General features: G+C 49.9%; 26 protein-coding genes across 31 annotated transcripts; all 26 read right to left on the bottom strand.

Moving 5' to 3' along the window:
• Positions 1 to 5,012: 5,012 nt before the first annotated feature.
• On the bottom strand, positions 5,013 to 5,576 carry LOC112921942 (interferon alpha-1/2). Its single transcript, XM_026001312.2, has one exon. It carries the CDS (start codon positions 5,574 to 5,576, stop codon positions 5,013 to 5,015), a length of 564 nt encoding a protein of 187 aa, XP_025857097.2.
• A 9,948-nt stretch (positions 5,577 to 15,524) lies between these two features.
• On the bottom strand, positions 15,525 to 17,035 carry LOC112921943 (interferon alpha-1/2-like). The gene has a single exon (XM_072732012.1). It carries the CDS (start codon positions 16,488 to 16,490, stop codon positions 15,804 to 15,806), a length of 687 nt encoding a protein of 228 aa, XP_072588113.1. The 5' UTR covers positions 16,491 to 17,035; the 3' UTR covers positions 15,525 to 15,803.
• Positions 17,036 to 19,372: 2,337 nt separating this feature from the next.
• LOC140594572 (uncharacterized) lies at positions 19,373 to 26,249 on the bottom strand. Of its 6 annotated transcripts, none has more exons than XR_011995520.1 (3): positions 26,002 to 26,249; positions 24,569 to 24,835; positions 19,373 to 21,410 (listed from the first exon to the last, which is right to left on the bottom strand). XR_011995520.1 is itself a non-coding variant. In XM_072728168.1 (2 exons), the coding sequence occupies exons 1-2, from the start codon at positions 25,202 to 25,204 to the stop codon at positions 21,048 to 21,050; spliced, it is 999 nt and encodes a 332-aa protein (XP_072584269.1). In that variant the 5' UTR covers positions 25,205 to 25,296; the 3' UTR covers positions 19,373 to 21,047. The 6 variants fall into 6 exon arrangements, 2 of the variants coding, with proteins under 2 accessions (XP_072584269.1, XP_072584270.1); XR_011995521.1 differs by having other exon boundaries at positions 24,652 to 24,835; positions 26,002 to 26,241; XR_011995522.1 differs by having other exon boundaries at positions 24,623 to 24,835; positions 26,002 to 26,213.
• Positions 26,250 to 42,537: 16,288 nt separating this feature from the next.
• Positions 42,538 to 43,232, bottom strand: LOC140594892 (interferon alpha-1/2-like). The gene has a single exon (XM_072732011.1). It carries the CDS (start codon positions 43,222 to 43,224, stop codon positions 42,538 to 42,540), a length of 687 nt encoding a protein of 228 aa, XP_072588112.1. The 5' UTR covers positions 43,225 to 43,232.
• A 6,697-nt stretch (positions 43,233 to 49,929) lies between these two features.
• On the bottom strand, positions 49,930 to 50,624 carry LOC140594891 (interferon alpha-1/2-like). The gene has a single exon (XM_072732010.1). The coding sequence runs from the start codon at positions 50,614 to 50,616 to the stop codon at positions 49,930 to 49,932; it is 687 nt and encodes a 228-aa protein (XP_072588111.1). The 5' UTR covers positions 50,617 to 50,624.
• Positions 50,625 to 53,637: 3,013 nt separating this feature from the next.
• On the bottom strand, positions 53,638 to 54,236 carry LOC140594890 (interferon alpha-1/2). The gene has a single exon (XM_072732009.1). The coding sequence runs from the start codon at positions 54,199 to 54,201 to the stop codon at positions 53,638 to 53,640; it is 564 nt and encodes a 187-aa protein (XP_072588110.1). The 5' UTR covers positions 54,202 to 54,236.
• A 3,105-nt stretch (positions 54,237 to 57,341) lies between these two features.
• LOC140594889 (interferon alpha-1/2-like) lies at positions 57,342 to 58,036 on the bottom strand. Its single transcript, XM_072732007.1, has one exon. The coding sequence runs from the start codon at positions 58,026 to 58,028 to the stop codon at positions 57,342 to 57,344; it is 687 nt and encodes a 228-aa protein (XP_072588108.1). The 5' UTR covers positions 58,029 to 58,036.
• A 2,993-nt stretch (positions 58,037 to 61,029) lies between these two features.
• LOC140594888 (interferon alpha-1/2-like) lies at positions 61,030 to 61,724 on the bottom strand. Its single transcript, XM_072732006.1, has one exon. The coding sequence runs from the start codon at positions 61,714 to 61,716 to the stop codon at positions 61,030 to 61,032; it is 687 nt and encodes a 228-aa protein (XP_072588107.1). The 5' UTR covers positions 61,717 to 61,724.
• Positions 61,725 to 64,731: 3,007 nt separating this feature from the next.
• LOC140594887 (interferon alpha-1/2-like) lies at positions 64,732 to 65,426 on the bottom strand. Its single transcript, XM_072732005.1, has one exon. It carries the CDS (start codon positions 65,416 to 65,418, stop codon positions 64,732 to 64,734), a length of 687 nt encoding a protein of 228 aa, XP_072588106.1. The 5' UTR covers positions 65,419 to 65,426.
• Positions 65,427 to 68,429: 3,003 nt separating this feature from the next.
• LOC140594886 (interferon alpha-1/2-like) lies at positions 68,430 to 69,124 on the bottom strand. Its single transcript, XM_072732004.1, has one exon. The coding sequence runs from the start codon at positions 69,114 to 69,116 to the stop codon at positions 68,430 to 68,432; it is 687 nt and encodes a 228-aa protein (XP_072588105.1). The 5' UTR covers positions 69,117 to 69,124.
• A 3,005-nt stretch (positions 69,125 to 72,129) lies between these two features.
• LOC140594885 (interferon alpha-1/2-like) lies at positions 72,130 to 72,824 on the bottom strand. The gene has a single exon (XM_072732003.1). The coding sequence runs from the start codon at positions 72,814 to 72,816 to the stop codon at positions 72,130 to 72,132; it is 687 nt and encodes a 228-aa protein (XP_072588104.1). The 5' UTR covers positions 72,817 to 72,824.
• Positions 72,825 to 75,825: 3,001 nt separating this feature from the next.
• LOC140594884 (interferon alpha-1/2-like) lies at positions 75,826 to 76,520 on the bottom strand. Its single transcript, XM_072732002.1, has one exon. It carries the CDS (start codon positions 76,510 to 76,512, stop codon positions 75,826 to 75,828), a length of 687 nt encoding a protein of 228 aa, XP_072588103.1. The 5' UTR covers positions 76,513 to 76,520.
• Positions 76,521 to 79,520: 3,000 nt separating this feature from the next.
• Positions 79,521 to 80,215, bottom strand: LOC140594883 (interferon alpha-1/2-like). The gene has a single exon (XM_072732001.1). It carries the CDS (start codon positions 80,205 to 80,207, stop codon positions 79,521 to 79,523), a length of 687 nt encoding a protein of 228 aa, XP_072588102.1. The 5' UTR covers positions 80,208 to 80,215.
• Positions 80,216 to 83,223: 3,008 nt separating this feature from the next.
• Positions 83,224 to 83,918, bottom strand: LOC140594882 (interferon alpha-1/2-like). The gene has a single exon (XM_072732000.1). The coding sequence runs from the start codon at positions 83,908 to 83,910 to the stop codon at positions 83,224 to 83,226; it is 687 nt and encodes a 228-aa protein (XP_072588101.1). The 5' UTR covers positions 83,911 to 83,918.
• A 3,006-nt stretch (positions 83,919 to 86,924) lies between these two features.
• LOC140594881 (interferon alpha-1/2-like) lies at positions 86,925 to 87,619 on the bottom strand. The gene has a single exon (XM_072731999.1). The coding sequence runs from the start codon at positions 87,609 to 87,611 to the stop codon at positions 86,925 to 86,927; it is 687 nt and encodes a 228-aa protein (XP_072588100.1). The 5' UTR covers positions 87,612 to 87,619.
• Positions 87,620 to 90,613: 2,994 nt separating this feature from the next.
• LOC140594880 (interferon alpha-1/2-like) lies at positions 90,614 to 91,308 on the bottom strand. Its single transcript, XM_072731998.1, has one exon. It carries the CDS (start codon positions 91,298 to 91,300, stop codon positions 90,614 to 90,616), a length of 687 nt encoding a protein of 228 aa, XP_072588099.1. The 5' UTR covers positions 91,301 to 91,308.
• A 3,024-nt stretch (positions 91,309 to 94,332) lies between these two features.
• LOC140594879 (interferon alpha-1/2-like) lies at positions 94,333 to 95,027 on the bottom strand. The gene has a single exon (XM_072731996.1). The coding sequence runs from the start codon at positions 95,017 to 95,019 to the stop codon at positions 94,333 to 94,335; it is 687 nt and encodes a 228-aa protein (XP_072588097.1). The 5' UTR covers positions 95,020 to 95,027.
• Positions 95,028 to 98,029: 3,002 nt separating this feature from the next.
• LOC140594878 (interferon alpha-1/2-like) lies at positions 98,030 to 98,724 on the bottom strand. Its single transcript, XM_072731995.1, has one exon. It carries the CDS (start codon positions 98,714 to 98,716, stop codon positions 98,030 to 98,032), a length of 687 nt encoding a protein of 228 aa, XP_072588096.1. The 5' UTR covers positions 98,717 to 98,724.
• A 3,018-nt stretch (positions 98,725 to 101,742) lies between these two features.
• Positions 101,743 to 102,437, bottom strand: LOC140594877 (interferon alpha-1/2-like). The gene has a single exon (XM_072731994.1). The coding sequence runs from the start codon at positions 102,427 to 102,429 to the stop codon at positions 101,743 to 101,745; it is 687 nt and encodes a 228-aa protein (XP_072588095.1). The 5' UTR covers positions 102,430 to 102,437.
• A 3,003-nt stretch (positions 102,438 to 105,440) lies between these two features.
• On the bottom strand, positions 105,441 to 106,004 carry LOC140594876 (interferon alpha-1/2). Its single transcript, XM_072731993.1, has one exon. The coding sequence runs from the start codon at positions 106,002 to 106,004 to the stop codon at positions 105,441 to 105,443; it is 564 nt and encodes a 187-aa protein (XP_072588094.1).
• Positions 106,005 to 109,147: 3,143 nt separating this feature from the next.
• On the bottom strand, positions 109,148 to 109,842 carry LOC140594875 (interferon alpha-1/2-like). Its single transcript, XM_072731992.1, has one exon. The coding sequence runs from the start codon at positions 109,832 to 109,834 to the stop codon at positions 109,148 to 109,150; it is 687 nt and encodes a 228-aa protein (XP_072588093.1). The 5' UTR covers positions 109,835 to 109,842.
• Positions 109,843 to 112,847: 3,005 nt separating this feature from the next.
• LOC140594874 (interferon alpha-1/2-like) lies at positions 112,848 to 113,542 on the bottom strand. Its single transcript, XM_072731991.1, has one exon. It carries the CDS (start codon positions 113,532 to 113,534, stop codon positions 112,848 to 112,850), a length of 687 nt encoding a protein of 228 aa, XP_072588092.1. The 5' UTR covers positions 113,535 to 113,542.
• A 3,021-nt stretch (positions 113,543 to 116,563) lies between these two features.
• On the bottom strand, positions 116,564 to 117,162 carry LOC140594873 (interferon alpha-1/2). Its single transcript, XM_072731990.1, has one exon. The coding sequence runs from the start codon at positions 117,125 to 117,127 to the stop codon at positions 116,564 to 116,566; it is 564 nt and encodes a 187-aa protein (XP_072588091.1). The 5' UTR covers positions 117,128 to 117,162.
• Positions 117,163 to 120,267: 3,105 nt separating this feature from the next.
• Positions 120,268 to 120,962, bottom strand: LOC140594872 (interferon alpha-1/2-like). Its single transcript, XM_072731989.1, has one exon. It carries the CDS (start codon positions 120,952 to 120,954, stop codon positions 120,268 to 120,270), a length of 687 nt encoding a protein of 228 aa, XP_072588090.1. The 5' UTR covers positions 120,955 to 120,962.
• A 3,034-nt stretch (positions 120,963 to 123,996) lies between these two features.
• Positions 123,997 to 124,691, bottom strand: LOC140594871 (interferon alpha-1/2-like). The gene has a single exon (XM_072731988.1). The coding sequence runs from the start codon at positions 124,681 to 124,683 to the stop codon at positions 123,997 to 123,999; it is 687 nt and encodes a 228-aa protein (XP_072588089.1). The 5' UTR covers positions 124,684 to 124,691.
• Positions 124,692 to 127,686: 2,995 nt separating this feature from the next.
• Positions 127,687 to 128,381, bottom strand: LOC140594870 (interferon alpha-1/2-like). Its single transcript, XM_072731987.1, has one exon. It carries the CDS (start codon positions 128,371 to 128,373, stop codon positions 127,687 to 127,689), a length of 687 nt encoding a protein of 228 aa, XP_072588088.1. The 5' UTR covers positions 128,374 to 128,381.
• Positions 128,382 to 135,897: the final 7,516 nt, after the last annotated feature.

Below are 135,897 nucleotides of genomic sequence, written 5' to 3'. Positions count from 1 at the left end.
TCTGTTTGTGGACAGCTGATCGGGATGTACCTGGTAAAAGGAACTACAGAAAATTGGCCTGTAGGTGAGGTTTTATGTTTCTCCTGGGAGCAATTGGGGTGAGCTTACAGTTTGTTGCAGCCAAGCTGTCAGAAGCTACATTCCTCTGGTGTCCCTGCTTCTGTGTCACCTAGAGCCTTCTTTTTTTTTTTAATAATAAATTTATTTTTTATTGGTGTTCAATTTGCCAACATACAGAATAACACCCAGTGCTCATCCCGTCAAGTGCCCCCCTCAGTGCCCGTCACCCATTCACCGCCACCCCCGCCCTCCTCCCCTTCCACCACCCCTAGTTCATTTCCCAGAGTTAGGAGTCTTCAGACACTGGCTGTCCTTTTCAGTTGTAGTCCCAGTATTATGTGGGAATCCTGTTGATGTGCTGATAGGTATGGGGAAAGAGGGTGCTCTACAAACCCAGATTTCAGGGTCACGCTTTAAGTGAGCCTGTGCTCCTGGCTGTGTCATTCCCAAGAGCTCCTCAGCTTTTCTGCCACCCTGCTGGGAAGACAGGAGAGTTACAGTGGCTTGGGATCCTGATAGCCCTTGCCCCAGGTCAGTTAGGCTCTGGAAGGTTTCCCTGAGGAAAGGCCTTTGGTAAGGAGAAGTGGAGACTAGGAGTATTTCAGAGTGATTACTTCTCCCCTCCCGCTGCTGGAAAAGCCATCAGATTTTTCTCTGATGTACAGAGGGGGAGCCTAGTGGGGATTCTGAAGGCAAAGCTCACAAACCTGTGGGCCTCACTAGGTCTGGAGCCCCGGAGCTTGTAACTTTCAAGGTGGAGGACACAGAGCCCGAAACAAGCTTCAGTTCCAGATTGTGTTCCTACCAGTACCTGCTCCTGGTAAGGTGTGGTTCTCTGTACCCTCCTCTTCCTCCAGTTCCCAGGGTGAGGCTGGCCCTGTGAGCTCAACTGGGAATGGATCTAAGAAGGGCTGTTGTTTTCCAATTGTCTTGCATTTTGTCGTTGTTGCTGCTGTGAGGTCAGGACTAAGTTTCTAACTGGTTACGTGTTGAACAAGACCCCCGAGGATCCTGGGATATGTGAACATGAGAACGACCTCCTGTAACTGTCTCCAAGGGAGGGATGCCCTTACACAGACTCATTTCCCCAGAAGCACTGTAACCTCAGACTGAGTCATTTAGCTCAGTGCATTCTATGACTGAAGCAGAAAGAGAGTCCTTAGAAAGACTGAACACATGGGCATGTGACCTGGTGCTGTAGTAAAGAAGATCATTTCCAGGTCCCTTTCCCACTTTCTTCCTTTTTTAATTTTCCCTTTCCTACTTTCTTCATTTTAGTAGGAAGAGAAGTATCTCATGATTTGGACTCAGACACCTGCCCAGGACAGTCGCTCTGTTTCTCTCTGTCAGATGGAGAGGGAATCGTGGAAGCGCCTCTTCAAGGCCCTCAACCCCAGGGGAGACTCTGGGCTCCCAAGGCAGGCAGCACACAGGTGTCAGGGCTTCCAGTGCCCCCTGGAGCCCCAGTGGAGTGTGGCCAGCAGGGCCGGGGCCAGGCAGCACACAGGGGTGGAAGGAGTGAAGGGGTGAAGGTGTGCTGGAGGGTCTCCTGGAGAACAGAGGTGGCCCGGACCCCCTGGAACTGGTGGCCACCCACCATGTCCCAGGGGAGATGTCCCTCGTCAGGAGAAGGGACACAGCTTCCTCCTCTGTGTCAGAGGCAGCAGGTCTCCGTGTGAAGCCACCCAGCTGGGACGTAGGTCACAGCCCAGAGGGGAGCTGTTGCCACATGGAACCAGCAGGTGTCCGCAGGGGGACCTGGGGCTCCCAGGGGCCTGGGTGAGCAGTGAGGGGGTGACATGGCCACCAGTTCCTCTCAAGGTCTTTCTATGCAAGTCTCTTAAAGAGAACACAGTACTTTTCATTTGTAGAATGTTCCTGTACACTTCTTGGGCCTTATCATCTTCGTTTGCTTTTCTTTACCTATGCTTTACGTGAGTTCGAATAGATAGGAAGACGTCACCCACTTATTATGTTTTCATTTTTTCATTGAGTCTTATCTGCCCAACACTTGAGATGTTTCTATGTAAATGGAGTAAAACTTTTCGAATGAGAAAAAAGTTCATGTTACCGTCACACATGTGCGGCTGGTTCTTGCTCCGACAACATTGCACCTCTGCTCCGGGTCCAGTTAGCTACCATGTGCTGTGATGGTAGCTTCAGGTGCACAGCATAGCGATTCAGCAGTTGCAGGCATCACCCGCTGCTCATGGCAAGTGCCCTCCCCAATCCCAGTCACCTGTTTCCCCACCCCCCTACCCCCTCCCCTTTGGTAACCATCATCCTTCTCTATAGTTAAGAATCTGTTTCTTGGTTTACTTCTTCCTCCCCCAGGAAGCAGAAAAGGAAGCTCCTTTTCACTGTGCTCCTTTGTTTTGCTTCTGAAATTCCACAAATGAGTGGGATCATAGTCTACTTGTCTTTCCCTGACTGACTTATTTCGCTTAGCACAATCCTCTCTAGCTCCATCTTGCAAATGGCAAGATTTCATTCTGTTTTATGGCTGAGAAATCCAGATTCTTTCCCATTTCATCTGGAGGTCAGTACCAAAATAGCGAAGTAAAAATGGAAACAGGAAAGGCCTGTACCATTAGTTTCCATCACTTTCAATGCCTCATTTTTTTTTTTCTTTCTCCACTGAGCTTTCCTAGAAAGCTGTCATCGCATTTGGATGTACTGGGGCAACAGGAAGACAAAGGCCATCTGACCATGATGGAAGTGACCACACTGAGGTGACTCCCAGGTGAGAGAAGGACATCAGCAGCTCTTCTCCTCTCTGACCACCTTCCACCCGCTCCCCTGTGGCTTCTGCTTGTGGATTCCACCAAAGCAGCTCCCCCTATGGCCAGGTCCATCCCCGCCCCCACACTGTGCAGGCTGTTAAAGTCCACAGAGCAGCTTACTGACCTTCCACACAGTGCTGATGAAAACAATAAGATACTAACAAATGAAGAATATGATTGCAAGTAATGACATATGGCATGATGTAAAATAAATACAATATTAACATGGTTTGTTAGTACATCGGATTCATCAATCTATCCAGAGACACATATATTACAAAAAAAAAGGGGAAATTGGGCAGCTCCGGTGGCTCAGCGGTTTAGTGCCGCCTTCATCCCAGGGGCTGATCCTGGAGATCGGGGATGGAGTCCCATGTCGGGCTCCCTGCATGGAGCTGCTTCTGCCTCTGTCTCTGCCTCTCTCACTCTCTCTCTCTCTCTCTCTTTCTCTGTGTGTGTGTCTCTCATGAATAAATAAATAAAATCTTTAAAAAAAGAGAAAATTCAGCTAAAAAACAATTTACACATTCTATTTTCATTGCATTTTCCTGTTGCACTTCAGAAGGCAGATCTCTTGAAACTATTATCTGTATATAGTCACTAGCTTCTCTTCTGTTCTTCACCCTTTCTTCTCCATTATGGTTTCTGGTAATTAATTCAGTCAAACCAGCTCTCTACAGCATCACCACACCCCCAACTTCCCAGCTTCTGAGTCACATTCCATCAGGCTTCTGCAATGATGCAATTCTTTGAAGTCTTTTTAGGCTTTGAAATAGACTCTTCAAAAAAAAAAAAAGTAGGGGATCCCTGGATGGCTCAGCGGTTTAGGTTTAGCGCCTGCCTTCTGCTCAGGGCATGATCCTGGAGTCCCTGGATTGAGTCCCACATCAGGCTCCCTGCATGGGGCTTGCTTCTCCCTCTGCCTGTGTCTCAGCCTATCTTTCTCTTTCAGTGTTTCTCATGAATAAATAAATAAAATATTTTTAAAAAGTATTATTTATTTCAGAGATAGAGAAAAAGAAAATGCAGGAACAGATGGAGAGGAGGGAGAGAATCAACCAGATTCTGCATCAAGTGCAGAGACTGAAGGAAGGACTCACTCACACAGACCTCATTCATGGCCTGAACTGAATCAAGAAGTCGGGCCCTTAAACAACAATGGCACCCAGACACCCCAAATAGACTCCTAAATGAAATTTACTCTTACTCTACTACCTTAGGACCATTCCACCTGGTTTCCAGTGTGACTATTTTCTCCCCTAACCAGTGGAGGTTTGAGGAATCCATTTAAAGTCCATTTCCCATTATAGACTTTCTTCCCATGAGGGCCCTTCTATTATTCAGGTTTCAGTAAAGGAAATGGCTAGGAACAGCAGACTCCAATATTCATTTTCTGAAGAATATTTGCACTGGGACATCTACTATTCTAATAGGGAAGGTATCTAGTGCTGTTGATTTTATTTCCGGATATGCCTGCTTCCTTTTCTGCTTACAGAGTTCCTATGTCCCTTCTTCTTCTTCTTGTACCCTTTGCTATTACTGCCATTCCTTCACTCTGCTGGTTGTTTGGAGGTTTGTTTTTTCTCGACAGAACTCAGAGATACAGGGTAGGAGATGGGATCGGTTGTGTGCGCCCTCATCCTGACAGGCACATACGCACTGGCATCGAGGAGGACTATGGGTTGACTTCTTATGAGAGTAACAAAATCAGGAGGCGAAGAGTCGTATGATCCATTTTATCATCAGATTCTATTCCAACTCCATCCCTCCCAAAAGAAACAAATCCAAGAATGTTTGCATAGAATGGTTTAATGAACAAAAGAACAAAAAACTGAATAAATAGAAAGCATCCCCACTCCCCCTGAATCACAGAGTGACGGTATGCCTACTAGTATACAAAGAGAACCCAGTTAAGGTATAAATAGTAATAAATAGTAGTAAATGAATGAATGAATGAGTAGAAAGTAGAGAGACGGGCACGGTTATCTGAAAGTAAGCGGTGTTTGTTGACCTGACTTGATGGTGCTGCCCCCTCCTGAACACGTTCGACACTGGATTGCCTTAGTGTCACCGTGATGGCAGACGAGAACATCTCTGAGGGGGCAGGACACGTGCAAGTGTGCTCCGATCAGTCAGGGAATGTCATTTCCGTGCGGACCCGGGCAGGTCTCATTTCCTCCTCCTGATTCTTTCTTGCAAGATTGTCGAGGAGAAGAAGGATCTCCCGATTTCTGCTCGGACCATCTCCCAGGCACACGGGCTGTGGTTCTTGTCTTGCAGGTAGAGGGAGATCCTTTGGAAGTAGGTCCTCAGGGTGGAGTCCTCATGCATGAGGGGGGTCTCGGCCAGCCCCGCCTCCTGCAGGGGACAGGCCTCCAGGTCATCCAGCTGCTCCGAGAGCCCCGAGCACAGTTCCTCCAGGAGGGTCATGTTCCAAGGAGCAGAGGATGTATTCGTGCAGAAGAGGTGGAAGACCTTCTGGGTCATCACGTGGACCACAGAGAGGGCCTGCGCCTCCTGGAGCCGCTGGCCATCAAACAGCTCCTTGGGGAAGGCAAAGTCATTGGTGTCGTGGTCACAGGAGCCGGCGGAGAGTCTCCTCATCTGTCCCAGGAGCGTCAGGGCCCTCCAGTTGCGCAGGCCGTGGGCGTCGGGCAGGTCGCAAGCCAGACAGCACAGGGAGTGGCAGCTGAGCAGCACCAGGGCCACGGAGAAGAGGCAGGGCAGGGCCATCGGGGATCCTGCAGGGACTATGGACCTGCCTGGGCTGGGCTGGGCTGGGCTGGGCAGGTGTGGGAACCGCGGCTCCAGCTTCTCTGAGCATCTTCCCTCGTGTGTGGGACGTAAGTAGGCAACAGATGCCTTTTCCATTTCTGAACGTCTCCCTCACTTTCTACTTCTCTTTTTGCTTTCCTTTATGGTGCACTTTCCACTGGCTCTAGAGCACTGTTTCCCACTACATGGACATGCTTGTCATGATTGCCCTTGCCTCCAGAGTCTTCTGGATTGTTTTTTCATACATCATCCAGAAAAGTTCAGAACCCAGATGTGCTGTCTCTATACTATAGTGTATGTCCCATGCTCCTATGTGAACTTTGTACATACACAACCCCGTGTCGGTTCACCCTTCTCATGTGAAGGCGACGCAGGGTTAAGGATGTCTAACGCTGGTAAATATGAAGGCCAATTGTTAGGCTTCCGGCGTGGAATGGGATGGCCAACGTTGAAGAGTGACCCATCAAGTACTGATAGGTACATGATTTGTGATACGGAAAGCACATATGCAGGTGAACCATTTCTATAAAGACAAGAGAATGAACGCAGAGTCTCTCACAATTTAGAACGATGCCAAACTGCTGATAGGAATCGAAGAGCTGAATCACTTCCTTGACATGTGTTTCTCCAGTAAGGCCGTTTCATGTTGCCTCGGCTGACAAAGTGATCTCTTGCCTCACCTGTGACTCCGTACTCATCAAGGTGCTTTCAAAACTATTTTTTTCTATTTTGCACTGCATATAATTACTCTGTTGAATGTATTTTGTGAAATCAAAGAATAAGATATAATCTATTCGTTCTGATTTCCTGAAGTCCACATCACCTCCAGGCTCACCCAGAAGGAACCTCTACAAACAGACAATGGGAGCTCCCAATTTTGGAAAGGCCACCTCTTCCAGTGTGACTTTTAGATGTTGGAAAGATGGATAGATTTTCTCAGATCACAATGGCATGTTTTTCCTAGGTGTTTCACACTCTTCTTGCATATATATGGCTTATCTTCCACAAATTCCATGCCTATGTATCTTGAGTGATATCGAAGAAAACCCAAAAGAGAAATCAAGAACTCAGATATATACCTTTGTTGGTCCACTCCAAGGGTGATGTTGGAGTGCCACAGACTATTATAATATTGAAAACTAGATCACAGCTCTCAAAACCACTTGTTATAGCCTTGGGGTCCTTGTAAGAACTGTTCCCTTGGGGGGAATATTGATTTTCGGGGACACTATGCATGTAGACAAGCAAGGAATATATAAATAGTCTTGAGATTTTGTACTCAATTTTAATGTGAAGCTAACCTCATTAGAAAAGTTTGTTTAAAGAAAATAAAAAAGATATTTTTTCACCTTTTCTTTCCCGAGGACCCTTGGTGGCTGAATGGGTTAATCTTATAATTCTTAGCTTAGAAGCAGGTCTTCACCTCCTGGAGCCCTGCCAGGAAATCTATGTGAGGCTCTACACTCACCAGGAAGTCTGCTGGAAGATTCTCACCCATATGCCCCTCTCTGCAAGGCCACGCACTTTCTCTATGTCTGTAAAATAAAAAATGTTTTCATAAAAAGTATAATTTCCTTTTTCTGAACTACTTTTGCCAACATATAAAACGTATAATTTCCAAAAATGGTATAAAAGCTAGGTATATAGTGACTTACTACAACCACAGAGTCAGTTTTTTCTAGGTAAGAGCAGTTTCTTTGTTTTTTTGGATTCATTTGTCTGTTTTTCCTCTAGAGGAAAATCCAGCAGGGACAACCTGATGCAGAGAACTCAAACAAGCAAGGTCTCCAGACTTGGCCGCTGTCTTAGTCCATCTCTGGCTGTAGGGGGCAATCTTCTGTTGAAAATTATTGGGCAGGCCACAGAATAATATGATACAACTTTCTATTTCCTTTTTGCTACAGCCACTATTTTAGCATTGTAACAGGGACGTTACCTCGTGTCCAAAAATAGTCAGCAGGAAAGAAAGAAGGGAAAAAGGCCTCTTCTAGGAGAGTTTCCAAATAGTGAAGAACTTTCACAAACTCTTGGTTTCAGTTAGTGGCTTTGTACTTGGAAGCAAAACTGTTAGTAAAAAAAACCACAAAGAATCAAAAAACTTAAGAGTGTTTTCATTCATGAGAGACAGAGAGAGAGAGGCAGAGTCATAGGCACAGGGAGAAGCAGGCTCCCTGTAGGGAGCTTGATAGAGGATTTGATTCCATGACCCCAGGATCAGAACCTAATCAAAGGCAAATGCTCAACCACTGAGCCACCCAGGTGCCCCCATAGAATCCATTTTAACTTCTTTTTTATTCTACACTCTCTTCCTTTGTGATCACTTCCATTCATGGGTTTAATGGGATGGAATTTCTTGTAAATGACTTACATATCCATTTTCTAAGGAATATTTGCATTTGGATGTCTACCATTTACTGTGGGAGATATTTATTGCTTCTGTTTTTATTCCCAACATGTCTGCTCCCAGTGTCTGCTGAGAGATTTCAATTTTCCCTTTTGTCATTTAACCATTTAAAACAACTGATATTAATTGAGTGAGATTATTGCTTGGAGGTTGGTTTTTCTACAAAGTTCAATGATACAGACAAAGAATTGGATTTGCCATGTCCACCTCTATTCTCACAACAACATATATACTGGCTTGGAGAAAGTCTCTTTTTTACTTATAATGTGAACAACATAAAAATGAATGAGTTGTAAAATTTTTCATTAGGTATAATTAGACTTGGTTCCTCTTTCACTAAGAACCAAACAGAAGAATTGTGCTATAGAAACATTTAATGAGCAAAAGTAAAAGCTGGAATAAATATAAAGCACCATAATAACCTAGAAGTCCAGAGATTATGTGATCATAGTATAGAAGGGTGCTAATAACTCTTCTTTCTTAGAGCTGTTCCCGGATGGTGAGGTGTGGTGGGGGTTGGTAATGGAGAGGATGGGAGAGATGTGAACAGAGAAAGAACAAGGAAGGAAGTAATGGGTAGAAGAGTTCAGGTTATAGAAAAGCTACTTAATTTAGAAACTCTAGTAGAAAGTGTGGAAACAGAATTGAGATAGGTGATTTAACAACCACGAAGTGAGGACATTGAAATGAACTTCAGGGCAAGGTTTAATTTTATTTGCAATTTTTTTCTCTTACTTCCTCTTTAGTGCCTCTTGGGGAATGAGTTGACTCTCCAGGCATAGACATTATTGTTCTTGATTTTCCCTGGTTTCATCCGTATTTCCACTATATGAATCCTCCATTCCTTACTTTCTAATGATAAATTTTTATAGATATTAATTTCTGATTATTTTTAAAGAATATGTGGGAGCCTGAGTGGCTCAGTCGGTTAGGCGTCTGCCTTTGGCTTGAGTCATGATCCCAAAACTCTGGGATAGAGCCCTGCATCTGGTTCCCTGTTGAGCAGGGGAACTGCTTCTCCCTCTCCCTCTCCTTCTTCTGCTTCCCCTGCTAGTGGGAACTCACTCTCTGTCAAATAAATAAATAAAATCATAAAAGAAAAAATCCCTAAGAAAATTCTATAGTGAGGAGTAATTGAATTTTAGATAACATGTGCATCAGAAATGAATAAGGAGGGGGCAGCCCCAGTGGTGCAGGGGTTTAGTGTCGCCTGCAGCCCAGGGTGTGATCCTGGAGAGGGGTTGAGTCCCACATAGAGCTCCCAGCATGGAGCCTGCTTCTCTCTCTGCCTGTGTCTCTGCATCTCTCTCTCTCTCTCTGAATAAATAAATAAATAAATAAATAAATAAATAAATAAATAAAATAATCTTTTAAAAAAAAAGAAATTACTAAGGGAAAGACCCAGAGAGATAGGTCTCTCAAGTTTTGTTCATCAGTCCCCTTCCCATCTCAGGAATCTCTGAGCAGGGCCTCTTCATTGTGAAGTGGCAACATGAGACAGATGAGTAGTCCTGAGCCTCTGGAACTCTCCCATCAGATGCCACTCACTTTGTCCGACGAGTAGAATCTTACCAAATGGAGCATACATGACCCTGAAAACCTGACATTCTGCACCTTTCCTACACAGAAGGCTCATGCATTAAATATGCTAAAAAGACCATGTGCAGAAAACTATTCCTTGAATGTTTCAGAGAAGGACCAGTAGAAAATTTTGTTACCCATTTTAAAAATGAATAACTTAGGAAGAAGACAGGTCTCAGATCACTGTAGTGGCTGACATTAATCACTAATAATGACTGGCTGCTGCTTTCATAGACAGAGAAAAGAGATTGTCTTATATGTCATTTTTCCTTATCTTTTGCATCAATAGAAGTAGGAAGAAAAGCAGCTAAAGCCTTAGAGGATAATGTTCTACCTTGAATGCCAGGCCTTCCCTGGATTAACCAATGGTAATTGGTTAATGGTAACGGTAATGGTAATAATTTCACATTGAGTAAGGGAAACTACTCATGTTGGAACCACAGCTCTTACTTTTCAATGTTTCTATTTTATTTATTTATTTATTTGTTTGTTTATTTGGGTAGGCTCCACACAGGGTGGAGCCCAATTTGGGACTTGAACTCACACACTGATATCAAGACCTGAGCTGAGATCAAGAGTCAGATGCTCAACTGAGTGAGCCACCCAGGTGCCCAGATTGTTCAATCATTTACTTTATCTACTGAACACTTGTTAGGCTCACAATTTTGAGCTGGGCAGAGGGGATTCATTGATTGTGTCTCTCCGTAGAAACTTCTAATATAGAAACAAGTGACTTTAGTGGTTCATTAAGTCTGTGTATTTCTATTAAGCTTCTGAATCTGCTCATCTGTCTGATGCTCAGAATGCAGCAGGTGAGGCCCAGGCTATTATGTCAGGGAGAAACAGCCTTCCTGCCTATACTCAGTCATGGTGTTTCATTTTCATTTTAAGTAACAACAAGTAAATGGATTTAAATAAGTTTATTTCACACAGTGATTCACTGGACATACTCCGACCTGTTCCTTCTGTGTCATGTTCTACGTCACCTTGAGGATCATACAAAGGGAAGTGAAAGAAAGGCCCAGGGGCTGGACTGGTTTTCTCTATCATTTTCAGGACATCAGTTTTTTGCTTCTCATTTCAGCTTTCCTAGAAGGCAACACATGCCAGTTGTGGGTGGGCAGACAAACAAAAAAGTTTAATAACATTGAGTCTGAATGTCACGAAAGTGAAAGAAGAGGACTTTCTGCTGACAAAATGACAAAATGTGAGTTAGCAAAATTCAATGCACCCCCCCCAGGAGTGGCAGCTCTGGAAGGGGGGAGAAGGAAGGGGGTGCTGAGTTACCCCAAGGTAGGAGAAAGGGGACTGGGGGGCGGTGGGGGGAGTAAGGCTCCAACAAGACCAACCCCCTAGGTCCAGGGGCGGCCCCCAGCTTTGCCAGACCAGCCACCTGAGTTTTCTTTCACTTACTCCACATGTGATCAGCTCTGAGGAGAGATGAGTCTAACCAAGAACTCATGACAGCCTGGCCTCCAGAACCCCAGCAGCTCACCCTCTGCAAGGAGAGCACATACTCCCCTTGCCTGGGCACTCTGCCTAGGTGATCAATGCACTCAGGCCATGGAAAGATTGCTTTGGGAAATCCTTTTTTTTTTTTTAACATTTGTCATTTTATTTCAACTGTCCTTATTGATGGACATTTTGTTTCCAGTGTTTGTTCTTTTTTTAAAATTTATTTTTTATTAGTGTTCAATTTGCCAACATATAGAATAACACACCCAGTGCTCATCCCATCAAGTGCTCCCCTCCGTGCCTGTCACCCAGTCACCCCCACCCCCTGCCCACCTCCCTTTCTACTACCCCTTATTCGTTTCCCAGAGTTAGGAGGCTCTCATGTTCTGTCTCCGTTTCTGGTATTTCCCACTCATTTTTTCTGCTTTCCCCTTTATTCCCTTTCACTATTTTTTATATTCCTGCTTTGGGAAATCTAACCTGAGGACAAAGGGAACTGGAGGAGGTGAAAGATTGTGCCCTTCTGCACAAGAATAATGACGGTGATGCTGTTGAATGGTAAAACCCAAGTTGATTGCATGCTAACTATTCTGATCTTTGAAATCATTCACTCCATCTTCTCAATGACTCTATTTGGGTCACACTCATTTATATAGCTGCTTACGGAGAAATAGCAACCAGGAGGGGTGAATTACTCTGAAGGTGCCAGAGATCCAAGGTCAAACATTAAGGAGATTTGAGATAATGGCTTGTCTGGAAGCACCTGTTAATAGAACTGAAAGCTAGAAAAGGACATGGATATAATAACCAGGAGAGTCCCTCACATGAAATCTGGAAGGCAGGGAGGGTGATTGGATCAGGATTCTAGATTCCACCTCAGGTGTTAAAGAGTTGTTGCTCCTGTTTTGTATGGTGACAGAGGGTGTGGGATGAGTTAACTGAATGACTGACTTTCAGTTCTAAGGAAAGTTGCAAAATCCCTTGTATATACTCCTAAGGCAGTAGATTTAGAAACAGAATTGAAACAGAAGTTTGCAGCTGGCCCTGGAGTAACTCTCTTCCCTTCCATTACCCTGCAGACTGCTGTCATGTCATTGTCACCCGTTGCTGGGGACACTGCTATTGGCCACATGTGCGTAGGAGAACTCTGTGCTCTCAGAGTCCACATGAACTTTCTCTGTCTCGGGAAGGACATGGAGAGACAGTCGACTCAGTGCTGCCCGTTCTTATCGTTCCACCTGCTGAGGACATGTCGCTGAGCCAGTGGACACCTCCACAGCTCTCCTGTTTCAGGTTCTTAAGTTGTTGCTGACCCTCAACACTTTCATGTTTCCAGACATGCAGCTGCGCTGTTTTGAGCTAATGAGCGTCATGTGCCCTGTGGGAGCAGAACATAGCAGCACCCTAACACAGCATAGATGTGCCCCTGGATTCCTTGGGTGTAGATGTGTGGGCTGGGTTCCGTCTATGACGTAAGTTCTGTGCAGGACTGGAGGCCAGGGGACCTTGAGCTCTGCAGCACATGAAGCAGCAGGCAGGGAGGGTGGAGGGAGGCCTAGGGCGCCCTGGCTCCTGAAGCTGGCTCATCTTGGCTTTTCCAGCCGGTGCTGCATGGTGACCTCTCCCAGCCCATGTGTGGGCGCCCAGGGGCCGAGCCTTGCCTTCCCCACCATCCCTGGCAGGTGGACCAGAAGCACTGGGGATAAAAGCTGCTGGAGGTCTCAGTCCTCTTGCCCTTGCCTCTGTCCCTTTGGCTCTGTTCCCCAACCCTCTCCGGTATTTAAGAATCAATAACTCTGGGATTGAAATTGAATGTGGCTATCAGGTGAGATTTTCTGGACAAGACTTACTCTGTCTTAGAGTAAGGACACAGGTTTTTGCCAGCATTAGAATCTCTGGTTGTCAACAAGTAGCCTTTTTGTAGCCGGAAGGGACATCCTCAGGAAGAGGTCCCTTTTTGGCCTAGATCCCAAGGCCTGCCTCTAGCCTTAGTCACATGTGGCCACCTGGGTCAGTCTTTTCTAGGGACCTCCATTAACTGGCCCTTCAATCTGACCCTGCTTTCTGTTTCTTTTTAGCTACAGCTACTGTTACATCACATTGGTTGGACATCAAAACAAAGCCTCTGTTGCAGGTGTTTCTGCAAAACCTAGAGATTTCATTTGATTTTTTCTTTCTACTTGTGACAAGCAGTTCTTTAGAGAAACTTTTCAGCTGAGAACACAACTGAACAGAAAGCCATTGTGTGAGCAGGCTAGAAGGTCAAGAGGGTGAATGCCCAGGGTGCTGTGGGGACTTCTGCCTTGGAGAGGAAGGAAACTGTTAGTACAGGGAAATGTGTTCTGGAATGCGGAGGGGAGGGCAGGTGCAGGTGCCAGAAGGTTAAAGAATAACGTGTTCTTCTGCACTTCCACCTAGATACGTATTCTTGACCCTCAGATATTCGTAAAGCCACCATGTCATCACTGAATATAAATAAGATCCTTCTTAGAAATGAAGAATAAGGGAATCCCTGGGTAACTCAGCAGTTTAGTGCCTGCCTTCACGCCCAGGGCATGATCCTGGACTCCCAGAATTGAGTCCCACATTGGGCTCCCTACGTGGAGCCTGCTTCTCCCTCTGCCTGTGTCTGCCGCCTCTCTCTGTGTCTCTCATGAATAATTAAATAAAATCTAAAAAAAAAAAAGGAAAGAAAAGAAGAATGAATTGGTCATCCTTCTTTAGAATTCCTGACAGAATTCTGGTTTTTGAGCCTGCCTCCTTTAGAGGTCAGACGGTGAAGGGTAGGATGCAGTTCTCAAGAATTTTGTACAAAGAGACAAAATTATCATATAGAAGCCCCTGAAGAAGAATAAAACAATATGTACCATATTTTAAATCATTACTCTATGGAAGATACAATGATAGATGCCTTTAAAGTCTCTGAGTTCAGTTAATATTCACAATATTCTTTTATAAGTGTTAAATTGTTTTTAATTCTGAATGATACAGGACTTGCTCTCATTCTATGCATTTCCATTATTATGTTGTGTTTTCAGCTGATTTCAATAATTTTTAAAATTTAAATTAAGAAAGAAAGAGAATACTTGACTCTGCTTCCCACTCTCATTATTGACTGATGTCTGTCAGTCTTTATGGCCATCAGAATTTGGCATTTGGGGATCCACCCAAAATTGTGATGTTCATAAAATTAGGAAACATCACAATCTAGTAACATAGAAGAATTCTTATCCTACCAAACTCTAGAAAAAAGAAATATAGTATCATGGGTTGTGGTTAACCAGGGTCATAATGATAAGGTAAGTAACCTAATTAATAAAGCCAACAATTCCAGGATCATTAAAGTGGTAAGAGATAGTGTGATGAGTTATGATGAGGAATGATGAGTTATCTTTTTCTACCTAGTGAATTCTTCAAGATAAACATCTTGCTGATTCACAAGCTGGTCATAATGACCAAGACAGGATAACCATTGTAAGTCATTAAGTCATGATTCTAAATAAATACAATATTAAACAAATTGACATGATTTACCAGAACGTCAATTCCATGAATTCACTCAGAAAAGACATATGACATAAAGGGTCAGAGTAGTCACAGAAAACCTAACCCCATCATTACCAGATCCCACACTATATTCTTTACTTCAAAGGCACTAACTTCTCTTATTTATGCTCCCATCTACTCCAGTGTGATTTCTGCTTACTCATCCATAAAACCCACTCTCAGCAAGGTCAGCAGTGGCTTCAATTATTCTGAAGTAGTGGGCAGATTCAACCTACCACTTCCATGAATCCACTGTTTTCTTCTAAGCACATTTATTTTCTTAAGTACACTCCTCACCATCCTGTCTTGTTATCCATGTACTCTATGGCCATAATTCCACTGTCTCCTTGTGGCTCTTTTCCCCCCTCCCTTTGATGGTTGATCCTCAGAACTACATTCATGTCTTCTTCTCACACTACACTGTCTCCCCACATGGTCACCTCTGTTTCTGGCTTTTCCGTGCTAGATACAGACCTCAGCCATGGCGTTTCTTGCCTAATGCAAGCTCACCTCTCCCCTGACACTGGGCGTTTGTGCTTCCATGTTTACCGGTCACCTCAGGAGGGGTCCACAGCTCTTATGTGTACTTCCTGAGATTCTCCATTATAGAATCAGGTGAGAGAATTCACTTTTCTCCCATTTTCAATATAACACTAACGATGAGATTATTTTTAGGTTTCTATTCCTACAAAACCAAAGATACAGACATTAGGAACTGTATGTGTCATGTCCTATATTCTAAAGGACAATGGACTATTTTTCTTAGAGGACTTCTGATGTTAATGGAATATGGTGGGTCAGTGCATTCTTCTGGCTGATTTTCAATCAAGATGCACAATTAGATTTTGTGGTACTCTTCAAAATACTTCCCATAGGAAAAGCCCAATAAAGAAAAAAAAACCCAATAAATTGACTAAATATAAAGAAGAATTTTATTTTATTGGCCACCTTGTAAAGATGCACATAATATTATATGAAAAATATAAAAATAAAAATTTACATGAATAAATATTTAAATAGAAAAATAGACATCTGCAAGCAACTAGTGCTTTTAGAGTTGATATATCTCTTAATTTTTCTGAAAACACATGACAAATTGATTTTGTTCATGTCACCATTACAGCAGAAAGGAGAGCAGAACAGGGCAAGTGTGATATTATTTGTCAGAAGGAATCATTTCCGTGGGGACCGGGCAGGTCTCATTTCCTCCTCCTGATTCTTTCTTGCAAGATGGTCAAGGAGAAGAAGGATCTCCCGATTTCTGCTCGGACCATCTCCCAGGCACACGGGCTGTGGTTCTTGTCTTGCAGGTAGAGGGAGATCCTTTGGAAGTAGGTCCTCAGGGTGGAGTCCTCATGCATGAGGGGGGTCTCGGCCAGCCCCGCCTCCTGCAGGGGACAGGCCTCCAGGTCATCCAGCTGCTCCGAGAGCCCCGAGCACAGTTCCTCCAGGAGAGTCATGTTCCAAGGAGCGGAGGACGTGTCCGGGCAGAAGAGGTGGAAGACCTTCTGGGTCATCACGTGGACCACAGAGAGGGCCTGCGCCTCCTGGAGCCGCTGGCCATCAAACAGCTCCTTGGGGAAGGCAAAGTCATTGGTGTCGTGGTCACAGGAGCCGGCGGAGAGTCTCCTCATCTGTCCCAGGAGCGTCAGGACCCTCCAGTTGCGCAGGCCGTGGGCGTCGGGCAGGTCGCAAGCCAGACAGCACAGGGAGTGGCAGCTGAGCAGCACCAGGGCCAGCGAGAAGGAGCAGGGCAGGGCCATCGGGGATCCTGCAGGGGCTGTGGGCCTGGCTGCGCTGGGCAAGTGTGGGAACCGCGGCTCCAGCTTCTCTGAGCATCTTCCCTCGTGTGTGGGGCTTAAGTAGGCAACAGACGCGTTTTCCATTTCTGAACGTCTCCCTTACTTTCTCTTCTCTTTTTGCTTTCCCTTATGCACTTTCTCCATGGGTTTAGAGTACTGTTCCCTTCCATTTATATTTTTTTTTCATGATGCCTCTTGCTTCCAGAGTGTTTTTGGGTGGTTTTTAAAAATTTATTTTTTTAAAAGTTTTCATTTATTTATTCAGGAGAGACACACAGAAACAGAGACACAGACATAGGCAGAGGGAGAAGAAGGCTCCGTGTAGGGAGCCCAAATGGGACTCGAACCCAGGACCCTGGGATCTTGCCCTGAGCCAAAGATAGATGCTCAACCACTGAGCTACTCAGGCAACCCTTTCTGGATGTTTTTAGTGAACATTCCTAGAATACTTAATAGCATGGATACATAGTACATATAATTATGTGTTGTATTTATACCTGTGATTTATATGTAAAAAAGAAAGTGTAAAGTTTACCTAATACAGGGTTGAGGATGACTAAAGATTTTTATCTAAAAGTTAAATTTTACAGCTATTGATGTTTAAGTATGTAACTAAATTTTGTGAGTGACTTCTCATTTCTTTACTCATACAAATTGAAATAGATAAGATGCATATGCAAATTAACAATTTCTAAAAAGACATAATAATGATTTCAGTGTATTTAAACATTTAAAATTATTCCCAATTGCTAAAAGCCAGTGAAAAATTAAAGAATTAACATTCCTTAGGATAATTGAAGTTTATTGTTGCCTCATATTACAAAATAATTTTTAACTTTCATTAATTGTATTAATTTTAATAATTTAAACTGTTTAATTCTATATACTACACCTGCTGCTAGATACTCTTGTATATAATGTCAGAATATTTTTTTCTGTTTAGCACTATATAATTACTGATATGTTGAATAAATTTAATAGAATTAAATCATAAAATATCATCTATTTGTTTTTATTTGCCAAAGCCAGCATGACATCAAGGCTCAGACAAGTATCATCTATAAGACAGCCAATGGCAGCTCACAAGTAAGCAAAGATCACCTCTCCAGGAAGATTTTGAGGTCTAAGAAATGATGGAAAGAAATTCTTGCAAGCCTAAAGTATTCCTGCTATTCCTAGGCTTGTCACACTGATCTTGCAGGCAATTTGTGTCTTCCAAATATTCAATGTCAATGCTCGTGTGCTACCCAAGAAAACCCAATTAGAGACATTAAATACTAAGGAAGAAGGTTTCGTTAGGCCTCTCCAGGGTCAAGCTTTGGAATGCCACAGATCATTGCAATATTTCAGATTAGTTCACCACCCTAAGAATTAATTGTTACATGCTTGGAAGCAATTGTGAAAATTATTCCACCTGCGGGGGGTGGGGGGAAGGTTGATAATGGGAGAGACTATGCATATACAGAACCAGGGAACATGTGAAAATCTTGATATTCCTTAAATTTTGTTTTGAAGGTAACTGCTCTTTAAGAAAAGTATGTTTTGGGCAGCCCTGGTAGCTCAGTGGTTTAGCAGCACCTTCAGCCCAGGGCCTGATCCTGGAGACCCAGGATCGAGTCCCACATCAGGCTTCCCTGCATGGAGCCTGCTTCTCCCTCTGCTTGTGTCTCTGCCTCTCTCTCGCTATGTCTCTCATGCATAAAAAAAAGTCTTTAAAAAAAAAAAGAAAAGTATTTTTTTTTTTAAATGTATAAAAGCTGAGGAAATTGGCTTTTTACCAATTGGAGTCCGTTCTTTCCAGAAATTAGCCTTTTTTGCTCTGGAGGAAAATCTCCTGCCAGGAAACAGGCTTCTGTAGAGCACAAGTCAAGTCTCCAGACTTGACTTTTTCCATCTAGGCCAGATAGATGGCTCTCTTCCTTCATAAATATTTTAACAGGTCACAGAGTAAAAGGATCCTGCTTTTTAGTTCCTTTTTTCTACTGTATTGTTACATCACTGCAGCACGGACATTCCCTCATGTCCAAAAATTGTCACTAGGAGAAAAATAAGAGAACAAGGCCTCTTCTAAGACAGTCTCCAAAAACCTAGAACTTTTGCACAGCTCTTGGTTTCCGTTAGTGGCTTTTGTACTTGGAAGTAAAATTGCCAGCAAGAAACCACAAGGGTAAAGGAAGCAGCTGCATGAATGGCCAGGACAGGTTAATGAGGAATGAGTGAGGAGGGCAGAGCTCACTGGGGGTGTCTACACTGGGGGGTCGGGGGGGAGGAAACACTGTGATATGGGAGTGAAAGGATGGGATCTGGGAAAGCAGGGAGGATGGGAGAAATGAGCTAGTATCAGAATATAGAGTGTATGTATATCATATACTATATATGTATACCTCTTATATTATTCTGTATGTAATTGATGAGGCATTGGTTCCCAATCTGATTTTTAGACTATCATCATTTTGCAGTCAGTAACAGAGAAGGCTAGAAGAAGTTCACTATTCTCTTCTAGATCTTTATGAATAAATAATAAAATAGCCACCAGCTCTTAAGGTTTCATTCAGTGGAAAATACTCTGCTATGTGCTGCTAAGTGTTCTAGATTATTTAATACTCACAACTTAAGGAACATTACCAGCCTCCTCTACATTTGAGAAACTGAGGTCCAAAGAGGTTAAGTGAATTATTCAGGGTCAAACATCTAGATTTCTTAGCAAAGTCTAGATGCAGTACATCATCTTATATCACATGTCATATATATTTCTTTCAATTCTTACTTTGAAATTCTCTCATATTTTAATCCCAAATTTACATACTTTCTTGCTATCTTTTTTGAGGATACTTTTGCTTTTTACGGATTTTCACCTAATTTTGGCATTTAGATATTGGAAAAGACAAAGTTTTGTTGGACCCTGGCTCACGGGTGCCAACGTGTCCCGGTGGACGCCCCAGAGACTCAGACCCCAGACAGGCAGATGCAACAAGCAAGAGGGTTTATTGGACGTTTGCGCAAACGGGCTCTCTGCCTCAGAGGTGGCAGAGCCCCGATTAGCAATTACAGGCATCTTTTAAAGGCAAAAAACCACCGGAGTAGCATAGCATTCGGGTTATGACATGATTGATTTCTTTGAAGGTCAACACGACCATGTTCAGGGACTTTTCCAGTCAGGGCGAGGGGGGGGATAGTTTTCTTATCTCGGAAAAACAGAATGTTTTTGTTGCTTGAATTCATGGGAGGCGCCTGGATGGGCTGCCTCTGGGTTAGGCCTGGTCCCACTCACGGGGGCGGGGGTGTGGGGTTTCTTCATTCCCTCCTCTTTGTTTGGACTGATTTTAACCTTAAAATCTTAGGGAACTTTTATTTTTTTTTTCTTCCAGTTTGAAGGGCCCAATATTGTTGAGTTAGTACCAGAGCTTGGGTAATGGACAATCTTTCTTGGATGAACTGGAGCAGCCGGGTGAGGATGCAGGGGCCAAAAGTTACCGGCAGGAGCAGGATAACTAGAGGGCCCATAATGGTAGAGATTAGGGTGGTCATGCAGGGAGACTGGTTAAACCAGCCTTAAAATCAACCCTGCTGGGCCTCCCAGTCCCTTTGTTTTTTTATTTAGCCTATCTCTGAGTTTGGCCATGGAGTCCCTGATGACTCCAGAGTGGTCGGCATAGAAACAGCATTCTTTTCCCAGGGCCGCACACAGTCCTCCCTCTTTCAGGAATAGTAAATCCAAGCCTCTCCTGTTTTGAAGTACTACTTCTGAAAGTGAGGTAAGGGATTGCTCTAACTTAGAAACGGACTGCTCTAGTGCCCGTAGATCTTTATCTACAACTGCTTGGAGTTCTAAATAACGTCGTGAGCCCTGGATCAGAGCAGCTGCGCCAGTACCCACCCCAGTTGCGACCCCTAGTCCCAGCATAACGGCTAGGGTTAGGGAGACAGGCTCGCGCTGAAAACGGGTGGGATGTCTGTCATATTGATTTTTAGAGTTTCAGCAGGGTGATAGAATACCCTGGGCATAATCTGCACCATAACACAGAAGTCCTCAGAGTCATTTAGGACCTGAGCAGATACACAGGGGGTGAGGCCTTTGTTGCATGCCCACCAGGTTCCCTGCTGGGGCACCAGGTAAGAGTCAGTCCCTAAAATCAGGGCGGCAATATTGCAGAGTTCCTGGTAACCCCGGGTGAGTATAGTTAGCCTTGACAGTGATGTAATCCCAGAAGGAGGCGGGCCTCCCAACCTGTGTCTCCCGTAGTCTCGCACCCCCAATTTTTACAATGGCAGTGTTCCCCCCCTCCACAGGTGGGATTTAGCCTGCGATCTCTGTGGTACTCGGGACAGACATAGAAGGGGAGGGTGCGTAACATGGCCCTCCTTAGGCATCCCACATCCTCCCCAGGGGTCTAATCCTTTTCGTCCGGGGGGCTTTCTCGGTTGGGGGCTTTAGAGGTGTCGGAATACCCCTCTAGGCCCCATGGGCTGGGGGCCCCTATGGTTAATTTACATAAGTCAGGATATAGGTTGGGCCACCAGGTTCCCATGGGAGTAGTTTTTGTTATTGACCTGACCTTGTCCCCCCCAGACGTTAATACCTGCCAGGTTAACTTTTTGGGGGCATGAAAAGCGCTAGGAGAGGTAGGAATATAACAATTGTCATTGAACAATTTTTGAAAGTCTTATCTTGAACGGGTTTTGGGTACGGTGGAGCTTCCATTGGAGTGGCTCGCCCAGTCCGTCCTGGCTGGCATCAGCGGTGCTCATTGATGGGGCGCACTTGACGTGTGAGGCGTGGACCCAAGCAGCAATACCGTCTACTTTTAGGGCGGTTGGGGTGGTTAGTAGTACAATGTATGGGCCCTTCCAGTGGGACTCAAGGGTCCTGGACTGATGTCTCCTGACGTGGACGGAGTCACCGATCTGGAACGGGTGTGGGTCGGTTGCATCTCCGGGGCGGTAGACAGCTGCCAGGGGTTTCCAGATCTGGTGCTGGATAATCTGGAGCGCCTTTAGCCTGTCCTGTAAACCGGGAGTGTTAGCAAGAAGGTTAATAACAGAATCTAGTAAGTCCGTTACTGGTGGGGGACCTCCATAGAGAATCTCGTAAGGAGTTAGTCCATGGCGCGCGGGAGCGTTCCCCACTTGGAACAGGACCAAGGGGAGGAGTTGGACCCAGTCTCTAGTGCCAGTCTCCAATGTCAGTTTGGTTAGGGTCTCTTTAATTGTTCTATTCATTCTTTCTACCTGTCCTGAGCTCTGGGGTCTGTATGCACAATGTAATTTCCAATTTATCCCCAGTAATCTGGCCACCAACTGACTTACCTGGGAGACGAAGGCAGGGCCGTTGTCCGACCCTATTACCTTGGGCAGTCCAAACCGGGGGAAAATTTCTTCTAGGATTTTCTTGACAACCACCTGGGCAGTTTCTCGTCTGGTGGGGGATGCTTCTGTCCATCCTCCTGTGGGCCTAGTGCAGCGGCTCATGCTGTTTCATCGGCCATCCTGTTCCCCTCTGCTACTGGGTCGTTGCCGTGCTGATGCCCAGGACAGTGAATTATACTCAATTTTCTGCTGTCAGTATAAATGTTGACCTTTTTGTCCTTAGTCTTTTTAGGGCCTGAGTTAGGGCTATAAGCTCCGCCCTTTGAGCTGAAGTTCCAGGCTCTAGGGCACTGGCCCAGATGACAGTTTTTTTTTTGTTTTGTTTTGTTTTTTTTTTTAATTTACCACGGCCGCCCCGGCTTTACGTTCACCATTTCGTAGAAAGCTACTCCCATCTGTGTACCAGGTTGCTTCAGCATCTGGCATAGGCTGGTCCGTCAAGTCCCCTCTGGTGCCATGGACCTCGGCTAGGATCTGGTGGCAATCATGCATTATCAGGGAGGGGGACTCGGTTTCTGGAAGCAAGGTGGCCGGGTTTAGGGATGTAGCCGTTCTGAACCGTATCCGCTCGGAATTTAGTAACATGGCCTGATAATGGGTGACCCGAGCGTTTGAGAGCCATTGATCTGGGGGCTGGCAGATGACTGTCTCTATGGCGGGGGGGGGGGCACCACAGTGAGGGGTTGGCCGAAGGCCAACTTATCTGAGTCTTTTACCAGGACTGCCACAGCCGCTATTATTCAGAGACATGGGGGCCATCCTGCAGCCACGCTGTCTAATTTTTTGAAAAGTATGCCACAGGCCTTTTTCAGGGTCCCAGTTTCTGAGTTAGGACCCCTTTGGCTATTCCTCGGCATTCATCAGCATATAGCGCAAATGGCTTGGTTACATCTGGGAGGCTCAGGGCAGGGGCGGTCAATTAGGCCCTTTTTATTTTGTCAAAAGCCAATTGTTGCCCCTTTCCCCAGTGGTAGGGGGTGTTGGATTTCGTGAGAGGATATAGGGGAGCCGCCAGCTCTGCAAACCCGGGTATCCAGAGGCGGCAGAACCTGGCACTGCCAAGGAACTCTCGTAGCCCTCTAGCGTCAGTGGGTGCAGGGATCAGGGCTACAGCCTTTTTGCGGCCCTCCGTCAGCCACCTCTGGCCTCCTTCCAGGAGATATCCCAGATAGGTCACTCGTCTCTGGCCTATTTGGGCCTTTTTGGCAGAGGCCCTATATCCCAGTTCTCCCAGTCTCTCGAGCAGGGCCCCCGTACCTTTTACACAATCCTGTTCTGTCTTAGCCGCCAGAAGCAAATCATCCACGTACTGCAGGAGGATGAGGTCTGGATGGTCAACTCGGAAGTCTGCCAAATCCTGGTGCAAGGCTTCGTCGAACAAGGTGGGGGAGTTTTTGAATCCCTGTGGCAGCCTTGTCCAAGTGAGTTGTCCTGAGAATCCCATCTCAGGATCTCTCCATTCAAAAGCAAAAATAGGCTGGCTTTGAGAGCTTAATCTTATGCAAAAGAATGCATCTTTTAGATCTAAAACCGTATACCAGACGTGGCTCGGGGGCAAGGTGCTGAGTAAGTTGTAGGGATTCGGCACCGTGGGGTGTATGTCCTCCGCCCTTCAGTTAACTTCCCCTAAGTCTTGTACCGGCTGCTAATCTCCTGTGCCGGGTTTTTTTAAGGGCAACAGAGGAGTGTTCCAGGGCGACTGACAAGGTATTAAGATGCCCAATTGTAATAGTCTCTGTATGTGTGGCCGAATGCCCTCTTTGGCCTCTTTGCTCATTGAATATTGCCGGATCGATATAGGGGTGGCCAAGGATTTTAGGTTTATCATTATGGGTGGCTGGTTAACAGCTAGTTCCATTCCGGCCGTTTCCACCCAGGCCTGAGGGTAGTTAGTGAGCCATTCAGAATTTAGGGGCTGCATGGACAGTGGAGAGTCCTCGTGCAGCCGGTGTTTATCCTCTAGGCGCAAGGTCAATACCTGGAGGGGCTGCCCTTCTGCGCCAGTAATGGTGGCCCCTTTCTGATGAAAATAGATCTGGGCCTCTACTTTTGAAAGAAGGTCTCTGCCTAGTAGGGGGTAGGGGCATTCTGGGACTAGTAGGAAGGAATGTGTTACTTGCCCAGTGCTCAGGTGGACCTTCCGTTCGGTTGTCCATCGATATAACTTGCCTCCAGTTGCTCCCTGAACCCAAGACATTTTAGAGCTCAAGGGTCCTTTTGCCTCAGTTAAAACTGAATGTTGAGCTCTCGTATCAACCAAGAAGGTCACTGGCTGGCCCCTCACTTTAAGGGTTATCCGAGGCTCAAGGGGGGGGGGGCTCCTGGCCCTGACACTCCTAATCTTTATCTTTTAGGGACAGAAAGGCAATGGGCTTCTTTTTAGGTCCCTGCATTTGGCCCTTCTTTGGACAATCTTTAACCCAATGTCCTTTTTCCTTGCAGTAGGCACACTGGTCTCGTTCAACCCGTGGTTTTCTTTTGTCTCCCAGGTCCTTACTCTGTCCTGACTTACTCTGCCCTGAGCCCTGTACTATGGTGGCCAGTATCCCAGTCAGTTCTTTATTGCTTTTTCTTTATCTCTTTTTAAGTCCTGTAAGGTGTATCCCTGAAGTCCCTCCTACCATTGTAACTTATTACAAATACCCGAGGCCGATTGTCCGATGAAGGACATGATTACATCTGGTTGCCGATCTTTGGCCAAGGGGTCAAAGGGGGTGTACATACGGTAGCCTTCCATTAATCTTTCCAGAAAAACCTGCCGGCGTCTCACCTTTCCCCTGCACTCTAGCACGTACCTTTGCCAAATTGGTGGGGCATCGCCCTGCCCCTTTGAGACCCGCTAGGAGTACCTGGCGATAGAGATGGAGCCGCTCCCTACCAGCAGCAGTGTCGCAGTCCCAGGTCAGGCGAACCAAGGGGAAAACATCCTCAATTCCATCAGGCAGCTGGGTTGGCCTCCCATCCACCCATGGGACGCTTTTCCATGCTTCAAGGTAGACGTGCTGTCTCTCCTCCGTGGTGAGGAGAGTCTGCAGGAGCTGTTGGCAGGCATCCCAGGTCGGCTGGTGGGTCAACAGAATTGACTCAATTAACCCGGTTAGCGCCTGGGGGTCTTGGGAGAAAGTGGGATTATGAGTTTTCCAGTTGTAAAGGTCAGAGGCAGAGAACGGCCAGTATTGCATCTGGCCACCTACTGATCGGAGGGGAAGTGCCCGGGAGGTCCGGACGTCTTCCGACTCCCCCTCGCGCTCTCGTCGAAAGCGGAGGCGACTGGAGAGCGGGGGTAAAGCGAGGGGTCGCCTCTTTACCCCAGTAGAGTCGGGGGACGGAGCTGAGGGAGCGGAGGGAGAGGTAGGGCGGGGAATAAGGGGAGTGATGCAGGGAGGGGGTGGGGGTCTCGGCCCGGTCCCCCCTGAGAAGGGGTGAAGCATTTTATCCAGGGGGGTGGGTTTTTAGCGAGATCCTCCCAAACTATGATGTACGGCACCTGATCGAGGTGCCCATTGGGTCCTGGCTGAAAGACCGGGGCCTTCACCTGCAAGATAACACCAATGTTAAAAGTTCCGTTCCTGGGCCACCCGACGTTGAGAGTCGGCCACTCTGAGGAGCAGAAGGTGACCCATTTTTGTCTTTTGACTTCGACCGAAAGGTTGTGTGCCTGGCCGGTGACTTCTTTCCAGTGATCTAGAGCGAGGCTTAAAGGGGTGGTTACAGTCTGTCCCATGGGTGTAGAAAAGAGGTGAGCGGAGAGGAAGAGGACAGAGAGAAAGACACAGAACAGACAGACGCACACAGATGACAGGACCGGCACGGCGGATTCAGATGGGAGCGTCGGGAACAATGACCCTCTCTGAAGAGGAGGGAGTGCCGGGCTCCCTCCCTCTTCCAGACCACTCCAGAGTCAGACTCCAGAGCGGGACCAGAAAGACACAGAACAAACAGACGCACACGAATGACAGGACTGGCGTGGCAGATTCAGATGGGAGCGGTCACGAACAATGACCCTCCCCGAAGAGGAGGGAGTGCCGGGGCTCTGTTCCTCTTCCAGACCACTCCGGAGTCCGACTCCGGAGGGGGACCAGGGGTCTCAGGGCACGTCTGCCTCCCCCGCTGGTCCAAATACAGAATACAGAGTCCTGCAGGCACAATACAGACCCGGCACAATACAGACCCGGCCAGTCAGACAAATGGACGAGACAAATATGACATTTAGCGAGCTCGGTCTTACCTCCTTCCTGTTTTAGGATTGAGCCTGGGGGCGTCTCGGATCCCGGACGAGCCCCCAAATGTTGGACCCTGGCTCACGGGTGCCAACGTGTCCCGGTGGACGCCCCAGAGACTCAGATCCCAGACAGGCAGATGCAACAAGCAAGAGGGTTTATTGGACGTTTGCGCAAACGGGCTCTCTGCCTCAGAGGTGGCAGAGCCCCGATTAGCAATTACAGGCATCTTTTAAAGGCAAAAAACCGCGGGAGTAGCATAGCATTCGGGTTATGACATGATTGATTTCTTTGAAGGTCAACACGACCATGTTCAGGGACTTTTCCAGTCAGGGCGAGTGGGGGGATAGTTTTCTTATCTCGGAAAAACAGAATGTTTTTGTTGCTTGAATTCATGGGAGGCGCCTGGATGGGCTGCCTCTGGGTTAGGCCTGGTCCCACTCACGGGGGCGGGGGTGTGGGGTTTCTTCAGTTTCTGACTCACTTTCATTTTTTCATCTTATGAGGAAGTGTCCTTGGCCATTATATTCGTTGCAAATTCATTATTTATTTTTTTTTAAATTTTTATTTATTTATGATAGTCACACACAGAGAGAGAGAGAGAGAGGCAGAGACACAGGCAGAGGGAGAAGCAGGCTCCATGCACCGGGAGCCTGATGTGGGATTCGATCCCGGGTCTCCAGGATCGTGCCCTGGACCAAAGGCAGGCGCCAAACCGCTGCGCCACCCAGGGATCCCAGCAAATTCATTATTTATTAATGTCTAAGAGCTTATCATTTTTTTTCTGAAGTCATTGGCCTACCTAAAGATCGAAACTCAATTTTGTTAGGAAGAAAGGAATCAATGGACAACTCTGGGCATATCAATCTCTATGTAAAAAAATTTAGCTGCATGTCGTAACAACAGAAAATGCAGTGTAAGAAAGAGAAAATAAGGTAACTGAGTTGGTAAAACACATGCCCAAAATGGTTATCAGTGACAGGTTTAGAATAAAGGATGTATCCGATGTTCAAATGGTGGGAATAGCTGTCCAGAAAAAATTCCACAATGATTACCTGCCCCCCGCAGGCAGAGATCAGTGTCAGCTCTCATGTCATATGATAGATGAAAATCAAATCTTGATGGAATACAGATTTGATGTAAGATTGGATTTTAAAAAGGAAAGTAGTGCAGTTTTAGTCACACTGTATGAAGAAGGCTTGAACATATGCTCCTGGCAGAAACAGGAAAACTGTCCATTATGCTGAGACAAAGAACAACATCTCCTTGAGTTTGATAATTAAGGTGACTTTATTCCTCAAGGAACAGTGAAGGAAAAAAATGGAAGACACAAATAAAAATGATAGGAACTTTTAGAGATGGAAAATATTGCAAATATTACAAGTGAGGAACACCTGGGTGGCTTGAGTATCTGCCTTGGCTCAGGGCATGGTCCCGGGGTCCTGGGATCCAGTCCAGCATCAGGCTCCCTGCAGGGAGCCTGCTTCTCCCTCTGACTATGTCTCTGCCTCTCTCATGAATAAATAAATAAATAAATAAATAAATAAATAAATAAATAAATAAAATCTTTAAAAAAAAACAAAAACAAATATTACAAGTCACATGAAAATTCAAGTAAAGACGTAAAGATCAGGAACCTTAAATGCACAACAGTAGAAGAATGTGTCCAAAAGGAACATGGCATGAAACAAGGGTCTCAGATTCTTCAAGTGCCAGAAGAGTGAGAAGGATCAACAGAATTACTTGAAGAAATGATTGCTGATAATTTTTGAAATTAGATTAAAACAACCAACCTATGCATCAAAGACGCTCAACATACCCCCAAGCAGCATAAACACACACACACACACACACACACACACACACACACACAGAGCCACAGCAAGGACATCATTATAATATTACTGAGAAAAAGTGATATGGAAAAAACTTGAAACAGTTACATATCAAAAGCAGGTTACGTACGAAGAAAGAGAGGCAAGAATATTTTTGGATATCTCAACAGAAATTATGCAAAGTAGATGTCAATTAAATGACATGTTTAAAGGCTGAAGGAGGGGGGAAAAAACCTTGTTAACCTGGAATTTTATTTTCAGCAAAGAAATCCTTCAAATTAAAGGTGAAAGAAAGGCTTCCTCAGGGAAACAGAAGCTGAGAGAATTTTTCATGATCAGACCAGTACTATGTGAGTTGTTAAAGGACATTCTTGTAGTAAGGGAGAAAATAATACCAGATGGAAAATTTGAAATATATAAAACAATAAAAAATATTGAACCATTTAATATAAAATAATACAAATATATCCAGCAGTTTAAAACACATGTGGCAGTAATAAGAAAGGCACAGCAGCCTAACACAGCCAAGGATGGAATGGTGACAAATGAAGCATTCTAGTTTAAGAATCTGACAATAGTATGTGGAAAGCCACATAAATGGTCAAATGTGGTAATTGAAAATAATATGTGGTAAAGAGTATAAAGGAAACTAAACTTAAACAAGAAACAGCTAACAAGCCAATAATGGAGATATAATGGAATCATTTAAAAACTGTTGACTAATCAAGGAAAAGATAGGAAATTAAGAAAGACAGGAACAAAGAGCCATAGGAACAAATAATAGCAAGAAGGAAAACATACACCTAACAGTATCCATAGATAAGTGTATATTGTCTACATTTTCCCATTAAAAAGCAGAAATTGCCATACTGGAAAAAAGATTAACCAACAAAAAAAATTTCCTGCTATCTATAAGAAACTCATTTATTTATTTATTTTTAAAAGTTTTTATTTATTTATTTGAGAGAGAGTAAGAAAGCACAAGTTAGGGGAAAGGCAGAGGGAGAGGGAAAATCTGACTCCCCTCTGACCAGGGAGCTGGAATCAGTGCTCTATCCTAGGACTCTGAGATCATGACCTGAGCCTACGGCGGATGCTTAACCCATTGAGCCACCCAGGTGCCCCAAGAAACTCATTTTAAACTCACATAATTGCTTAAAATTAAAAGATGGAAAAATTATACCGTGGACACACTACTTGTTAGAAATTTAACATGATTTTATTAGCATTAGACCTTTTGGACTTGAGAAAAATAAATATTGCTAAACATTTAGAGGGAACTGTAATTTCTATGAAACGATTTCTTCATCATAAAGATATAACAATTCTAAATTTGAGTACATCCAATAACAGAGATTTAAAATATATGCTAACAAGCTGAAAGGAGAAACACAAATCCACATCAACACTTCCACTCAGTAGGTGATCTCTTGAATGAGTAGAATCAAAATCAGTAATGATATGAATAGAAAACAGTAGGAACCAGCTTACTGTAGCTTTGTTTGGGAAACACTTCAAATAAAACACCTAAGGCATGTATTTTTTCAGATTTCTTTAGGACAGTCATAAATATAGACTATATTCTGAGTCATAAAAAATTCCTATAGAATTAAAAAGATTGAGGTGATAGAGTAAAGTTCTTTACTTGCAGTAGAAAAAAAAAAAAGAAAACAATACCTACCAGAGAGATATCTGAACAGTCTCCAAATATTTGGAAGTTAAATAACCACATTTAAATAACTCATGGGGTACAGAAGAAATTCCAAGGGCAGTTGAAATAAATGAAAATGAAAACACAACATATTAGGGATGCCTGGCTGGCTCAGTCGGTAGAACATACAACTCTTGATCTCAGAGTTGCAAGTTCAAGCCCCGACATTGGGTGTGGAGCCTACTTTAAAAATAAATTTAAAAATTTTTAAAAACCTACAACATTTCACAATTTGTGAGATGTAGCTAGGCAGGATTAAAATATAATTTATGGCTTTAGATCCTCAGGCTACAGCAGAAGGAAAGTCCAAAGCCAGCATTCTTCACTAACTGTAACAAACTAGAAATAAAAGAAGCAATTACAAAATAAATAAATAAAAAGAAACAATAAGGAGAATAGTGAAAATCAAGGAAATAGAAAAACTATAAAGAAAACCAAAGAAACCAAGAACTTCTTTAAAAAAAATTTTCAGTAAATTTATGGAACCACAGCAATGCTGATCTGTAAGTAAAAAGAGAAGACAACTTACCCACATTCTTATTCTTCCACTGTCCACACGGCCTATTTTTTCTACCTAATTGGATCTTACCAAATGATCAATAGCACCTGTGTTTCCAGATCCATTGGGACAGGGTGGCCCTGTCCTTTCCTAAGAGCCCCTCAAGTTTAAACCCGTTGCTTATCAGTACTTTCTGAATATCATTCTCCTCTTGCTTCCCACTTGTGCCGGCTACACCATCTCTGTGCCTTTTGCAGGATGTTTCCTTTTAACCTTGAAAGTTGAACATTTTCATAAGCTTTAGGTTATCTCCTCATTTTACAATCTACTTGTAAGTGACATGTCTATCATCACACTCTGATTTGCAAATATGCAACAAACAATTCTAGATTAATATCCCCAAAATGCACTCCATTTGGAGATTCTAGATCCAAGGAAGGATGCATCTAATGGCAGACTGTCTGTGTTTAGAGGTTTCACTTGCTTTAAAGAGTTCATCTGCTTTGTGTTCCCTCTTGACATCCCTCATTCAAGCTTCTAGTGAAAGAATCTCTGGTGCTCTCTCTACCTCTCATTGTAACATGAAATACAATTGAAATTTCTTAAGCATGATTATTGTGGTGTGTTTCTTCCTCTTCAGAATGGAAAGCTCAAAGAGAGTAGGCTTTGTGATTGCTTTATTCACCTCTCTGTGCTCAGAGTAACCACATAATCTGGCATAGAAATATGTTGTTTTAAAATAACAAATGAAAAAAAAACAAATGATAAATAAAGGAGTGCTTTAAGTTTATCATCCATTCTTCAATATGGGTTGCAAATTCAGGCTATCTCTTTTTTAAAAAATAAACAAATCGAAAAAATCTCCTGGAGAGGACTTCCATAAAGAAAAAAATTTAACACAAATAAGATAAACAAATTTTGTTACATCCAAATACATCATAAAGGTACATATGATATTATATGAACAAATCTATTTTTGTATTTTTTTAAAGGGCATCTTGCTGAACAAATGTATTTTAAATACTGTACAAAGCAGATTAAAACCGATGAATAAATGAGTGAGAATATGAATACATTAAAGCCCTCTGTTTATTAATGATACTCATTTTATTTTATTTTTTTAAGATTTTATTTATTTACTCATGAGAGACAGAGAGAGAGAGGGAGAGAGAGAGGCAGAGACACAGGCAGAGGGAGACACAGGCTCCATGCAGGAGCCTGATGTGGGTCTTGATCCCGGGACTCCAGGATCATGCCCTGGGCCGAAGGCAGGTGCTAAACTGCTGAGCCACCCAGGGATCCCTAATGATACTCATTTTAATTTCCTGATCTGACAATCCCCAAATCTCTCCCATATCTTAGTCTAGTTGTGATGCATGTTGTGTCTCTTCAGGCTGAGTCTTTTGCTTTTTAGCATGCCTTGTAAACTTTGTTAAAAGCTGAACATGACATACTGGGTACAACTGGGAATTGATATAAATTGGCCTTGGGCTGAGTTTTACATTTATCTTGCTAGGACTCAGGGTGTCTTTACTCTTTGCTGTGAGTGTGTGCGTTAAAGGCTAAAATTTCCTTTTGTGTCCATGCTTTTACCTCCTCTTTGTCTTTGAGTTTCCCTACAGCCTTCTTCTTACATAAAGGCTGAAACGTACAGTTCTTTCTATTGGAAATCTTGTTATTATACAGGAACTCTATTAGGTGGTAGTAGGGATGGGGGATGGGAAGTGTTCTCTAATCCTATGATTGTGGCTCTGACTTTTAGTGAGCCTGTGTCCCTAAGCTCTGACCTTCACAAAAGCTTCCCAGTTTGTTTGTTTGTTTATTTTTACCACCCTGCTAGGGGAGACAGGAAAGTTAGAGGGGCTTGCAGTTCTGCATTTCCCATCCCGAGTGGAAGAGGAAAGAGGGCTGAACTTGGATTAACTTTCCCCCAGGTGGACGAGGCTCTGGGAATATAGTTTCCCTGGAAGGCAGGCCTTTGTGGAGGGGAATGGGAGTATTCTCATTGACTTCTTTTTTCCTTACACTGGCTGGAGGCACCAGAATCTTTCTCTGATCTTTACAGTGAGAACATGGGGGAGGTACCCAAAGGCAAAACTCACAAAATGTGTGTGGCCCCTACAGATAGGATATCTTGCTGCTTTTCAATCTCATAGTGATGCTGCTCATCACTATGGAACTTCCAGTAATTCTTCAATTTTAGCTTCAGTGTTCCTACTAGTACTAGCCTCAGCTGTGGTTTCCCAGGACTATGAGATCATGATCTGAGCCTAAGGCAGACCCTTAACTCATTGAGCCACCCAGGCAAACCCAGGAATCAATCTTAAATACTTTTCTCATGCCCTACTCTTGCGATGTGACCACTTCTGTTCCTAGGCTATTAGTTAATGGAGTAGCTTATAAATAACAGACACAAATATCCATTTATGGAAGAATATTTACACTTGGGTGTACAGGTGTCAATTGTAAGAGATATATAATGCTTCTGTTATTGTTTCCTGACTTAACTTATTGCACCTTATGCTCAGAGAACTCCATTTCCCCTTCTTCTCATTATACTTCTTAAGGTAAAGGATACTACTTCAATATGACTCTTGTTTTGAGGTTGGTTTCTCTAAACACTCAATGCTACAAACAGGATTGGATTTGTTATGTCCACCTTTATCTTGACAGCAACACACAAACTGGCTTAGAGAAAGTCTATTCTTAACGTGTACAATGAATAACATAATAATGAGTAAGTGCATTATATTCTACATTTTCTCAATGAGTTAAATCGGATTATTTGTTTTAAAAAAATAAACATGAGATTTATCTATACAGAGTATTTTATGAAAGAATAAATTGAAAAATATAAAGAAAATACTTTTTCTCTAACCATAAAATGAAAGTATAATATATTATTAAAGGTGAAAATAATCTTATAAAAGTCGAATAAGTTGTTATATACACCAGTAAATAGATCTGCAAGGTTATCTAAAACCAACTACAGCTTCTAGGGTTGACATGTCACTAAAATCACCTGACATTTGAAAAACTGATTCAATCAAGTCATCATTATACCAGACATAATGATTTGAAATGCCAAGGGAAAAACAAGAGGGATATTATCAGTAAGGGAGATTCAATTCCTTAGGGAGGCGGGCGGGGACCTCATGTAAATGAGCTCAAAATCCTGGAAGCCATATCACAAAGATTCCCACTGGTGGCAGAATGTTCAATTTCAGGGAAACTATGCAAATATACACCGACGATATCACAAAACTCTATCTCAAATCAATTATGCTATGCAGCTAAATAATCATAGAATATATCTTGAATTTGGAGAATGAAAGAGAGAGAGAGAGAGAGAGAAAGCAATATATGGAGCATGAACAGGGGAGGAGAGAGAGGAGCAGAATGCAACTGAGAAGGAGCCCAATGACAGACTCCATTCTAGGACCCTGGGAATTGAGATCCAGGCAAAGACAGATGCCTCATGGGAGGAGCCACCCAGGCTCCTCAGGGACAAGGAATCCTTTAGAGTCTCTGTGCTTGTGGGAACCTGATGTGGGGTTCCATTCAACCACCATGAGAGGAGGATCTCCGCTGAAACCAAGATCTGGCGGCTTACCCGACCTTGCCAACCACATTGCCTACCTCGCTGCTCTTTGGAACACGGTATTTTCCAAAGAAGGGAGAGAGAGAGAGAGAGAGAGAGAGACAGAGACAGAGAGACAGAGAGAGAGAGAGAGAAACAGAGAAAGAGAAAAGCTGAGGAAATTGGCTTTCTACACTCTCTGAATCCATTCCTTCTGAGAAAAACCTGCATTTAGCTCTGGAGATGAATCATCCAGCAGGGGCAGGCTGATGCAGAGAACACAAGCCAGGTGTCCAGGCCTGGTCACTACCTCAGTGCATTGCTGGCTGTAGGGGGCAGTCTTCTGCTGCAGAGCATCGGACAGACCACCGAGTCCAATCCTCCTGCTTTGTCTTTGCTTGTTCCTACAGCCACTGACCCCTGGTTGTAACGGGGACGTGCCCTCCTGTCCATAATGGTCCGTCATCAGGAGCAAAAGAAGACAACAAGGCCTCTCGGAGGAGAGTTTCCAAAAAGGAGGGAACGTCCACAGACTGTGTGCTTCAGTGAGTGGCTTGTCCTTAGAAGTCACATGGCCACACAGGATCCACAAGGGAATCCATTTGGAGACCACTTCTCCTTCGGGACTCTGTTCCCATGGGACCGCTTCCATTGCTAGGCTTCAAGGGAACGGACCGGCTTGTAACTGGCAGACCCCAGTAGGCATTTTCTTAAGGATATTGGCACCAGGACAGGCACCAGTCTAATAGGGAAGGTATTATCTAGTGCTGTTGATCGTATTTCCCCATATGCCTGCTTCCTTTTCTGCTTACAGAGTTCCTATGTCCCTTCTTCTTCTTCTTCTTGTACCCTTTGCTATTACTGCCATTCCTTCACTCTGCTGGTTGTTTGGAGGTTTGTTTTTTCTCGACAGAACTCAGAGAAACTGGGTAGGAGATGGGATCGGTTGTGTGCGCCCTCATCCCGACAGGCACATATGCACTGGCATCGAGGAGGACTATGGCTTGACTTCTCATGAGAGTAACAGAATCATGAGGAGAAGAGTCGTACGATCCATTTTTTCATCAGATTCTATTCCGACTCCATCCCTCTCGAAAGAAACCACAAATCCAAGAATGTTTGCAGAGAACAGTTTAATGACCAAGAGAATCAAACACTGAATAAATAGAAAGCATCCCCAGTCCCCCTGAATCACAGAGTGACGGTACACCTACTACTATACAAAGAGAACCCAGTTAAGGTATAAATAGGAATAAATAAATAAATAAATAAATAAATAAATAAATAAACGAAAAGTAGTAAATAGAGAGATGGGCAAGGTTATCTGAAAGTAAACGGTGTTTGTCGACTTCACTTGATGGTGCTGCCCCGTCCTGAACACGTTGGACACCCCGATTGCCTTCGTGTCACCGTGACGGCAGGCGTGAGCTTCTCTGAGGCGGCAGGACACGTGCAAGTGTGCTCCGATCAGTCAGGGAATGTCATTTCCGTGCGGACCCGGGCGGGTCTCATTTCCTCCTCCTGATTCTTTCTTGCAAGATTGTCGAGGAGAAGAAGGATCTCCCGATTTCTGCTCGGACCATCTCCCAGGCACACGGGCTGTGGTTCTTGTCTTGCAGGTAGAGGGAGATCCTTTGGAAGTAGGTCCTCAGGGTGGAGTCCTCATGCATGAGGGGGGTCTCGGCCAGCCCCGCCTCCTGCAGGGGACAGGCCTCCAGGTCATCCAGCTGCTCCGAGAGCCCCGAGCACAGTTCCTCCAGGAGAGTCATGTTCCAAGGAGCGGAGGACGTGTCCGGGCAGAAGAGGTGGAAGACCTTCTGGGTCATCACGTGGACCACAGAGAGGGCCTGCGCCTCCTGGAGCCGCTGGCCATCAAACAGCTCCTTGGGGAAGGCAAAGTCATTGGTGTCGTGGTCACAGGAGCCGGCGGAGAGTCTCCTCATCTGTCCCAGGAGCGTCAGGACCCTCCAGTTGCGCAGGCCGTGGGCGTCGGGCAGGTCGCAAGCCAGACAGCACAGGGAGTGGCAGCTGAGCAGCACCAGGGCCAGCGAGAAGGAGCAGGGCAGGGCCATCGGGGATCCTGCAGGGGCTGTGGGCCTGGCTGCGCTGGGCAAGTGTGGGAACCGCGGCTCCAGCTTCTCTGAGCATCTTCCCTCGTGTGTGGGGCTTAAGTAGGCAACAGACGCGTTTTCCATTTCTGAACGTCTCCCTCACTTTCTACTTCTCTTTTTGCTTTCCTTTATGACACACTTTCGACTGGCTCTAGAGCACTGTTTGCCAACTACGTGGGCGTGCTTGTCATGACTGCCCTTGCCTCCAGAGTCTTCTCACGCATTGATTGGCTTTTCACGCATCATCCAGAAAAGTTCGGAACCCGGATGCGCTGTCTCTAGAGTCCAGTGTATGTCCCATGCTCCTATGTGAACTTTGTACATGCACAACCCCGTGTCGGTTCACCCTTCTCGTGTGAAGGCGACGCAGGGTTAAGGATGTCTAGCGCTGGTAAACATGAAGGCCAATTGTTAGGCTTCCGGCGTGGAATGGGATGGCCAACGTTGAAGAGTGACCTATCGAGTACTGATAGGTACATGATTTCTGATACGGAAAGCACATATGCAGGTGAACCATGTCTACAAAGACAAGAGAATGAACGCAGAGTCTCTCACAATTTAGAACGATGCCAAAGTGCTGATAGGAATCCAAGAGTTGAATTGCTTCCTTGACATGTGCTTCTCCAGTAAGGCCGTTTCAGGTTGCCTCGGCTGACAAAGTGGTCTCTTGCCTCACCTGCGACTCCGTACTCATCAAGGTGTTTTCAAAACTCCTTTTGTTCTGTTTCGCACTGTGTACAGTTACTGATGCGTTGACTGTCTTTCGTAACGTCAAACGATCACGTAGAATCTCTTTGTTCTGAAATGCTGAGAGCCCACATCACCTCCAGGCTCACACAGAAGCCACATCCACAAAGCGCCAAAGGCAGCTCCCAGGTCAGCCAGGGCCACCTCTCCCAGTGACTTTGAGATCCAGGAACGGATGGAGAGAAAGTCCTCTGCTCACAGGGGCCTGTCATTCCCGGGTGTGTCGCCCTCCTCTGCACACATTTCAGGGCTCTTCCACTAATTCAACGGCCATGCTTCTTGTGTGGTACTCAAGAAAGCCCAAGGAGAGACAACAAACAGGACGGAAGAAGCTTTGGCTGGGGCCCTCCCAGGCTGAGCTTTGGAGAGCCTCCAGACCACCGGACTACCTAAGACTAGTTCACAGAGCTCAGAACCTTGGAAGCCTTGTCACAGGGATTCCCTCTGGTGGCTGAAGGTTCATTTTCAGGGACACTATGCAGATACAGACCACGGATGTTGGGAAAGTCTATCTCGTATTTATTTTTCTGTGCAGCTCACTACTCGTAAAAGATATCTTGCTTTTTAGAGGAAGAGAGAGAGTGAAAGCAATATATAGAGCAGCATGAGCAGGGGAGGAGAGGGAGCAGCAGACACCCAACTGAGAAGGAGCCCGATGACAGGCTCCATCCAAGGACCCTGGGATTGGCGATCCAGCCAAAGACAGATGCCTCACGGAATGAGCCACCCAGGTGCCCCAGGGACAAGGAATCCTCTGCAGTCTCTGCGCTTGTGGGGAGCCTGATGTAGGGTTCCATCCAACCACCCTGAGATGAGGATCTCAGCTGAAACCAAGATCTGGCTGCTTACCCGACCTTGCCAACCACATACCTACCTCGCTGCTCTTTGGAACACTGTATTTTCCAGAGGGGGAGAGAGAGAGGAGAGAGAGAGAGAGAGAGAGAGATAGAGAGAGAGAGAGAGAGAGAAAGAGACACAGAGACAGAGACAGAGAGAGAGAAAGAGAGAAAGAGAAAAGCTGAGGAAATTGGCTTTCTACACTCTCTGAATCCATTCCTTCTGAGAAAAACCTGCATTTAGCTCTGGAGATGAATCATCCAGCAGGGGCAGGCTGATGCAGAGAACACAAGCCAGGTGTCCAGGCCTGGTCACTACCTCAGCGCATTGCTGGCTGTAGGGGGCAGTCTTCTGCTGCAGAGCATCGGACAGACCACCGAGTCCAATCCTCCTGCTTTGTCTTTGCTTGTTCCTACAGCCACTGACCCCTGGTTGTAACGGGGACGTGCCCTCCTGTCCATAATGGTCCGTCATCAGGAGCAAAAGAAGACAACAAGGCCTCTCGGAGGAGAGTTTCCAAAAAGGAGGGAACGTCCACAGACTGTGTGCTTCAGTGAGTGGCTTGTCCTTAGAAGTCACATGGCCACACAGGATCCACAAGGGAATCCATTTGGAGACCACTTCTCCTTCGGGACTCTGTTCCCATGGGACCGCTTCCATTGCTAGGCTTCAAGGGAACGGACCGGCTTGTAACTGGCAGACCCCAGTAGGCATTTTCTTAAGGATATTGGCACCGGGACAGGCACCAGTCTAATAGGGAAGGTATTATCTAGTGCTGTTGATCGTATTTCCCGATATGCCTGCTTCCTTTTCTGCTTACAGAGTTCCTATGTCCCTTCTTCTTCTTCTTCTTGTACCCTTTGCTATTACTGCCATTCCTTCACTCTGCTGGTTGTTTGGAGGTTTGTTTTTTCTCGACAGAACTCAGAGAAACTGGGTAGGAGATGGGATCGGTTGTGTGCGCCCTCATCCCGACAGGCACATATGCACTGGCATCGAGGAGGACTATGGCTTGACTTCTCATGAGAGTAACAGAATCATGAGGAGAAGAGTCGTACGATCCATTTTTTCATCAGATTCTATTCCGACTCCATCCCTCTCGAAAGAAACCACAAATCCAAGAATGTTTGCAGAGAACAGTTTAATGACCAAGAGAATCAAACACTGAATAAATAGAAAGCATCCCCAGTCCCCCTGAATCACAGAGTGACGGTACACCTACTACTATACAAAGAGAACCCAGTGAAGGTATAAATAGGAATAAATAAATAAATAAATAAATAAATAAATAAATAAATAAATAAACGAAAAGTAGTAAATAGAGAGATGGGCAAGGTTATCTGAAAGTAAACGGTGTTTGTCGACTTCACTTGATGGTGCTGCCCCGTCCTGAACACGTTGGACACCCCGATTGCCTTCGTGTCACCGTGACGGCAGGCGTGAGCTTCTCTGAGGCGGCAGGACACGTGCAAGTGTGCTCCGATCAGTCAGGGAATGTCATTTCCGTGCGGACCCGGGCGGGTCTCATTTCCTCCTCCTGATTCTTTCTTGCAAGATTGTCGAGGAGAAGAAGGATCTCCCGATTTCTGCTCGGACCATCTCCCAGGCACACGGGCTGTGGTTCTTGTCTTGCAGGTAGAGGGAGATCCTTTGGAAGTAGGTCCTCAGGGTGGAGTCCTCATGCATGAGGGGGGTCTCGGCCAGCCCCGCCTCCTGCAGGGGACAGGCCTCCAGGTCATCCAGCTGCTCCGAGAGCCCCGAGCACAGTTCCTCCAGGAGAGTCATGTTCCAAGGAGCGGAGGACGTGTCCGGGCAGAAGAGGTGGAAGACCTTCTGGGTCATCACGTGGACCACAGAGAGGGCCTGCGCCTCCTGGAGCCGCTGGCCATCAAACAGCTCCTTGGGGAAGGCAAAGTCATTGGTGTCGTGGTCACAGGAGCCGGCGGAGAGTCTCCTCATCTGTCCCAGGAGCGTCAGGACCCTCCAGTTGCGCAGGCCGTGGGCGTCGGGCAGGTCGCAAGCCAGACAGCACAGGGAGTGGCAGCTGAGCAGCACCAGGGCCAGCGAGAAGGAGCAGGGCAGGGCCATCGGGGATCCTGCAGGGGCTGTGGGCCTGGCTGCGCTGGGCAAGTGTGGGAACCGCGGCTCCAGCTTCTCTGAGCATCTTCCCTCGTGTGTGGGGCTTAAGTAGGCAACAGACGCGTTTTCCATTTCTGAACGTCTCCCTCACTTTCTACTTCTCTTTTTGCTTTCCTTTATGACACACTTTCGACTGGCTCTAGAGCACTGTTTGCCAACTACGTGGGCGTGCTTGTCATGACTGCCCTTGCCTCCAGAGTCTTCTCACGCATTGATTGGCTTTTCACGCATCATCCAGAAAAGTTCGGAACCCGGATGCGCTGTCTCTAGAGTCCAGTGTATGTCCCATGCTCCTATGTGAACTTTGTACATGCACAACCCCGTGTGGGTTCACCCTTCTCGTGTGAAGGCGACGCAGGGTTAAGGATGTCTAGCGCTGGTAAACATGAAGGCCAATTGTTAGGCTTCCGGCGTGGAATGGGATGGCCAACGTTGAAGAGTGACCTATCGAGTACTGATAGGTACATGATTTCTGATACGGAAAGCACATATGCAGGTGAACCATGTCTACAAAGACAAGAGAATGAACGCAGAGTCTCTCACAATTTAGAACGATGCCAAAGTGCTGATAGGAATCCAAGAGTTGAATTGCTTCCTTGACATGTGCTTCTCCAGTAAGGCCGTTTCAGGTTGCCTCGGCTGACAAAGTGGTCTCTTGCCTCACCTGCGACTCCGTACTCATCAAGGTGTTTTCAAAACTCCTTTTGTTCTGTTTCGCACTGTGTACAGTTACTGATGCGTTGACTGTCTTTCGTAACGTCAAACGATCACGTAGAATCTCTTTGTTCTGAAATGCTGAGAGCCCACATCACCTCCAGGCTCACACAGAAGCCACATCCACAAAGCGCCAAAGGCAGCTCCCAGGTCAGCCAGGGCCACCTCTCCCAGTGACTTTGAGATCCAGGAACGGATGGAGAGAAAGTCCTCTGCTCACAGGGGCCTGTCATTCCCGGGTGTGTCGCCCTCCTCTGCACACATTTCAGGGCTCTTCCACTAATTCAACGGCCATGCTTCTTGTGTGGTACTCAAGAAAGCCCAAGGAGAGACAACAAACAGGACGGAAGAAGCTTTGGCTGGGGCCCTCCCAGGCTGAGCTTTGGAGAGCCTCCAGACCACCGGACTACCTAAGACTAGTTCACAGAGCTCAGAACCTTGGAAGCCTTGTCACAGGGATTCCCTCTGGTGGCTGAAGGTTCATTTTCAGGGACACTATGCAGATACAGACCACGGATGTTGGGAAAGTCTATCTCGTATTTATTTTTCTGTGCAGCTCACTACTCGTAAAAGATATCTTGCTTTTTAGAGGAAGAGAGAGAGTGAAAGCAATATATAGAGCAGCATGAGCAGGGGAGGAGAGGGAGCAGCAGACACCCAACTGAGAAGGAGCCCGATGACAGGCTCCATCCAAGGACCCTGGGATTGGCGATCCAGCCAAAGACAGATGCCTCACGGAATGAGCCACCCAGGTGCCCCAGGGACAAGGAATCCTCTGCAGTCTCTGCGCTTGTGGGGAGCCTGATGTAGGGTTCCATCCAACCACCCTGAGATGAGGATCTCAGCTGAAACCAAGATCTGGCTGCTTACCCGACCTTGCCAACCACATTGCCTACCTCGCTGCTCTTTGGAACACTGTATTTTCCAGAGGGGGAGAGAGAGAGGAGAGAGAGAGAGAGAGAGAGATAGAGAGAGAGAGAGAGAGAGACACAGAGACAGAGACAGAGAGAGAGAAAGAGAGAAAGAGAAAAGCTGAGGAAATTGGCTTTCTACACTCTCTGAATCCATTCCTTCTGAGAAAAACCTGCATTTAGCTCTGGAGATGAATCATCCAGCAGGGGCAGGCTGATGCAGAGAACACAAGCCAGGTGTCCAGGCCTGGTCACTACCTCAGCGCATTGCTGGCTGTAGGGGGCAGTCTTCTGCTGCAGAGCATCGGACAGACCACCGAGTCCAATCCTCCTGCTTTGTCTTTGCTTGTTCCTACAGCCACTGACCCCTGGTTGTAACGGGGACGTGCCCTCCTGTCCATAATGGTCCGTCATCAGGAGCAAAAGAAGACAACAAGGCCTCTCGGAGGAGAGTTTCCAAAAAGGAGGGAACGTCCACAGACTGTGTGCTTCAGTGAGTGGCTTGTCCTTAGAAGTCACATGGCCACACAGGATCCACAAGGGAATCCATTTGGAGACCACTTCTCCTTCGGGACTCTGTTCCCATGGGACCGCTTCCATTGCTAGGCTTCAAGGGAACGGACCGGCTTGTAACTGGCAGACCCCAGTAGGCATTTTCTTAAGGATATTGGCACCGGGACAGGCACCAGTCTAATAGGGAAGGTATTATCTAGTGCTGTTGATCGTATTTCCCGATATGCCTGCTTCCTTTTCTGCTTACAGAGTTCCTATGTCCCTTCTTCTTCTTCTTCTTGTACCCTTTGCTATTACTGCCATTCCTTCACTCTGCTGGTTGTTTGGAGGTTTGTTTTTTCTCGACAGAACTCAGAGAAACTGGGTAGGAGATGGGATCGGTTGTGTGCGCCCTCATCCCGACAGGCACATATGCACTGGCATCGAGGAGGACTATGGCTTGACTTCTCATGAGAGTAACAGAATCATGAGGAGAAGAGTCGTACGATCCATTTTTTCATCAGATTCTATTCCGACTCCATCCCTCTCGAAAGAAACCACAAATCCAAGAATGTTTGCAGAGAACAGTTTAATGACCAAGAGAATCAAACACTGAATAAATAGAAAGCATCCCCAGTCCCCCTGAATCACAGAGTGACGGTACACCTACTACTATACAAAGAGAACCCAGTGAAGGTATAAATAGGAATAAATAAATAAATAAATAAATAAATAAATAAATAAATAAACGAAAAGTAGTAAATAGAGAGATGGGCAAGGTTATCTGAAAGTAAACGGTGTTTGTCGACTTCACTTGATGGTGCTGCCCCGTCCTGAACACGTTGGACACCCCGATTGCCTTCGTGTCACCGTGACGGCAGGCGTGAGCTTCTCTGAGGCGGCAGGACACGTGCAAGTGTGCTCCGATCAGTCAGGGAATGTCATTTCCGTGCGGACCCGGGCGGGTCTCATTTCCTCCTCCTGATTCTTTCTTGCAAGATTGTCGAGGAGAAGAAGGATCTCCCGATTTCTGCTCGGACCATCTCCCAGGCACACGGGCTGTGGTTCTTGTCTTGCAGGTAGAGGGAGATCCTTTGGAAGTAGGTCCTCAGGGTGGAGTCCTCATGCATGAGGGGGGTCTCGGCCAGCCCCGCCTCCTGCAGGGGACAGGCCTCCAGGTCATCCAGCTGCTCCGAGAGCCCCGAGCACAGTTCCTCCAGGAGAGTCATGTTCCAAGGAGCGGAGGACGTGTCCGGGCAGAAGAGGTGGAAGACCTTCTGGGTCATCACGTGGACCACAGAGAGGGCCTGCGCCTCCTGGAGCCGCTGGCCATCAAACAGCTCCTTGGGGAAGGCAAAGTCATTGGTGTCGTGGTCACAGGAGCCGGCGGAGAGTCTCCTCATCTGTCCCAGGAGCGTCAGGACCCTCCAGTTGCGCAGGCCGTGGGCGTCGGGCAGGTCGCAAGCCAGACAGCACAGGGAGTGGCAGCTGAGCAGCACCAGGGCCAGCGAGAAGGAGCAGGGCAGGGCCATCGGGGATCCTGCAGGGGCTGTGGGCCTGGCTGCGCTGGGCAAGTGTGGGAACCGCGGCTCCAGCTTCTCTGAGCATCTTCCCTCGTGTGTGGGGCTTAAGTAGGCAACAGACGCGTTTTCCATTTCTGAACGTCTCCCTCACTTTCTACTTCTCTTTTTGCTTTCCTTTATGACACACTTTCGACTGGCTCTAGAGCACTGTTTGCCAACTACGTGGGCGTGCTTGTCATGACTGCCCTTGCCTCCAGAGTCTTCTCACGCATTGATTGGCTTTTCACGCATCATCCAGAAAAGTTCGGAACCCGGATGCGCTGTCTCTAGAGTCCAGTGTATGTCCCATGCTCCTATGTGAACTTTGTACATGCACAACCCCGTGTCGGTTCACCCTTCTCGTGTGAAGGCGACGCAGGGTTAAGGATGTCTAGCGCTGGTAAACATGAAGGCCAATTGTTAGGCTTCCGGCGTGGAATGGGATGGCCAACGTTGAAGAGTGACCTATCGAGTACTGATAGGTACATGATTTCTGATACGGAAAGCACATATGCAGGTGAACCATGTCTACAAAGACAAGAGAATGAACGCAGAGTCTCTCACAATTTAGAACGATGCCAAAGTGCTGATAGGAATCCAAGAGTTGAATTGCTTCCTTGACATGTGCTTCTCCAGTAAGGCCGTTTCAGGTTGCCTCGGCTGACAAAGTGGTCTCTTGCCTCACCTGCGACTCCGTACTCATCAAGGTGTTTTCAAAACTCCTTTTGTTCTGTTTCGCACTGTGTACAGTTACTGATGCGTTGACTGTCTTTCGTAACGTCAAACGATCACGTAGAATCTCTTTGTTCTGAAATGCTGAGAGCCCACATCACCTCCAGGCTCACACAGAAGCCACATCCACAAAGCGCCAAAGGCAGCTCCCAGGTCAGCCAGGGCCACCTCTCCCAGTGACTTTGAGATCCAGGAACGGATGGAGAGAAAGTCCTCTGCTCACAGGGGCCTGTCATTCCCGGGTGTGTCGCCCTCCTCTGCACACATTTCAGGGCTCTTCCACTAATTCAACGGCCATGCTTCTTGTGTGGTACTCAAGAAAGCCCAAGGAGAGACAACAAACAGGACGGAAGAAGCTTTGGCTGGGGCCCTCCCAGGCTGAGCTTTGGAGAGCCTCCAGACCACCGGACTACCTAAGACTAGTTCACAGAGCTCAGAACCTTGGAAGCCTTGTCACAGGGATTCCCTCTGGTGGCTGAAGGTTCATTTTCAGGGACACTATGCAGATACAGACCACGGATGTTGGGAAAGTCTATCTCGTATTTATTTTTCTGTGCAGCTCACTACTTGTAAAAGATATCTTGCTTTTTAGAGGAAGAGAGAGAGTGAAAGCAATATATAGAGCAGCATGAGCAGGGGAGGAGAGGGAGCAGCAGACACCCAACTGAGAAGGAGCCCGATGACAGGCTCCATCCAAGGACCCTGGGATTGGCGATCCAGCCAAAGACAGATGCCTCACGGAATGAGCCACCCAGGTGCCCCAGGGACAAGGAATCCTCTGCAGTCTCTGCGCTTGTGGGGAGGCTGATGTAGGGTTCCATCCAACCACCCTGAGATGAGGATCTCAGCTGAAACCAAGATCTGGCTGCTTACCCGACCTTGCCAACCACATTGCCTACCTCGCTGCTCTTTGGAACACTGTATTTTCCAGAGGGGGAGAGAGAGAGGAGAGAGAGAGAGAGAGAGAGATAGAGAGAGAGAGAGAGAGAGACACAGAGACAGAGACAGAGAGAGAGAAAGAGAGAAAGAGAAAAGCTGAGGAAATTGGCTTTCTACACTCTCTGAATCCATTCCTTCTGAGAAAAACCTGCATTTAGCTCTGGAGATGAATCATCCAGCAGGGGCAGGCTGATGCAGAGAACACAAGCCAGGTGTCCAGGCCTGGTCACTACCTCAGCGCATTGCTGGCTGTAGGGGGCAGTCTTCTGCTGCAGAGCATCGGACAGACCACCGAGTCCAATCCTCCTGCTTTGTCTTTGCTTGTTCCTACAGCCACTGACCCCTGGTTGTAACGGGGACGTGCCCTCCTGTCCATAATGGTCCGTCATCAGGAGCAAAAGAAGACAACAAGGCCTCTCGGAGGAGAGTTTCCAAAAAGGAGGGAACGTCCACAGACTGTGTGCTTCAGTGAGTGGCTTGTCCTTAGAAGTCACATGGCCACACAGGATCCACAAGGGAATCCATTTGGAGACCACTTCTCCTTCGGGACTCTGTTCCCATGGGACCGCTTCCATTGCTAGGCTTCAAGGGAACGGACCGGCTTGTAACTGGCAGACCCCAGTAGGCATTTTCTTAAGGATATTGGCACCGGGACAGGCACCAGTCTAATAGGGAAGGTATTATCTAGTGCTGTTGATCGTATTTCCCGATATGCCTGCTTCCTTTTCTGCTTACAGAGTTCCTATGTCCCTTCTTCTTCTTCTTCTTGTACCCTTTGCTATTACTGCCATTCCTTCACTCTGCTGGTTGTTTGGAGGTTTGTTTTTTCTCGACAGAACTCAGAGAAACTGGGTAGGAGATGGGATCGGTTGTGTGCGCCCTCATCCCGACAGGCACATATGCACTGGCATCGAGGAGGACTATGGCTTGACTTCTCATGAGAGTAACAGAATCATGAGGAGAAGAGTCGTACGATCCATTTTTTCATCAGATTCTATTCCGACTCCATCCCTCTCGAAAGAAACCACAAATCCAAGAATGTTTGCAGAGAACAGTTTAATGACCAAGAGAATCAAACACTGAATAAATAGAAAGCATCCCCAGTCCCCCTGAATCACAGAGTGACGGTACACCTACTACTATACAAAGAGAACCCAGTGAAGGTATAAATAGGAATAAATAAATAAATAAATAAATAAATAAATAAATAAATAAACGAAAAGTAGTAAATAGAGAGATGGGCAAGGTTATCTGAAAGTAAACGGTGTTTGTCGACTTCACTTGATGGTGCTGCCCCGTCCTGAACACGTTGGACACCCCGATTGCCTTCGTGTCACCGTGACGGCAGGCGTGAGCTTCTCTGAGGCGGCAGGACACGTGCAAGTGTGCTCCGATCAGTCAGGGAATGTCATTTCCGTGCGGACCCGGGCGGGTCTCATTTCCTCCTCCTGATTCTTTCTTGCAAGATTGTCGAGGAGAAGGATCTCCCGATTTCTGCTCGGACCATCTCCCAGGCACACGGGCTGTGGTTCTTGTCTTGCAGGTAGAGGGAGATCCTTTGGAAGTAGGTCCTCAGGGTGGAGTCCTCATGCATGAGGGGGGTCTCGGCCAGCCCCGCCTCCTGCAGGGGACAGGCCTCCAGGTCATCCAGCTGCTCCGAGAGCCCCGAGCACAGTTCCTCCAGGAGAGTCATGTTCCAAGGAGCGGAGGACGTGTCCGGGCAGAAGAGGTGGAAGACCTTCTGGGTCATCACGTGGACCACAGAGAGGGCCTGCGCCTCCTGGAGCCGCTGGCCATCAAACAGCTCCTTGGGGAAGGCAAAGTCATTGGTGTCGTGGTCACAGGAGCCGGCGGAGAGTCTCCTCATCTGTCCCAGGAGCGTCAGGACCCTCCAGTTGCGCAGGCCGTGGGCGTCGGGCAGGTCGCAAGCCAGACAGCACAGGGAGTGGCAGCTGAGCAGCACCAGGGCCAGCGAGAAGGAGCAGGGCAGGGCCATCGGGGATCCTGCAGGGGCTGTGGGCCTGGCTGCGCTGGGCAAGTGTGGGAACCGCGGCTCCAGCTTCTCTGAGCATCTTCCCTCGTGTGTGGGGCTTAAGTAGGCAACAGACGCGTTTTCCATTTCTGAACGTCTCCCTCACTTTCTACTTCTCTTTTTGCTTTCCTTTATGACACACTTTCGACTGGCTCTAGAGCACTGTTTGCCAACTACGTGGGCGTGCTTGTCATGACTGCCCTTGCCTCCAGAGTCTTCTCACGCATTGATTGGCTTTTCACGCATCATCCAGAAAAGTTCGGAACCCGGATGCGCTGTCTCTAGAGTCCAGTGTATGTCCCATGCTCCTATGTGAACTTTGTACATGCACAACCCCGTGTCGGTTCACCCTTCTCGTGTGAAGGCGACGCAGGGTTAAGGATGTCTAGCGCTGGTAAACATGAAGGCCAATTGTTAGGCTTCCGGCGTGGAATGGGATGGCCAACGTTGAAGAGTGACCTATCGAGTACTGATAGGTACATGATTTCTGATACGGAAAGCACATATGCAGGTGAACCATGTCTACAAAGACAAGAGAATGAACGCAGAGTCTCTCACAATTTAGAACGATGCCAAAGTGCTGATAGGAATCCAAGAGTTGAATTGCTTCCTTGACATGTGCTTCTCCAGTAAGGCCGTTTCAGGTTGCCTCGGCTGACAAAGTGGTCTCTTGCCTCACCTGCGACTCCGTACTCATCAAGGTGTTTTCAAAACTCCTTTTGTTCTGTTTCGCACTGTGTACAGTTACTGATGCGTTGACTGTCTTTCGTAACGTCAAACGATCACGTAGAATCTCTTTGTTCTGAAATGCTGAGAGCCCACATCACCTCCAGGCTCACACAGAAGCCACATCCACAAAGCGCCAAAGGCAGCTCCCAGGTCAGCCAGGGCCACCTCTCCCAGTGACTTTGAGATCCAGGAACGGATGGAGAGAAAGTCCTCTGCTCACAGGGGCCTGTCATTCCCGGGTGTGTCGCCCTCCTCTGCACACATTTCAGGGCTCTTCCACTAATTCAACGGCCATGCTTCTTGTGTGGTACTCAAGAAAGCCCAAGGAGAGACAACAAACAGGACGGAAGAAGCTTTGGCTGGGGCCCTCCCAGGCTGAGCTTTGGAGAGCCTCCAGACCACCGGACTACCTAAGACTAGTTCACAGAGCTCAGAACCTTGGAAGCCTTGTCACAGGGATTCCCTCTGGTGGCTGAAGGTTCATTTTCAGGGACACTATGCAGATACAGACCACGGATGTTGGGAAAGTCTATCTCGTATTTATTTTTCTGTGCAGCTCACTACTTGTAAAAGATATCTTGCTTTTTAGAGGAAGAGAGAGAGTGAAAGCAATATATAGAGCAGCATGAGCAGGGGAGGAGAGGGAGCAGCAGACACCCAACTGAGAAGGAGCCCGATGACAGGCTCCATCCAAGGACCCTGGGATTGGCGATCCAGCCAAAGACAGATGCCTCACGGAATGAGCCACCCAGGTGCCCCAGGGACAAGGAATCCTCTGCAGTCTCTGCGCTTGTGGGGAGCCTGATGTAGGGTTCCATCCAACCACCCTGAGATGAGGATCTCAGCTGAAACCAAGATCTGGCTGCTTACCCGACCTTGCCAACCACATTGCCTACCTCGCTGCTCTTTGGAACACTGTATTTTCCAGAGGGGGAGAGAGAGAGGAGAGAGAGAGAGAGAAAGAGAGAGAGAGATACATAGAGAGAGAGAGAGAGACACAGAGACAGAGACAGAGAGAGAGAAAGAGAGAAAGAGAAAAGCTGAGGAAATTGGCTTTCTACACTCTCTGAATCCATTCCTTCTGAGAAAAACCTGCATTTAGCTCTGGAGATGAATCATCCAGCAGGGGCAGGCTGATGCAGAGAACACAAGCCAGGTGTCCAGGCCTGGTCACTACCTCAGCGCATTGCTGGCTGTAGGGGGCAGTCTTCTGCTGCAGAGCATCGGACAGACCACCGAGTCCAATCCTCCTGCTTTGTCTTTGCTTGTTCCTACAGCCACTGACCCCTGGTTGTAACGGGGACGTGCCCTCCTGTCCATAATGGTCCGTCATCAGGAGCAAAAGAAGACAACAAGGCCTCTCGGAGGAGAGTTTCCAAAAAGGAGGGAACGTCCACAGACTGTGTGCTTCAGTGAGTGGCTTGTCCTTAGAAGTCACATGGCCACACAGGATCCACAAGGGAATCCATTTGGAGACCACTTCTCCTTCGGGACTCTGTTCCCATGGGACCGCTTCCATTGCTAGGCTTCAAGGGAACGGACCGGCTTGTAACTGGCAGACCCCGGTAGGCATTTTCTTAAGGATATTGGCACCGGGACATGCACCAGTCTAATAGGGAAGGTATTATCTAGTGCTGTTGATCGTATTTCCCGATATGCCTGCTTCCTTTTCTGCTTACAGAGTTCCTATGTCCCTTCTTCTTCTTCTTCTTCTTGTACCCTTTGCTATTACTGCCATTCCTTCACTCTGCTGGTTGTTTGGAGGTTTGTTTTTTCTCGACAGAACTCAGAGAAACTGGGTAGGAGATGGGATCGGTTGTGTGCGCCCTCATCCCGACAGGCACATATGCACTGGCATCGAGGAGGACTATGGCTTGACTTCTCATGAGAGTAACAGAATCATGAGGAGAAGAGTCGTACGATCCATTTTTTCATCAGATTCTATTCCGACTCCATCCCTCTCGAAAGAAACCACAAATCCAAGAATGTTTGCAGAGAACAGTTTAATGACCAAGAGAATCAAACACTGAATAAATAGAAAGCATCCCCAGTCCCCCTGAGTCACAGAGTGACGGTACACCTACTACTATACAAAGAGAACCCAGTTAAGGTATAAATAGGAATAAATAAATAAATAAATAAATAAACGAAGAGTAGTAAATAGAGAGATGGGCAAGGTTATCTGAAAGTAAACGGTGTTTGTCGACTTCACTTGATGGTGCTGCCCCGTCCTGAACACGTTGGACACCCCGATTGCCTTCGTGTCACCGTGACGGCAGGCGTGAGCTTCTCTGAGGCGGCAGGACACGTGCAAGTGTGCTCCGATCAGTCAGGGAATGTCATTTCCGTGCGGACCCGGGCGGGTCTCATTTCCTCCTCCTGATTCTTTCTTGCAAGATTGTCGAGGAGAAGAAGGATCTCCCGATTTCTGCTCGGACCATCTCCCAGGCACACGGGCTGTGGTTCTTGTCTTGCAGGTAGAGGGAGATCCTTTGGAAGTAGGTCCTCAGGGTGGAGTCCTCATGCATGAGGGGGGTCTCGGCCAGCCCCGCCTCCTGCAGGGGACAGGCCTCCAGGTCATCCAGCTGCTCCGAGAGCCCCGAGCACAGTTCCTCCAGGAGAGTCATGTTCCAAGGAGCGGAGGACGTGTCCGGGCAGAAGAGGTGGAAGACCTTCTGGGTCATCACGTGGACCACAGAGAGGGCCTGCGCCTCCTGGAGCCGCTGGCCATCAAACAGCTCCTTGGGGAAGGCAAAGTCATTGGTGTCGTGGTCACAGGAGCCGGCGGAGAGTCTCCTCATCTGTCCCAGGAGCGTCAGGACCCTCCAGTTGCGCAGGCCGTGGGCGTCGGGCAGGTCGCAAGCCAGACAGCACAGGGAGTGGCAGCTGAGCAGCACCAGGGCCAGCGAGAAGGAGCAGGGCAGGGCCATCGGGGATCCTGCAGGGGCTGTGGGCCTGGCTGCGCTGGGCAAGTGTGGGAACCGCGGCTCCAGCTTCTCTGAGCATCTTCCCTCGTGTGTGGGGCTTAAGTAGGCAACAGACGCGTTTTCCATTTCTGAACGTCTCCCTCACTTTCTACTTCTCTTTTTGCTTTCCTTTATGACACACTTTCGACTGGCTCTAGAGCACTGTTTGCCAACTACGTGGGCGTGCTTGTCATGACTGCCCTTGCCTCCAGAGTCTTCTCACGCATTGATTGGCTTTTCACGCATCATCCAGAAAAGTTCGGAACCCGGATGCGCTGTCTCTAGAGTCCAGTGTATGTCCCATGCTCCTATGTGAACTTTGTACATGCACAACCCCGTGTCGGTTCACCCTTCTCGTGTGAAGGCGACGCAGGGTTAAGGATGTCTAGCGCTGGTAAACATGAAGGCCAATTGTTAGGCTTCCGGCGTGGAATGGGATGGCCAACGTTGAAGAGTGACCTATCGAGTACTGATAGGTACATGATTTCTGATACGGAAAGCACATATGCAGGTGAACCATGTCTACAAAGACAAGAGAATGAACGCAGAGTCTCTCACAATTTAGAACGATGCCAAAGTGCTGATAGGAATCCAAGAGTTGAATTGCTTCCTTGACATGTGCTTCTCCAGTAAGGCCGTTTCAGGTTGCCTCGGCTGACAAAGTGGTCTCTTGCCTCACCTGCGACTCCGTACTCATCAAGGTGTTTTCAAAACTCCTTTTGTTCTGTTTCGCACTGTGTACAGTTACTGATGCGTTGACTGTCTTTCGTAACGTCAAACGATCACGTAGAATCTCTTTGTTCTGAAATGCTGAGAGCCCACATCACCTCCAGGCTCACACAGAAGCCACATCCACAAAGCGCCAAAGGCAGCTCCCAGGTCAGCCAGGGCCACCTCTCCCAGTGACTTTGAGATCCAGGAACGGATGGAGAGAAAGTCCTCTGCTCACAGGGGCCTGTCATTCCCGGGTGTGTCGCCCTCCTCTGCACACATTTCAGGGCTCTTCCACTAATTCAACGGCCATGCTTCTTGTGTGGTACTCAAGAAAGCCCAAGGAGAGACAACAAACAGGACGGAAGAAGCTTTGGCTGGGGCCCTCCCAGGCTGAGCTTTGGAGAGCCTCCAGACCACCGGACTACCTAAGACTGGTTCACAGAGCTCAGAACCTTGGAAGCCTTGTCACAGGGATTCCCTCTGGTGGCTGAAGGTTCATTTTCAGGGACACTATGCAGATACAGACCACGGATGTTGGGAAAGTCTATCTCGTATTTATTTTTCTGTGCAGCTCACTACTTGTAAAAGATATCTTGCTTTTTAGAGGAAGAGAGAGAGTGAAAGCAATATATAGAGCAGCATGAGCAGGGGAGGAGAGGGAGCAGCAGACACCCAACTGAGAAGGAGCCCGATGACAGGCTCCATCCAAGGACCCTGGGATTGGCGATCCAGCCAAAGACAGATGCCTCACGGAATGAGCCACCCAGGTGCCCCAGGGACAAGGAATCCTCTGCAGTCTCTGCGCTTGTGGGGAGGCTGATGTAGGGTTCCATCCAACCACCCTGAGATGAGGATCTCAGCTGAAACCAAGATCTGGCTGCTTACCCGACCTTGCCAACCACATTGCCTACCTCGCTGCTCTTTGGAACACTGTATTTTCCAGAGGGGGAGAGAGAGAGGAGAGAGAGAGAGAAAGAGAGAGAGAGATAGAGAGAGAGAGAGAGAGAGAGAGAGAGACACAGAGACAGAGAGAGAGAAAGAGAGAAAGAGAAAAGCTGAGGAAATTGGCTTTCTACACTCTCTGAATCCATTCCTTCTGAGAAAAACCTGCATTTAGCTCTGGAGATGAATCATCCAGCAGGGGCAGGCTGATGCAGAGAACACAAGCCAGGTGTCCAGGCCTGGTCACTACCTCAGCGCATTGCTGGCTGTAGGGGGCAGTCTTCTGCTGCAGAGCATCGGACAGACCACCGAGTCCAATCCTCCTGCTTTGTCTTTGCTTGTTCCTACAGCCACTGACCCCTGGTTGTAACGGGGACGTGCCCTCCTGTCCATAATGGTCCGTCATCAGGAGCAAAAGAAGACAACAAGGCCTCTCGGAGGAGAGTTTCCAAAAAGGAGGGAACGTCCACAGACTGTGTGCTTCAGTGAGTGGCTTGTCCTTAGAAGTCACATGGCCACACAGGATCCACAAGGGAATCCATTTGGAGACCACTTCTCCTTCGGGACTCTGTTCCCATGGGACCGCTTCCATTGCTAGGCTTCAAGGGAACGGACCGGCTTGTAACTGGCAGACCCCAGTAGGCATTTTCTTAAGGATATTGGCACCGGGACAGGCACCAGTCTAATAGGGAAGGTATTATCTAGTGCTGTTGATCGTATTTCCCGATATGCCTGCTTCCTTTTCTGCTTACAGAGTTCCTATGTCCCTTCTTCTTCTTCTTCTTGTACCCTTTGCTATTACTGCCATTCCTTCACTCTGCTGGTTGTTTGGAGGTTTGTTTTTTCTCGACAGAACTCAGAGAAAGTGGGTAGGAGATGGGATCGGTTGTGTGCGCCCTCATCCCGACAGGCACATATGCACTGGCATCGAGGAGGACTATGGCTTGACTTCTCATGAGAGTAACAGAATCATGAGGAGAAGAGTCGTACGATCCATTTTTTCATCAGATTCTATTCCGACTCCATCCCTCTCGAAAGAAACCACAAATCCAAGAATGTTTGCAGAGAACAGTTTAATGACCAAGAGAATCAAACACTGAATAAATAGAAAGCATCCCCAGTCCCCCTGAATCACAGAGTGACGGTACACCTACTACTATACAAAGAGAACCCAGTGAAGGTATAAATAGGAATAAATAAATAAATAAATAAATAAATAAATAAATAAATAAACGAAAAGTAGTAAATAGAGAGATGGGCAAGGTTATCTGAAAGTAAACGGTGTTTGTCGACTTCACTTGATGGTGCTGCCCCGTCCTGAACACGTTGGACACCCCGATTGCCTTCGTGTCACCGTGACGGCAGGCGTGAGCTTCTCTGAGGCGGCAGGACACGTGCAAGTGTGCTCCGATCAGTCAGGGAATGTCATTTCCGTGCGGACCCGGGCGGGTCTCATTTCCTCCTCCTGATTCTTTCTTGCAAGATTGTCGAGGAGAAGAAGGATCTCCCGATTTCTGCTCGGACCATCTCCCAGGCACACGGGCTGTGGTTCTTGTCTTGCAGGTAGAGGGAGATCCTTTGGAAGTAGGTCCTCAGGGTGGAGTCCTCATGCATGAGGGGGGTCTCGGCCAGCCCCGCCTCCTGCAGGGGACAGGCCTCCAGGTCATCCAGCTGCTCCGAGAGCCCCGAGCACAGTTCCTCCAGGAGAGTCATGTTCCAAGGAGCGGAGGACGTGTCCGGGCAGAAGAGGTGGAAGACCTTCTGGGTCATCACGTGGACCACAGAGAGGGCCTGCGCCTCCTGGAGCCGCTGGCCATCAAACAGCTCCTTGGGGAAGGCAAAGTCATTGGTGTCGTGGTCACAGGAGCCGGCGGAGAGTCTCCTCATCTGTCCCAGGAGCGTCAGGACCCTCCAGTTGCGCAGGCCGTGGGCGTCGGGCAGGTCGCAAGCCAGACAGCACAGGGAGTGGCAGCTGAGCAGCACCAGGGCCAGCGAGAAGGAGCAGGGCAGGGCCATCGGGGATCCTGCAGGGGCTGTGGGCCTGGCTGCGCTGGGCAAGTGTGGGAACCGTGGCTCCAGCTTCTCTGAGCATCTTCCCTCGTGTGTGGGGCTTAAGTAGGCAACAGACGCGTTTTCCATTTCTGAACGTCTCCCTCACTTTCTACTTCTCTTTTTGCTTTCCTTTATGACACACTTTCGACTGGCTCTAGAGCACTGTTTGCCAACTACGTGGGCGTGCTTGTCATGACTGCCCTTGCCTCCAGAGTCTTCTCACGCATTGATTGGCTTTTCACGCATCATCCAGAAAAGTTCGGAACCCGGATGCGCTGTCTCTAGAGTCCAGTGTATGTCCCATGCTCCTATGTGAACTTTGTACATGCGCAACCCCGTGTCGGTTCACCCTTCTCGTGTGAAGGCGACGCAGGGTTAAGGATGTCTAGCGCTGGTAAACATGAAGGCCAATTGTTAGGCTTCCGGCGTGGAATGGGATGGCCAACGTTGAAGAGTGACCTATCGAGTACTGATAGGTACATGATTTCTGATACGGAAAGCACATATGCAGGTGAACCATGTCTACAAAGACAAGAGAATGAACGCAGAGTCTCTCACAATTTAGAACGATGCCAAAGTGCTGATAGGAATCCAAGAGTTGAATTGCTTCCTTGACATGTGCTTCTCCAGTAAGGCCGTTTCAGGTTGCCTCGGCTGACAAAGTGGTCTCTTGCCTCACCTGCGACTCCGTACTCATCAAGGTGTTTTCAAAACTCCTTTTGTTCTGTTTCGCACTGTGTACAGTTACTGATGCGTTGACTGTCTTTCGTAACGTCAAACGATCACGTAGAATCTCTTTGTTCTGAAATGCTGAGAGCCCACATCACCTCCAGGCTCACACAGAAGCCACATCCACAAAGCGCCAAAGGCAGCTCCCAGGTCAGCCAGGGCCACCTCTCCCAGTGACTTTGAGATCCAGGAACGGATGGAGAGAAAGTCCTCTGCTCACAGGGGCCTGTCATTCCCGGGTGTGTCGCCCTCCTCTGCACGCATTTCAGGGCTCTTCCACTAATTCAACGGCCATGCTTCTTGTGTGGTACTCAAGAAAGCCCAAGGAGAGACAACAAACAGGACGGAAGAAGCTTTGGCTGGGGCCCTCCCAGGCTGAGCTTTGGAGAGCCTCCAGACCACCGGACTACCTAAGACTAGTTCACAGAGCTCAGAACCTTGGAAGCCTTGTCAAAGGGATTCCCTCTGGTGGCTGAAGGTTCATTTTCAGGGACACTATGCAGATACAGACCACGGATGTTGGGAAAGTCTATCTCGTATTTATTTTTCTGTGCAGCTCACTACTCGTAAAAGATATCTTGCTTTTTAGAGGAAGAGAGAGAGTGAAAGCAATATATAGAGCAGCATGAGCAGGGGAGGAGAGGGAGCAGCAGACACCCAACTGAGAAGGAGCCCGATGACAGGCTCCATCCAAGGACCCTGGGATTGGCGATCCAGCCAAAGACAGATGCCTCACGGAATGAGCCACCCAGGTGCCCCAGGGACAAGGAATCCTCTGCAGTCTCTGCGCTTGTGGGGAGCCTGATGTAGGGTTCCATCCAACCACCCTGAGATGAGGATCTCAGCTGAAACCAAGATCTGGCTGCTTACCCGACCTTGCCAACCACATTGCCTACCTCGCTGCTCTTTGGAACACTGTATTTTCCAGAGGGGGAGAGAGAGAGGAGAGAGAGAGAGAGAGAGAGAGAGAGAGAGAGAGAGAGAGAGAGAGACACAGAGACAGAGACAGAGAGAGAGAAAGAGAGAAAGAGAAAAGCTGAGGAAATTGGCTTTCTACACTCTCTGAATCCATTCCTTCTGAGAAAAACCTGCATTTAGCTCTGGAGATGAATCATCCAGCAGGGGCAGGCTGATGCAGAGAACACAAGCCAGGTGTCCAGGCCTGGTCACTACCTCAGCGCATTGCTGGCTGTAGGGGGCAGTCTTCTGCTGCAGAGCATCGGACAGACCACCGAGTCCAATCCTCCTGCTTTGTCTTTGCTTGTTCCTACAGCCACTGACCCCTGGTTGTAACGGGGACGTGCCCTCCTGTCCATAATGGTCCGTCATCAGGAGCAAAAGAAGACAACAAGGCCTCTCGGAGGAGAGTTTCCAAAAAGGAGGGAACGTCCACAGACTGTGTGCTTCAGTGAGTGGCTTGTCCTTAGAAGTCACATGGCCACACAGGATCCACAAGGGAATCCATTTGGAGACCACTTCTCCTTCGGGACTCTGTTCCCATGGGACCGCTTCCATTGCTAGGCTTCAAGGGAACGGACCGGCTTGTAACTGGCAGACCCCGGTAGGCATTTTCTTAAGGATATTGGCACCGGGACATGCACCAGTCTAATAGGGAAGGTATTATCTAGTGCTGTTGATCGTATTTCCCGATATGCCTGCTTCCTTTTCTGCTTACAGAGTTCCTATGTCCCTTCTTCTTCTTCTTCTTGTACCCTTTGCTATTACTGCCATTCCTTCACTCTGCTGGTTGTTTGGAGGTTTGTTTTTTCTCGACAGAACTCAGAGAAACTGGGTAGGAGATGGGATCGGTTGTGTGCGCCCTCATCCCGACAGGCACATATGCACTGGCATCGAGGAGGACTATGGCTTGACTTCTCATGAGAGTAACAGAATCATGAGGAGAAGAGTCGTACGATCCATTTTTTCATCAGATTCTATTCCGACTCCATCCCTCTCGAAAGAAACCACAAATCCAAGAATGTTTGCAGAGAACAGTTTAATGACCAAGAGAATCAAACACTGAATAAATAGAAAGCATCCCCAGTCCCCCTGAATCACAGAGTGACGGTACACCTACTACTATACAAAGAGAACCCAGTGAAGGTATAAATAGGAATAAATAAATAAATAAATAAATAAATAAATAAATAAATAAACGAAAAGTAGTAAATAGAGAGATGGGCAAGGTTATCTGAAAGTAAACGGTGTTTGTCGACTTCACTTGATGGTGCTGCCCCGTCCTGAACACGTTGGACACCCCGATTGCCTTCGTGTCACCGTGACGGCAGGCGTGAGCTTCTCTGAGGCGGCAGGACACGTGCAAGTGTGCTCCGATCAGTCAGGGAATGTCATTTCCGTGCGGACCCGGGCGGGTCTCATTTCCTCCTCCTGATTCTTTCTTGCAAGATTGTCGAGGAGAAGAAGGATCTCCCGATTTCTGCTCGGACCATCTCCCAGGCACACGGGCTGTGGTTCTTGTCTTGCAGGTAGAGGGAGATCCTTTGGAAGTAGGTCCTCAGGGTGGAGTCCTCATGCATGAGGGGGGTCTCGGCCAACCCCGCCTCCTGCAGGGGACAGGCCTCCAGGTCATCCAGCTGCTCCGAGAGCCCCGAGCACAGTTCCTCCAGGAGAGTCATGTTCCAAGGAGCGGAGGACGTGTCCGGGCAGAAGAGGTGGAAGACCTTCTGGGTCATCACGTGGACCACAGAGAGGGCCTGCGCCTCCTGGAGCCGCTGGCCATCAAACAGCTCCTTGGGGAAGGCAAAGTCATTGGTGTCGTGGTCACAGGAGCCGGCGGAGAGTCTCCTCATCTGTCCCAGGAGCGTCAGGACCCTCCAGTTGCGCAGGCCGTGGGCGTCGGGCAGGTCGCAAGCCAGACAGCACAGGGAGTGGCAGCTGAGCAGCACCAGGGCCAGCGAGAAGGAGCAGGGCAGGGCCATCGGGGATCCTGCAGGGGCTGTGGGCCTGGCTGCGCTGGGCAAGTGTGGGAACCGCGGCTCCAGCTTCTCTGAGCATCTTCCCTCGTGTGTGGGGCTTAAGTAGGCAACAGACGCGTTTTCCATTTCTGAACGTCTCCCTCACTTTCTACTTCTCTTTTTGCTTTCCTTTATGACACACTTTCGACTGGCTCTAGAGCACTGTTTGCCAACTACGTGGGCGTGCTTGTCATGACTGCCCTTGCCTCCAGAGTCTTCTCACGCATTGATTGGCTTTTCACGCATCATCCAGAAAAGTTCGGAACCCGGATGCGCTGTCTCTAGAGTCCAGTGTATGTCCCATGCTCCTATGTGAACTTTGTACATGCACAACCCCGTGTCGGTTCACCCTTCTCGTGTGAAGGCGACGCAGGGTTAAGGATGTCTAGCGCTGGTAAACATGAAGGCCAATTGTTAGGCTTCCGGCGTGGAATGGGATGGCCAACGTTGAAGAGTGACCTATCGAGTACTGATAGGTACATGATTTCTGATACGGAAAGCACATATGCAGGTGAACCATGTCTACAAAGACAAGAGAATGAACGCAGAGTCTCTCACAATTTAGAACGATGCCAAAGTGCTGATAGGAATCCAAGAGTTGAATTGCTTCCTTGACATGTGCTTCTCCAGTAAGGCCGTTTCAGGTTGCCTCGGCTGACAAAGTGGTCTCTTGCCTCACCTGCGACTCCGTACTCATCAAGGTGTTTTCAAAACTCCTTTTGTTCTGTTTCGCACTGTGTACAGTTACTGATGCGTTGACTGTCTTTCGTAACGTCAAACGATCACGTAGAATCTCTTTGTTCTGAAATGCTGAGAGCCCACATCACCTCCAGGCTCACACAGAAGCCACATCCACAAAGCGCCAAAGGCAGCTCCCAGGTCAGCCAGGGCCACCTCTCCCAGTGACTTTGAGATCCAGGAACGGATGGAGAGAAAGTCCTCTGCTCACAGGGGCCTGTCATTCCCGGGTGTGTCGCCCTCCTCTGCACGCATTTCAGGGCTCTTCCACTAATTCAACGGCCATGCTTCTTGTGTGGTACTCAAGAAAGCCCAAGGAGAGACAACAAACAGGACGGAAGAAGCTTTGGCTGGGGCCCTCCCAGGCTGAGCTTTGGAGAGCCTCCAGACCACCGGACTACCTAAGACTAGTTCACAGAGCTCAGAACCTTGGAAGCCTTGTCAAAGGGATTCCCTCTGGTGGCTGAAGGTTCATTTTCAGGGACACTATGCAGATACAGACCACGGATGTTGGGAAAGTCTATCTCGTATTTATTTTTCTGTGCAGCTCACTACTCGTAAAAGATATCTTGCTTTTTAGAGGAAGAGAGAGAGTGAAAGCAATATATAGAGCAGCATGAGCAGGGGAGGAGAGGGAGCAGCAGACACCCAACTGAGAAGGAGCCCGATGACAGGCTCCATCCAAGGACCCTGGGATTGGCGATCCAGCCAAAGACAGATGCCTCACGGAATGAGCCACCCAGGTGCCCCAGGGACAAGGAATCCTCTGCAGTCTCTGCGCTTGTGGGGAGCCTGATGTAGGGTTCCATCCAACCACCCTGAGATGAGGATCTCAGCTGAAACCAAGATCTGGCTGCTTACCCGACCTTGCCAACCACATTGCCTACCTCGCTGCTCTTTGGAACACTGTATTTTCCAGAGGGGGAGAGAGAGAGGAGAGAGAGAGAGAGAGAGAGATAGAGAGAGAGAGAGAGAGAGACACAGAGACAGAGACAGAGAGAGAGAAAGAGAGAAAGAGAAAAGCTGAGGAAATTGGCTTTCTACACTCTCTGAATCCATTCCTTCTGAGAAAAACCTGCATTTAGCTCTGGAGATGAATCATCCAGCAGGGGCAGGCTGATGCAGAGAACACAAGCCAGGTGTCCAGGCCTGGTCACTACCTCAGCGCATTGCTGGCTGTAGGGGGCAGTCTTCTGCTGCAGAGCATCGGACAGACCACCGAGTCCAATCCTCCTGCTTTGTCTTTGCTTGTTCCTACAGCCACTGACCCCTGGTTGTAACGGGGACGTGCCCTCCTGTCCATAATGGTCCGTCATCAGGAGCAAAAGAAGACAACAAGGCCTCTCGGAGGAGAGTTTCCAAAAAGGAGGGAACGTCCACAGACTGTGTGCTTCAGTGAGTGGCTTGTCCTTAGAAGTCACATGGCCACACAGGATCCACAAGGGAATCCATTTGGAGACCACTTCTCCTTCGGGACTCTGTTCCCATGGGACCGCTTCCATTGCTAGGCTTCAAGGGAACGGACCGGCTTGTAACTGGCAGACCCCAGTAGGCATTTTCTTAAGGATATTGGCACCGGGACAGGCACCAGTCTAATAGGGAAGGTATTATCTAGTGCTGTTGATCGTATTTCCCGATATGCCTGCTTCCTTTTCTGCTTACAGAGTTCCTATGTCCCTTCTTCTTCTTCTTCTTGTACCCTTTGCTATTACTGCCATTCCTTCACTCTGCTGGTTGTTTGGAGGTTTGTTTTTTCTCGACAGAACTCAGAGAAACTGGGTAGGAGATGGGATCGGTTGTGTGCGCCCTCATCCCGACAGGCACATATGCACTGGCATCGAGGAGGACTATGGCTTGACTTCTCATGAGAGTAACAGAATCATGAGGAGAAGAGTCGTACGATCCATTTTTTCATCAGATTCTATTCCGACTCCATCCCTCTCGAAAGAAACCACAAATCCAAGAATGTTTGCAGAGAACAGTTTAATGACCAAGAGAATCAAACACTGAATAAATAGAAAGCATCCCCAGTCCCCCTGAATCACAGAGTGACGGTACACCTACTACTATACAAAGAGAACCCAGTGAAGGTATAAATAGGAATAAATAAATAAATAAATAAATAAATAAACGAAAAGTAGTAAATAGAGAGATGGGCAAGGTTATCTGAAAGTAAACGGTGTTTGTCGACTTCACTTGATGGTGCTGCCCCGTCCTGAACACGTTGGACACCCCGATTGCCTTCGTGTCACCGTGACGGCAGGCGTGAGCTTCTCTGAGGCGGCAGGACACGTGCAAGTGTGCTCCGATCAGTCAGGGAATGTCATTTCCGTGCGGACCCGGGCGGGTCTCATTTCCTCCTCCTGATTCTTTCTTGCAAGATTGTCGAGGAGAAGAAGGATCTCCCGATTTCTGCTCGGACCATCTCCCAGGCACACGGGCTGTGGTTCTTGTCTTGCAGGTAGAGGGAGATCCTTTGGAAGTAGGTCCTCAGGGTGGAGTCCTCATGCATGAGGGGGGTCTCGGCCAGCCCCGCCTCCTGCAGGGGACAGGCCTCCAGGTCATCCAGCTGCTCCGAGAGCCCCGAGCACAGTTCCTCCAGGAGAGTCATGTTCCAAGGAGCGGAGGACGTGTCCGGGCAGAAGAGGTGGAAGACCTTCTGGGTCATCACGTGGACCACAGAGAGGGCCTGCGCCTCCTGGAGCCGCTGGCCATCAAACAGCTCCTTGGGGAAGGCAAAGTCATTGGTGTCGTGGTCACAGGAGCCGGCGGAGAGTCTCCTCATCTGTCCCAGGAGCGTCAGGACCCTCCAGTTGCGCAGGCCGTGGGCGTCGGGCAGGTCGCAAGCCAGACAGCACAGGGAGTGGCAGCTGAGCAGCACCAGGGCCAGCGAGAAGGAGCAGGGCAGGGCCATCGGGGATCCTGCAGGGGCTGTGGGCCTGGCTGCGCTGGGCAAGTGTGGGAACCGCGGCTCCAGCTTCTCTGAGCATCTTCCCTCGTGTGTGGGGCTTAAGTAGGCAACAGACGCGTTTTCCATTTCTGAACGTCTCCCTCACTTTCTACTTCTCTTTTTGCTTTCCTTTATGACACACTTTCGACTGGCTCTAGAGCACTGTTTGCCAACTACGTGGGCGTGCTTGTCATGACTGCCCTTGCCTCCAGAGTCTTCTCACGCATTGATTGGCTTTTCACGCATCATCCAGAAAAGTTCGGAACCCGGATGCGCTGTCTCTAGAGTCCAGTGTATGTCCCATGCTCCTATGTGAACTTTGTACATGCACAACCCCGTGTCGGTTCACCCTTCTCGTGTGAAGGCGACGCAGGGTTAAGGATGTCTAGCGCTGGTAAACATGAAGGCCAATTGTTAGGCTTCCGGCGTGGAATGGGATGGCCAACGTTGAAGAGTGACCTATCGAGTACTGATAGGTACATGATTTCTGATACGGAAAGCACATATGCAGGTGAACCATGTCTACAAAGACAAGAGAATGAACGCAGAGTCTCTCACAATTTAGAACGATGCCAAAGTGCTGATAGGAATCCAAGAGTTGAATTGCTTCCTTGACATGTGCTTCTCCAGTAAGGCCGTTTCAGGTTGCCTCGGCTGACAAAGTGGTCTCTTGCCTCACCTGCGACTCCGTACTCATCAAGGTGTTTTCAAAACTCCTTTTGTTCTGTTTCGCACTGTGTACAGTTACTGATGCGTTGACTGTCTTTCGTAACGTCAAACGATCACGTAGAATCTCTTTGTTCTGAAATGCTGAGAGCCCACATCACCTCCAGGCTCACACAGAAGCCACATCCACAAAGCGCCAAAGGCAGCTCCCAGGTCAGCCAGGGCCACCTCTCCCAGTGACTTTGAGATCCAGGAACGGATGGAGAGAAAGTCCTCTGCTCACAGGGGCCTGTCATTCCCGGGTGTGTCGCCCTCCTCTGCACGCATTTCAGGGCTCTTCCACTAATTCAACGGCCATGCTTCTTGTGTGGTACTCAAGAAAGCCCAAGGAGAGACAACAAACAGGACGGAAGAAGCTTTGGCTGGGGCCCTCCCAGGCTGAGCTTTGGAGAGCCTCCAGACCACCGGACTACCTAAGACTAGTTCACAGAGCTCAGAACCTTGGAAGCCTTGTCAAAGGGATTCCCTCTGGTGGCTGAAGGTTCATTTTCAGGGACACTATGCAGATACAGACCACGGATGTTGGGAAAGTCTATCTCGTATTTATTTTTCTGTGCAGCTCACTACTCGTAAAAGATATCTTGCTTTTTAGAGGAAGAGAGAGAGTGAAAGCAATATATAGAGCAGCATGAGCAGGGGAGGAGAGGGAGCAGCAGACACCCAACTGAGAAGGAGCCCGATGACAGGCTCCATCCAAGGACCCTGGGATTGGCGATCCAGCCAAAGACAGATGCCTCACGGAATGAGCCACCCAGGTGCCCCAGGGACAAGGAATCCTCTGCAGTCTCTGCGCTTGTGGGGAGCCTGATGTAGGGTTCCATCCAACCACCCTGAGATGAGGATCTCAGCTGAAACCAAGATCTGGCTGCTTACCCGACCTTGCCAACCACATTGCCTACCTCGCTGCTCTTTGGAACACTGTATTTTCCAGAGGGGGAGAGAGAGAGGAGAGAGAGAGAGAGAGAGAGAGATAGAGAGAGAGAGAGAGAGAGACACAGAGACAGAGACAGAGAGAGAGAAAGAGAGAAAGAGAAAAGCTGAGGAAATTGGCTTTCTACACTCTCTGAATCCATTCCTTCTGAGAAAAACCTGCATTTAGCTCTGGAGATGAATCATCCAGCAGGGGCAGGCTGATGCAGAGAACACAAGCCAGGTGTCCAGGCCTGGTCACTACCTCAGCGCATTGCTGGCTGTAGGGGGCAGTCTTCTGCTGCAGAGCATCGGACAGACCACCGAGTCCAATCCTCCTGCTTTGTCTTTGCTTGTTCCTACAGCCACTGACCCCTGGTTGTAACGGGGACGTGCCCTCCTGTCCATAATGGTCCGTCATCAGGAGCAAAAGAAGACAACAAGGCCTCTCGGAGGAGAGTTTCCAAAAAGGAGGGAACGTCCACAGACTGTGTGCTTCAGTGAGTGGCTTGTCCTTAGAAGTCACATGGCCACACAGGATCCACAAGGGAATCCATTTGGAGACCACTTCTCCTTCGGGACTCTGTTCCCATGGGACCGCTTCCATTGCTAGGCTTCAAGGGAACGGACCGGCTTGTAACTGGCAGACCCCGGTAGGCATTTTCTTAAGGATATTGGCACCGGGACATGCACCAGTCTAATAGGGAAGGTATTATCTAGTGCTGTTGATCGTATTTCCCGATATGCCTGCTTCCTTTTCTGCTTACAGAGTTCCTATGTCCCTTCTTCTTCTTCTTCTTGTACCCTTTGCTATTACTGCCATTCCTTCACTCTGCTGGTTGTTTGGAGGTTTGTTTTTTCTCGACAGAACTCAGAGAAACTGGGTAGGAGATGGGATCGGTTGTGTGCGCCCTCATCCCGACAGGCACATATGCACTGGCATCGAGGAGGACTATGGCTTGACTTCTCATGAGAGTAACAGAATCATGAGGAGAAGAGTCGTACGATCCATTTTTTCATCAGATTCTATTCCGACTCCATCCCTCTCGAAAGAAACCACAAATCCAAGAATGTTTGCAGAGAACAGTTTAATGACCAAGAGAATCAAACACTGAATAAATAGAAAGCATCCCCAGTCCCCCTGAATCACAGAGTGATGGTACACCTACTACTATACAAAGAGAACCCAGTGAAGGTATAAATAGGAATAAATAAATAAATAAATAAATAAATAAATAAATAAATAAACGAAAAGTAGTAAATAGAGAGATGGGCAAGGTTATCTGAAAGTAAACGGTGTTTGTCGACTTCACTTGATGGTGCTGCCCCGTCCTGAACACGTTGGACACCCCGATTGCCTTCGTGTCACCGTGACGGCAGGCGTGAGCTTCTCTGAGGCGGCAGGACACGTGCAAGTGTGCTCCGATCAGTCAGGGAATGTCATTTCCGTGCGGACCCGGGCGGGTCTCATTTCCTCCTCCTGATTCTTTCTTGCAAGATTGTCGAGGAGAAGAAGGATCTCCCGATTTCTGCTCGGACCATCTCCCAGGCACACGGGCTGTGGTTCTTGTCTTGCAGGTAGAGGGAGATCCTTTGGAAGTAGGTCCTCAGGGTGGAGTCCTCATGCATGAGGGGGGTCTCGGCCAACCCCGCCTCCTGCAGGGGACAGGCCTCCAGGTCATCCAGCTGCTCCGAGAGCCCCGAGCACAGTTCCTCCAGGAGAGTCATGTTCCAAGGAGCGGAGGACGTGTCCGGGCAGAAGAGGTGGAAGACCTTCTGGGTCATCACGTGGACCACAGAGAGGGCCTGCGCCTCCTGGAGCCGCTGGCCATCAAACAGCTCCTTGGGGAAGGCAAAGTCATTGGTGTCGTGGTCACAGGAGCCGGCGGAGAGTCTCCTCATCTGTCCCAGGAGCGTCAGGACCCTCCAGTTGCGCAGGCCGTGGGCGTCGGGCAGGTCGCAAGCCAGACAGCACAGGGAGTGGCAGCTGAGCAGCACCAGGGCCAGCGAGAAGGAGCAGGGCAGGGCCATCGGGGATCCTGCAGGGGCTGTGGGCCTGGCTGCGCTGGGCAAGTGTGGGAACCGCGGCTCCAGCTTCTCTGAGCATCTTCCCTCGTGTGTGGGGCTTAAGTAGGCAACAGACGCGTTTTCCATTTCTGAACGTCTCCCTCACTTTCTACTTCTCTTTTTGCTTTCCTTTATGACACACTTTCGACTGGCTCTAGAGCACTGTTTGCCAACTACGTGGGCGTGCTTGTCATGACTGCCCTTGCCTCCAGAGTCTTCTCACGCATTGATTGGCTTTTCACGCATCATCCAGAAAAGTTCGGAACCCGGATGCGCTGTCTCTAGAGTCCAGTGTATGTCCCATGCTCCTATGTGAACTTTGTACATGCACAACCCCGTGTCGGTTCACCCTTCTCGTGTGAAGGCGACGCAGGGTTAAGGATGTCTAGCGCTGGTAAACATGAAGGCCAATTGTTAGGCTTCCGGCGTGGAATGGGATGGCCAACGTTGAAGAGTGACCTATCGAGTACTGATAGGTACATGATTTCTGATACGGAAAGCACATATGCAGGTGAACCATGTCTACAAAGACAAGAGAATGAACGCAGAGTCTCTCACAATTTAGAACGATGCCAAAGTGCTGATAGGAATCCAAGAGTTGAATTGCTTCCTTGACATGTGCTTCTCCAGTAAGGCCGTTTCAGGTTGCCTCGGCTGACAAAGTGGTCTCTTGCCTCACCTGCGACTCCGTACTCATCAAGGTGTTTTCAAAACTCCTTTTGTTCTGTTTCGCACTGTGTACAGTTACTGATGCGTTGACTGTCTTTCGTAACGTCAAACGATCACGTAGAATCTCTTTGTTCTGAAATGCTGAGAGCCCACATCACCTCCAGGCTCACACAGAAGCCACATCCACAAAGCGCCAAAGGCAGCTCCCAGGTCAGCCAGGGCCACCTCTCCCAGTGACTTTGAGATCCAGGAACGGATGGAGAGAAAGTCCTCTGCTCACAGGGGCCTGTCATTCCCGGGTGTGTCGCCCTCCTCTGCACGCATTTCAGGGCTCTTCCACTAATTCAACGGCCATGCTTCTTGTGTGGTACTCAAGAAAGCCCAAGGAGAGACAACAAACAGGACGGAAGAAGCTTTGGCTGGGGCCCTCCCAGGCTGAGCTTTGGAGAGCCTCCAGACCACCGGACTACCTAAGACTAGTTCACAGAGCTCAGAACCTTGGAAGCCTTGTCAAAGGGATTCCCTCTGGTGGCTGAAGGTTCATTTTCAGGGACACTATGCAGATACAGACCACGGATGTTGGGAAAGTCTATCTCGTATTTATTTTTCTGTGCAGCTCACTACTCGTAAAAGATATCTTGCTTTTTAGAGGAAGAGAGAGAGTGAAAGCAATATATAGAGCAGCATGAGCAGGGGAGGAGAGGGAGCAGCAGACACCCAACTGAGAAGGAGCCCGATGACAGGCTCCATCCAAGGACCCTGGGATTGGCGATCCAGCCAAAGACAGATGCCTCACGGAATGAGCCACCCAGGTGCCCCAGGGACAAGGAATCCTCTGCAGTCTCTGCGCTTGTGGGGAGCCTGATGTAGGGTTCCATCCAACCACCCTGAGATGAGGATCTCAGCTGAAACCAAGATCTGGCTGCTTACCCGACCTTGCCAACCACATTGCCTACCTCGCTGCTCTTTGGAACACTGTATTTTCCAGAGGGGGAGAGAGAGAGGAGAGAGAGAGAGAGAGAGAGAGATAGAGAGAGAGAGAGAGAGAGACACAGAGACAGAGACAGAGAGAGAGAAAGAGAGAAAGAGAAAAGCTGAGGAAATTGGCTTTCTACACTCTCTGAATCCATTCCTTCTGAGAAAAACCTGCATTTAGCTCTGGAGATGAATCATCCAGCAGGGGCAGGCTGATGCAGAGAACACAAGCCAGGTGTCCAGGCCTGGTCACTACCTCAGCGCATTGCTGGCTGTAGGGGGCAGTCTTCTGCTGCAGAGCATCGGACAGACCACCGAGTCCAATCCTCCTGCTTTGTCTTTGCTTGTTCCTACAGCCACTGACCCCTGGTTGTAACGGGGACGTGCCCTCCTGTCCATAATGGTCCGTCATCAGGAGCAAAAGAAGACAACAAGGCCTCTCGGAGGAGAGTTTCCAAAAAGGAGGGAACGTCCACAGACTGTGTGCTTCAGTGAGTGGCTTGTCCTTAGAAGTCACATGGCCACACAGGATCCACAAGGGAATCCATTTGGAGACCACTTCTCCTTCGGGACTCTGTTCCCATGGGACCGCTTCCATTGCTAGGCTTCAAGGGAACGGACCGGCTTGTAACTGGCAGACCCCGGTAGGCATTTTCTTAAGGATATTGGCACCGGGACATGCACCAGTCTAATAGGGAAGGTATTATCTAGTGCTGTTGATCGTATTTCCCGATATGCCTGCTTCCTTTTCTGCTTACAGAGTTCCTATGTCCCTTCTTCTTCTTCTTCTTGTACCCTTTGCTATTACTGCCATTCCTTCACTCTGCTGGTTGTTTGGAGGTTTGTTTTTTCTCGACAGAACTCAGAGAAACTGGGTAGGAGATGGGATCGGTTGTGTGCGCCCTCATCCCGACAGGCACATATGCACTGGCATCGAGGAGGACTATGGCTTGACTTCTCATGAGAGTAACAGAATCATGAGGAGAAGAGTCGTACGATCCATTTTTTCATCAGATTCTATTCCGACTCCATCCCTCTCGAAAGAAACCACAAATCCAAGAATGTTTGCAGAGAACAGTTTAATGACCAAGAGAATCAAACACTGAATAAATAGAAAGCATCCCCAGTCCCCCTGAATCACAGAGTGACGGTACACCTACTACTATACAAAGAGAACCCAGTGAAGGTATAAATAGGAATAAATAAATAAATAAATAAATAAATAAATAAATAAACGAAAAGTAGTAAATAGAGAGATGGGCAAGGTTATCTGAAAGTAAACGGTGTTTGTCGACTTCACTTGATGGTGCTGCCCCGTCCTGAACACGTTGGACACCCCGATTGCCTTCGTGTCACCGTGACGGCAGGCGTGAGCTTCTCTGAGGCGGCAGGACACGTGCAAGTGTGCTCCGATCAGTCAGGGAATGTCATTTCCGTGCGGACCCGGGCGGGTCTCATTTCCTCCTCCTGATTCTTTCTTGCAAGATTGTCGAGGAGAAGAAGGATCTCCCGATTTCTGCTCGGACCATCTCCCAGGCACACGGGCTGTGGTTCTTGTCTTGCAGGTAGAGGGAGATCCTTTGGAAGTAGGTCCTCAGGGTGGAGTCCTCATGCATGAGGGGGGTCTCGGCCAACCCCGCCTCCTGCAGGGGACAGGCCTCCAGGTCATCCAGCTGCTCCGAGAGCCCCGAGCACAGTTCCTCCAGGAGAGTCATGTTCCAAGGAGCGGAGGACGTGTCCGGGCAGAAGAGGTGGAAGACCTTCTGGGTCATCACGTGGACCACAGAGAGGGCCTGCGCCTCCTGGAGCCGCTGGCCATCAAACAGCTCCTTGGGGAAGGCAAAGTCATTGGTGTCGTGGTCACAGGAGCCGGCGGAGAGTCTCCTCATCTGTCCCAGGAGCGTCAGGACCCTCCAGTTGCGCAGGCCGTGGGCGTCGGGCAGGTCGCAAGCCAGACAGCACAGGGAGTGGCAGCTGAGCAGCACCAGGGCCAGCGAGAAGGAGCAGGGCAGGGCCATCGGGGATCCTGCAGGGGCTGTGGGCCTGGCTGCGCTGGGCAAGTGTGGGAACCGCGGCTCCAGCTTCTCTGAGCATCTTCCCTCGTGTGTGGGGCTTAAGTAGGCAACAGACGCGTTTTCCATTTCTGAACGTCTCCCTCACTTTCTACTTCTCTTTTTGCTTTCCTTTATGACACACTTTCGACTGGCTCTAGAGCACTGTTTGCCAACTACGTGGGCGTGCTTGTCATGACTGCCCTTGCCTCCAGAGTCTTCTCACGCATTGATTGGCTTTTCACGCATCATCCAGAAAAGTTCGGAACCCGGATGCGCTGTCTCTAGAGTCCAGTGTATGTCCCATGCTCCTATGTGAACTTTGTACATGCACAACCCCGTGTCGGTTCACCCTTCTCGTGTGAAGGCGACGCAGGGTTAAGGATGTCTAGCGCTGGTAAACATGAAGGCCAATTGTTAGGCTTCCGGCGTGGAATGGGATGGCCAACGTTGAAGAGTGACCTATCGAGTACTGATAGGTACATGATTTCTGATACGGAAAGCACATATGCAGGTGAACCATGTCTACAAAGACAAGAGAATGAACGCAGAGTCTCTCACAATTTAGAACGATGCCAAAGTGCTGATAGGAATCCAAGAGTTGAATTGCTTCCTTGACATGTGCTTCTCCAGTAAGGCCGTTTCAGGTTGCCTCGGCTGACAAAGTGGTCTCTTGCCTCACCTGCGACTCCGTACTCATCAAGGTGTTTTCAAAACTCCTTTTGTTCTGTTTCGCACTGTCTACAGTTACTGATGCGTTGACTGTCTTTCGTAACGTCAAACGATCACGTAGAATCTCTTTGTTCTGAAATGCTGAGAGCCCACATCACCTCCAGGCTCACACAGAAGCCACATCCACAAAGCGCCAAAGGCAGCTCCCAGGTCAGCCAGGGCCACCTCTCCCAGTGACTTTGAGATCCAGGAACGGATGGAGAGAAAGTCCTCTGCTCACAGGGGCCTGTCATTCCCGGGTGTGTCGCCCTCCTCTGCACGCATTTCAGGGCTCTTCCACTAATTCAACGGCCATGCTTCTTGTGTGGTACTCAAGAAAGCCCAAGGAGAGACAACAAACAGGACGGAAGAAGCTTTGGCTGGGGCCCTCCCAGGCTGAGCTTTGGAGAGCCTCCAGACCACCGGACTACCTAAGACTAGTTCACAGAGCTCAGAACCTTGGAAGCCTTGTCAAAGGGATTCCCTCTGGTGGCTGAAGGTTCATTTTCAGGGACACTATGCAGATACAGACCACGGATGTTGGGAAAGTCTATCTCGTATTTATTTTTCTGTGCAGCTCACTACTCGTAAAAGATATCTTGCTTTTTAGAGGAAGAGAGAGAGTGAAAGCAATATATAGAGCAGCATGAGCAGGGGAGGAGAGGGAGCAGCAGACACCCAACTGAGAAGGAGCCCGATGACAGGCTCCATCCAAGGACCCTGGGATTGGCGATCCAGCCAAAGACAGATGCCTCACGGAATGAGCCACCCAGGTGCCCCAGGGACAAGGAATCCTCTGCAGTCTCTGCGCTTGTGGGGAGCCTGATGTAGGGTTCCATCCAACCACCCTGAGATGAGGATCTCAGCTGAAACCAAGATCTGGCTGCTTACCCGACCTTGCCAACCACATTGCCTACCTCGCTGCTCTTTGGAACACTGTATTTTCCAGAGGGGGAGAGAGAGAGGAGAGAGAGAGAGAGAGAGAGATAGAGAGAGAGAGAGAGAGAGACACAGAGACAGAGACAGAGAGAGAGAAAGAGAGAAAGAGAAAAGCTGAGGAAATTGGCTTTCTACACTCTCTGAATCCATTCCTTCTGAGAAAAACCTGCATTTAGCTCTGGAGATGAATCATCCAGCAGGGGCAGGCTGATGCAGAGAACACAAGCCAGGTGTCCAGGCCTGGTCACTACCTCAGCGCATTGCTGGCTGTAGGGGGCAGTCTTCTGCTGCAGAGCATCGGACAGACCACCGAGTCCAATCCTCCTGCTTTGTCTTTGCTTGTTCCTACAGCCACTGACCCCTGGTTGTAACGGGGACGTGCCCTCCTGTCCATAATGGTCCGTCATCAGGAGCAAAAGAAGACAACAAGGCCTCTCGGAGGAGAGTTTCCAAAAAGGAGGGAACGTCCACAGACTGTGTGCTTCAGTGAGTGGCTTGTCCTTAGAAGTCACATGGCCACACAGGATCCACAAGGGAATCCATTTGGAGACCACTTCTCCTTCGGGACTCTGTTCCCATGGGACCGCTTCCATTGCTAGGCTTCAAGGGAACGGACCGGCTTGTAACTGGCAGACCCCAGTAGGCATTTTCTTAAGGATATTGGCACCGGGACATGCACCAGTCTAATAGGGAAGGTATTATCTAGTGCTGTTGATCGTATTTCCCGATATGCCTGCTTCCTTTTCTGCTTACAGAGTTCCTATGTCCCTTCTTCTTCTTCTTCTTGTACCCTTTGCTATTACTGCCATTCCTTCACTCTGCTGGTTGTTTGGAGGTTTGTTTTTTCTCGACAGAACTCAGAGAAACTGGGTAGGAGATGGGATCGGTTGTGTGCGCCCTCATCCCGACAGGCACATATGCACTGGCATCGAGGAGGACTATGGCTTGACTTCTCATGAGAGTAACAGAATCATGAGGAGAAGAGTCGTACGATCCATTTTTTCATCAGATTCTATTCCGACTCCATCCCTCTCGAAAGAAACCACAAATCCAAGAATGTTTGCAGAGAACAGTTTAATGACCAAGAGAATCAAACACTGAATAAATAGAAAGCATCCCCAGTCCCCCTGAGTCACAGAGTGACGGTACACCTACTACTATACAAAGAGAACCCAGTGAAGGTATAAATAGGAATAAATAAATAAATAAATAAATAAATAAATAAATAAATAAACGAAAAGTAGTAAATAGAGAGATGGGCAAGGTTATCTGAAAGTAAACGGTGTTTGTCGACTTCACTTGATGGTGCTGCCCCGTCCTGAACACGTTGGACACCCCGATTGCCTTCGTGTCACCGTGACGGCAGGCGTGAGCTTCTCTGAGGCGGCAGGACACGTGCAAGTGTGCTCCGATCAGTCAGGGAATGTCATTTCCGTGCGGACCCGGGCGGGTCTCATTTCCTCCTCCTGATTCTTTCTTGCAAGATTGTCGAGGAGAAGAAGGATCTCCCGATTTCTGCTCGGACCATCTCCCAGGCACACGGGCTGTGGTTCTTGTCTTGCAGGTAGAGGGAGATCCTTTGGAAGTAGGTCCTCAGGGTGGAGTCCTCATGCATGAGGGGGGTCTCGGCCAGCCCCGCCTCCTGCAGGGGACAGGCCTCCAGGTCATCCAGCTGCTCCGAGAGCCCCGAGCACAGTTCCTCCAGGAGAGTCATGTTCCAAGGAGCGGAGGACGTGTCCGGGCAGAAGAGGTGGAAGACCTTCTGGGTCATCACGTGGACCACAGAGAGGGCCTGCGCCTCCTGGAGCCGCTGGCCATCAAACAGCTCCTTGGGGAAGGCAAAGTCATTGGTGTCGTGGTCACAGGAGCCGGCGGAGAGTCTCCTCATCTGTCCCAGGAGCGTCAGGACCCTCCAGTTGCGCAGGCCGTGGGCGTCGGGCAGGTCGCAAGCCAGACAGCACAGGGAGTGGCAGCTGAGCAGCACCAGGGCCAGCGAGAAGGAGCAGGGCAGGGCCATCGGGGATCCTGCAGGGGCTGTGGGCCTGGCTGCGCTGGGCAAGTGTGGGAACCGCGGCTCCAGCTTCTCTGAGCATCTTCCCTCGTGTGTGGGGCTTAAGTAGGCAACAGACGCGTTTTCCATTTCTGAACGTCTCCCTCACTTTCTACTTCTCTTTTTGCTTTCCTTTATGACACACTTTCGACTGGCTCTAGAGCACTGTTTGCCAACTACGTGGGCGTGCTTGTCATGACTGCCCTTGCCTCCAGAGTCTTCTCACGCATTGATTGGCTTTTCACGCATCATCCAGAAAAGTTCGGAACCCGGATGCGCTGTCTCTAGAGTCCAGTGTATGTCCCATGCTCCTATGTGAACTTTGTACATGCACAACCCCGTGTCGGTTCACCCTTCTCGTGTGAAGGCGACGCAGGGTTAAGGATGTCTAGCGCTGGTAAACATGAAGGCCAATTGTTAGGCTTCCGGCGTGGAATGGGATGGCCAACGTTGAAGAGTGACCTATCGAGTACTGATAGGTACATGATTTCTGATACGGAAAGCACATATGCAGGTGAACCATGTCTACAAAGACAAGAGAATGAACGCAGAGTCTCTCACAATTTAGAACGATGCCAAAGTGCTGATAGGAATCCAAGAGTTGAATTGCTTCCTTGACATGTGCTTCTCCAGTAAGGCCGTTTCAGGTTGCCTCGGCTGACAAAGTGGTCTCTTGCCTCACCTGCGACTCCGTACTCATCAAGGTGTTTTCAAAACTCCTTTTGTTCTGTTTCGCACTGTGTACAGTTACTGATGCGTTGACTGTCTTTCGTAACGTCAAACGATCACGTAGAATCTCTTTGTTCTGAAATGCTGAGAGCCCACATCACCTCCAGGCTCACACAGAAGCCACATCCACAAAGCGCCAAAGGCAGCTCCCAGGTCAGCCAGGGCCACCTCTCCCAGTGACTTTGAGATCCAGGAACGGATGGAGAGAAAGTCCTCTGCTCACAGGGGCCTGTCATTCCCGGGTGTGTCGCCCTCCTCTGCACACATTTCAGGGCTCTTCCACTAATTCAACGGCCATGCTTCTTGTGTGGTACTCAAGAAAGCCCAAGGAGAGACAACAAACAGGACGGAAGAAGCTTTGGCTGGGGCCCTCCCAGGCTGAGCTTTGGAGAGCCTCCAGACCACCGGACTACCTAAGACTACTTCACAGAGCTCAGAACCTTGGAAGCCTTGTCACAGGGATTCCCTCTGGTGGCTGAAGGTTCATTTCCAGGGACACTATGCAGATACAGACCACGGATGTTGGGAAAGTCTATCTCGTATTTATTTTTCTGTGCAGCTCACTACTCGTAAAAGATATCTTGCTTTTTAGAGGAAGAGAGAGAGTGAAAGCAATATATAGAGCAGCATGAGCAGGGGAGGAGAGGGAGCAGCAGACACCCAACTGAGAAGGAGCCCGATGACAGGCTCCATCCAAGGACCCTGGGATTGGCGATCCAGCCAAAGACAGATGCCTCACGGAATGAGCCACCCAGGTGCCCCAGGGACAAGGAATCCTCTGCAGTCTCTGTGCTTGTGGGGAGGCTGATGTAGGGTTCCATCCAACCACCCTGAGATGAGGATCTCAGCTGAAACCAAGATCTGGCTGCTTACCCGACCTTGCCAACCACATTGCCTACCTCGCTGCTCTTTGGAACACTGTATTTTCCAGAGGGGGAGAGAGAGAGGAGAGAGAGAGAAAGAGAGAGAGAGAGATAGAGAGAGAGAGAGAGAGAGAGAGACACAGAGACAGAGACAGAGAGAGAGAAAGAGAGAAAGAGAAAAGCTGAGGAAATTGGCTTTCTACACTCTCTGAATCCATTCCTTCTGAGAAAAACCTGCATTTAGCTCTGGAGATGAATCATCCAGCAGGGGCAGCTGATGCAGAGAACACAAGCCAGGTGTCCAGGCCTGGTCACTACCTCAGTGCATTGCTGGCTGTAGGGGGCAGTCTTCTGCTGCAGAGCATCGGACAGACCACCGAGTCCAATCCTCCTGCTTTGTCTTTGCTTGTTCCTACAGCCACTGACCCCTGGTTGTAACGGGGACGTGCCCTCCTGTCCATAATGGTCCGTCATCAGGAGCAAAAGAAGACAACAAGGCCTCTCGGAGGAGAGTTTCCAAAAAGGAGGGAACGTCCACAGACTGTGTGCTTCAGTGAGTGGCTTGTCCTTAGAAGTCACATGGCCACACAGGATCCACAAGGGAATCCATTTGGAGACCACTTCTCCTTCGGGACTCTGTTCCCATGGGACCGCTTCCATTGCTAGGCTTCAAGGGAACGGACCGGCTTGTAACTGGCAGACCCCAGTAGGCATTTTCTTAAGGATATTGGCACCGGGACAGGCACCAGTCTAATAGGGAAGGTATTATCTAGTGCTGTTGATCGTATTTCCCGATATGCCTGCTTCCTTTTCTGCTTACAGAGTTCCTATGTCCCTTCTTCTTCTTCTTCTTCTTGTACCCTTTGCTATTACTGCCATTCCTTCACTCTGCTGGTTGTTTGGAGGTTTGTTTTTTCTCGACAGAACTCAGAGAAAGTGGGTAGGAGATGGGATCGGTTGTGTGCGCCCTCATCCCGACAGGCACATATGCACTGGCATCGAGGAGGACTATGGCTTGACTTCTCATGAGAGTAACAGAATCATGAGGAGAAGAGTCGTACGATCCATTTTTTCATCAGATTCTATTCCGACTCCATCCCTCTCGAAAGAAACCACAAATCCAAGAATGTTTGCAGAGAACAGTTTAATGACCAAGAGAATCAAACACTGAATAAATAGAAAGCATCCCCAGTCCCCCTGAGTCACAGAGTGACGGTACACCTACTACTATACAAAGAGAACCCAGTTAAGGTATAAATAGGAATAAATAAATAAATAAATAAATAAACGAAGAGTAGTAAATAGAGAGATGGGCAAGGTTATCTGAAAGTAAACGGTGTTTGTCGACTTCACTTGATGGTGCTGCCCCGTCCTGAACACGTTGGACACCCCGATTGCCTTCGTGTCACCGTGACGGCAGGCGTGAGCTTCTCTGAGGCGGCAGGACACGTGCAAGTGTGCTCCGATCAGTCAGGGAATGTCATTTCCGTGCGGACCCGGGCGGGTCTCATTTCCTCCTCCTGATTCTTTCTTGCAAGATTGTCGAGGAGAAGAAGGATCTCCCGATTTCTGCTCGGACCATCTCCCAGGCACACGGGCTGTGGTTCTTGTCTTGCAGGTAGAGGGAGATCCTTTGGAAGTAGGTCCTCAGGGTGGAGTCCTCATGCATGAGGGGGGTCTCGGCCAGCCCCGCCTCCTGCAGGGGACAGGCCTCCAGGTCATCCAGCTGCTCCGAGAGCCCCGAGCACAGTTCCTCCAGGAGAGTCATGTTCCAAGGAGCGGAGGACGTGTCCGGGCAGAAGAGGTGGAAGACCTTCTGGGTCATCACGTGGACCACAGAGAGGGCCTGCGCCTCCTGGAGCCGCTGGCCATCAAACAGCTCCTTGGGGAAGGCAAAGTCATTGGTGTCGTGGTCACAGGAGCCGGCGGAGAGTCTCCTCATCTGTCCCAGGAGCGTCAGGACCCTCCAGTTGCGCAGGCCGTGGGCGTCGGGCAGGTCGCAAGCCAGACAGCACAGGGAGTGGCAGCTGAGCAGCACCAGGGCCAGCGAGAAGGAGCAGGGCAGGGCCATCGGGGATCCTGCAGGGGCTGTGGGCCTGGCTGCGCTGGGCAAGTGTGGGAACCGCGGCTCCAGCTTCTCTGAGCATCTTCCCTCGTGTGTGGGGCTTAAGTAGGCAACAGACGCGTTTTCCATTTCTGAACGTCTCCCTCACTTTCTACTTCTCTTTTTGCTTTCCTTTATGACACACTTTCGACTGGCTCTAGAGCACTGTTTGCCAACTACGTGGGCGTGCTTGTCATGACTGCCCTTGCCTCCAGAGTCTTCTCACGCATTGATTGGCTTTTCACGCATCATCCAGAAAAGTTCGGAACCCGGATGCGCTGTCTCTAGAGTCCAGTGTATGTCCCATGCTCCTATGTGAACTTTGTACATGCACAACCCCGTGTCGGTTCACCCTTCTCGTGTGAAGGCGACGCAGGGTTAAGGATGTCTAGCGCTGGTAAACATGAAGGCCAATTGTTAGGCTTCCGGCGTGGAATGGGATGGCCAACGTTGAAGAGTGACCTATCGAGTACTGATAGGTACATGATTTCTGATACGGAAAGCACATATGCAGGTGAACCATGTCTACAAAGACAAGAGAATGAACGCAGAGTCTCTCACAATTTAGAACGATGCCAAAGTGCTGATAGGAATCCAAGAGTTGAATTGCTTCCTTGACATGTGCTTCTCCAGTAAGGCCGTTTCAGGTTGCCTCGGCTGACAAAGTGGTCTCTTGCCTCACCTGCGACTCCGTACTCATCAAGGTGTTTTCAAAACTCCTTTTGTTCTGTTTCGCACTGTGTACAGTTACTGATGCGTTGACTGTCTTTCGTAACGTCAAACGATCACGTAGAATCTCTTTGTTCTGAAATGCTGAGAGCCCACATCACCTCCAGGCTCACACAGAAGCCACATCCACAAAGCGCCAAAGGCAGCTCCCAGGTCAGCCAGGGCCACCTCTCCCAGTGACTTTGAGATCCAGGAACGGATGGAGAGAAAGTCCTCTGCTCACAGGGGCCTGTCATTCCCGGGTGTGTCGCCCTCCTCTGCACACATTTCAGGGCTCTTCCACTAATTCAACGGCCATGCTTCTTGTGTGGTACTCAAGAAAGCCCAAGGAGAGACAACAAACAGGACGGAAGAAGCTTTGGCTGGGGCCCTCCCAGGCTGAGCTTTGGAGAGCCTCCAGACCACCGGACTACCTAAGACTGGTTCACAGAGCTCAGAACCTTGGAAGCCTTGTCACAGGGATTCCCTCTGGTGGCTGAAGGTTCATTTTCAGGGACACTATGCAGATACAGACCACGGATGTTGGGAAAGTCTATCTCGTATTTATTTTTCTGTGCAGCTCACTACTTGTAAAAGATATCTTGCTTTTTAGAGGAAGAGAGAGAGTGAAAGCAATATATAGAGCAGCATGAGCAGGGGAGGAGAGGGAGCAGCAGACACCCAACTGAGAAGGAGCCCGATGACAGGCTCCATCCAAGGACCCTGGGATTGGCGATCCAGCCAAAGACAGATGCCTCACGGAATGAGCCACCCAGGTGCCCCAGGGACAAGGAATCCTCTGCAGTCTCTGCGCTTGTGGGGAGGCTGATGTAGGGTTCCATCCAACCACCCTGAGATGAGGATCTCAGCTGAAACCAAGATCTGGCTGCTTACCCGACCTTGCCAACCACATTGCCTACCTCGCTGCTCTTTGGAACACTGTATTTTCCAGAGGGGGAGAGAGAGAGGAGAGAGAGAGAGAAAGAGAGAGAGAGATAGAGAGAGAGAGAGAGAGAGAGAGAGAGACACAGAGACAGAGAGAGAGAAAGAGAGAAAGAGAAAAGCTGAGGAAATTGGCTTTCTACACTCTCTGAATCCATTCCTTCTGAGAAAAACCTGCATTTAGCTCTGGAGATGAATCATCCAGCAGGGGCAGGCTGATGCAGAGAACACAAGCCAGGTGTCCAGGCCTGGTCACTACCTCAGTGCATTGCTGGCTGTAGGGGGCAGTCTTCTGCTGCAGAGCATCGGACAGACCACCGAGTCCAATCCTCCTGCTTTGTCTTTGCTTGTTCCTACAGCCACTGACCCCTGGTTGTAACGGGGACGTGCCCTCCTGTCCATAATGGTCCGTCATCAGGAGCAAAAGAAGACAACAAGGCCTCTCGGAGGAGAGTTTCCAAAAAGGAGGGAACGTCCACAGACTGTGTGCTTCAGTGAGTGGCTTGTCCTTAGAAGTCACATGGCCACACAGGATCCACAAGGGAATCCATTTGGAGACCACTTCTCCTTCGGGACTCTGTTCCCATGGGACCGCTTCCATTGCTAGGCTTCAAGGGAACGGACCGGCTTGTAACTGGCAGACCCCAGTAGGCATTTTCTTAAGGATATTGGCACCGGGACAGGCACCAGTCTAATAGGGAAGGTATTATCTAGTGCTGTTGATCGTATTTCCCGATATGCCTGCTTCCTTTTCTGCTTACAGAGTTCCTATGTCCCTTCTTCTTCTTCTTCTTCTTGTACCCTTTGCTATTACTGCCATTCCTTCACTCTGCTGGTTGTTTGGAGGTTTGTTTTTTCTCGACAGAACTCAGAGAAAGTGGGTAGGAGATGGGATCGGTTGTGTGCGCCCTCATCCCGACAGGCACATATGCACTGGCATCGAGGAGGACTATGGCTTGACTTCTCATGAGAGTAACAGAATCATGAGGAGAAGAGTCGTACGATCCATTTTTTCATCAGATTCTATTCCGACTCCATCCCTCTCGAAAGAAACCACAAATCCAAGAATGTTTGCAGAGAACAGTTTAATGACCAAGAGAATCAAACACTGAATAAATAGAAAGCATCCCCAGTCCCCCTGAATCACAGAGTGACGGTACACCTACTACTATACAAAGAGAACCCAGTTAAGGTATAAATAGGAATAAATAAATAAATAAATAAATAAACGAAAAGTAGTAAATAGAGAGATGGGCAAGGTTATCTGAAAGTAAACGGTGTTTGTCGACTTCACTTGATGGTGCTGCCCCGTCCTGAACACGTTGGACACCCCGATTGCCTTCGTGTCACCGTGACGGCAGGCGTGAGCTTCTCTGAGGCGGCAGGACACGTGCAAGTGTGCTCCGATCAGTCAGGGAATGTCATTTCCGTGCGGACCCGGGCGGGTCTCATTTCCTCCTCCTGATTCTTTCTTGCAAGATTGTCGAGGAGAAGAAGGATCTCCCGATTTCTGCTCGGACCATCTCCCAGGCACACGGGCTGTGGTTCTTGTCTTGCAGGTAGAGGGAGATCCTTTGGAAGTAGGTCCTCAGGGTGGAGTCCTCATGCATGAGGGGGGTCTCGGCCAGCCCCGCCTCCTGCAGGGGACAGGCCTCCAGGTCATCCAGCTGCTCCGAGAGCCCCGAGCACAGTTCCTCCAGGAGAGTCATGTTCCAAGGAGCGGAGGACGTGTCCGGGCAGAAGAGGTGGAAGACCTTCTGGGTCATCACGTGGACCACAGAGAGGGCCTGCGCCTCCTGGAGCCGCTGGCCATCAAACAGCTCCTTGGGGAAGGCAAAGTCATTGGTGTCGTGGTCACAGGAGCCGGCGGAGAGTCTCCTCATCTGTCCCAGGAGCGTCAGGACCCTCCAGTTGCGCAGGCCGTGGGCGTCGGGCAGGTCGCAAGCCAGACAGCACAGGGAGTGGCAGCTGAGCAGCACCAGGGCCAGCGAGAAGGAGCAGGGCAGGGCCATCGGGGATCCTGCAGGGGCTGTGGGCCTGGCTGCGCTGGGCAAGTGTGGGAACCGCGGCTCCAGCTTCTCTGAGCATCTTCCCTCGTGTGTGGGGCTTAAGTAGGCAACAGACGCGTTTTCCATTTCTGAACGTCTCCCTCACTTTCTACTTCTCTTTTTGCTTTCCTTTATGACACACTTTCGACTGGCTCTAGAGCACTGTTTGCCAACTACGTGGGCGTGCTTGTCATGACTGCCCTTGCCTCCAGAGTCTTCTCACGCATTGATTGGCTTTTCACGCATCATCCAGAAAAGTTCGGAACCCGGATGCGCTGTCTCTAGAGTCCAGTGTATGTCCCATGCTCCTATGTGAACTTTGTACATGCACAACCCCGTGTCGGTTCACCCTTCTCGTGTGAAGGCGACGCAGGGTTAAGGATGTCTAGCGCTGGTAAACATGAAGGCCAATTGTTAGGCTTCCGGCGTGGAATGGGATGGCCAACGTTGAAGAGTGACCTATCGAGTACTGATAGGTACATGATTTCTGATACGGAAAGCACATATGCAGGTGAACCATGTCTACAAAGACAAGAGAATGAACGCAGAGTCTCTCACAATTTAGAACGATGCCAAAGTGCTGATAGGAATCCAAGAGTTGAATTGCTTCCTTGACATGTGCTTCTCCAGTAAGGCCGTTTCAGGTTGCCTCGGCTGACAAAGTGGTCTCTTGCCTCACCTGCGACTCCGTACTCATCAAGGTGTTTTCAAAACTCCTTTTGTTCTGTTTCGCACTGTGTACAGTTACTGATGCGTTGACTGTCTTTCGTAACGTCAAACGATCACGTAGAATCTCTTTGTTCTGAAATGCTGAGAGCCCACATCACCTCCAGGCTCACACAGAAGCCACATCCACAAAGCGCCAAAGGCAGCTCCCAGGTCAGCCAGGGCCACCTCTCCCAGTGACTTTGAGATCCAGGAACGGATGGAGAGAAAGTCCTCTGCTCACAGGGGCCTGTCATTCCCGGGTGTGTCGCCCTCCTCTGCACACATTTCAGGGCTCTTCCACTAATTCAACGGCCATGCTTCTTGTGTGGTACTCAAGAAAGCCCAAGGAGAGACAACAAACAGGACGGAAGAAGCTTTGGCTGGGGCCCTCCCAGGCTGAGCTTTGGAGAGCCTCCAGACCACCGGACTACCTAAGACTGGTTCACAGAGCTCAGAACCTTGGAAGCCTTGTCACAGGGATTCCCTCTGGTGGCTGAAGGTTCATTTTCAGGGACACTATGCAGATACAGACCACGGATGTTGGGAAAGTCTATCTCGTATTTATTTTTCTGTGCAGCTCACTACTCGTAAAAGATATCTTGCTTTTTAGAGGAAGAGAGAGAGTGAAAGCAATATATAGAGCAGCATGAGCAGGGGAGGAGAGGGAGCAGCAGACACCCAACTGAGAAGGAGCCCGATGACAGGCTCCATCCAAGGACCCTGGGATTGGCGATCCAGCCAAAGACAGATGCCTCACGGAATGAGCCACCCAGGTGCCCCAGGGACAAGGAATCCTCTGCAGTCTCTGCGCTTGTGGGGAGCCTGATGTAGGGTTCCATCCAACCACCCTGAGATGAGGATCTCAGCTGAAACCAAGATCTGGCTGCTTACCCGACCTTGCCAACCACATTGCCTACCTCGCTGCTCTTTGGAACACTGTATTTTCCAGAGGGGGAGAGAGAGAGGAGAGAGAGAGAGAAAGAGAGAGAGAGATAGAGAGAGAGAGAGAGAGAGAGAGAGAGACACAGAGACAGAGAGAGAGAAAGAGAGAAAGAGAAAAGCTGAGGAAATTGGCTTTCTACACTCTCTGAATCCATTCCTTCTGAGAAAAACCTGCATTTAGCTCTGGAGATGAATCATCCAGCAGGGGCAGGCTGATGCAGAGAACACAAGCCAGGTGTCCAGGCCTGGTCACTACCTCAGTGCATTGCTGGCTGTAGGGGGCAGTCTTCTGCTGCAGAGCATCGGACAGACCACCGAGTCCAATCCTCCTGCTTTGTCTTTGCTTGTTCCTACAGCCACTGACCCCTGGTTGTAACGGGGACGTGCCCTCCTGTCCATAATGGTCCGTCATCAGGAGCAAAAGAAGACAACAAGGCCTCTCGGAGGAGAGTTTCCAAAAAGGAGGGAACGTCCACAGACTGTGTGCTTCAGTGAGTGGCTTGTCCTTAGAAGTCACATGGCCACACAGGATCCACAAGGGAATCCATTTGGAGACCACTTCTCCTTCGGGACTCTGTTCCCATGGGACCGCTTCCATTGCTAGGCTTCAAGGGAACGGACCGGCTTGTAACTGGCAGACCCCAGTAGGCATTTTCTTAAGGATATTGGCACCGGGACAGGCACCAGTCTAATAGGGAAGGTATTATCTAGTGCTGTTGATCGTATTTCCCGATATGCCTGCTTCCTTTTCTGCTTACAGAGTTCCTATGTCCCTTCTTCTTCTTCTTCTTCTTGTACCCTTTGCTATTACTGCCATTCCTTCACTCTGCTGGTTGTTTGGAGGTTTGTTTTTTCTCGACAGAACTCAGAGAAAGTGGGTAGGAGATGGGATCGGTTGTGTGCGCCCTCATCCCGACAGGCACATATGCACTGGCATCGAGGAGGACTATGGCTTGACTTCTCATGAGAGTAACAGAATCATGAGGAGAAGAGTCGTACGATCCATTTTTTCATCAGATTCTATTCCGACTCCATCCCTCTCGAAAGAAACCACAAATCCAAGAATGTTTGCAGAGAACAGTTTAATGACCAAGAGAATCAAACACTGAATAAATAGAAAGCATCCCCAGTCCCCCTGAATCACAGAGTGACGGTACACCTACTACTATACAAAGAGAACCCAGTTAAGGTATAAATAGGAATAAATAAATAAATAAATAAATAAATAAATAAACGAAAAGTAGTAAATAGAGAGATGGGCAAGGTTATCTGAAAGTAAACGGTGTTTGTCGACTTCACTTGATGGTGCTGCCCCGTCCTGAACACGTTGGACACCCCGATTGCCTTCGTGTCACCGTGACGGCAGGCGTGAGCTTCTCTGAGGCGGCAGGACACGTGCAAGTGTGCTCCGATCAGTCAGGGAATGTCATTTCCGTGCGGACCCGGGCGGGTCTCATTTCCTCCTCCTGATTCTTTCTTGCAAGATTGTCGAGGAGAAGAAGGATCTCCCGATTTCTGCTCGGACCATCTCCCAGGCACACGGGCTGTGGTTCTTGTCTTGCAGGTAGAGGGAGATCCTTTGGAAGTAGGTCCTCAGGGTGGAGTCCTCATGCATGAGGGGGGTCTCGGCCAGCCCCGCCTCCTGCAGGGGACAGGCCTCCAGGTCATCCAGCTGCTCCGAGAGCCCCGAGCACAGTTCCTCCAGGAGAGTCATGTTCCAAGGAGCGGAGGACGTGTCCGGGCAGAAGAGGTGGAAGACCTTCTGGGTCATCACGTGGACCACAGAGAGGGCCTGCGCCTCCTGGAGCCGCTGGCCATCAAACAGCTCCTTGGGGAAGGCAAAGTCATTGGTGTCGTGGTCACAGGAGCCGGCGGAGAGTCTCCTCATCTGTCCCAGGAGCGTCAGGACCCTCCAGTTGCGCAGGCCGTGGGCGTCGGGCAGGTCGCAAGCCAGACAGCACAGGGAGTGGCAGCTGAGCAGCACCAGGGCCAGCGAGAAGGAGCAGGGCAGGGCCATCGGGGATCCTGCAGGGGCTGTGGGCCTGGCTGCGCTGGGCAAGTGTGGGAACCGCGGCTCCAGCTTCTCTGAGCATCTTCCCTCGTGTGTGGGGCTTAAGTAGGCAACAGACGCGTTTTCCATTTCTGAACGTCTCCCTCACTTTCTACTTCTCTTTTTGCTTTCCTTTATGACACACTTTCGACTGGCTCTAGAGCACTGTTTGCCAACTACGTGGGCGTGCTTGTCATGACTGCCCTTGCCTCCAGAGTCTTCTCACGCATTGATTGGCTTTTCACGCATCATCCAGAAAAGTTCGGAACCCGGATGCGCTGTCTCTAGAGTCCAGTGTATGTCCCATGCTCCTATGTGAACTTTGTACATGCACAACCCCGTGTCGGTTCACCCTTCTCGTGTGAAGGCGACGCAGGGTTAAGGATGTCTAGCGCTGGTAAACATGAAGGCCAATTGTTAGGCTTCCGGCGTGGAATGGGATGGCCAACGTTGAAGAGTGACCTATCGAGTACTGATAGGTACATGATTTCTGATACGGAAAGCACATATGCAGGTGAACCATGTCTACAAAGACAAGAGAATGAACGCAGAGTCTCTCACAATTTAGAACGATGCCAAAGTGCTGATAGGAATCCAAGAGTTGAATTGCTTCCTTGACATGTGCTTCTCCAGTAAGGCCGTTTCAGGTTGCCTCGGCTGACAAAGTGGTCTCTTGCCTCACCTGCGACTCCGTACTCATCAAGGTGTTTTCAAAACTCCTTTTGTTCTGTTTCGCACTGTGTACAGTTACTGATGCGTTGACTGTCTTTCGTAACGTCAAACGATCACGTAGAATCTCTTTGTTCTGAAATGCTGAGAGCCCACATCACCTCCAGGCTCACACAGAAGCCACATCCACAAAGCGCCAAAGGCAGCTCCCAGGTCAGCCAGGGCCACCTCTCCCAGTGACTTTGAGATCCAGGAACGGATGGAGAGAAAGTCCTCTGCTCACAGGGGCCTGTCATTCCCGGGTGTGTCGCCCTCCTCTGCACACATTTCAGGGCTCTTCCACTAATTCAACGGCCATGCTTCTTGTGTGGTACTCAAGAAAGCCCAAGGAGAGACAAGAAACAGGACGGAAGAAGCTTTGGCTGGGGCCCTCCCAGGCTGAGCTTTGGAGAGCCTCCAGACCACCGGACTACCTAAGACTGGTTCACAGAGCTCAGAACCTTGGAAGCCTTGTCACAGGGATTCCCTCTGGTGGCTGAAGGTTCATTTTCAGGGACACTATGCAGATACAGACCACGGATGTTGGGAAAGTCTATCTCGTATTTATTTTTCTGTGCAGCTCACTACTCGTAAAAGATATCTTGCTTTTTAGAGGAAGAGAGAGAGTGAAAGCAATATATAGAGCAGCATGAGCAGGGGAGGAGAGGGAGCAGCAGACACCCAACTGAGAAGGAGCCCGATGACAGGCTCCATCCAAGGACCCTGGGATTGGCGATCCAGCCAAAGACAGATGCCTCACGGAATGAGCCACCCAGGTGCCCCAGGGACAAGGAATCCTCTGCAGTCTCTGCGCTTGTGGGGAGCCTGATGTAGGGTTCCATCCAACCACCCTGAGATGAGGATCTCAGCTGAAACCAAGATCTGGCTGCTTACCCGACCTTGCCAACCACATTGCCTACCTCGCTGCTCTTTGGAACACTGTATTTTCCAGAGGGGGAGAGAGAGAGGAGAGAGAGAGAGAAAGAGAGAGAGAGATAGAGAGAGAGAGAGAGAGAGAGAGAGAGAGACACAGAGACAGAGAGAGAGAAAGAGAGAAAGAGAAAAGCTGAGGAAATTGGCTTTCTACACTCTCTGAATCCATTCCTTCTGAGAAAAACCTGCATTTAGCTCTGGAGATGAATCATCCAGCAGGGGCAGGCTGATGCAGAGAACACAAGCCAGGTGTCCAGGCCTGGTCACTACCTCAGTGCATTGCTGGCTGTAGGGGGCAGTCTTCTGCTGCAGAGCATCGGACAGACCACCGAGTCCAATCCTCCTGCTTTGTCTTTGCTTGTTCCTACAGCCACTGACCCCTGGTTGTAACGGGGACGTGCCCTCCTGTCCATAATGGTCCGTCATCAGGAGCAAAAGAAGACAACAAGGCCTCTCGGAGGAGAGTTTCCAAAAAGGAGGGAACGTCCACAGACTGTGTGCTTCAGTGAGTGGCTTGTCCTTAGAAGTCACATGGCCACACAGGATCCACAAGGGAATCCATTTGGAGACCACTTCTCCTTCGGGACTCTGTTCCCATGGGACCGCTTCCATTGCTAGGCTTCAAGGGAACGGACCGGCTTGTAACTGGCAGACCCCAGTAGGCATTTTCTTAAGGATATTGGCACCGGGACAGGCACCAGTCTAATAGGGAAGGTATTATCTAGTGCTGTTGATCGTATTTCCCGATATGCCTGCTTCCTTTTCTGCTTACAGAGTTCCTATGTCCCTTCTTCTTCTTCTTCTTCTTGTACCCTTTGCTATTACTGCCATTCCTTCACTCTGCTGGTTGTTTGGAGGTTTGTTTTTTCTCGACAGAACTCAGAGAAACTGGGTAGGAGATGGGATCGGTTGTGTGCGCCCTCATCCCGACAGGCACATATGCACTGGCATCGAGGAGGACTATGGCTTGACTTCTCATGAGAGTAACAGAATCATGAGGAGAAGAGTCGTACGATCCATTTTTTCATCAGATTCTATTCCGACTCCATCCCTCTCGAAAGAAACCACAAATCCAAGAATGTTTGCAGAGAACAGTTTAATGACCAAGAGAATCAAACACTGAATAAATAGAAAGCATCCCCAGTCCCCCTGAATCACAGAGTGACGGTACACCTACTACTATACAAAGAGAACCCAGTTAAGGTATAAATAGGAATAAATAAATAAATAAATAAATAAATAAACGAAAAGTAGTAAATAGAGAGATGGGCAAGGTTATCTGAAAGTAAACGGTGTTTGTCGACTTCACTTGATGGTGCTGCCCCGTCCTGAACACGTTGGACACCCCGATTGCCTTCGTGTCACCGTGACGGCAGGCGTGAGCTTCTCTGAGGCGGCAGGACACGTGCAAGTGTGCTCCGATCAGTCAGGGAATGTCATTTCCGTGCGGACCCGGGCGGGTCTCATTTCCTCCTCCTGATTCTTTCTTGCAAGATTGTCGAGGAGAAGAAGGATCTCCCGATTTCTGCTCGGACCATCTCCCAGGCACACGGGCTGTGGTTCTTGTCTTGCAGGTAGAGGGAGATCCTTTGGAAGTAGGTCCTCAGGGTGGAGTCCTCATGCATGAGGGGGGTCTCGGCCAGCCCCGCCTCCTGCAGGGGACAGGCCTCCAGGTCATCCAGCTGCTCCGAGAGCCCCGAGCACAGTTCCTCCAGGAGAGTCATGTTCCAAGGAGCGGAGGACGTGTCCGGGCAGAAGAGGTGGAAGACCTTCTGGGTCATCACGTGGACCACAGAGAGGGCCTGCGCCTCCTGGAGCCGCTGGCCATCAAACAGCTCCTTGGGGAAGGCAAAGTCATTGGTGTCGTGGTCACAGGAGCCGGCGGAGAGTCTCCTCATCTGTCCCAGGAGCGTCAGGACCCTCCAGTTGCGCAGGCCGTGGGCGTCGGGCAGGTCGCAAGCCAGACAGCACAGGGAGTGGCAGCTGAGCAGCACCAGGGCCAGCGAGAAGGAGCAGGGCAGGGCCATCGGGGATCCTGCAGGGGCTGTGGGCCTGGCTGCGCTGGGCAAGTGTGGGAACCGCGGCTCCAGCTTCTCTGAGCATCTTCCCTCGTGTGTGGGGCTTAAGTAGGCAACAGACGCGTTTTCCATTTCTGAACGTCTCCCTCACTTTCTACTTCTCTTTTTGCTTTCCTTTATGACACACTTTCGACTGGCTCTAGAGCACTGTTTGCCAACTACGTGGGCGTGCTTGTCATGACTGCCCTTGCCTCCAGAGTCTTCTCACGCATTGATTGGCTTTTCACGCATCATCCAGAAAAGTTCGGAACCCGGATGCGCTGTCTCTAGAGTCCAGTGTATGTCCCATGCTCCTATGTGAACTTTGTACATGCACAACCCCGTGTCGGTTCACCCTTCTCGTGTGAAGGCGACGCAGGGTTAAGGATGTCTAGCGCTGGTAAACATGAAGGCCAATTGTTAGGCTTCCGGCGTGGAATGGGATGGCCAACGTTGAAGAGTGACCTATCGAGTACTGATAGGTACATGATTTCTGATACGGAAAGCACATATGCAGGTGAACCATGTCTACAAAGACAAGAGAATGAACGCAGAGTCTCTCACAATTTAGAACGATGCCAAAGTGCTGATAGGAATCCAAGAGTTGAATTGCTTCCTTGACATGTGCTTCTCCAGTAAGGCCGTTTCAGGTTGCCTCGGCTGACAAAGTGGTCTCTTGCCTCACCTGCGACTCCGTACTCATCAAGGTGTTTTCAAAACTCCTTTTGTTCTGTTTCGCACTGTGTACAGTTACTGATGCGTTGACTGTCTTTCGTAACGTCAAACGATCACGTAGAATCTCTTTGTTCTGAAATGCTGAGAGCCCACATCACCTCCAGGCTCACACAGAAGCCACATCCACAAAGCGCCAAAGGCAGCTCCCAGGTCAGCCAGGGCCACCTCTCCCAGTGACTTTGAGATCCAGGAACGGATGGAGAGAAAGTCCTCTGCTCACAGGGGCCTGTCATTCCCGGGTGTGTCGCCCTCCTCTGCACACATTTCAGGGCTCTTCCACTAATTCAACGGCCATGCTTCTTGTGTGGTACTCAAGAAAGCCCAAGGAGAGACAACAAACAGGACGGAAGAAGCTTTGGCTGGGGCCCTCCCAGGCTGAGCTTTGGAGAGCCTCCAGACCACCGGACTACCTAAGACTAGTTCACAGAGCTCAGAACCTTGGAAGCCTTGTCACAGGGATTCCCTCTGGTGGCTGAAGGTTCATTTTCAGGGACACTATGCAGATACAGACCACGGATGTTGGGAAAGTCTATCTCGTATTTATTTTTCTGTGCAGCTCACTACTCGTAAAAGATATCTTGCTTTTTAGAGGAAGAGAGAGAGTGAAAGCAATATATAGAGCAGCATGAGCAGGGGAGGAGAGGGAGCAGCAGACACCCAACTGAGAAGGAGCCCGATGACAGGCTCCATCCAAGGACCCTGGGATTGGCGATCCAGCCAAAGACAGATGCCTCACGGAATGAGCCACCCAGGTGCCCCAGGGACAAGGAATCCTCTGCAGTCTCTGCGCTTGTGGGGAGCCTGATGTAGGGTTCCATCCAACCACCCTGAGATGAGGATCTCAGCTGAAACCAAGATCTGGCTGCTTACCCGACCTTGCCAACCACATTGCCTACCTCGCTGCTCTTTGGAACACTGTATTTTCCAGAGTGGGAGAGAGAGAGGAGAGAGAGAGATAGAGAGAGAGAGAGAGAGAGAGAGAGAGAGAGACAGAGACAGAGACAGAGACAGAGAGAGAGAAAGAGAAAAGCTGAGGAAATTGGCTTTCTATACTCTCTGAATCCATTCCTTCTGAGAAAAACCTGCATTTAGCTCTGGAGATGAATCATCCAGCAGGGGCAGGCTGATGCAGAGAACACAAGCCAGGTGTCCAGGCCTGGTCACTACCTCAGTGCATTGCTGGCTGTAGGGGGCAGTCTTCTGCTGCAGAGCATCGGACAGACCACCGAGTCCAATCCTCCTGCTTTGTCTTTGCTTGTTCCTACAGCCACTGACCCCTGGTTGTAACGGGGACGTGCCCTCCTGTCCATAATGGTCCGTCATCAGGAGCAAAAGAAGACAACAAGGCCTCTCGGAGGAGAGTTTCCAAAAAGGAGGGAACGTCCACAGACTGTGTGCTTCAGTGAGTGGCTTGTCCTTAGAAGTCACATGGCCACACAGGATCCACAAGGGAATCCATTTGGAGACCACTTCTCCTTCGGGACTCTGTTCCCATGGGACCGCTTCCATTGCTAGGCTTCAAGGGAACGGACCGGCTTGTAACTGGCAGACCCCAGTAGGCATTTTCTTAAGGATATTGGCACCGGGACAGGCACCAGTCTAATAGGGAAGGTATTATCTAGTGCTGTTGATCGTATTTCCCGATATGCCTGCTTCCTTTTCTGCTTACAGAGTTCCTATGTCCCTTCTTCTTCTTCTTCTTCTTGTACCCTTTGCTATTACTGCCATTCCTTCACTCTGCTGGTTGTTTGGAGGTTTGTTTTTTCTCGACAGAACTCAGAGAAACTGGGTAGGAGATGGGATCGGTTGTGTGCGCCCTCATCCCGACAGGCACATATGCACTGGCATCGAGGAGGACTATGGCTTGACTTCTCATGAGAGTAACAGAATCATGAGGAGAAGAGTCGTACGATCCATTTTTTCATCAGATTCTATTCCGACTCCATCCCTCTCGAAAGAAACCACAAATCCAAGAATGTTTGCAGAGAACAGTTTAATGACCAAGAGAATCAAACACTGAATAAATAGAAAGCATCCCCAGTCCCCCTGAATCACAGAGTGACGGTACACCTACTACTATACAAAGAGAACCCAGTTAAGGTATAAATAGGAATAAATAAATAAATAAATAAATAAATAAACGAAAAGTAGTAAATAGAGAGATGGGCAAGGTTATCTGAAAGTAAACGGTGTTTGTCGACTTCACTTGATGGTGCTGCCCCGTCCTGAACACGTTGGACACCCCGATTGCCTTCGTGTCACCGTGACGGCAGGCGTGAGCTTCTCTGAGGCGGCAGGACACGTGCAAGTGTGCTCCGATCAGTCAGGGAATGTCATTTCCGTGCGGACCCGGGCGGGTCTCATTTCCTCCTCCTGATTCTTTCTTGCAAGATTGTCGAGGAGAAGAAGGATCTCCCGATTTCTGCTCGGACCATCTCCCAGGCACACGGGCTGTGGTTCTTGTCTTGCAGGTAGAGGGAGATCCTTTGGAAGTAGGTCCTCAGGGTGGAGTCCTCATGCATGAGGGGGGTCTCGGCCAGCCCCGCCTCCTGCAGGGGACAGGCCTCCAGGTCATCCAGCTGCTCCGAGAGCCCCGAGCACAGTTCCTCCAGGAGAGTCATGTTCCAAGGAGCGGAGGACGTGTCCGGGCAGAAGAGGTGGAAGACCTTCTGGGTCATCACGTGGACCACAGAGAGGGCCTGCGCCTCCTGGAGCCGCTGGCCATCAAACAGCTCCTTGGGGAAGGCAAAGTCATTGGTGTCGTGGTCACAGGAGCCGGCGGAGAGTCTCCTCATCTGTCCCAGGAGCGTCAGGACCCTCCAGTTGCGCAGGCCGTGGGCGTCGGGCAGGTCGCAAGCCAGACAGCACAGGGAGTGGCAGCTGAGCAGCACCAGGGCCAGCGAGAAGGAGCAGGGCAGGGCCATCGGGGATCCTGCAGGGGCTGTGGGCCTGGCTGCGCTGGGCAAGTGTGGGAACCGCGGCTCCAGCTTCTCTGAGCATCTTCCCTCGTGTGTGGGGCTTAAGTAGGCAACAGACGCGTTTTCCATTTCTGAACGTCTCCCTCACTTTCTACTTCTCTTTTTGCTTTCCTTTATGACACACTTTCGACTGGCTCTAGAGCACTGTTTGCCAACTACGTGGGCGTGCTTGTCATGACTGCCCTTGCCTCCAGAGTCTTCTCACGCATTGATTGGCTTTTCACGCATCATCCAGAAAAGTTCGGAACCCGGATGCGCTGTCTCTAGAGTCCAGTGTATGTCCCATGCTCCTATGTGAACTTTGTACATGCACAACCCCGTGTCGGTTCACCCTTCTCGTGTGAAGGCGACGCAGGGTTAAGGATGTCTAGCGCTGGTAAACATGAAGGCCAATTGTTAGGCTTCCGGCGTGGAATGGGATGGCCAACGTTGAAGAGTGACCTATTGAGTACTGATAGGTACATGATTTCTGATACGGAAAGCACATATGCAGGTGAACCATGTCTACAAAGACAAGAGAATGAACGCAGAGTCTCTCACAATTTAGAACGATGCCAAAGTGCTGATAGGAATCCAAGAGTTGAATTGCTTCCTTGACATGTGCTTCTCCAGTAAGGCCGTTTCAGGTTGCCTCGGCTGACAAAGTGGTCTCTTGCCTCACCTGCGACTCCGTACTCATCAAGGTGTTTTCAAAACTCCTTTTGTTCTGTTTCGCACTGTGTACAGTTACTGATGCGTTGACTGTCTTTCGTAACGTCAAACGATCACGTAGAATCTCTTTGTTCTGAAATGCTGAGAGCCCACATCACCTCCAGGCTCACACAGAAGCCACATCCACAAAGCGCCAAAGGCAGCTCCCAGGTCAGCCAGGGCCACCTCTCCCAGTGACTTTGAGATCCAGGAACGGATGGAGAGAAAGTCCTCTGCTCACAGGGGCCTGTCATTCCCGGGTGTGTCGCCCTCCTCTGCACACATTTCAGGGCTCTTCCACTAATTCAACGGCCATGCTTCTTGTGTGGTACTCAAGAAAGCCCAAGGAGAGACAACAAACAGGACGGAAGAAGCTTTGGCTGGGGCCCTCCCAGGCTGAGCTTTGGAGAGCCTCCAGACCACCGGACTACCTAAGACTAGTTCACAGAGCTCAGAACCTTGGAAGCCTTGTCACAGGGATTCCCTCTGGTGGCTGAAGGTTCATTTTCAGGGACACTATGCAGATACAGACCACGGATGTTGGGAAAGTCTATCTCGTATTTATTTTTCTGTGCAGCTCACTACTCGTAAAAGATATCTTGCTTTTTAGAGAAAGAGAGAGAGTGAAAGCAATATATAGAGCAGCATGAGCAAGGGAGGAGAGGGAGCAGCAGACACCCAACTGAGAAGGAGCCCGATGACAGGCTCCATCCAAGGACCCTGGGATTGGCGATCCAGCCAAAGACAGATGCCTCACGGAATGAGCCACCCAGGTGCCCCAGGGACAAGGAATCCTCTGCAGTCTCTGAGCTTGTGGGGAGCCTGATGTAGGGTTCCAACCAACCACCCTGAGATGAGGATCTCAGCTGAAACCAAGATCTGGCTGCTTACCCGACCTTGCCAACCACATTGCCTACCTCGCTGCTCTTTGGAACACTGTATTTTCCAGAGGGGGAGAGAGAGAGGAGAGAGAGAGAGAAAGAGAGAGAGAGAGAGAGAGAGAGAGAGAGAGAGAGAGAGACACAGAGACAGAGAGAGAGAGAGAGAAAGAGAGAAAGAGAAAAGCTGAGGAAATTGGCTTTCTACACTCTCTGAATCCATTCCTTCTGAGAAAAACCTGCATTTAGCTCTGGAGATGAATCATCCAGCAGGGGCAGGCTGATGCAGAGAACACAAGCCAGGTGTCCAGGCCTGGTCACTACCTCAGTGCATTGCTGGCTGTAGGGGGCAGTCTTCTGCTGCAGAGCATCGGACAGACCACCGAGTCCAATCCTCCTGCTTTGTCTTTGCTTGTTCCTACAGCCACTGACCCCTGGTTGTAACGGGGACGTGCCCTCCTGTCCATAATGGTCCGTCATCAGGAGCAAAAGAAGACAACAAGGCCTCTCGGAGGAGAGTTTCCAAAAAGGAGGGAACGTCCACAGACTGTGTGCTTCAGTGAGTGGCTTGTCCTTAGAAGTCACATGGCCACACAGGATCCACAAGGGAATCCATTTGGAGACCACTTCTCCTTCGGGACTCTGTTCCCATGGGACCGCTTCCATTGCTAGGCTTCAAGGGAACGGACCGGCTTGTAACTGGCAGACCCCAGTAGGCATTTTCTTAAGGATATTGGCACCGGGACAGGCACCAGTCTAATAGGGAAGGTATTATCTAGTGCTGTTGATCGTATTTCCCGATATGCCTGCTTCCTTTTCTGCTTACAGAGTTCCTATGTCCCTTCTTCTTCTTCTTCTTCTTGTACCCTTTGCTATTACTGCCATTCCTTCACTCTGCTGGTTGTTTGGAGGTTTGTTTTTTCTCGACAGAACTCAGAGAAACTGGGTAGGAGATGGGATCGGTTGTGTGCGCCCTCATCCCGACAGGCACATATGCACTGGCATCGAGGAGGACTATGGCTTGACTTCTCATGAGAGTAACAGAATCATGAGGAGAAGAGTCGTACGATCCATTTTTTCATCAGATTCTATTCCGACTCCATCCCTCTCGAAAGAAACCACAAATCCAAGAATGTTTGCAGAGAACAGTTTAATGACCAAGAGAATCAAACACTGAATAAATAGAAAGCATCCCCAGTCCCCCTGAATCACAGAGTGACGGTACACCTACTACTATACAAAGAGAACCCAGTTAAGGTATAAATAGGAATAAATAAATAAATAAATAAATAAATAAATAAATAAATAAATAAACGAAAAGTAGTAAATAGAGAGATGGGCAAGGTTATCTAAAAGTAAACGGTGTTTGTCGACTTCACTTGATGGTGCTGCCCCGTCCTGAACACGTTGGACACCCCGATTGCCTTCGTGTCACCGTGACGGCAGGCGTGAGCTTCTCTGAGGCGGCAGGACACGTGCAAGTGTGCTCCGATCAGTCAGGGAATGTCATTTCCGTGCGGACCCGGGCGGGTCTCATTTCCTCCTCCTGATTCTTTCTTGCAAGATTGTCGAGGAGAAGAAGGATCTCCCGATTTCTGCTCGGACCATCTCCCAGGCACACGGGCTGTGGTTCTTGTCTTGCAGGTAGAGGGAGATCCTTTGGAAGTAGGTCCTCAGGGTGGAGTCCTCATGCATGAGGGGGGTCTCGGCCAGCCCCGCCTCCTGCAGGGGACAGGCCTCCAGGTCATCCAGCTGCTCCGAGAGCCCCGAGCACAGTTCCTCCAGGAGAGTCATGTTCCAAGGAGCGGAGGACGTGTCCGGGCAGAAGAGGTGGAAGACCTTCTGGGTCATCACGTGGACCACAGAGAGGGCCTGCGCCTCCTGGAGCCGCTGGCCATCAAACAGCTCCTTGGGGAAGGCAAAGTCATTGGTGTCGTGGTCACAGGAGCCGGCGGAGAGTCTCCTCATCTGTCCCAGGAGCGTCAGGACCCTCCAGTTGCGCAGGCCGTGGGCGTCGGGCAGGTCGCAAGCCAGACAGCACAGGGAGTGGCAGCTGAGCAGCACCAGGGCCAGCGAGAAGGAGCAGGGCAGGGCCATCGGGGATCCTGCAGGGGCTGTGGGCCTGGCTGCGCTGGGCAAGTGTGGGAACCGCGGCTCCAGCTTCTCTGAGCATCTTCCCTCGTGTGTGGGGCTTAAGTAGGCAACAGACGCGTTTTCCATTTCTGAACGTCTCCCTCACTTTCTACTTCTCTTTTTGCTTTCCTTTATGACACACTTTCGACTGGCTCTAGAGCACTGTTTGCCAACTACGTGGGCGTGCTTGTCATGACTGCCCTTGCCTCCAGAGTCTTCTCACGCATTGATTGGCTTTTCACGCATCATCCAGAAAAGTTCGGAACCCGGATGCGCTGTCTCTAGAGTCCAGTGTATGTCCCATGCTCCTATGTGAACTTTGTACATGCACAACCCCGTGTCGGTTCACCCTTCTCGTGTGAAGGCGACGCAGGGTTAAGGATGTCTAGCGCTGGTAAACATGAAGGCCAATTGTTAGGCTTCCGGCGTGGAATGGGATGGCCAACGTTGAAGAGTGACCTATTGAGTACTGATAGGTACATGATTTCTGATACGGAAAGCACATATGCAGGTGAACCATGTCTACAAAGACAAGAGAATGAACGCAGAGTCTCTCACAATTTAGAACGATGCCAAAGTGCTGATAGGAATCCAAGAGTTGAATTGCTTCCTTGACATGTGCTTCTCCAGTAAGGCCGTTTCAGGTTGCCTCGGCTGACAAAGTGGTCTCTTGCCTCACCTGCGACTCCGTACTCATCAAGGTGTTTTCAAAACTCCTTTTGTTCTGTTTCGCACTGTGTACAGTTACTGATGCGTTGACTGTCTTTCGTAACGTCAAACGATCACGTAGAATCTCTTTGTTCTGAAATGCTGAGAGCCCACATCACCTCCAGGCTCACACAGAAGCCACATCCACAAAGCGCCAAAGGCAGCTCCCAGGTCAGCCAGGGCCACCTCTCCCAGTGACTTTGAGATCCAGGAACGGATGGAGAGAAAGTCCTCTGCTCACAGGGGCCTGTCATTCCCGGGTGTGTCGCCCTCCTCTGCACACATTTCAGGGCTCTTCCACTAATTCAACGGCCATGCTTCTTGTGTGGTACTCAAGAAAGCCCAAGGAGAGACAACAAACAGGACGGAAGAAGCTTTGGCTGGGGCCCTCCCAGGCTGAGCTTTGGAGAGCCTCCAGACCACCGGACTACCTAAGACTACTTCACAGAGCTCAGAACCTTGGAAGCCTTGTCACAGGGATTCCCTCTGGTGGCTGAAGGTTCATTTTCAGGGACACTATGCAGATACAGACCACGGATGTTGGGAAAGTCTATCTCGTATTTATTTTTCTGTGCAGCTCACTACTCGTAAAAGATATCTTGCTTTTTAGAGAAAGAGAGAGAGTGAAAGCAATATATAGAGCAGCATGAGCAGGGGAGGAGAGGGAGCAGCAGACACCCAACTGAGAAGGAGCCCGATGACAGGCTCCATCCAAGGACCCTGGGATTGGCGATCCAGCCAAAGACAGATGCCTCACGGAATGAGCCACCCAGGTGCCCCAGGGACAAGGAATCCTCTGCAGTCTCTGCGCTTGTGGGGAGCCTGATGTAGGGTTCCATCCAACCACCCTGAGATGAGGATCTCAGCTGAAACCAAGATCTGGCTGCTTACCCGACCTTGCCAACCACATTGCCTACCTCGCTGCTCTTTGGAACACTGTATTTTCCAGAGGGGGAGAGAGAGAGGAGAGAGAGAGATAGAGAGAGAGAGAGAGAGAGAGAGAGAGACAGAGACAGAGAGAGAGAAAGAGAGAAAGAGAAAAGCTGAGGAAATTGGCTTTCTACACTCTCTGAATCCATTCCTTCTGAGAAAAACCTGCATTTAGCTCTGGAGATGAATCATCCAGCAGGGGCAGGCTGATGCAGAGAACACAAGCCAGGTGTCCAGGCCTGGTCACTACCTCAGTGCATTGCTGGCTGTAGGGGGCAGTCTTCTGCTGCAGAGCATCGGACAGACCACCGAGTCCAATCCTCCTGCTTTGTCTTTGCTTGTTCCTACAGCCACTGACCCCTGGTTGTAACGGGGACGTGCCCTCCTGTCCATAATGGTCCGTCATCAGGAGCAAAAGAAGACAACAAGGCCTCTCGGAGGAGAGTTTCCAAAAAGGAGGGAACGTCCACAGACTGTGTGCTTCAGTGAGTGGCTTGTCCTTAGAAGTCACATGGCCACACAGGATCCACAAGGGAATCCATTTGGAGACCACTTCTCCTTCGGGACTCTGTTCCCATGGGACCGCTTCCATTGCTAGGCTTCAAGGGAACGGACCGGCTTGTAACTGGCAGACCCCAGTAGGCATTTTCTTAAGGATATTGGCACCGGGACAGGCACCAGTCTAATAGGGAAGGTATTATCTAGTGCTGTTGATCGTATTTCCCGATATGCCTGCTTCCTTTTCTGCTTACAGAGTTCCTATGTCCCTTCTTCTTCTTCTTCTTCTTGTACTCTTTGCTATTACTGCCATTCCTTCACTCTGCTGGTTGTTTGGAGGTTTGTTTTTTCTCGACAGAACTCAGAGAAACTGGGTAGGAGATGGGATCGGTTGTGTGCGCCCTCATCCCGACAGGCACATATGCACTGGCATCGAGGAGGACTATGGCTTGACTTCTCATGAGAGTAACAGAATCATGAGGAGAAGAGTCGTACGATCCATTTTTTCATCAGATTCTATTCCGACTCCATCCCTCTCGAAAGAAACCACAAATCCAAGAATGTTTGCAGAGAACAGTTTAATGACCAAGAGAATCAAACACTGAATAAATAGAAAGCATCCCCAGTCCCCCTGAATCACAGAGTGACGGTACACCTACTACTATACAAAGAGAACCCAGTTAAGGTATAAATAGGAATAAATAAATAAATAAATAAATAAATAAATAAATAAATAAATAAACGAAAAGTAGTAAATAGAGAGATGGGCAAGGTTATCTAAAAGTAAACGGTGTTTGTCGACTTCACTTGATGGTGCTGCCCCGTCCTGAACACGTTGGACACCCCGATTGCCTTCGTGTCACCGTGACGGCAGGCGTGAGCTTCTCTGAGGCGGCAGGACACGTGCAAGTGTGCTCCGATCAGTCAGGGAATGTCATTTCCGTGCGGACCCGGGCGGGTCTCATTTCCTCCTCCTGATTCTTTCTTGCAAGATTGTCGAGGAGAAGAAGGATCTCCCGATTTCTGCTCGGACCATCTCCCAGGCACACGGGCTGTGGTTCTTGTCTTGCAGGTAGAGGGAGATCCTTTGGAAGTAGGTCCTCAGGGTGGAGTCCTCATGCATGAGGGGGGTCTCGGCCAGCCCCGCCTCCTGCAGGGGACAGGCCTCCAGGTCATCCAGCTGCTCCGAGAGCCCCGAGCACAGTTCCTCCAGGAGAGTCATGTTCCAAGGAGCGGAGGACGTGTCCGGGCAGAAGAGGTGGAAGACCTTCTGGGTCATCACGTGGACCACAGAGAGGGCCTGCGCCTCCTGGAGCCGCTGGCCATCAAACAGCTCCTTGGGGAAGGCAAAGTCATTGGTGTCGTGGTCACAGGAGCCGGCGGAGAGTCTCCTCATCTGTCCCAGGAGCGTCAGGACCCTCCAGTTGCGCAGGCCGTGGGCGTCGGGCAGGTCGCAAGCCAGACAGCACAGGGAGTGGCAGCTGAGCAGCACCAGGGCCAGCGAGAAGGAGCAGGGCAGGGCCATCGGGGATCCTGCAGGGGCTGTGGGCCTGGCTGCGCTGGGCAAGTGTGGGAACCGCGGCTCCAGCTTCTCTGAGCATCTTCCCTCGTGTGTGGGGCTTAAGTAGGCAACAGACGCGTTTTCCATTTCTGAACGTCTCCCTCACTTTCTACTTCTCTTTTTGCTTTCCTTTATGACACACTTTCGACTGGCTCTAGAGCACTGTTTGCCAACTACGTGGGCGTGCTTGTCATGACTGCCCTTGCCTCCAGAGTCTTCTCACGCATTGATTGGCTTTTCACGCATCATCCAGAAAAGTTCGGAACCCGGATGCGCTGTCTCTAGAGTCCAGTGTATGTCCCATGCTCCTATGTGAACTTTGTACATGCACAACCCCGTGTCGGTTCACCCTTCTCGTGTGAAGGCGACGCAGGGTTAAGGATGTCTAGCGCTGGTAAACATGAAGGCCAATTGTTAGGCTTCCGGCGTGGAATGGGATGGCCAACGTTGAAGAGTGACCTATCGAGTACTGATAGGTACATGATTTCTGATACGGAAAGCACATATGCAGGTGAACCATGTCTACAAAGACAAGAGAATGAACGCAGAGTCTCTCACAATTTAGAACGATGCCAAAGTGCTGATAGGAATCCAAGAGTTGAATTGCTTCCTTGACATGTGCTTCTCCAGTAAGGCCGTTTCAGGTTGCCTCGGCTGACAAAGTGGTCTCTTGCCTCACCTGCGACTCCGTACTCATCAAGGTGTTTTCAAAACTCCTTTTGTTCTGTTTCGCACTGTGTACAGTTACTGATGCGTTGACTGTCTTTCGTAACGTCAAACGATCACGTAGAATCTCTTTGTTCTGAAATGCTGAGAGCCCACATCACCTCCAGGCTCACACAGAAGCCACATCCACAAAGCGCCAAAGGCAGCTCCCAGGTCAGCCAGGGCCACCTCTCCCAGTGACTTTGAGATCCAGGAACGGATGGAGAGAAAGTCCTCTGCTCACAGGGGCCTGTCATTCCCGGGTGTGTCGCCCTCCTCTGCACACATTTCAGGGCTCTTCCACTAATTCAACGGCCATGCTTCTTGTGTGGTACTCAAGAAAGCCCAAGGAGAGACAACAAACAGGACGGAAGAAGCTTTGGCTGGGGCCCTCCCAGGCTGAGCTTTGGAGAGCCTCCAGACCACCGGACTACCTAAGACTAGTTCACAGAGCTCAGAACCTTGGAAGCCTTGTCACAGGGATTCCCTCTGGTGGCTGAAGGTTCATTTTCAGGGACACTATGCAGATACAGACCACGGATGTTGGGAAAGTCTATCTCGTATTTATTTTTCTGTGCAGCTCACTACTCGTAAAAGATATCTTGCTTTTTAGAGAAAGAGAGAGAGTGAAAGCAATATATAGAGCAGCATGAGCAAGGGAGGAGAGGGAGCAGCAGACACCCAACTGAGAAGGAGCCCGATGACAGGCTCCATCCAAGGACCCTGGGATTGGCGATCAAGCCAAAGACAGATGCCTCACGGAATGAGCCACCCAGGTGCCCCAGGGACAAGGAATCCTCTGCAGTCTCTGAGCTTGTGGGGAGCCTGATGTAGGGTTCCAACCAACCACCCTGAGATGAGGATCTCAGCTGAAACCAAGATCTGGCTGCTTACCCGACCTTGCCAACCACATTGCCTACCTCGCTGCTCTTTGGAACACTGTATTTTCCAGAGGGGGAGAGAGAGAGGAGAGAGAGAGAGAAAGAGAGAGAGAGAGAGAGAGAGAGAGAGAGAGAGACAGAGACAGAGACAGAGAGAGAGAGAGAGAAAGAGAGAAAGAGAAAAGCTGAGGAAATTGGCTTTCTACACTCTCTGAATCCATTCCTTCTGAGAAAAACCTGCATTTAGCTCTGGAGATGAATCATCCAGCAGGGGCAGGCTGATGCAGAGAACACAAGCCAGGTGTCCAGGCCTGGTCACTACCTCAGTGCATTGCTGGCTGTAGGGGGCAGTCTTCTGCTGCAGAGCATCGGACAGACCACCGAGTCCAATCCTCCTGCTTTGTCTTTGCTTGTTCCTACAGCCACTGACCCCTGGTTGTAACGGGGACGTGCCCTCCTGTCCATAATGGTCCGTCATCAGGAGCAAAAGAAGACAACAAGGCCTCTCGGAGGAGAGTTTCCAAAAAGGAGGGAACGTCCACAGACTGTGTGCTTCAGTGAGTGGCTTGTCCTTAGAAGTCACATGGCCACACAGGATCCACAAGGGAATCCATTTGGAGACCACTTCTCCTTCGGGACTCTGTTCCCATGGGACCGCTTCCATTGCTAGGCTTCAAGGGAACGGACCGGCTTGTAACTGGCAGACCCCAGTAGGCATTTTCTTAAGGATATTGGCACCGGGACAGGCACCAGTCTAATAGGGAAGGTATTATCTAGTGCTGTTGATCGTATTTCCCGATATGCCTGCTTCCTTTTCTGCTTACAGAGGTCCTATGTCCCTTCTTCTTCTTCTTCTTCTTGTACCCTTTGCTATTACTGCCATTCCTTCACTCTGCTGGTTGTTTGGAGGTTTGTTTTCTCTCGACAGAACTCAGAGAAACTGGGTAGGAGATGGGATCGGTTGTGTGCGCCCTCATCCCGACAGGCACATATGCACTGGCATCGAGGAGGACTATGGCTTGACTTCTCATGAGAGTAACAGAATCATGAGGAGAAGAGTCGTACGATCCATTTTTTCATCAGATTCTATTCCGACTCCATCCCTCTCGAAAGAAACCACAAATCCAAGAATGTTTGCAGAGAACAGTTTAATGACCAAGAGAATCAAACACTGAATAAATAGAAAGCATCCCCAGTCCCCCTGAATCACAGAGTGACGGTACACCTACTACTATACAAAGAGAACCCAGTTAAGGTATAAATAGGAATAAATAAATAAATAAATAAATAAATAAATAAATAAATAAACGAAAAGTAGTAAATAGAGAGATGGGCAAGGTTATCTGAAAGTAAACGGTGTTTGTCGACTTCACTTGATGGTGCTGCCCCGTCCTGAACACGTTGGACACCCCGATTGCCTTCGTGTCACCGTGACGGCAGGCGTGAGCTTCTCTGAGGCGGCAGGACACGTGCAAGTGTGCTCCGATCAGTCAGGGAATGTCATTTCCGTGCGGACCCGGGCGGGTCTCATTTCCTCCTCCTGATTCTTTCTTGCAAGATTGTCGAGGAGAAGAAGGATCTCCCGATTTCTGCTCGGACCATCTCCCAGGCACACGGGCTGTGGTTCTTGTCTTGCAGGTAGAGGGAGATCCTTTGGAAGTAGGTCCTCAGGGTGGAGTCCTCATGCATGAGGGGGGTCTCGGCCAGCCCCGCCTCCTGCAGGGGACAGGCCTCCAGGTCATCCAGCTGCTCCGAGAGCCCCGAGCACAGTTCCTCCAGGAGAGTCATGTTCCAAGGAGCGGAGGACGTGTCCGGGCAGAAGAGGTGGAAGACCTTCTGGGTCATCACGTGGACCACAGAGAGGGCCTGCGCCTCCTGGAGCCGCTGGCCATCAAACAGCTCCTTGGGGAAGGCAAAGTCATTGGTGTCGTGGTCACAGGAGCCGGCGGAGAGTCTCCTCATCTGTCCCAGGAGCGTCAGGACCCTCCAGTTGCGCAGGCCGTGGGCGTCGGGCAGGTCGCAAGCCAGACAGCACAGGGAGTGGCAGCTGAGCAGCACCAGGGCCAGCGAGAAGGAGCAGGGCAGGGCCATCGGGGATCCTGCAGGGGCTGTGGGCCTGGCTGCGCTGGGCAAGTGTGGGAACCGCGGCTCCAGCTTCTCTGAGCATCTTCCCTCGTGTGTGGGGCTTAAGTAGGCAACAGACGCGTTTTCCATTTCTGAACGTCTCCCTCACTTTCTACTTCTCTTTTTGCTTTCCTTTATGACACACTTTCGACTGGCTCTAGAGCACTGTTTGCCAACTACGTGGGCGTGCTTGTCATGACTGCCCTTGCCTCCAGAGTCTTCTCACGCATTGATTGGCTTTTCACGCATCATCCAGAAAAGTTCGGAACCCGGATGCGCTGTCTCTAGAGTCCAGTGTATGTCCCATGCTCCTATGTGAACTTTGTACATGCACAACCCCGTGTCGGTTCACCCTTCTCGTGTGAAGGCGACGCAGGGTTAAGGATGTCTAGCGCTGGTAAACATGAAGGCCAATTGTTAGGCTTCCGGCGTGGAATGGGATGGCCAACGTTGAAGAGTGACCTATCGAGTACTGATAGGTACATGATTTCTGATACGGAAAGCACATATGCAGGTGAACCATGTCTACAAAGACAAGAGAATGAACGCAGAGTCTCTCACAATTTAGAACGATGCCAAAGTGCTGATAGGAATCCAAGAGTTGAATTGCTTCCTTGACATGTGCTTCTCCAGTAAGGCCGTTTCAGGTTGCCTCGGCTGACAAAGTGGTCTCTTGCCTCACCTGCGACTCCGTACTCATCAAGGTGTTTTCAAAACTCCTTTTGTTCTGTTTCGCACTGTGTACAGTTACTGATGCGTTGACTGTCTTTCGTAACGTCAAACGATCACGTAGAATCTCTTTGTTCTGAAATGCTGAGAGCCCACATCACCTCCAGGCTCACACAGAAGCCGCATCCACAAAGCGCCAAAGGCAGCTCCCAGGTCAGCCAGGGCCACCTCTCCCAGTGACTTTGAGATCCAGGAACGGATGGAGAGAAAGTCCTCTGCTCACAGGGGCCTGTCATTCCCGGGTGTGTCGCCCTCCTCTGCACACATTTCAGGGCTCTTCCACTAATTCAACGGCCATGCTTCTTGTGTGGTACTCAAGAAAGCCCAAGGAGAGACAACAAACAGGACGGAAGAAGCTTTGGCTGGGGCCCTCCCAGGCTGAGCTTTGGAGAGCCTCCAGACCACCGGACTACCTAAGACTAGTTCACAGAGCTCAGAACCTTGGAAGCCTTGTCACAGGGATTCCCTCTGGTGGCTGAAGGTTCATTTTCAGGGACACTATGCAGATACAGACCACGGATGTTGGGAAAGTCTATCTCGTATTTATTTTTCTGTGCAGCTCACTACTCGTAAAAGATATCTTGCTTTTTAGAGGAAGAGAGAGAGTGAAAGCAATATATAGAGCAGCATGAGCAGGGGAGGAGAGGGAGCAGCAGACACCCAACTGAGAAGGAGCCCGATGACAGGCTCCATCCAAGGACCCTGGGATTGGCGATCCAGCCAAAGACAGATGCCTCACGGAATGAGCCACCCAGGTGCCCCAGGGACAAGGAATCCTCTGCAGTCTCTGCGCTTGTGGGGAGTCTGATGTAGGGTTCCATCCAACCACCCTAAGATGAGGATCTCAGCTGAAACCAAGATCTGGCTGCTTACCCGACCTTGCCAACCACATTGCCTACCTCGCTGCTCTTTGGAACACTGTATTTTCCAGAGGGGGAGAGAGAGAGGAGAGAGAGAGAGAGAGAGAGAGAGAGAGAGACAGAGACAGAGACAGAGACAGAGACAGAGAGAGAGAAAGAGAGAAAGAGAAAAGCTGAGGAAATTGGCTTTCTACACTCTCTGAATCCAATCCTTCTGAGAAAAACCTGCATTTAGCTCTGGAGATGAATCATCCAGCAGGGGCAGGCTGATGCAGAGAACACAAGCCAGGTGTCCAGGCCTGGTCACTACCTCAGTGCATTGCTGGCTGTAGGGGGCAGTCTTCTGCTGCAGAGCATCGGACAGACCACCGAGTCCAATCCTCCTGCTTTGTCTTTGCTTGTTCCTACAGCCACTGACCCCTGGTTGTAACGGGGACGTGCCCTCCTGTCCATAATGGTCCGTCATCAGGAGCAAAAGAAGACAACAAGGCCTCTCGGAGGAGAGTTTCCAAAAAGGAGGGAACGTCCACAGACTGTGTGCTTCAGTGAGTGGCTTGTCCTTAGAAGTCACATGGCCACACAGGATCCACAAGGGAATCCATTTGGAGACCACTTCTCCTTCGGGACTCTGTTCCCATGGGACCGCTTCCATTGCTAGGCTTCAAGGGAACGGACCGGCTTGTAACTGGCAGACCCCAGTAGGCATTTTCTTAAGGATATTGGCACCGGGACATGCACCAGTCTAATAGGGAAGGTATTATCTAGTGCTGTTGATCGTATTTCCCGATATGCCTGCTTCCTTTTCTGCTTACAGAGTTCCTATGTCCCTTCTTCTTCTTCTTCTTGTACCCTTTGCTATTACTGCCATTCCTTCACTCTGCTGGTTGTTTGGAGGTTTGTTTTTTCTCGACAGAACTCAGAGAAACTGGGTAGGAGATGGGATCGGTTGTGTGCGCCCTCATCCCGACAGGCACATGTGCACTGGCATCGAGGAGGACTATGGCTTGACTTCTCATGAGAGTAACAGAATCATGAGGAGAAGAGTCGTACGATCCATTTTGTCATCAGATTCTATTCCGACTCCATCCCTCTCGAAAGAAACCACAAATCCAAGAATGTTTGCAGAGAACAGTTTAATGACCAAGAGAATCAAACACTGAATAAATAGAAAGCATCCCCAGTCCCCCTGAATCACAGAGTGACGGTACACCTACTACTATACAAAGAGAACCCAGTTAAGGTATAAATAGGAATAAATAAATAAATAAATAAATAAATAAATAAATAAATAAACGAAAAGTAGTAAATAGAGAGATGGGCAAGGTTATCTGAAAGTAAACGGTGTTTGTCGACTTCACTTGATGGTGCTGCCCCGTCCTGAACACGTTGGACACCCCGATTGCCTTCGTGTCACCGTGACGGCAGGCGTGAGCTTCTCTGAGGCGGCAGGACACGTGCAAGTGTGCTCCGATCAGTCAGGGAATGTCATTTCCGTGCGGACCCGGGCGGGTCTCATTTCCTCCTCCTGATTCTTTCTTGCAAGATTGTCGAGGAGAAGAAGGATCTCCCGATTTCTGCTCGGACCATCTCCCAGGCACACGGGCTGTGGTTCTTGTCTTGCAGGTAGAGGGAGATCCTTTGGAAGTAGGTCCTCAGGGTGGAGTCCTCATGCATGAGGGGGGTCTCGGCCAGCCCCGCCTCCTGCAGGGGACAGGCCTCCAGGTCATCCAGCTGCTCCGAGAGCCCCGAGCACAGTTCCTCCAGGAGAGTCATGTTCCAAGGAGCGGAGGACGTGTCCGGGCAGAAGAGGTGGAAGACCTTCTGGGTCATCACGTGGACCACAGAGAGGGCCTGCGCCTCCTGGAGCCGCTGGCCATCAAACAGCTCCTTGGGGAAGGCAAAGTCATTGGTGTCGTGGTCACAGGAGCCGGCGGAGAGTCTCCTCATCTGTCCCAGGAGCGTCAGGACCCTCCAGTTGCGCAGGCCGTGGGCGTCGGGCAGGTCGCAAGCCAGACAGCACAGGGAGTGGCAGCTGAGCAGCACCAGGGCCAGCGAGAAGGAGCAGGGCAGGGCCATCGGGGGTCCTGCAGGGGCTGTGGGCCTGGCTGCGCTGGGCAAGTGTGGGAACCGCGGCTCCAGCTTCTCTGAGCATCTTCCCTCGTGTGTGGGGCTTAAGTAGGCAACAGACGCGTTTTCCATTTCTGAACGTCTCCCTCACTTTCTACTTCTCTTTTTGCTTTCCTTTATGACACACTTTCGACTGGCTCTAGAGCACTGTTTGCCAACTACGTGGGCGTGCTTGTCATGACTGCCCTTGCCTCCAGAGTCTTCTCACGCATTGATTGGCTTTTCACGCATCATCCAGAAAAGTTCGGAACCCGGATGCGCTGTCTCTAGAGTCCAGTGTATGTCCCATGCTCCTATGTGAACTTTGTACATGCACAACCCCGTGTCGGTTCACCCTTCTCGTGTGAAGGCGACGCAGGGTTAAGGATGTCTAGCGCTGGTAAACATGAAGGCCAATTGTTAGGCTTCCGGCGTGGAATGGGATGGCCAACGTTGAAGAGTGACCTATCGAGTACTGATAGGTACATGATTTCTGATACGGAAAGCACATATGCAGGTGAACCATGTCTACAAAGACAAGAGAATGAACGCAGAGTCTCTCACAATTTAGAACGATGCCAAAGTGCTGATAGGAATCCAAGAGTTGAATTGCTTCCTTGACATGTGCTTCTCCAGTAAGGCCGTTTCAGGTTGCCTCGGCTGACAAAGTGGTCTCTTGCCTCACCTGCGACTCCGTACTCATCAAGGTGTTTTCAAAACTCCTTTTGTTCTGTTTCGCACTGTGTACAGTTACTGATGCGTTGACTGTCTTTCGTAACGTCAAACGATCACGTAGAATCTCTTTGTTCTGAAATGCTGAGAGCCCACATCACCTCCAGGCTCACACAGAAGCCACATCCACAAAGCGCCAAAGGCAGCTCCCAGGTCAGCCAGGGCCACCTCTCCCAGTGACTTTGAGATCCAGGAACGGATGGAGAGAAAGTCCTCTGCTCACAGGGGCCTGTCATTCCCGGGTGTGTCGCCCTCCTCTGCACACATTTCAGGGCTCTTCCACTAATTCAACGGCCATGCTTCTTGTGTGGTACTCAAGAAAGCCCAAGGAGAGACAACAAACAGGACGGAAGAAGCTTTGGCTGGGGCCCTCCCAGGCTGAGCTTTGGAGAGCCTCCAGACCACCGGACTACCTAAGACTAGTTCACAGAGCTCAGAACCTTGGAAGCCTTGTCACAGGGATTCCCTCTGGTGGCTGAAGGTTCATTTTCAGGGACACTATGCAGATACAGACCACGGATGTTGGGAAAGTCTATCTCGTATTTATTTTTCTGTGCAGCTCACTACTCGTAAAAGATATCTTGCTTTTTAGAGAAAGAGAGAGAGTGAAAGCAATATATAGAGCAGCATGAGCAGGGGAGGAGAGGGAGCAGCAGACACCCAACTGAGAAGGAGCCCGATGACAGGCTCCATCCAAGGACCCTGGGATTGGCGATCCAGCCAAAGACAGATGCCTCACGGAATGAGCCACCCAGGTGCCCCAGGGACAAGGAATCCTCTGCAGTCTCTGCGCTTGTGGGGAGCCTGATGTAGGGTTCCATCCAACCACCCTGAGATGAGGATCTCAGCTGAAACCAAGATCTGGCTGCTTACCCGACCTTGCCAACCACATTGCCTACCTCGCTGCTCTTTGGAACACTGTATTTTCCAGAGGGGGAGAGAGAGAGGAGAGAGAGAGAGAAAGAGAGAGAGAGATAGAGAGAGAGAGAGAGAGAGAGAGAGACAGAGACAGAGAGAGAGAAAGAGAGAAAGAGAAAAGCTGAGGAAATTGGCTTTCTACACTCTCTGAATCCATTCCTTCTGAGAAAAACCTGCATTTAGCTCTGGAGATGAATCATCCAGCAGGGGCAGGCTGATGCAGAGAACACAAGCCAGGTGTCCAGGCCTGGTCACTACCTCAGTGCATTGCTGGCTGTAGGGGGCAGTCTTCTGCTGCAGAGCATCGGACAGACCACCGAGTCCAATCCTCCTGCTTTGTCTTTGCTTGTTCCTACAGCCACTGACCCCTGGTTGTAACGGGGACGTGCCCTCCTGTCCATAATGGTCCGTCATCAGGAGCAAAAGAAGACAACAAGGCCTCTCGGAGGAGAGTTTCCAAAAAGGAGGGAACGTCCACAGACTGTGTGCTTCAGTGAGTGGCTTGTCCTTAGAAGTCACATGGCCACACAGGATCCACAAGGGAATCCATTTGGAGACCACTTCTCCTTCGGGACTCTGTTCCCATGGGACCGCTTCCATTGCTAGGCTTCAAGGGAACGGACCGGCTTGTAACTGGCAGACCCCAGTAGGCATTTTCTTAAGGATATTGGCACCGGGACAGGCACCAGTCTAATAGGGAAGGTATTATCTAGTGCTGTTGATCGTATTTCCCGATATGCCTGCTTCCTTTTCTGCTTACAGAGTTCCTATGTCCCTTCTTCTTCTTCTTCTTCTTGTACCCTTTGCTATTACTGCCATTCCTTCACTCTGCTGGTTGTTTGGAGGTTTGTTTTTTCTCGACAGAACTCAGAGAAAGTGGGTAGGAGATGGGATCGGTTGTGTGCGCCCTCATCCTGACAGGCACATATGCACTGGCATCGAGGAGGACTATGGCTTGACTTCTCATGAGAGTAACAGAATCATGAGGAGAAGAGTCGTACGATCCATTTTTTCATCAGATTCTATTCCGACTCCATCCCTCTCGAAAGAAACCACAAATCCAAGAATGTTTGCAGAGAACAGTTTAATGACCAAGAGAATCAAACACTGAATAAATAGAAAGCATCCCCAGTCCCCCTGAATCACAGAGTGACGGTACACCTACTACTATACAAAGAGAACCCAGTTAAGGTATAAATAGGAATAAATAAATAAATAAATAAATAAATAAATAAATAAATAAACGAAAAGTAGTAAATAGAGAGATGGGCAAGGTTATCTGAAAGTAAACGGTGTTTGTCGACTTCACTTGATGGTGCTGCCCCGTCCTGAACACGTTGGACACCCCGATTGCCTTCGTGTCACCGTGACGGCAGGCGTGAGCTTCTCTGAGGCGGCAGGACACGTGCAAGTGTGCTCCGATCAGTCAGGGAATGTCATTTCCGTGCGGACCCGGGCGGGTCTCATTTCCTCCTCCTGATTCTTTCTTGCAAGATTGTCGAGGAGAAGAAGGATCTCCCGATTTCTGCTCGGACCATCTCCCAGGCACACGGGCTGTGGTTCTTGTCTTGCAGGTAGAGGGAGATCCTTTGGAAGTAGGTCCTCAGGGTGGAGTCCTCATGCATGAGGGGGGTCTCGGCCAGCCCCGCCTCCTGCAGGGGACAGGCCTCCAGGTCATCCAGCTGCTCCGAGAGCCCCGAGCACAGTTCCTCCAGGAGAGTCATGTTCCAAGGAGCGGAGGACGTGTCCGGGCAGAAGAGGTGGAAGACCTTCTGGGTCATCACGTGGACCACAGAGAGGGCCTGCGCCTCCTGGAGCCGCTGGCCATCAAACAGCTCCTTGGGGAAGGCAAAGTCATTGGTGTCGTGGTCACAGGAGCCGGCGGAGAGTCTCCTCATCTGTCCCAGGAGCGTCAGGACCCTCCAGTTGCGCAGGCCGTGGGCGTCGGGCAGGTCGCAAGCCAGACAGCACAGGGAGTGGCAGCTGAGCAGCACCAGGGCCAGCGAGAAGGAGCAGGGCAGGGCCATCGGGGATCCTGCAGGGGCTGTGGGCCTGGCTGCGCTGGGCAAGTGTGGGAACCGCGGCTCCAGCTTCTCTGAGCATCTTCCCTCGTGTGTGGGGCTTAAGTAGGCAACAGACGCGTTTTCCATTTCTGAACGTCTCCCTCACTTTCTACTTCTCTTTTTGCTTTCCTTTATGACACACTTTCGACTGGCTCTAGAGCACTGTTTGCCAACTACGTGGGCGTGCTTGTCATGACTGCCCTTGCCTCCAGAGTCTTCTCACGCATTGATTGGCTTTTCACGCATCATCCAGAAAAGTTCGGAACCCGGATGCGCTGTCTCTAGAGTCCAGTGTATGTCCCATGCTCCTATGTGAACTTTGTACATGCACAACCCCGTGTCGGTTCACCCTTCTCGTGTGAAGGCGACGCAGGGTTAAGGATGTCTAGCGCTGGTAAACATGAAGGCCAATTGTTAGGCTTCCGGCGTGGAATGGGATGGCCAACGTTGAAGAGTGACCTATCGAGTACTGATAGGTACATGATTTCTGATACGGAAAGCACATATGCAGGTGAACCATGTCTACAAAGACAAGAGAATGAACGCAGAGTCTCTCACAATTTAGAACGATGCCAAAGTGCTGATAGGAATCCAAGAGTTGAATTGCTTCCTTGACATGTGCTTCTCCAGTAAGGCCGTTTCAGGTTGCCTCGGCTGACAAAGTGGTCTCTTGCCTCACCTGCGACTCCGTACTCATCAAGGTGTTTTCAAAACTCCTTTTGTTCTGTTTCGCACTGTGTACAGTTACTGATGCGTTGACTGTCTTTCGTAACGTCAAACGATCACGTAGAATCTCTTTGTTCTGAAATGCTGAGAGCCCACATCACCTCCAGGCTCACACAGAAGCCACATCCACAAAGCGCCAAAGGCAGCTCCCAGGTCAGCCAGGGCCACCTCTCCCAGTGACTTTGAGATCCAGGAACGGATGGAGAGAAAGTCCTCTGCTCACAGGGGCCTGTCATTCCCGGGTGTGTCGCCCTCCTCTGCACACATTTCAGGGCTCTTCCACTAATTCAACGGCCATGCTTCTTGTGTGGTACTCAAGAAAGCCCAAGGAGAGACAACAAACAGGACGGAAGAAGCTTTGGCTGGGGCCCTCCCAGGCTGAGCTTTGGAGAGCCTCCAGACCACCGGACTACCTAAGACTAGTTCACAGAGCTCAGAACCTTGGAAGCCTTGTCACAGGGATTCCCTCTGGTGGCTGAAGGTTCATTTTCAGGGACACTATGCAGATACAGACCACGGATGTTGGGAAAGTCTATCTCGTATTTATTTTTCTGTGCAGCTCACTACTCGTAAAAGATATCTTGCTTTTTAGAGAAAGAGAGAGAGTGAAAGCAATATATAGAGCAGCATGAGCAGGGGAGGAGAGGGAGCAGCAGACACCCAACTGAGAAGGAGCCCGATGACAGGCTCCATCCAAGGACCCTGGGATTGGCGATCCAGCCAAAGACAGATGCCTCACGGAATGAGCCACCCAGGTGCCCCAGGGACAAGGAATCCTCTGCAGTCTCTGCGCTTGTGGGGAGCCTGATGTAGGGTTCCATCCAACCACCCTGAGATGAGGATCTCAGCTGAAACCAAGATCTGGCTGCTTACCCGACCTTGCCAACCACATTGCCTACCTCGCTGCTCTTTGGAACACTGTATTTTCCAGAGGGGGAGAGAGAGAGGAGAGAGAGAGAGATAGAGAGAGAGAGAGAGAGAGAGAGAGAGAGAGAGACAGAGACAGAGAGAGAGAGAAAGAGAGAAAGAGAAAAGCTGAGGAAATTGGCTTTCTACACTCTCTGAATCCATTCCTTCTGAGAAAAACCTGCATTTAGCTCTGGAGATGAATCATCCAGCAGGGGCAGGCTGATGCAGAGAACACAAGCCAGGTGTCCAGGCCTGGTCACTACCTCAGTGCATTGCTGGCTGTAGGGGGCAGTCTTCTGCTGCAGAGCATCGGACAGACCACCGAGTCCAATCCTCCTGCTTTGTCTTTGCTTGTTCCTACAGCCACTGACCCCTGGTTGTAACGGGGACGTGCCCTCCTGTCCATAATGGTCCGTCATCAGGAGCAAAATAAGACAACAAGGCCTCTCGGAGGAGAGTTTCCAAAAAGGAGGGAACGTCCACAGACTGTGTGCTTCAGTGAGTGGCTTGTCCTTAGAAGTCACATGGCCACACAGGATCCACAAGGGAATCCATTTGGAGACCACTTCTCCTTCGGGACTCTGTTCCCATGGGACCGCTTCCATTGCTAGGCTTCAAGGGAACGGACCGGCTTGTAACTGGCAGACCCCAGTAGGCATTTTCTTAAGGATATTGGCACCGGGACAGGCACCAGTCTAATAGGGAAGGTATTATCTAGTGCTGTTGATCGTATTTCCCGATATGCCTGCTTCCTTTTCTGCTTACAGAGTTCCTATGTCCCTTCTTCTTCTTCTTCTTGTACCCTTTGCTATTACTGCCATTCCTTCACTCTGCTGGTTGTTTGGAGGTTTGTTTTTTCTCGACAGAACTCAGAGAAAGTGGGTAGGAGATGGGATCGGTTGTGTGCGCCCTCATCCCGACAGGCACATATGCACTGGCATCGAGGAGGACTATGGCTTGACTTCTCATGAGAGTAACAGAATCATGAGGAGAAGAGTCGTACGATCCATTTTTTCATCAGATTCTATTCCGACTCCATCCCTCTCGAAAGAAACCACAAATCCAAGAATGTTTGCAGAGAACAGTTTAATGACCAAGAGAATCAAACACTGAATAAATAGAAAGCATCCCCAGTCCCCCTGAATCACAGAGTGACGGTACACCTACTACTATACAAAGAGAACCCAGTTAAGGTATAAATAGGAATAAATAAATAAATAAATAAATAAATAAATAAATAAATAAACGAAAAGTAGTAAATAGAGAGATGGGCAAGGTTATCTGAAAGTAAACGGTGTTTGTCGACTTCACTTGATGGTGCTGCCCCGTCCTGAACACGTTGGACACCCCGATTGCCTTCGTGTCACCGTGACGGCAGGCGTGAGCTTCTCTGAGGCGGCAGGACACGTGCAAGTGTGCTCCGATCAGTCAGGGAATGTCATTTCCGTGCGGACCCGGGCGGGTCTCATTTCCTCCTCCTGATTCTTTCTTGCAAGATTGTCGAGGAGAAGAAGGATCTCCCGATTTCTGCTCGGACCATCTCCCAGGCACACGGGCTGTGGTTCTTGTCTTGCAGGTAGAGGGAGATCCTTTGGAAGTAGGTCCTCAGGGTGGAGTCCTCATGCATGAGGGGGGTCTCGGCCAGCCCCGCCTCCTGCAGGGGACAGGCCTCCAGGTCATCCAGCTGCTCCGAGAGCCCCGAGCACAGTTCCTCCAGGAGAGTCATGTTCCAAGGAGCGGAGGACGTGTCCGGGCAGAAGAGGTGGAAGACCTTCTGGGTCATCACGTGGACCACAGAGAGGGCCTGCGCCTCCTGGAGCCGCTGGCCATCAAACAGCTCCTTGGGGAAGGCAAAGTCATTGGTGTCGTGGTCACAGGAGCCGGCGGAGAGTCTCCTCATCTGTCCCAGGAGCGTCAGGACCCTCCAGTTGCGCAGGCCATGGGCGTCGGGCAGGTCGCAAGCCAGACAGCACAGGGAGTGGCAGCTGAGCAGCACCAGGGCCAGCGAGAAGGAGCAGGGCAGGGCCATCGGGGATCCTGCAGGGGCTGTGGGCCTGGCTGCGCTGGGCAAGTGTGGGAACCGCGGCTCCAGCTTCTCTGAGCATCTTCCCTCGTGTGTGGGGCTTAAGTAGGCAACAGACGCGTTTTCCATTTCTGAACGTCTCCCTCACTTTCTACTTCTCTTTTTGCTTTCCTTTATGACACACTTTCGACTGGCTCTAGAGCACTGTTTGCCAACTACGTGGGCGTGCTTGTCATGACTGCCCTTGCCTCCAGAGTCTTCTCACGCATTGATTGGCTTTTCACGCATCATCCAGAAAAGTTCGGAACCCGGATGCGCTGTCTCTAGAGTCCAGTGTATGTCCCATGCTCCTATGTGAACTTTGTACATGCACAACCCCGTGTCGGTTCACCCTTCTCGTGTGAAGGCGACGCAGGGTTAAGGATGTCTAGCGCTGGTAAACATGAAGGCCAATTGTTAGGCTTCCGGCGTGGAATGGGATGGCCAACGTTGAAGAGTGACCTATCGAGTACTGATAGGTACATGATTTCTGATACGGAAAGCACATATGCAGGTGAACCATGTCTACAAAGACAAGAGAATGAACGCAGAGTCTCTCACAATTTAGAACGATGCCAAAGTGCTGATAGGAATCCAAGAGTTGAATTGCTTCCTTGACATGTGCTTCTCCAGTAAGGCCGTTTCAGGTTGCCTCGGCTGACAAAGTGGTCTCTTGCCTCACCTGCGACTCCGTACTCATCAAGGTGTTTTCAAAACTCCTTTTGTTCTGTTTCCCACTGTGTACAGTTACTGATGCGTTGACTGTCTTTCGTAACGTCAAACGATCACGTAGAATCTCTTTGTTCTGAAATGCTGAGAGCCCACATCACCTCCAGGCTCACACAGAAGCCACATCCACAAAGCGCCAAAGGCAGCTCCCAGGTCAGCCAGGGCCACCTCTCCCAGTGACTTTGAGATCCAGGAACGGATGGAGAGAAAGTCCTCTGCTCACAGGGGCCTGTCATTCCCGGGTGTGTCGCCCTCCTCTGCACACATTTCAGGGCTCTTCCACTAATTCAACGGCCATGCTTCTTGTGTGGTACTCAAGAAAGCCCAAGGAGAGACAACAAACAGGACGGAAGAAGCTTTGGCTGGGGCCCTCCCAGGCTGAGCTTTGGAGAGCCTCCAGACCACCGGACTACCTAAGACTAGTTCACAGAGCTCAGAACCTTGGAAGCCTTGTCACAGGGATTCCCTCTGGTGGCTGAAGGTTCATTTTCAGGGACACTATGCAGATACAGACCACGGATGTTGGGAAAGTCTATCTCGTATTTATTTTTCTGTGCAGCTCACTACTCGTAAAAGATATCTTGCTTTTTAGAGAAAGAGAGAGAGTGAAAGCAATATATAGAGCAGCATGAGCAGGGGAGGAGAGGGAGCAGCAGACACCCAACTGAGAAGGAGCCCGATGACAGGCTCCATCCAAGGACCCTGGGATTGGCGATCCAGCCAAAGACAGATGCCTCACGGAATGAGCCACCCAGGTGCCCCAGGGACAAGGAATCCTCTGCAGTCTCTGCGCTTGTGGGGAGCCTGATGTAGGGTTCCATCCAACCACCCTGAGATGAGGATCTCAGCTGAAACCAAGATCTGGCTGCTTACCCGACCTTGCCAACCACATTGCCTACCTCGCTGCTCTTTGGAACACTGTATTTTCCAGAGGGGGAGAGAGAGAGGAGAGAGAGAGAGATAGAGAGAGAGAGATAGAGAGAGAGAGAGAGAGACAGAGACAGAGACAGAGACAGAGAGAGAGAAAGAGAGAAAGAGAAAAGCTGAGGAAATTGGCTTTCTACACTCTCTGAATCCATTCCTTCTGAGAAAAACCTGCATTTAGCTCTGGAGATGAATCATCCAGCAGGGGCAGGCTGATGCAGAGAACACAAGCCAGGTGTCCAGGCCTGGTCACTACCTCAGTGCATTGCTGGCTGTAGGGGGCAGTCTTCTGCTGCAGAGCATCGGACAGACCACCGAGTCCAATCCTCCTGCTTTGTCTTTGCTTGTTCCTACAGCCACTGACCCCTGGTTGTAACGGGGACGTGCCCTCCTGTCCATAATGGTCCGTCATCAGGAGCAAAAGAAGACAACAAGGCCTCTCGGAGGAGAGTTTCCAAAAAGGAGGGAACGTCCACAGACTGTGTGCTTCAGTGAGTGGCTTGTCCTTAGAAGTCACATGGCCACACAGGATCCACAAGGGAATCCATTTGGAGACCACTTCTCCTTCGGGACTCTGTTCCCATGGGACCGCTTCCATTGCTAGGCTTCAAGGGAACGGACCGGCTTGTAACTGGCAGACCCCGGTAGGCATTTTCTTAAGGATATTGGCACCGGGACATGCACCAGTCTAATACGGAAGGTATTATCTAGTGCTGTTGATCGTATTTCCCGATATGCCTGCTTCCTTTTCTGCTTACAGAGTTCCTATGTCCCTTCTTCTTCTTCTTCTTGTACCCTTTACTATTACTGCCATTCCTTCACTCTGCTGGTTGTTTGGAGGTTTGTTTTTTCTCGACAGAACTCAGAGAAACTGGGTAGGAGATGGGATCGGTTGTGTGCGCCCTCATCCCGACAGGCACATATGCACTGGCATCGAGGAGGACTATGGCTTGACTTCTCATGAGAGTAACAGAATCATGAGGAGAAGAGTCGTACGATCCATTTTTTCATCAGATTCTATTCCGACTCCATCCCTCTCGAAAGAAACCACAAATCCAAGAATGTTTGCAGAGAACAGTTTAATGACCAAGAGAATCAAACACTGAATAAATAGAAAGCATCCCCAGTCCCCCTGAATCACAGAGTGACGGTACACCTACTACTATACAAAGAGAACCCAGTTAAGGTATAAATAGGAATAAATAAATAAATAAATAAATAAATAAATAATTAAACAAATAAGTAAACGAAAAGTAGTAAATAGAGAGATGGGCAAGGTTATCTGAAAGTAAACGGTGTTTGTCGACTTCACTTGATGGTGCTGCCCCGTCCTGAACACGTTGGACACCCCGATTGCCTTCGTGTCACCGTGACGGCAGGCGTGAGCTTCTCTGAGGCGGCAGGACACGTGCAAGTGTGCTCCGATCAGTCAGGGAATGTCATTTCCGTGCGGACCCGGGCGGGTCTCATTTCCTCCTCCTGATTCTTTCTTGCAAGATTGTCGAGGAGAAGAAGGATCTCCCGATTTCTGCTCGGACCATCTCCCAGGCACACGGGCTGTGGTTCTTGTCTTGCAGGTAGAGGGAGATCCTTTGGAAGTAGGTCCTCAGGGTGGAGTCCTCATGCATGAGGGGGGTCTCGGCCAGCCCCGCCTCCTGCAGGGGACAGGCCTCCAGGTCATCCAGCTGCTCCGAGAGCCCCGAGCACAGTTCCTCCAGGAGAGTCATGTTCCAAGGAGCGGAGGACGTGTCCGGGCAGAAGAGGTGGAAGACCTTCTGGGTCATCACGTGGACCACAGAGAGGGCCTGCGCCTCCTGGAGCCGCTGGCCATCAAACAGCTCCTTGGGGAAGGCAAAGTCATTGGTGTCGTGGTCACAGGAGCCGGCGGAGAGTCTCCTCATCTGTCCCAGGAGCGTCAGGACCCTCCAGTTGCGCAGGCCGTGGGCGTCGGGCAGGTCGCAAGCCAGACAGCACAGGGAGTGGCAGCTGAGCAGCACCAGGGCCAGCGAGAAGGAGCAGGGCAGGGCCATCGGGGATCCTGCAGGGGCTGTGGGCCTGGCTGCGCTGGGCAAGTGTGGGAACCGCGGCTCCAGCTTCTCTGAGCATCTTCCCTCGTGTGTGGGGCTTAAGTAGGCAACAGACGTGTTTTCCATTTCTGAACGTCTCCCTCACTTTCTACTTCTCTTTTTGCTTTCCTTTATGACACACTTTCGACTGGCTCTAGAGCACTGTTTGCCAACTACGTGGGCGTGCTTGTCATGACTGCCCTTGCCTCCAGAGTCTTCTCACGCATTGATTGGCTTTTCACGCATCATCCAGAAAAGTTCGGAACCCGGATGCGCTGTCTCTAGAGTCCAGTGTATGTCCCATGCTCCTATGTGAACTTTGTACATGCACAACCCCGTGTCGGTTCACCCTTCTCGTGTGAAGGCGACGCAGGGTTAAGGATGTCTAGCGCTGGTAAACATGAAGGCCAATTGTTAGGCTTCCGGCGTGGAATGGGATGGCCAACGTTGAAGAGTGACCTATCGAGTACTGATAGGTACATGATTTCTGATACGGAAAGCACATATGCAGGTGAACCATGTCTACAAAGACAAGAGAATGAACGCAGAGTCTCTCACAATTTAGAACGATGCCAAAGTGCTGATAGGAATCCAAGAGTTGAATTGCTTCCTTGACATGTGCTTCTCCAGTAAGGCCGTTTCAGGTTGCCTCGGCTGACAAAGTGGTCTCTTGCCTCACCTGCGACTCCGTACTCATCAAGGTGTTTTCAAAACTCCTTTTGTTCTGTTTCCCACTGTGTACAGTTACTGATGCGTTGACTGTCTTTCGTAACGTCAAACGATCACGTAGAATCTCTTTGTTCTGAAATGCTGAGAGCCCACATCACCTCCAGGCTCACACAGAAGCCACATCCACAAAGCGCCAAAGGCAGCTCCCAGGTCAGCCAGGGCCACCTCTCCCAGTGACTTTGAGATCCAGGAACGGATGGAGAGAAAGTCCTCTGCTCACAGGGGCCTGTCATTCCCGGGTGTGTCGCCCTCCTCTGCACACATTTCAGGGCTCTTCCACTAATTCAACGGCCATGCTTCTTGTGTGGTACTCAAGAAAGCCCAAGGAGAGACAACAAACAGGACGGAAGAAGCTTTGGCTGGGGCCCTCCCAGGCTGAGCTTTGGAGAGCCTCCAGACCACCGGACTACCTAAGACTAGTTCACAGAGCTCAGAACCTTGGAAGCCTTGTCACAGGGATTCCCTCTGGTGGCTGAAGGTTCATTTTCAGGGACACTATGCAGATACAGACCACGGATGTTGGGAAAGTCTATCTCGTATTTATTTTTCTGTGCAGCTCACTACTCGTAAAAGATATCTTGCTTTTTAGAGAAAGAGAGAGAGTGAAAGCAATATATAGAGCAGCATGAGCAGGGGAGGAGAGGGAGCAGCAGACACCCAACTGAGAAGGAGCCCGATGACAGGCTCCATCCAAGGACCCTGGGATTGGCGATCTAGCCAAAGACAGATGCCTCACGGAATGAGCCACCCAGGTGCCCCAGGGACAAGGAATCCTCTGCAGTCTCTGCGCTTGTGGGGAGGCTGATGTAGGGTTCCATCCAACCACCCTGAGATGAGGATCTCAGCTGAATCCAAGATCTGGCTGCTTACCCGACCTTGCCAACCACATTGCCTACCTCGCTGCTCTTTGGAACACTGTATTTTCCAGAGGGGGAGAGAGAGAGGAGAGAGAGAGAAAGAGGGAGAGAGATAGAGAGAGAGAGAGAGAGAGAGAGAGACACAGAGACAGAGAGAGAGAAAGAGAGAAAGAGAAAAGCTGAGGAAATTGGCTTTCTATACTCTCTGAATCCATTCCTTCTGAGAAAAACCTGCATTTAGCTCTGGAGATGAATCATCCAGCAGGGGCAGGCTGATGCAGAGAACACAAGCCAGGTGTCCAGGCCTGGTCACTACCTCAGTGCATTGCTGGCTGTAGGGGGCAGTCTTCTGCTGCAGAGCATCGGACAGACCACCGAGTCCAATCCTCCTGCTTTGTCTTTGCTTGTTCCTACAGCCACTGACCCCTGGTTGTAACGGGGACGTGCCCTCCTGTCCATAATGGTCCGTCATCAGGAGCAAAAGAAGACAACAAGGCCTCTCGGAGGAGAGTTTCCAAAAAGGAGGGAACGTCCACAGACTGTGTGCTTCAGTGAGTGGCTTGTCCTTAGAAGTCACATGGCCACACAGGATCCACAAGGGAATCCATTTGGAGACCACTTCTCCTTCGGGACTCTGTTCCCATGGGACCGCTTCCATTGCTAGGCTTCAACGGAACGGACCGGCTTGTAACTGGCAGACCCCAGTAGGCATTTTCTTAAGGATATTGGCACCGGGACAGGCACCAGTCTAATAGGGAAGGTATTATCTAGTGCTGTTGATCGTATTTCCCGATATGCCTGCTTCCTTTTCTGCTTACAGAGTTCCTATGTCCCTTCTTCTTCTTCTTCTTGTACCCTTTGCTATTACTGCCATTCCTTCACTCTGCTGGTTGTTTGGAGGTTTGTTTTTTCTCGACAGAACTCAGAGAAACTGGGTAGGAGATGGGATCGGTTGTGTGCGCCCTCATCCCGACAGGCACATATGCACTGGCATCGAGGAGGACTATGGCTTGACTTCTCATGAGAGTAACAGAATCATGAGGAGAAGAGTCGTACGATCCATTTTGTCATCAGATTCTATTCCGACTCCATCCCTCTCGAAAGAAACCACAAATCGAAGAATGTTTGCAGAGAACAGTTTAATGACCAAGAGAATCAAACACTGAATAAATAGAAAGCATCCCCAGTCCCCCTGAATCACAGAGTGACGGTACACCTACTACTATACAAAGAGAACCCAGTTAAGGTATAAATAGGAATAAATAAATAAATAAATAAATAAATAAATAAATAAATAAACGAAAGGTAGTAAATAGAGAGATGGGCAAGGTTATCTGAAAGTAAACGGTGTTTGTCGACTTCACTTGATGGTGCTGCCCCGTCCTGAACACGTTGGACACCCCGATTGCCTTCGTGTCACCGTGACGGCAGGCGTGAGCTTCTCTGAGGCAGCAGGACACGTGCAAGTGTGCTCCGATCAGTCAGGGAATGTCATTTCCGTGCGGACCCGGGCGGGTCTCATTTCCTCCTCCTGATTCTTTCTTGCAAGATTGTCGAGGAGAAGAAGGATCTCCCGATTTCTGCTCGGACCATCTCCCAGGCACACGGGCTGTGGTTCTTGTCTTGCAGGTAGAGGGAGATCCTTTGGAAGTAGGTCCTCAGGGTGGAGTCCTCATGCATGAGGGGGGTCTCGGCCAGCCCCGCCTCCTGCAGGGGACAGGCCTCCAGGTCATCCAGCTGCTCCGAGAGCCCCGAGCACAGTTCCTCCAGGAGAGTCATGTTCCAAGGAGCGGAGGACGTGTCCGGGCAGAAGAGGTGGAAGACCTTCTGGGTCATCACGTGGACCACAGAGAGGGCCTGCGCCTCCTGGAGCCGCTGGCCATCAAACAGCTCCTTGGGGAAGGCAAAGTCATTGGTGTCGTGGTCACAGGAGCCGGCGGAGAGTCTCCTCATCTGTCCCAGGAGCGTCAGGACCCTCCAGTTGCGCAGGCCGTGGGCGTCGGGCAGGTCGCAAGCCAGACAGCACAGGGAGTGGCAGCTGAGCAGCACCAGGGCCAGCGAGAAGGAGCAGGGCAGGGCCATCGGGGATCCTGCAGGGGCTGTGGGCCTGGCTGCGCTGGGCAAGTGTGGGAACCGCGGCTCCAGCTTCTCTGAGCATCTTCCCTCGTGTGTGGGGCTTAAGTAGGCAACAGACGCGTTTTCCATTTCTGAACGTCTCCCTCACTTTCTACTTCTCTTTTTGCTTTCCTTTATGACACACTTTCGACTGGCTCTAGAGCACTGTTTGCCAACTACGTGGGCGTGCTTGTCATGACTGCCCTTGCCTCCAGAGTCTTCTCACGCATTGATTGGCTTTTCACGCATCATCCAGAAAAGTTCGGAACCCGGATGCGCTGTCTCTAGAGTCCAGTGTATGTCCCATGCTCCTATGTGAACTTTGTACATGCACAACCCCGTGTCGGTTCACCCTTCTCGTGTGAAGGCGACGCAGGGTTAAGGATGTCTAGCGCTGGTAAACATGAAGGCCAATTGTTAGGCTTCCGGCGTGGAATGGGATGGCCAACGTTGAAGAGTGACCTATCGAGTACTGATAGGTACATGATTTCTGATACGGAAAGCACATATGCAGGTGAACCATGTCTACAAAGACAAGAGAATGAACGCAGAGTCTCTCACAATTTAGAACGATGCCAACGTGCTGATAGGAATCCAAGAGTTGAATTGCTTCCTTGACATGTGCTTCTCCAGTAAGGCCGTTTCAGGTTGCCTCGGCTGACAAAGTGGTCTCTTGCCTCACCTGCGACTCCGTACTCATCAAGGTGTTTTCAAAACTCCTTTTGTTCTGTTTCGCACTGTGTACAGTTACTGATGCGTTGACTGTCTTTCGTAACGTCAAACGATCACGTAGAATCTCTTTGTTCTGAAATGCTGAGAGCCCACATCACCTCCAGGCTCACACAGAAGCCACATCCACAAAGCGCCAAAGGCAGCTCCCAGGTCAGCCAGGGCCACCTCTCCCAGTGACTTTGAGATCCAGGAACGGATGGAGAGAAAGTCCTCTGCTCACAGGGGCCTGTCATTCCCGGGTGTGTCGCCCTCCTCTGCACACATTTCAGGGCTCTTCCACTAATTCAACGGCCATGCTTCTTGTGTTGTACTCAAGAAAGCCCAAGGAGAGACAACAAACAGGACGGAAGAAGCTTTGGCTGGGGCCCTCCCAGGCTGAGCTTTGGAGAGCCTCCAGACCACCGGACTACCTAAGACTAGTTCACAGAGCTCAGAACCTTGGAAGCCTTGTCACAGGGATTCCCTCTGGTGGCTGAAGGTTCATTTTCAGGGACACTATGCAGGTACAGACCACGGATGTTGGGAAAGTCTATCTCGTATTTATTTTTCTGTGCAGCTCACTACTCGTTAAAAGATATCTTGCTTTTTAGAGAAAGAGAGAGAGTGAAAGCAATATATAGAGCAGCATGAGCAGGGGAGGAGAGGGAGCAGCAGACACCCAACTGAGAAGGAGCCCGATGACAGGCTCCATCCAAGGACCCTGGGATTGGCGATCCAGCCAAAGACAGATGCCTCACGGAATGAGCCACCCAGGTGCCCCAGGGACAAGGAATCCTCTGCAGTCTCTGCGCTTGTGGGGAGCCTGATGTAGGGTTCCATCCAACCACCCTGAGATGAGGATCTCAGCTGAAACCAAGATCTGGCTGCTTACCCGACCTTGCCAACCACATTGCCTACCTCGCTGCTCTTTGGAACACTGTATTTTCCAGAGGGGGAGAGAGAGAGGAGAGAGAGAGAGAAAGAGAGAGAGAGATAGAGAGAGAGAGAGAGAGAGAGAGAGAGACACAGAGACAGAGAGAGAGAAAGAGAGAAAGAGAAAAGCTGAGGAAATTGGCTTTCTACACTCTCTGAATCCATTCCTTCTGAGAAAAACCTGCATTTAGCTCTGGAGATGAATCATCCAGCAGGGGCAGGCTGATGCAGAGAACACAAGCCAGGTGTCCAGGCCTGGTCACTACCTCAGTGCATTGCTGGCTGTAGGGGGCAGTCTTCTGCTGCAGAGCATCGGACAGACCACCGAGTCCAATCCTCCTGCTTTGTCTTTGCTTGTTCCTACAGCCACTGACCCCTGGTTGTAACGGGGACGTGCCCTCCTGTCCATAATGGTCCGTCATCAGGAGCAAAAGAAGACAACAAGGCCTCTCGGAGGAGACTTTCCAAAAAGGAGGGAACGTCCACAGACTGTGTGCTTCAGTGAGTGGCTTGTCCTTAGAAGTCACATGGCCACACAGGATCCACAAGGGAATCCATTTGGAGACCACTTCTCCTTCGGGACTCTGTTCCCATGGGACCACTTCCATTGCTAGGCTTCAAGGGAACGGACCGGGTTGTAACTGGCAGACCCCAGTAGGCATTTTCTTAAGGATATTGGCACCGGGACAGGCACCAGTCTAATAGGGAAGGTATTATCTAGTGCTGTTGATCGTATTTCCCGATATGCCTGCTTCCTTTTCTGCTTACAGAGTTCCTATGTCCCTTCTTCTTCTTCTTCTTGTACCCTTTGCTATTACTGCCATTGCTTCACCCTGCTGGTTGTTTGGAGGTTTGTTTTTTCTCGACAGAACTCAGAGAAACTGGGTAGGAGATGGGATCGGTTGTGTGCGCCCTCATCCCGACAGGCACATATGCACTGGCATCGAGGAGGACTATGGCTTGACTTCTCATGAGAGTAACAGAATCATGAGGAGAAGAGTCGTACGATCCATTTTGTCATCAGATTCTATTCCGACTCCATCCCTCTCGAAAGAAACCACAAATCCAAGAATGTTTGCAGAGAACAGTTTAATGACCAAGAGAATCAAACACTGAATAAATAGAAAGCATCCCCAGTCCCCCTGAATCACAGAGTGACGGTACACCTACTACTATACAAAGAGAACCCAGTTAAGGTATAAATAGGAATAAATAAATAAATAAATAAATAAATAAATAAATAAATAAATAATTAAACAAATAAGTAAACGAAAAGTAGTAAATAGAGAGATGGGCAAGGTTATCTGAAAGTAAACGGTGTTTGTCGACTTCACTTGATGGTGCTGCCCCGTCCTGAACACGTTGGACACCCCGATTGCCTTCGTGTCACCGTGACGGCAGGCGTGAGCTTCTCTGAGGCGGCAGGACACGTGCAAGTGTGCTCCGATCAGTCAGGGAATGTCATTTCCGTGCGGACCCGGGCGGGTCTCATTTCCTCCTCCTGATTCTTTCTTGCAAGATTGTCGAGGAGAAGAAGGATCTCCCGATTTCTGCTCGGACCATCTCCCAGGCACACGGGCTGTGGTTCTTGTCTTGCAGGTAGAGGGAGATCCTTTGGAAGTAGGTCCTCAGGGTGGAGTCCTCATGCATGAGGGGGGTCTCGGCCAGCCCCGCCTCCTGCAGGGGACAGGCCTCCAGGTCATCCAGCTGCTCCGAGAGCCCCGAGCACAGTTCCTCCAGGAGAGTCATGTTCCAAGGAGCGGAGGACGTGTCCGGGCAGAAGAGGTGGAAGACCTTCTGGGTCATCACGTGGACCACAGAGAGGGCCTGCGCCTCCTGGAGCCGCTGGCCATCAAACAGCTCCTTGGGGAAGGCAAAGTCATTGGTGTCGTGGTCACAGGAGCCGGCGGAGAGTCTCCTCATCTGTCCCAGGAGCGTCAGGACCCTCCAGTTGCGCAGGCCGTGGGCGTCGGGCAGGTCGCAAGCCAGACAGCACAGGGAGTGGCAGCTGAGCAGCACCAGGGCCAGCGAGAAGGAGCAGGGCAGGGCCATCGGGGATCCTGCAGGGGCTGTGGGCCTGGCTGCGCTGGGCAAGTGTGGGAACCGCGGCTCCAGCTTCTCTGAGCATCTTCCCTCGTGTGTGGGGCTTAAGTAGGCAACAGACGCGTTTTCCATTTCTGAACGTCTCCCTCACTTTCTACTTCTCTTTTTGCTTTCCTTTATGACACACTTTCGACTGGCTCTAGAGCACTGTTTGCCAACTACGTGGGCGTGCTTGTCATGACTGCCCTTGCCTCCAGAGTCTTCTCACGCATTGATTGGCTTTTCACGCATCATCCAGAAAAGTTCGGAACCCGGATGCGCTGTCTCTAGAGTCCAGTGTATGTCCCATGCTCCTATGTGAACTTTGTACATGCACAACCCCGTGTCGGTTCACCCTTCTCGTGTGAAGGCGACGCAGGGTTAAGGATGTCTAGCGCTGGTAAACATGAAGGCCAATTGTTAGGCTTCCGGCGTGGAATGGGATGGCCAACGTTGAAGAGTGACCTATCGAGTACTGATAGGTACATGATTTCTGATACGGAAAGCACATATGCAGGTGAACCATGTCTACAAAGACAAGAGAATGAACGCAGAGTCTCTCACAATTTAGAACGATGCCAAAGTGCTGATAGGAATCCAAGAGTTGAATTGCTTCCTTGACATGTGCTTCTCCAGTAAGGCCGTTTCAGGTTGCCTCGGCTGACAAAGTGGTCTCTTGCCTCACCTGCGACTCCGTACTCATCAAGGTGTTTTCAAAACTCCTTTTGTTCTGTTTCCCACTGTGTACAGTTACTGATGCGTTGACTGTCTTTCGTAACGTCAAACGATCACGTAGAATCTCTTTGTTCTGAAATGCTGAGAGCCCACATCACCTCCAGGCTCACACAGAAGCCACATCCACAAAGCGCCAAAGGCAGCTCCCAGGTCAGCCAGGGCCACCTCTCCCAGTGACTTTGAGATCCAGGAACGGATGGAGAGAAAGTCCTCTGCTCACAGGGGCCTGTCATTCCCGGGTGTGTCGCCCTCCTCTGCACACATTTCAGGGCTCTTCCACTAATTCAACGGCCATGCTTCTTGTGTGGTACTCAAGAAAGCCCAAGGAGAGACAACAAACAGGACGGAAGAAGCTTTGGCTGGGGCCCTCCCAGGCTGAGCTTTGGAGAGCCTCCAGACCACCGGACTACCTAAGACTAGTTCACAGAGCTCAGAACCTTGGAAGCCTTGTCACAGGGATTCCCTCTGGTGGCTGAAGGTTCATTTTCAGGGACACTATGCAGATACAGACCACGGATGTTGGGAAAGTCTATCTCGTATTTATTTTTCTGTGCAGCTCACTACTCGTAAAAGATATCTTGCTTTTTAGAGGAAGAGAGAGAGTGAAAGCAATATATAGAGCAGCATGAGCAGGGGAGGAGAGGGAGCAGCAGACACCCAACTGAGAAGGAGCCCGATGACAGGCTCCATCCAAGGACCCTGGGATTGGCGATCCAGCCAAAGACAGATGCCTCACGGAATGAGCCACCCAGGTGCCCCAGGGACAAGGAATCCTCTGCAGTCTCTGCGCTTGTGGGGAGCCTGATGTAGGGTTCCATCCAACCACCCTGAGATGAGGATCTCAGCTGAAACCAAGATCTGGCTGCTTACCCGACCTTGCCAACCACATTGCCTACCTCGCTGCTCTTTGGAACACTGTATTTTCCAGAGGGGGAGAGAGAGAGGAGAGAGAGAGAGAGAGAGAGACAGAGAGAGAGAGAGACAGAGAGAGAGAGAGAGAAAGAGAGAAAGAGAAAAGCTGAGGAAATTGGCTTTCTACACTCTCTGAATCCATTCCTTCTGAGAAAAACCTGCATTTAGCTCTGGAGATGAATCATCCAGCAGGGGCAGGCTGATGCAGAGAACACAAGCCAGGTGTCCAGGCCTGGTCACTACCTCAGTGCATTGCTGGCTGTAGGGGGCAGTCTTCTGCTGCAGAGCATCGGACAGACCACCGAGTCCAATCCTCCTGCTTTGTCTTTGCTTGTTCCTACAGCCACTGACCCCTGGTTGTAACGGGGACGTGCCCTCCTGTCCATAATGGTCCGTCATCAGGAGCAAAAGAAGACAACAAGGCCTCTCGGAGGAGAGTTTCCAAAAAGGAGGGAACGTCCACAGACTGTGTGCTTCAGTGAGTGGCTTGTCCTTAGAAGTCACATGGCCACACAGGATCCACAAGGGAATCCATTTGGAGACCACTTCTCCTTCGGGACTCTGTTCCCATGGGACCGCTTCCATTGCTAGGCTTCAAGGGAACGGACCGGCTTGTAACTGGCAGACCCCGGTAGGCATTTTCTTAAGGATATTGGCACCGGGACATGCACCAGTCTAATAGGGAAGGTATTATCTAGTGCTGTTGATCGTATTTCCCGATATGCCTGCTTCCTTTTCTGCTTACAGAGTTCCTATGTCCCTTCTTCTTCTTCTTCTTGTACCCTTTGCTATTACTGCCATTCCTTCACTCTGCTGGTTGTTTGGAGGTTTGTTTTTTCTCGACAGAACTCAGAGAAACTGGGTAGGAGATGGGATCGGTTGTGTGCGCCCTCATCCCGACAGGCACATATGCACTGGCATCGAGGAGGACTATGGCTTGACTTCTCATGAGAGTAACGGAATCATGAGGAGAAGAGTCGTACGATCCATTTTTTCATCAGATTCTATTCCGACTCCATCCCTCTCGAAAGAAACCACAAATCCAAGAATGTTTGCAGAGAACAGTTTAATGACCAAGAGAATCAAACACTGAATAAATAGAAAGCATCCCCAGTCCCCCTGAATCACAGAGTGACGGTACACCTACTACTATACAAAGAGAACCCAGTTAAGGTATAAATAGGAATAAATAAATAAATAAATTAATAAATAAATAAATAAATAAATAAACGAAAGGTAGTAAATAGAGAGATGGGCAAGGTTATCTGAAAGTAAACGGTGTTTGTCGACTTCACTTGATGGTGCTGCCCCGTCCTGAACACGTTGGACACCCCGATTGCCTTCGTGTCACCGTGACGGCAGGCGTGAGCTTCTCTGAGGCGGCAGGACACGTGCAAGTGTGCTCCGATCAGTCAGGGAATGTCATTTCCGTGCGGACCCGGGCGGGTCTCATTTCCTCCTCCTGATTCTTTCTTGCAAGATTGTCGAGGAGAAGAAGGATCTCCCGATTTCTGCTCGGACCATCTCCCAGGCACACGGGCTGTGGTTCTTGTCTTGCAGGTAGAGGGAGATCCTTTGGAAGTAGGTCCTCAGGGTGGAGTCCTCATGCATGAGGGGGGTCTCGGCCAGCCCCGCCTCCTGCAGGGGACAGGCCTCCAGGTCATCCAGCTGCTCCGAGAGCCCCGAGCACAGTTCCTCCAGGAGAGTCATGTTCCAAGGAGCGGAGGACGTGTCCGGGCAGAAGAGGTGGAAGACCTTCTGGGTCATCACGTGGACCACAGAGAGGGCCTGCGCCTCCTGGAGCCGCTGGCCATCAAACAGCTCCTTGGGGAAGGCAAAGTCATTGGTGTCGTGGTCACAGGAGCCGGCGGAGAGTCTCCTCATCTGTCCCAGGAGCGTCAGGACCCTCCAGTTGCGCAGGCCGTGGGCGTCGGGCAGGTCGCAAGCCAGACAGCACAGGGAGTGGCAGCTGAGCAGCACCAGGGCCAGCGAGAAGGAGCAGGGCAGGGCCATCGGGGATCCTGCAGGGGCTGTGGGCCTGGCTGCGCTGGGCAAGTGTGGGAACCGCGGCTCCAGCTTCTCTGAGCATCTTCCCTCGTGTGTGGGGCTTAAGTAGGCAACAGACGCGTTTTCCATTTCTGAACGTCTCCCTCACTTTCTACTTCTCTTTTTGCTTTCCTTTATGACACACTTTCGACTGGCTCTAGAGCACTGTTTGCCAACTACGTGGGCGTGCTTGTCATGACTGCCCTTGCCTCCAGAGTCTTCTCACGCATTGATTGGCTTTTCACGCATCATCCAGAAAAGTTCGGAACCCGGATGCGCTGTCTCTAGAGTCCAGTGTATGTCCCATGCTCCTATGTGAACTTTGTACATGCGCAACCCCGTGTCGGTTCACCCTTCTCGTGTGAAGGCGACGCAGGGTTAAGGATGTCTAGCGCTGGTAAACATGAAGGCCAATTGTTAGGCTTCCGGCGTGGAATGGGATGGCCAACGTTGAAGAGTGACCTATCGAGTACTGATAGGTACATGATTTCTGATACGGAAAGCACATATGCAGGTGAACCATGTCTACAAAGACAAGAGAATGAACGCAGAGTCTCTCACAATTTAGAACGATGCCAAAGTGCTGATAGGAATCCAAGAGTTGAATTGCTTCCTTGACATGTGCTTCTCCAGTAAGGCCGTTTCAGGTTGCCTCGGCTGACAAAGTGGTCTCTTGCCTCACCTGCGACTCCGTACTCATCAAGGTGTTTTCAAAACTCCTTTTGTTCTGTTTCGCACTGTGTACAGTTACTGATGCGTTGACTGTCTTTCGTAACGTCAAACGATCACGTAGAATCTCTTTGTTCTGAAATGCTGAGAGCCCACATCACCTCCAGGCTCACACAGAAGCCACATCCACAAAGCGCCAAAGGCAGCTCCCAGGTCAGCCAGGGCCACCTCTCCCTGTGACTTTGAGATCCAGGAACGGATGGAGAGAAAGTCCTCTGCTCACAGGGGCCTGTCATTCCCGGGTGTGTCGCCCTCCTCTGCACACATTTCAGGGCTCTTCCACTAATTCAACGGCCATGCTTCTTGTGTGGTACTCAAGAAAGCCCAAGGAGAGACAACAAACAGGACGGAAGAAGCTTTGGCTGGGGCCCTCCCAGGCTGAGCTTTGGAGAGCCTCCAGACCACCGGACTACCTAAGACTAGTTCACAGAGCTCAGAACCTTGGAAGCCTTGTCACAGGGATTCCCTCTGGTGGCTGAAGGTTCATTTTCAGGGACACTATGCAGATACAGACCACGGATGTTGGAAAAGTCTATCTCGTATTTATTTTTCTGTGCAGCTCACTACTCGTAAAAGATATCTTGCTTTTTAGAGGAAGAGAGAGAGTGAAAGCAATATATAGAGCAGCATGAGCAGGGGAGGAGAGGGAGCAGCAGACACCCAACTGAGAAGGAGCCCGATGACAGGCTCCATCCAAGGACCCTGGGATTGGCGATCCAGCCAAAGACAGATGCCTCACGGAATGAGCCACCCAGGTGCCCCAGGGACAAGGAATCCTCTGCAGTCTCTGCGCTTGTGGGGAGCCTGATGTAGGGTTCCATCCAACCACCCTGAGATGAGGATCTCAGCTGAAACCAAGATCTGGCTGCTTACCCGACCTTGCCAACCACATTGCCTACCTCGCTGCTCTTTGGAACACTGTATTTTCCAGAGGGGGAGAGAGAGAGGAGAGAGAGAGAGAGAGAGAGACAGAGAGAGAGAGAGACAGAGAGAGAGAGAAAGAGAGAAAGAGAAAAGCTGAGGAAATTGGCTTTCTACACTCTCTGAATCCATTCCTTCTGAGAAAAACCTGCATTTAGCTCTGGAGATGAATCATCCAGCAGGGGCAGGCTGATGCAGAGAACACAAGCCAGGTGTCCAGGCCTGGTCACTACCTCAGTGCATTGCTGGCTGTAGGGGGCAGTCTTCTGCTGCAGAGCATCGGACAGACCACCGAGTCCAATCCTCCTGCTTTGTCTTTGCTTGTTCCTACAGCCACTGACCCCTGGTTGTAACGGGGACGTGCCCTCCTGTCCATAATGGTCCGTCATCAGGAGCAAAAGAAGACAACAAGGCCTCTCGGAGGAGAGTTTCCAAAAAGGAGGGAACGTCCACAGACTGTGTGCTTCAGTGAGTGGCTTGTCCTTAGAAGTCACATGGCCACACAGGATCCACAAGGGAATCCATTTGGAGACCACTTCTCCTTCGGGACTCTGTTCCCATGGGACCGCTTCCATTGCTAGGCTTCAAGGGAACGGACCGGCTTGTAACTGGCAGACCCCGGTAGGCATTTTCTTAAGGATATTGGCACCGGGACATGCACCAGTCTAATACGGAAGGTATTATCTAGTGCTGTTGATCGTATTTCCCGATATGCCTGCTTCCTTTTCTGCTTACAGAGTTCCTATGTCCCTTCTTCTTCTTCTTCTTGTACCCTTTGCTATTACTGCCATTCCTTCACTCTGCTGGTTGTTTGGAGGTTTGTTTTTTCTCGACAGAACTCAGAGAAACTGGGTAGGAGATGGGATCGGTTGTGTGCGCCCTCATCACGACAGGCACATATGCACTGGCATCGAGGAGGACTATGGCTTGACTTCTCATGAGAGTAACGGAATCATGAGGAGAAGAGTCGTACGATCCATTTTTTCATCAGATTCTATTCCGACTCCATCCCTCTCGAAAGAAACCACAAATCCAAGAATGTTTGCAGAGAACAGTTTAATGACCAAGAGAATCAAACACTGAATAAATAGAAAGCATCCCCAGTCCCCCTGAATCACAGAGTGACGGTACACCTACTACTATACAAAGAGAACCCAGTTAAGGTATAAATAGGAATAAATAAATAAATAAATAAATAAATAAATAAATAAACGAAAGGTAGTAAATAGAGAGATGGGCAAGGTTATCTGAAAGTAAACGGTGTTTGTCGACTTCACTTGATGGTGCTGCCCCGTCCTGAACACGTTGGACACCCCGATTGCCTTCGTGTCACCGTGACGGCAGGCGTGAGCTTCTCTGAGGCGGCAGGACACGTGCAAGTGTGCTCCGATCAGTCAGGGAATGTCATTTCCGTGCGGACCCGGGCGGGTCTCATTTCCTCCTCCTGATTCTTTCTTGCAAGATTGTCGAGGAGAAGAAGGATCTCCCGATTTCTGCTCGGACCATCTCCCAGGCACACGGGCTGTGGTTCTTGTCTTGCAGGTAGAGGGAGATCCTTTGGAAGTAGGTCCTCAGGGTGGAGTCCTCATGCATGAGGGGGGTCTCGGCCAGCCCCGCCTCCTGCAGGGGACAGGCCTCCAGGTCATCCAGCTGCTCCGAGAGCCCCGAGCACAGTTCCTCCAGGAGAGTCATGTTCCAAGGAGCGGAGGACGTGTCCGGGCAGAAGAGGTGGAAGACCTTCTGGGTCATCACGTGGACCACAGAGAGGGCCTGCGCCTCCTGGAGCCGCTGGCCATCAAACAGCTCCTTGGGGAAGGCAAAGTCATTGGTGTCGTGGTCACAGGGGCCGGCGGAGAGTCTCCTCATCTGTCCCAGGAGCGTCAGGACCCTCCAGTTGCGCAGGCCGTGGGCGTCGGGCAGGTCGCAAGCCAGACAGCACAGGGAGTGGCAGCTGAGCAGCACCAGGGCCAGCGAGAAGGAGCAGGGCAGGGCCATCGGGGATCCTGCAGGGGCTGTGGGCCTGGCTGCGCTGGGCAAGTGTGGGAACCGCGGCTCCAGCTTCTCTGAGCATCTTCCCTCGTGTGTGGGGCTTAAGTAGGCAACAGACGCGTTTTCCATTTCTGAACGTCTCCCTCACTTTCTACTTCTCTTTTTGCTTTCCTTTATGACACACTTTCGACTGGCTCTAGAGCACTGTTTGCCAACTACGTGGGCGTGCTTGTCATGACTGCCCTTGCCTCCAGAGTCTTCTCACGCATTGATTGGCTTTTCACGCATCATCCAGAAAAGTTCGGAACCCGGATGCGCTGTCTCTAGAGTCCAGTGTATGTCCCATGCTCCTATGTGAACTTTGTACATGCACAACCCCGTGTCGGTTCACCCTTCTCGTGTGAAGGCGACGCAGGGTTAAGGATGTCTAGCGCTGGTAAACATGAAGGCCAATTGTTAGGCTTCCGGCGTGGAATGGGATGGCCAACGTTGAAGAGTGACCTATCGAGTACTGATAGGTACATGATTTCTGATACGGAAAGCACATATGCAGGTGAACCATGTCTACAAAGACAAGAGAATGAACGCAGAGTCTCTCACAATTTAGAACGATGCCAAAGTGCTGATAGGAATCCAAGAGTTGAATTGCTTCCTTGACATGTGCTTCTCCAGTAAGGCCGTTTCAGGTTGCCTCGGCTGACAAAGTGGTCTCTTGCCTCACCTGCGACTCCGTACTCATCAAGGTGTTTTCAAAACTCCTTTTGTTCTGTTTCGCACTGTGTACAGTTACTGATGCGTTGACTGTCTTTCGTAACGTCAAACGATCACGTAGAATCTCTTTGTTCTGAAATGCTGAGAGCCCACATCACCTCCAGGCTCACACAGAAGCCACATCCACAAAGCGCCAAAGGCAGCTCCCAGGTCAGCCAGGGCCACCTCTCCCAGTGACTTTGAGATCCAGGAACGGATGGAGAGAAAGTCCTCTGCTCACAGGGGCCTGTCATTCCCGGGTGTGTCGCCCTCCTCTGCACACATTTCAGGGCTCTTCCACTAATTCAACGGCCATGCTTCTTGTGTGGTACTCAAGAAAGCCCAAGGAGAGACAACAAACAGGACGGAAGAAGCTTTGGCTGGGGCCCTCCCAGGCTGAGCTTTGGAGAGCCTCCAGACCACCGGACTACCTAAGACTAGTTCACAGAGCTCAGAACCTTGGAAGCCTTGTCACAGGGATTCCCTCTGGTGGCTGAAGGTTCATTTTCAGGGACACTATGCAGATACAGACCACGGATGTTGGAAAAGTCTATCTCGTATTTATTTTTCTGTGCAGCTCACTACTCGTAAAAGATATCTTGCTTTTTAGAGGAAGAGAGAGAGTGAAAGCAATATATAGAGCAGCATGAGCAGGGGAGGAGAGGGAGCAGCAGACACCCAACTGAGAAGGAGCCCGATGACAGGCTCCATCCAAGGACCCTGGGATTGGCGATCCAGCCAAAGACAGATGCCTCACGGAATGAGCCACCCAGGTGCCCCAGGGACAAGGAATCCTCTGCAGTCTCTGCGCTTGTGGGGAGCCTGATGTAGGGTTCCATCCAACCACCCTGAGATGAGGATCTCAGCTGAAACCAAGATCTGGCTGCTTACCCGACCTTGCCAACCACATTGCCTACCTCGCTGCTCTTTGGAACACTGTATTTTCCAGAGGGGGAGAGAGAGAGGAGAGAGAGAGAGAGAGAGAGACAGAGAGAGAGAGAGACAGAGAGAGAGAGAAAGAGAGAAAGAGAAAAGCTGAGGAAATTGGCTTTCTACACTCTCTGAATCCATTCCTTCTGAGAAAAACCTGCATTTAGCTCTGGAGATGAATCATCCAGCAGGGGCAGGCTGATGCAGAGAACACAAGCCAGGTGTCCAGGCCTGGTCACTACCTCAGTGCATTGCTGGCTGTAGGGGGCAGTCTTCTGCTGCAGAGCATCGGACAGACCACCGAGTCCAATCCTCCTGCTTTGTCTTTGCTTGTTCCTACAGCCACTGACCCCTGGTTGTAACGGGGACGTGCCCTCCTGTCCATAATGGTCCGTCATCAGGAGCAAAAGAAGACAACAAGGCCTCTCGGAGGAGAGTTTCCAAAAAGGAGGGAACGTCCACAGACTGTGTGCTTCAGTGAGTGGCTTGTCCTTAGAAGTCACATGGCCACACAGGATCCACAAGGGAATCCATTTGGAGACCACTTCTCCTTCGGGACTCTGTTCCCATGGGACCGCTTCCATTGCTAGGCTTCAAGGGAACGGACCGGCTTGTAACTGGCAGACCCCGGTAGGCATTTTCTTAAGGATATTGGCACCGGGACATGCACCAGTCTAATAGGGAAGGTATTATCTAGTGCTGTTGATCGTATTTCCCGATATGCCTGCTTCCTTTTCTGCTTACAGAGTTCCTATGTCCCTTCTTCTTCTTCTTCTTGTACCCTTTGCTATTACTGCCATTCCTTCACTCTGCTGGTTGTTTGGAGGTTTGTTTTTTCTCGACAGAACTCAGAGAAACTGGGTAGGAGATGGGATCGGTTGTGTGCGCCCTCATCCCGACAGGCACATATGCACTGGCATCGAGGAGGACTATGGCTTGACTTCTCATGAGAGTAACGGAATCATGAGGAGAAGAGTCGTACGATCCATTTTTTCATCAGATTCTATTCCGACTCCATCCCTCTCGAAAGAAACCACAAATCCAAGAATGTTTGCAGAGAACAGTTTAATGACCAAGAGAATCAAACACTGAATAAATAGAAAGCATCCCCAGTCCCCCTGAATCACAGAGTGACGGTACACCTACTACTATACAAAGAGAACCCAGTTAAGGTATAAATAGGAATAAATAAATAAATAAATAAATAAATAAATAAATAAATAAATAAACGAAAGGTAGTAAATAGAGAGATGGGCAAGGTTATCTGAAAGTAAACGGTGTTTGTCGACTTCACTTGATGGTGCTGCCCCGTCCTGAACACGTTGGACACCCCGATTGCCTTCGTGTCACCGTGACGGCAGGCGTGAGCTTCTCTGAGGCGGCAGGACACGTGCAAGTGTGCTCCGATCAGTCAGGGAATGTCATTTCCGTGCGGACCCGGGCGGGTCTCATTTCCTCCTCCTGATTCTTTCTTGCAAGATTGTCGAGGAGAAGAAGGATCTCCCGATTTCTGCTCGGACCATCTCCCAGGCACACGGGCTGTGGTTCTTGTCTTGCAGGTAGAGGGAGATCCTTTGGAAGTAGGTCCTCAGGGTGGAGTCCTCATGCATGAGGGGGGTCTCGGCCAGCCCCGCCTCCTGCAGGGGACAGGCCTCCAGGTCATCCAGCTGCTCCGAGAGCCCCGAGCACAGTTCCTCCAGGAGAGTCATGTTCCAAGGAGCGGAGGACGTGTCCGGGCAGAAGAGGTGGAAGACCTTCTGGGTCATCACGTGGACCACAGAGAGGGCCTGCGCCTCCTGGAGCCGCTGGCCATCAAACAGCTCCTTGGGGAAGGCAAAGTCATTGGTGTCGTGGTCACAGGGGCCGGCGGAGAGTCTCCTCATCTGTCCCAGGAGCGTCAGGACCCTCCAGTTGCGCAGGCCGTGGGCGTCGGGCAGGTCGCAAGCCAGACAGCACAGGGAGTGGCAGCTGAGCAGCACCAGGGCCAGCGAGAAGGAGCAGGGCAGGGCCATCGGGGATCCTGCAGGGGCTGTGGGCCTGGCTGCGCTGGGCAAGTGTGGGAACCGCGGCTCCAGCTTCTCTGAGCATCTTCCCTCGTGTGTGGGGCTTAAGTAGGCAACAGACGCGTTTTCCATTTCTGAACGTCTCCCTCACTTTCTACTTCTCTTTTTGCTTTCCTTTATGACACACTTTCGACTGGCTCTAGAGCACTGTTTGCCAACTACGTGGGCGTGCTTGTCATGACTGCCCTTGCCTCCAGAGTCTTCTCACGCATTGATTGGCTTTTCACGCATC

This window comes from Vulpes vulpes, chromosome 12 (genome assembly GCF_048418805.1).
Source record: "Vulpes vulpes isolate BD-2025 chromosome 12, VulVul3, whole genome shotgun sequence".
Lineage (NCBI taxonomy): Eukaryota > Metazoa > Chordata > Mammalia > Carnivora > Canidae > Vulpes > Vulpes vulpes.
Note: the sequence above shows the minus strand (reverse complement) of the source record. Positions and strands in the feature narration are given on the sequence as shown.

Bases quoted from the DNA above. Each gene is read 5' to 3' on its own strand.
- LOC112921942 (XM_026001312.2), bottom strand. From the start codon at position 5,576: ATGGCCCTGCCCTGCCTCTTCTCCGTGGCCCTGGTGCTGCTCAGCTGC.
- LOC112921943 (XM_072732012.1), bottom strand. From the start codon at position 16,490: ATGGAAAACGCGTCTGTTGCCTACTTAAGCCCCACACACGAGGGAAGA.
- LOC140594572 (XM_072728168.1), bottom strand. From the start codon at position 25,204: ATGCTTCACCCCTTCTCAGGGGGGACCGGGCCGAGACCCCCACCCCCT. The intron at 21,411-24,568 runs GTACGTGCTAGA...CCCGGTTTACAG, and splicing joins GCCCCACCAATTTGGCAAAG to GACAGGCTAAAGGCGCTCCA.
- LOC140594892 (XM_072732011.1), bottom strand. From the start codon at position 43,224: ATGGAAAACGCGTCTGTTGCCTACTTAAGCCCCACACACGAGGGAAGA.
- LOC140594891 (XM_072732010.1), bottom strand. From the start codon at position 50,616: ATGGAAAACGCGTCTGTTGCCTACTTAAGCCCCACACACGAGGGAAGA.
- LOC140594890 (XM_072732009.1), bottom strand. From the start codon at position 54,201: ATGGCCCTGCCCTGCTCCTTCTCGCTGGCCCTGGTGCTGCTCAGCTGC.
- LOC140594889 (XM_072732007.1), bottom strand. From the start codon at position 58,028: ATGGAAAACGCGTCTGTTGCCTACTTAAGCCCCACACACGAGGGAAGA.
- LOC140594888 (XM_072732006.1), bottom strand. From the start codon at position 61,716: ATGGAAAACGCGTCTGTTGCCTACTTAAGCCCCACACACGAGGGAAGA.
- LOC140594887 (XM_072732005.1), bottom strand. From the start codon at position 65,418: ATGGAAAACGCGTCTGTTGCCTACTTAAGCCCCACACACGAGGGAAGA.
- LOC140594886 (XM_072732004.1), bottom strand. From the start codon at position 69,116: ATGGAAAACGCGTCTGTTGCCTACTTAAGCCCCACACACGAGGGAAGA.
- LOC140594885 (XM_072732003.1), bottom strand. From the start codon at position 72,816: ATGGAAAACGCGTCTGTTGCCTACTTAAGCCCCACACACGAGGGAAGA.
- LOC140594884 (XM_072732002.1), bottom strand. From the start codon at position 76,512: ATGGAAAACGCGTCTGTTGCCTACTTAAGCCCCACACACGAGGGAAGA.
- LOC140594883 (XM_072732001.1), bottom strand. From the start codon at position 80,207: ATGGAAAACGCGTCTGTTGCCTACTTAAGCCCCACACACGAGGGAAGA.
- LOC140594882 (XM_072732000.1), bottom strand. From the start codon at position 83,910: ATGGAAAACGCGTCTGTTGCCTACTTAAGCCCCACACACGAGGGAAGA.
- LOC140594881 (XM_072731999.1), bottom strand. From the start codon at position 87,611: ATGGAAAACGCGTCTGTTGCCTACTTAAGCCCCACACACGAGGGAAGA.
- LOC140594880 (XM_072731998.1), bottom strand. From the start codon at position 91,300: ATGGAAAACGCGTCTGTTGCCTACTTAAGCCCCACACACGAGGGAAGA.
- LOC140594879 (XM_072731996.1), bottom strand. From the start codon at position 95,019: ATGGAAAACGCGTCTGTTGCCTACTTAAGCCCCACACACGAGGGAAGA.
- LOC140594878 (XM_072731995.1), bottom strand. From the start codon at position 98,716: ATGGAAAACGCGTCTGTTGCCTACTTAAGCCCCACACACGAGGGAAGA.
- LOC140594877 (XM_072731994.1), bottom strand. From the start codon at position 102,429: ATGGAAAACGCGTCTGTTGCCTACTTAAGCCCCACACACGAGGGAAGA.
- LOC140594876 (XM_072731993.1), bottom strand. From the start codon at position 106,004: ATGGCCCTGCCCTGCTCCTTCTCGCTGGCCCTGGTGCTGCTCAGCTGC.
- LOC140594875 (XM_072731992.1), bottom strand. From the start codon at position 109,834: ATGGAAAACGCGTCTGTTGCCTACTTAAGCCCCACACACGAGGGAAGA.
- LOC140594874 (XM_072731991.1), bottom strand. From the start codon at position 113,534: ATGGAAAACGCGTCTGTTGCCTACTTAAGCCCCACACACGAGGGAAGA.
- LOC140594873 (XM_072731990.1), bottom strand. From the start codon at position 117,127: ATGGCCCTGCCCTGCTCCTTCTCGCTGGCCCTGGTGCTGCTCAGCTGC.
- LOC140594872 (XM_072731989.1), bottom strand. From the start codon at position 120,954: ATGGAAAACGCGTCTGTTGCCTACTTAAGCCCCACACACGAGGGAAGA.
- LOC140594871 (XM_072731988.1), bottom strand. From the start codon at position 124,683: ATGGAAAACGCGTCTGTTGCCTACTTAAGCCCCACACACGAGGGAAGA.
- LOC140594870 (XM_072731987.1), bottom strand. From the start codon at position 128,373: ATGGAAAACGCGTCTGTTGCCTACTTAAGCCCCACACACGAGGGAAGA.